General features: G+C 46.4%; 2 protein-coding genes and 1 long non-coding RNA gene across 5 annotated transcripts; all 3 read left to right on the top strand.

Annotated features, from left to right (window-relative positions):
* Nucleotides 1-6953: 6953 nt before the first annotated feature.
* SLC13A3 (solute carrier family 13 member 3) lies at nt 6954-92234 on the top strand. Of its 3 annotated transcripts, XM_037810944.1 has the most exons (14): nt 6989-7108; nt 34978-35034; nt 41687-41952; nt 44386-44549; nt 55206-55272; nt 57860-58045; nt 64537-64662; nt 68725-68820; nt 69783-69887; nt 74276-74373; nt 78119-78231; nt 85140-85301; nt 88446-88583; nt 90507-92234. In XM_037810944.1, exons 3-14 carry the CDS (start codon nt 41717-41719, stop codon nt 90681-90683), a joined length of 1668 nt encoding a protein of 555 aa, XP_037666872.1. In that variant the 5' UTR covers nt 6989-7108; nt 34978-35034; nt 41687-41716; the 3' UTR covers nt 90684-92234. The 3 variants fall into 3 exon arrangements, with proteins under 3 accessions (XP_037666871.1, XP_037666872.1, XP_037666873.1); XM_037810943.1 differs by lacking the exon at nt 34978-35034 and having other exon boundaries at nt 6954-7108; XM_037810945.1 differs by lacking the exons at nt 6989-7108; nt 34978-35034 and adding an exon at nt 39407-41510.
* A 5680-nt stretch (nt 92235-97914) lies between these two features.
* Nucleotides 97915-109343, top strand: LOC119515307 (osteoclast stimulatory transmembrane protein). Its single transcript, XM_037811165.1, is given in 4 exon segments — nt 97915-98072; nt 104349-105351; nt 108755-109258; nt 109260-109343. Coding segments are annotated over 4 exon segments (1749 nt in total).
* A 7452-nt stretch (nt 109344-116795) lies between these two features.
* LOC119515738 lies at nt 116796-120067 on the top strand. The gene is made up of 3 exons (XR_005213135.1): nt 116796-116931; nt 117239-117383; nt 119931-120067. It is a non-coding gene; the product is annotated as an uncharacterized LOC119515738 (long non-coding RNA).
* Nucleotides 120068-124168: the final 4101 nt, after the last annotated feature.

Here is a 124168-nt window from a genome sequence, read left to right as displayed (position 1 = left end):
CAGACTATGATAAGTTATCTATAAACCATGTAATACCTAAGGCAAGCACTAAAAGGGCCATACAAAGAGAGACACTAAAAAACACTATAGATAAATGAAACTGGAATTCTAAAAAATGTTCTAATAACCCATAGGAAGACAAGACAAAGACAAGAGAGAGAGGAGAAAGAGAAAGAACAAACAGAAAACAAAAAACAAAATGGCAGACTTAAGCCTTAACATTTCAATAATTACATTAAATGTAATCGGTCTAAATATACCAATTAAAAGACAGAGCTTGGCAGAGTAGAATAATAACTATATGCTGTCTGTAACAAACTCACTTCAAATATAATGATATAGGTAGGTTGAAGGTAAAAGGATGGAAAAAGATACATCAAGCAAACATTAGTCACTAATGAAAATAAACAGGAATATTATACAGTGTCAAATAAAGTAGACCTCAGTGCAAAGAAAATGACTAGAGACAGAGAAGGGCACTATAATGATTAAAGGGTCAAGCCACAAGAGATTCGGCAAGTCTAAATGTGTATGCATCAAACGAGAGCTTCAAAAAAATATCTGTGAAACAAAAACTGATAGAACTGAAAAGAGAAATAGACAATTATAGTTGGAGACTTCAAAACCCCTCTCTCAATAATTGATAGGACAGCCAGACAGAAAATCAGCGGGGATACAGAAAACCTCTACACCACCATCACCCAACAGGATCTAATTGACATTAACCACAGTAGAATATGCATTCTCTCAAATGGCATGGAATGGGTAGCAAAATAGATGGTGTCCTTGGTCACAGTGCAAACCTCAAAAAATTTAAAGAATTGAAATCATACAAAGTTATTGTTCTTTGACCATAATGAAATCAAATCAGAAATCAGTAACAGAAATAACAGGAAAATCTCCAGACACTTGAAACTAAGTAATACACTTCTAAATAATCCATGGGTTGAAGAAGAATCAAAGAGGAACTAGAAGTAAAAAGCAGGTTTAGAAATGTCTGCTTTAGAAAGATAAATACCCCCAAATCAGCTTTATTTCAGCAAGAAATGATGGGAAAAGAAAATATAAAAATTAATATATATGTTAGCTTAAAAATTAAAATACTTAGGTCTAGAACGTTCTGCTCTCCTTAACAAATGCCTGCCCTCAAGGGAAACTTTTTATCAGAGCCTAACTGACAATGGATTTTATCAGAGCCTATTTGACATGGAGAAGTGAAATACACAACTCCAGCCCCCAAAATCTTTGACTTGGGATGTGATAGTTAATTTTATGGGTCAACTTGGCTATGCTATATGGTGTGGTGCCCAGTTGTTTTGTCCAGTACTAGTCTAGATATTGTATGACTGTTTAGGTAGTTTGTAGATGTTTGTAGATGTTTGTAGATGTTTGTAGATGTTTAGGTAGTTTGTAGATGTAACATCTGCTGTTAAGTTAAGGAAATTATCCTTGATAATTAGGTGGGTCTCATCCAATCAGTTGAAGGCCTTAATAGCAAAACCTGAGGTTTCCTTAAGAAGAAATTCTCCATCAAGACTGCAGCTAGAAATCCTGCCTAAGTTTCCAGCTTGCTGGACTGTCTGACAGATTCAGGACCTGGGGACTTAAGACTGCAACATCAGCTCCTGCGTGAGTTTCCATCACATGAGGCATGTTCTTAAAACGCCTCTTTCTCTCTCTCTTTCTCTCTCTCTCTCCACATATATATATATATTCATGTGCATATGGGTTCTGTTTCCCTGAAGACTCTTGACTGATACATGGGGAAAGGGAAATATCCAAGTCCAGACCCCCCTGGCCTTCCATGTGAGGCAAAGAAAATACCAAGCTCTAGGCTCCACTCCCTCCCCCAGCCTTCCTCTCTCACCTAAGGGAGAAAAAATAGCTGAGCAGCACTCATGAAGGTCACAGCCCAGGAGCACGGGTCACTAAGAGACTGAGACCTAATCACAGGATTGTAGAAGACATCCCCTCCCTCCATATTTCACCACCACACCAACACAGCTCCTATGTAAGAGCAGGATTGCAGCTGGAAAGAACTCCACATGTCAGACGGGGGAAAAAACATTTTCAAAACACATATCTGATAGTTGGAGACTTCAGTACACTACTTTCACTAGTGGACAGAATATCTAGACAGGCAACCAATAAAGCAACAGAGGATTTGGACAACAAACGCTATAAAACAGTTAGACCTAAAAGACAAATACAGAACACTGTACCCAACAGCAACAGAATACACAGTCTTCTCAAGTGCACATGGAACATTCTCCAGGATAGACCATTTGTTAGGTCACAAACAATTCTCAATAACTTAAAACATCGAAATCATACAAAGTATCTTGTTTGACTTCTATTCAATGGAATTTAGCCCGTAATCAATAACAGAAGGAAAACTGGAAAATTTATATATATGTGGAAACTAAACAGCACATCTTGAAAAACCAATAGCTTGAAGAAGAAATCACTAGGGAAACACTTAGACAAATCCTAGTTGAGGGACATTGCACAAAATACCTGAACAGTAGTCCTCAAAACTCTCAATAGAATAAAAAACAGGGAAAGGCTGAGAAAATGTCACAGACAAAAGAATTCTCAGGAGACTCGTCAAATAAATGTAATTTAATATGGATGGAACCTTAGAACAGAAAAAGGACACTATAACTGAGGCAATAATAACATAATAAGCAAGGAAATATGAGTAAGGACTTTAGTTCATAATTTGTCAATGTTGGTTCAATAAGTGTAACAAATGAGCCATCCTAATGTAAAATAATAATAATAGGGGAAACTCCGTGTAGGGTATATGGGAATTTCCATACTATCTTCACAATTTTTCTGTAAATCAAAAACTTTTAAATAAAAACTTATTTAAAAAAGAAAAAAAAATTCAAATACTTAGGAAGAAATCTAACAAAAGACGTGTTAATCATCAACACTGAAAAGTCTAAACCACTGTTGAAGGCAATTAAGGATGTGAATAAACGGAGAGATATACTGTGTTCATGGATGGTCAAACCCAATATTATTTAGATGTCTAGTTGCCCTAAATTGATCTATAGTTTAAATGCCAACAAGATTTTTTTTACTAAATGGACAAGCTGATTCTTAAATTTATATGGAAAGGCAAAGGATCTGGAATAATAAAAACTTCTTTTTTAAAAAAACAAAGTTGGATGACACACCACTTAATTTCAAGAATTACTATAAAGCTGCAGTAAATGAACCTTGTGTGGTTATAGCATAAGGACAGGGAAGTAGATCAATGAAACATGATAGTACAAGATCAATGACATAGTTATAATAAATATATATTTATAATATAAAATATAATAAAGAGAATGTATTATATAATTATGATTATATATGTCAATATAATTATGTATAACATATAAATATATATTTATAATAGACAGCGATCTATTTTTAAAATCTTCTACAAATACATAAGAATATGGATAATATGGTACAAAAAATGACAAAAAGATATATAAATGAACAATAAGTTAATGAAAAAAATGCACAACATCATTAGTCATCGGGGATATTAAAGTTAAAACAAAAATAAGATACCATTGCATACTCTCTAGAATAGCCAAAAAAAAGACAGTACTTAATGCTAGGTGAATATCTGAAGCAACTGCAGACTTTCAAACATTGCTTATAGACGTGTAAATTCTACTTTGGCACACTCCAAGAACCCCGAGGCAATTTCTGATAAAAGTAAATGTCCATCTGTCCTATGACCCAGTAACACCACTCCTAGGTGTTTATCTAAGAGAAATAAAAACATATGTCCACAAAACACTTGTACAAAAATGTTCATGGTAATAGTTCAAAACTGAAAATGCCCAACAACAGGAGAATGGCTGAACAAGTTGTGGGATAACTAACCATACCATGGAATACTATTCTGCAATCAAAAAGAACAACTGATAACGTGCAACAACATGGATAAAACTTAAATGCATGATATTAAGTGAAAGAAAATGTGTACAAAAGAGTATATACTGTGTGATTCCATGTATCTGAAATTCTAGAACAAGCAAACAATCTATAATGATTGAAATCAGATCAGTGGTTACGTGGTTGAGTGAGGAATAGGCTTGAATGGGGCAGGAGAGAATATCCTGAGGAGATGGATGTGTTTTATACTTGTTTTGGGTGGTAGAGATCTGTGCATTCTCTGTCTATCCTTTTATTAATAAGTTGTATCAGTCAGTGTCCCAGCAGGAAACAGCTGGCACACTCACCCTGAGCACGAATTATGGAGGAGTGAGCAGGGTACAGTGTAGAGCAGACCTCATGGCCAGTAATAAAGTGCCAAGTGGGCCTGAGGGTGGGGAGGGAGCAGTTACCAGACCCTGCAGACACTGTATGGAAAAGTCCCCCTCGACTGGAGCTGTGGCCTTTGCTCAAGGGACATAGCCAGCTCATGGCAACCCTGCATGGACAGATGTGGGTGAATAAAGACCCTGAGTCACTTTCTTGCCCATAATTAAGGTTATTGTGCTTGGCATGTGCTGGCTTCCTCTTCTATTGCTTATTATGATGGACTATGAGGTTGACCGTGCCTGCCTCTTCTGGGAGCAGTTTCTGCCTTTCCCAAAACTGCTTGCCTATCTCTCTGCTGCTCATTTGCATTCTTTCTTTCACAGGTACCTGTCTATGTGTCACAGACTGATATCTGCTTAACCAAATAATAGTAATAACTAACACATGGGGATTGAGAATATCTTCTTGACCAAAAGAGGGATGCAAAATGAGACGAAATAGTTTCAGTGGCTGAGAGATTTCAAATGGAGTCGAGAGGTCACTCTGGTGGACATTCTTATGCACTATATAGATAACACCTCTTAGGTTTTAATGTATTGGAATAGCTAGAAGTAAATACCTGAAACTACCAAACTCCAACCCAGTAGTCTGGAATCCTGAAGACGATTATATAATAATGTAGATTACAAGGGGTGACAGTGTGATTGTGAAAACCTTGTGGATCACACTCCCTTTATCTAGTGTATGGATGGATAAGTAGAAAAATGGGGATAAAAACTAAATGATAAATGGAGTGGGATGGGGAGGATGGTTTGGGTGTTCTTTTTTTACTTTTATTTTTTATTCTGATTCTGATTCTGATGTAAGGAAAATGTTCAAAAATAGATTGTGGTGATGAATGCATAACTATATGATCGTACCATGAACAGTTGATGGTATACCATGAGTGATTGTAATGGTATGTGAATATATTTCAATAAAACTGAATTAAAAAAAACAACACATGGAGTTTACAGTTCATGGGCTGTATGTGCTTTGCATGCATTAACTCATGGGCTCCTCACAGCACTAGGAGGTGCTATTATTGACCCCACTGTGCAGATGGGGAAACTGAGTCTTCGAAGCACTTGCCCAAGGTCACACAGCTGGTAAGTAGCCAAGCTGGGATTTGAACCAGATGTGCTGTCACCCAAAGCGTGACTCAACCATTAAGCCACTTTGCCTGCACATATTCTAACATTTTTCTCAGAGGGCAGCTTGGGTTCATTGAAGAGTGGCTTGTGACATGTGGGCCTCACAGATCCTGGCTTGTTTAGATGTTCAGTAAATAGTAGCTCACTAAGTCATGGTTTTGGCAGTTCTAAGAAGGGAAGGAAGCCAATAAAAAGATATATGGGAAGGAAGGAAGGGAGGGAGAAGAAAAAAAAAAAAAAGCTGTAGTAGGTGCAGGTTAGTCTCAAACTCTCCAGGTCTCAATTTTCCCGTCTTTAAAATGAGTCTAAATGGCATCTGCCTGGCTACCTCTCATGGAGGTGGGAGTATGCGTGCAAATGAAAGGAGCTTGAAGGCATCAAAATACAGGGAAAGCTGAGGGGTGAAGATCAGGGAGTGGGAACAACAAAAAGAGGCTTCCCTGTCTTTCGTGGACAAACAGAATCTCCTTTGGGAGCTCTAGTTTCCTCCTCTGGGAAATAGGGACAGCAAGGGCACACACGTCATGGAGGTTTAAGTATGATGATGCTTTTAAAGCAGTTAACACAGTGCTTGGTACCCATGACATGTTTGAAAAAAGTAGGAGAAAAATACAGACAGGTATAAGGAGCCTTGAAATGACAAAGCATCCATATCCCCTGTATCCCTTCATTTATTGAGCACAGTCTTAGGCATTGGCTGGACATCAGTGAACAAAATGAGAATCCCTGTCTTGGGCCTCCCTTCTCAGCACTCTTCTCTTTCCAGGCAGCTTTTTAGGTGGGATAGTCAGAGAAAGGAAGGAGGTAACATCCCGTTGTCAATAGCCCGTTTCTTGGCAGTCAGAGGTTCAGAGAATTTACCCAGCAAGGGAATCCCAGAAGCAGGATTGTACCAGAGGCTCTTCTGGGCTCCAGCCCACTACAAGTGACCCAACTTGGGAGAAAATACAAATAACAATATCAACAGCAGTAATGACTTCTGAGCACTTCCTGTATGTCAGGTGCTGCGCTAAGCAGTTGACATGCATTAACTTACTGACACTTCCCAACAACCCTCATTGTCTGGTAGAGGCTATTATTATCGTCAGCCCCATTTTCCAGATGAGTAAAGTGAGGGTCAGAGCTTGTTGCTCAAGGCGACGCAGGTACTATGTGGCAGAGCCAGAATGTGAGCTCAGGTAATAATAGTAAGTGCTCTAATTGTTATTATCGCCCATTTTACCGGCGAGGAAACAATGGCGAGGAAAGGTGAAGCCAGTTGTCCCCCAGGCCCATAGCGATGCTTATTAAACTGGAGCTCAGACGCGCGCTGCCTTCGGGGCTGGAGTCCCGGTTCCTCAATTCTTGTGTCTAACTTTTCTTAACTTTCTCGGGGACCTCTCCCACCCAGTCCTTCGGGACGAGTAGAGAGAGGGCGGGTCCCCAAGCGCAGTCCCCTCCCCGGACCCTCCCCCAGGCTTTAAGCCGGCGCCGAGGGCCAGGCACGGGGCAGTCGCGCACTGGCCGGGCTCGGCGGGGCGGTCGCGCAGATGGCGGCGCTGGCGGCAGTGGCCAAGAAGGTGTGGAGCGCGCGGCGGCTGCTGGTGCTGCTGTTCACGCCGCTCGTCCTGCTGCCGGTGGTCTTCACCCTCCCGCCCAAGGTAACGCCTTAGGTCTCCGCCCCCCCCATCCTGCCCCTTGGGGGGCCGTGCCACACGCAGGAACCCCTCCTCCCAGCCTCTGAGGTCCTAGTGGAGACAGGTTGCACCGGACACCCTCTCTCCCCTTCCCTTCACCCTGCCTTGGGCCGCTTGGACACCCCTCAACTCCAACCCCTCAACCCCCTTCTGGGCTGCTCCTTGGAGCCTGAGTCCCACCCAGTAGTCTGGACCATCTCACTTCTCCAGGAATTTCTCTTTATCGCGCTGGAGCGAGGTGCCGGGCACGCTGTGCACATTCACCGGGCAGGCACCGTGCGCGCTCCGTAAGTGCGGAGCTGTGTGACCTGGGGCACCTCACCAACCTCTGGGAACTTCGGTCCACTCCTGTGTAAAAAGGGTGGAAATTATGGACTAATCCATAGGGTTGTGGTGAATATTAAATGGGGCAATGTGTGTAAATCTCTTCCAGCCGCCCTTGGTACAAAGTAAGTGTTTAATATGCGTTGGCTGGTCTGACTGTGCCGCAGTCCCCTCACATGACAGGGACAGCCAGGACTTAGGGAGCACTAACTAGGGGCAAGGTGCCTTACAGACATCACTTCACTTAATCACTTCAGTGCCCTTTGGAGGGCGAGGATTATTTACCCCATTTTCCAGAGAGGAAAACGGAGGCTCAGAGAGCCTGAGTGAAGTGACTTCCTCAGAGTCACACAGCACAGGGCTGAGTGGGGATTCATCCCCTGGCTTGTCACAATCCAGAACCCATGCTATTTCCAGACTCCCAAAGAAAGGAATCCCTAAAATATCAAAGGCTGCAGGCTGGGGTCAGGAGTGTCATTAGGAAAATTGACACGAAAGGGGGCTGGCTGGAGGTGGTTCCTCAGGTCCCTGTTGGGTCCGTTACCCATGCCCAGCCCCTCCTGCACACTACAGGAGGGCACGAGGCACCTAAGACAAGGCTTCCATCTCCAGGAGTTGCTTCGCCATCCCCCAATGACGACACAGTCAAACCACCAAAACAAAAGTAAACAGAGGATGTGCTCTAGTGGTGCGTTACCCAGCAGTGAGCAGCTGAGACCAGGGGGAGCTGGGAGACAAGTTTACAGAGGGCTGCCTGGAAGGAGTCCTCCTTGGGCACGAGGATGAGGCAGCATCCAGAAGACCCAAAACTAGTACACAAGCAACTGCTTTAATGTGGGATTATCCAAGCTATTGGCCATCTTTGACTTGTAAAAGAGAAAAACGATAAATGCTACAACCAGCCCACCCTGGGCCACTATCTGATCCCATCTTCTTTCTTCTTTGTATCACACTTCCTTTTCTGTAAAAATGGAGCCCTTACCCTGTCAGCTCCTCGGGATTGATGTGAGGGATTTGGGGGCAAGGAAGTAAGTGTGCTCACTTCGTGAAACGTCAGTAGTGGACGGATGGGTAGGTGAGCTTTAATTGTTGTCTGCAGGGCCCCAGGCCGAGCTCTGGGGAAGAAGAGATGAAGCACACAGCCTCTGTGTCCTCAATGGGGATCTGACAGCTTCTCTCTGCTTTGCCTTCTAGCAAGATCTATGAACCCAGGGGCAGATCCAAGTGTTATGGAACCTGAAGCATATGCTATTTTAGGGGACTTTCTTTAAAAAAAAAAAAAATACAAATTTACAAATTCAAAATTCAGTGCAGGGTTTGGGAGGGGCTTTGAACTTAAGCTTCATTAGCTTCACAGTGAATCCACCTCCTGATGAACACCAGCGATGTGACTACAGCAGGGAGCAGGGAGAATAACAGTGAGTACCTGTAACCCCCTGTAATGGTGATAAGACTGGTGAGTGTGAGATTTCACTGGATGCTCAGCCAATGCTGAAAGCTTCCCAGGCATGGTCCCACAGCAACCTGGGAGGCAGCTGCTGTTGGCATCCCCATTTGACAGGTGAGGAAATAACCGAAGAAAGGTTAGGTGACTTGCCTGAGGTTGCACAGCTGGTATGAAGCCAGAATGCAGAGTCTGCTTTCAGCCACTATGCTTTACATTTGCTCCTTAGTTATAATTCAATGAGAACCACTTCTTGCCCCCCCCCCGGTGGAGGCCTTGTGTGACCCTAGATGTCACTCCCTCTTTAAGTGACCAGTACACCAGGTCCTCCTCCCAGGAGGCAGGTCCAGCTTCTTAGAGGGCCTTCATCTCCTGCAAAATCTCTACCAGTGTACTTGAAGCCTCCTCCAGCCCCATAAAATAATATTTATTATAGTTCTCATTATTATATTCTTAGATAGTAATAACTGACATGTTTCTCAATCTAATGTACAATGTGAATAAAAGCACCTTTAGAGAATATTACTCTTTTTATTGATCTGTGGCATACATTTAAAGCAGAGATTAAGACAAGTCCTGCCATCTTAACCAGTCACTCCCTCTGATAGCCTCCCCAAACAAAGGTTGGTGGTCTTGCTTAAAACCATTGTGCTTGCTGTGCAAATGTAGCTTCAAGATAAGTGTTTTCTGCATCCATCTGTCCATCTGCACCCCCATGGACTGCCACTTCTAAACCTGTCACATAAAAAACCTAGAGCCACCAATGCAGGTTGTAGTGTACATATGGGTTACCAATAGCTTTTGCAAACTTGCCAGATATTGGATCAGGGATGACGGCCAAGATGCTTGGGCATTTTCCGTTTACTGTGTGGTCTTGAAGTGAGGGACTGCCCCCTTTGGGCCCTGGTTTTCCTGCCTGATGATGTCTACAGGCTCTATATACCTGTCCCCTGGCAGCTGATGAGAGCTGGCCCACAGGGAGCCTGGGGTCAATACCTAGGGCATATCTGGCGGGAACAATTCTTACATTATGTCCTCCTGGCTTGGAAACACTGTCAGCAGGGAGGAAATATGCTGAGTGGGATGCAGTTCTGGAATGCAGTGGTTGCAATTCCAGTGCCACTGGGGATCCCAGCTCTTGCTACAAAGATTGCTGGAGCCTCGGGAAGCCAGGTTGCTGTTGGAAGGACCTCCTTAAAGTTTTCCAAGGTTGAATGACTGGCTTGGTAGTTGGAGGTATGGGGAATGGCCTTGGGCAGCCAGTCTGGACAGACAGGACTATTAGAGCAGGCTTGCAAATAAGTACCAGCTCCATGTATTTGCAGACAAGTCTTGCCCCCTTTCCTGCCTTGTACCCACTGAGAACAAGTTAAGCTAAACTAACTATCTGACCAAGATGAGTTCTTAGGATGGGCACTCACAGATGACTCTTTCTAAGGATGCTTTGAGGAGGAGGAATTTGAGGGTATTCTGGGGCAGGACTGATAATGGAGTGTTGTGCTCATTGAGTACTGCACAAAGGGTCCTGAGCAGGCAAGTGAGGCTGAACCAACCTGCATTCCACACGACAAATCATGCACACTGGATCTGCCCTTTTTCCTATTTTGCACAAAGGTGTCATATGGGCTAGCATATGGGGTGGTGGATCTTTTAGAGGATGTCAGTACATCTGTAAGGTCAAGATTTCCACTTTGTTGCATCCTCCTAATTCTCAGGATGAGATGTTGGGGAGGGGTGAGGGATTTAGGCATGTGACCGGAAAAATGGTCATTTCATTCCCAATTTTGAGGCTTTTGAAATAGATCTAGATTCTCATTCCCCATATTTGCTCTGTGGCCTTGGGCAAGTCATTTGATTTCTCTGGGACTCGGTTTCTTCTTTTATCCACCAGCCATAATAATAACTGCCTTATTGGGTTATTATTTGGACTTAGTAAAATAATATATGGTGCTGGCACCATAAGTTCTTACTCTTTCCTTCAACGATTAAAGTATGCATTAGCTCTCCCACTTTTCAGATGAGGAAACTGAGGCTCATAGAAGTTAAAATGGTGGAAGGAGTTGGACCTTAGAGTTGGGCAGATCTGGGCCTGGATCCTGGCGCTGACACTGTTGGATAGGGGAGCCTGGGTTGAAGACTTCACATCTCTGAGCTGTGGTTTCCTCATCTGTGAAATGGGAAGGACTCATGCCCTCCCAAAGGGCTGTTATGAGACTTAATTAAGAGAAGATACAGGAAATTTCCAATAAAAAATGGGAGTTTAGTAAAAATAATAGTAGCAGTAGATAAAAAAATGCTTTTGCACATTTTCCATATGCCGTTTAAAGTGCCTTTCACTTTTAGCTCATTTACTCTTTACATCAGCTTTATGAAGTAGGAGCTATGATTATTCCCATTTTTACAGATGAGGAAAGTACAGAGAAGTTAAGTAATGTTCCTAAGGTCACACAGCTACTAAATATTAAGTCAGTCACTTCTCTCTTGGTCCTGGATTTTGGAAGACAGGGAGGCCAGGATTCTAAGGGGCCCCTTACGTTTTCCCCTAGCAGGGGCTTCTCAGAAAAACATTGTGAGTCCCATGGATCAAGCACTGTCTCTGGTCAGACACTGCCAAGTGCTTTTATGTACTTTTGGGGTTCATGTCTTAAACCCCAAAGAGCTTGCTTGGATAAGGAAATTGTCCATATGTACCTGAAAGTCGGGTGGGGTTTGATTTGGCTTTCATCATCCAAATACCGCTCACATCGTTTTTTCCAGATCCCCTTACCACTCAGTAATATTTACTTAATTACATTTTGTTCCCCTCACTTATCCCTCTTGAATTTAAATACATTGTCTTAAAAAGGAAATTTTACATTACTACCATGTATGGAAAGCCAGAATAATGAATGATTAATAGAAGAAAGCTGTAGCAATAAATATCTAAATATCCAACATTGGTTAATTCTGGCTGCTTGAAGCCAAAGGTCTGAGACCTGCTCTTTCTTTGTTCCAAAGGGAAGAAAATGATCAAGAAAGCCATTAAAGACACGCTAGTACCAGTAAGGCTTTCTTTTGGAGGTAATCAAGAGAAGAAAGATCTGGAAAGGGAGTAAACTTGGTGTTCTTTACTATCCTTCTGTGTATGATTGGGCTTTTGGAGTTGGTCTCTTAGCCCTCAAGAAATATCAGACCCAGCCTGGATGTGTGCCTTGTCTGGGGATTCATGAGGTTGGCCTCTGGCCCTGCTCATCCAAACAAGCTAAGAGTTTGGGTGAGTCTGACATGCTCAGGGCCTTGGTTTCATCTGTAAAATGAGGGGGCCCCATGGCTGACCTGCTGGGTGTCAAATAAAGGAAGTCTCCTGGCCTGTAGCAGGCTGGATAATAACTCCCCAAAGGGTGGAAATTCTGATCCCCAGAGCCTGAGAACATGCTTCCTTACAGGCATAAGAGACTGTGCCAGTTTGAATGTATTATGTCCCCCAAACACCATTATCTTTGATACAATCTTGTGGGGCAGACATTTTAGTGCTGATTAGATTGGAATTCTTTGACTGTTTCCATGGACTGTGCCCCAACCTGCAGTGATGACTCTGATTAGATAGTTCCATGGAGGCGTGGCCCCACCCATTCAGGGTGGGCCTTGATCAGTGGAGCTATATAAATGAGCCGCCAGGCAGAGGGAACTCAGTGCAGCTGAGAGTAACAACACTTTGAAGAGGAGCTACAGCTAAGACAGACACTTTGAAGAAAGCACAGGAGCTGCAGATCAGAGGCAGTTTGAAGACGGCTGTTGAAAGCAGACTCTTGCTCTGGAGAAGCTGAGAGAGGACAAATATCCCAAGTGCAACTAAGAGTGACATTTTTGAGGAACTGCAGCCTAGAGAGGAACGTCCTGGGAGAAAGCCATTTTGAAACCAGAACTTTGGAGCAGATGCCAGCCACATGCCTTCCCAGCTAACAGAGGTTTTCCGGACACCGTTGGCCATCCTCCAGTGAACGTACCCTATTGCTGATGTGTTACCGTGGACGCTTTGTGACCTTAAGACTAACTGTGTAACCAAATAAACCCCCTTTATAAAAGCCAATCCATCCTTGGTGTTTTGCATTCTGGCAGCATTAGCAAACTAGAACAGAGACTTTGCAGACGTGATTGAGCTCAGGCTCTTGAGCTGGGGAGGTAGTCCTGCATTTCTCCAGGTGGATCTGACGTAGTCCCAGGGGTCCTTTAAGTGGAACCCAGGATGTGACAACAGAAGTAGAGAGAGAAGAGGCAGTGCCACGGGGGCACCAGCCAGGAATGCAGGTGACCTCTAGAAGCTGGAAGTGGCAAGGGACGGGTTCCCCCCAGAGCCTCCAAAAGGAACCAGTCTTGCCTGCACGTGACTTTTCCCGAGTGAAAATGATTTAGGATTTCAGACCTCCAGAACTGTAAGAGACTAACTGTGTGTTGTTTTAAGCCATGAAATTTGAGGTAATTTGTTATAGCAGAACCACCACTACGCAGGATTGGTTCTCCCAGGAGAAGGTTTGGGAAGTTCCGCCCCGTGTCTGCCTCTAAATTCGGAGGCACTAATTGTCGGGCATTCACAGATGTGTCCCATCATGTAGACCCCTTGTTCCTGGGACGCAAACCCTTGTGTTGGGGAGTGAGCCTGGTGGGTGAAAAGCCTTGAACTCAGTCAGATACAAGTTAATCTCTGGCCTCTGCCCATGATAAGCCGTGTGACTCAGAAGGTGTATCTTCACCTCTCTAAACCCGTTTCCCCATCTAAAACATGGAAATATTAATACTCTTTTCCTCCCAGGGTTTTGTGATGAATGAATAAGTTCATATATGGAAAACAGGCATCTCAGAGGGCTTCACAAATTTTGTTTTTCTGGCAATCTAATCTTTAATAATTTTTTTCTTGGAGGAATCTTTGAAACGTGACTTAAAGAAGCCCATAAGGGGAAATGGAAGCATTTGGTGGGAAGAATTGTGCTGAAAGGTTCAGTACTGAGTCTCGGTTTTCTTTGGAGATTGGGTCTAACCACATGCCAGCAGAGTGTCGCTGTGGGGATGCAACGCATTTCTGTTTGGAGCATGTAGTGACATGCCTGGCAATAGCAAGCAGTCAATAAATGTCAGCTATTATTACTGCAGTTATGGTCAGAACATTTTGGAATGTGGTGATCATTCTGGCTTAACTTACGTAAAGAGGAAACTGAGGCCCAGAGAAGGAAACAGCCAGCCCGAGGCCTCACAGCCAATGCCTGGCAGAGAGAGTGTGGGTACTTCCACCCTCCTTTCCTTGTCCAGTATGAACACGCTGTCCCAGGCTCTCTGTCATCAATGTTTTTATTCCTGAAGCCTGATTTCTAGATGAGGGGTGAGGGGTTGGAGGTCAGAGGTCAAGTTCACTTCTGTTCTATATAGGCTCTCGAAACAGGATAGGGACAATTAATATTTATCGGTCACTTGGTGGGAGCTCTGGCTCCCTGTGCCCTTACCAACCCCATCTCCCAAAACCTCTTCCTCTCACTTCTGTTCAAGCCACTATGGCCTCTCTGCTGTTCTTTAAATATCCCAAGCTTGCTCTGACCCCAGGGCCTTTGCACCTGCTGTTCTCTCTGCCTGGAATGCACTTCCCCCAGATATCTGTAAGGCCTGCTCCCTCATTTCATTCAGTTCCCAGTTTAGAACTTACCTCCTGAAAGTAGGCCCCCCCTGACTGTGGTGTCTAAAACAGGAAATGAAAGCCCTTTACACTCCATTCCCTTTCCTCGTTATTTTTCTCATGGCCCTTGTCACACTTGGTAATATATTATGTTTTTAATTACGTGGTTGTCAGTACCGTATCTGTATTCCCCTGTGGGATATAAGCTTTACAAGGACAGGGATTTTTATCTGTCTCACTCACCATTGTATCTACAGTGCCTGGCATATAACAGGTGCTCAATAAATACGTGCTGAATGCGTGAAGGAGTTTCAGTCATAGGCCAAGTGCTCAGCATGCATTATCTCATTCATCCTCACCATGGCCCCAAGAGGAGCTCCCGTCAACATCTCCATTTTCCCAGTGAGGAGCTGGAGGTGCAGAGAGGTGGTGTCCCTGCCCACCGGCACAAGGCTGGCAGATGGCAGCTGTGGCTTTGGTTCCCGAGCTGGCTCCTAACCTCCTGCTCTCAACTGCGAGGTTCCTTGCCTCCCGAGTGCGTGAGGCCCAGCTTAAAGGTGCTGACCCAGGACACTCTGGAAACAATCAGAGGTGAATCTGAGAGTGGGTTGGGGGGTGCGGGGAAGATCTAATGATAGGGACAGGCTGTGAGACTCACCACGAAGCCCTGGGAGTCAGGCTGGGAGCCAGGAAGCCTTCCTGTCTTCCACTGGCTTTGCATTTGGATTGGCTATGGCAAGGTGAAAAGAGGAGGGAAGGGGGCCCCAGGGGTGTGGGGAATGGCAGGAGCAAAATCCCAGAGGTCGGAAAAGTCCTCACCAGGGGAGAAAGGAGCCCATCTTCTCAACTCTTTAGATGCAGACTTCCAGGGCACACTCACCGGGGAGGGCAGGAATTGGGGAAAGCAGCCACTACCACTGACTGAGCACCTACTAAGCACCAGCTGTTATGCTGGTTGCACATCCCTATAAAGCAAAAGAGGAAGCAGCCAAGGGTCAGAGCAGTAGAATGACCCAAAGTCACCCAGCTAAGTGGATTTTAAAATGAAATCCAATCTCCCAGCTGTGGCCCCCAGGGTCCTGCATAATCTGGCTCTGCCAACTGTCCAACCTAATCTCCCGCCTGCTTCTCCTCTCTCACTGTGCTCCTGCCTTAACCCCCTTCTCCTGGTCCTTCAAACTGGCCAAGCTTGCTCCTGCTCAGAGCCTTTGCACTTGCCTGGAATGTTCTGGCTCCTCATCTTCCACAGCTGGATCCTTCTGGTCATTCGGATCCTAGCTCCAATGGCACCTCCTCCGAGGAGTCTTCCTTGGTTACGCATTCTCAAGCACACTTGCCCTCCTCATCCCGTAAGTCGCTCTATAAAAGAGCTTCCTGTTTTATTTCCTTTGTGACACTTATCCTAATCTGAAATTATCATTTATTGGTTTAGTGTCTGCCTCCCCTACAGGCTATGGACAAAGTAATGGCACAATAATGAGTGTCTGTCTTGTTCCCTGCAGCATCCCTAGTGCCTAGAACAGTGTCTGGTATGTAGTAGGTGTTTAGTAAATGAGTGTTGAGTGAAAGAGTTTGGATTTGAATCCAGGTCTTTCTGACTTCAGAACATGTCCACTTTCTAAGTCCCCAGACTGCTTCCCAATTCGTGGAACATTTGAGCTGGAATCAGTGTTTCAGCCCCCTTGTTTCTCAGCTGGGAAGACTGAGGCCCAGAGAGAACATGAAGGGGCTTTCTCAGCGTTTCCCAGCCAGTGGGTCCCAGAGCCCTCCTCTGTGCCCCCAAGTGTTCCCCCTGCCAGCTCTGACCCCTTGCCCTCTCCCCAAGGGGACACACAGACCTTGGCCTCGGAACCTTTCCTCTGAGGTCCAGCCAACTTTCCACTTTCCTGGAGCTCCCGCCAGGTGTGTAAACAGGCCAGCGTGATTCCCGGGGTGCAGCAGGGAGCAAGATCGGGTTTCCTGACCCAACCGAACAGGACAGTGCCCTTTGGACTGATGAGCAGCTGGGGAATGGGATTTTCTGACACCCCTGGATCTTGAGAACACAAAGTCAGCACCCCACCTAGGGCCAGACCTAGCTAGGACCTGGAACAAGTCACATGGCACCTGAACTGCTCTCTCTTTAGCAGAGATGCAGGAGGGGCCTTGGGAAGATACACACATACTTGCTCCTGCCAAGTATCTCCCTTCCCTGAGCCTCGATTTCCTCATCCGCATGGTAGGCAGAATAAAACCCACCTACTGGGAAGATTAGAAAATGCCGGGCGCATAGTAAGTGCTCAATAAAGGATCACTGCTGTAGCTATTATCTGGAAAATAGGGATACCAGGCTGTCTGCCAAGTGCACTTGTCCCAGAAATTAACATGGGGAAGGACAGCCAAAGGGAATGAACCCACAGCCCCAAGTAGGTCCCCCTCCCCAGTCCCCTTTGCTCTGTTCTCCTGCAGGGACCTTATCAGCAATCTGGGCTGAAAGAAGGTTTGATTACAACAGTATTAAGTTTCTCTGCAGGAAAGTCCGGGGGAGGCTGCAGGAAGAGAACTTAAGTTTGTTGATGTCCTAGGCCACATGCCTTATTCATGCCCTCTCCTCAGTCCTCACCAGGCCTTGCAAGAGCCATCAACAACACCTCCCTAGCACTTACTAAGCACCAAGCACTTGACATATACTTGATAGCTCACTTACTGCTCATCACAGCCCTGTGGGGTAGGTGCTGCCATCACCCCTATTTTACAGATGCAGAAACTGAGGAAAGGAGAGCTATAGGCACCTGCCCAGGTCAGACAGCTGGAAAATGACGGAGCTGGGATTTGAACCCTGACACTTGGGCTCCAGGGCCTGTGCTCTTAGCCATGCTTCATGATGCAGAGGTGATGGACCCATTTTACAGATGAGGAGACCGAAGCTCAGAGAGGAGAAGCCACTTTCTTGCCCAGCATCTCACAGCTAGCACGTGAGTATTGGTGCTGGGATTTGAACCTGACTTTGATAGTTGAAAGCCCTGATCCGACTTGGTTCAGTGGAGGCAAAGGGCAGAGGGGGTGACTGTGCTCTTTGTGGTGAGGATATCAAGGAAGGTGTCCCAGAGGAGAGATGTGCCATTCAGAGACTTCAGTAGGAGTTTGAAAGTCTGGGGAGTCTTTCTGAAGGTTGGGTTTCTTGGAGATAGGAACCAGCAGGGATGGTCAAACATGCTGGATGAGAACTTGGGCTCAGCTACTTGGGTTCAAATCCTGGCTTTTTAACCAGCTGTGTGATGTTGGGCCAGTTACTTAACCTCTCTGTGTCTCAGTTTCTTCACCTGTAGAACAGGTATGATGATAGAAATACCTCACAGGGTTGATGAGATGATGCTTCTGAAATGCTCCAAAGATGTTGGCAAAGCACCTCCTGAGTTTCAGGCCCTGGGTAAAAGGCTTCAAGTCAGTGCTTCTCAAGCAGTTTTGCCCCAGGGGACATTTGGCATGTCTGGAGACATTTTTAGTTGTCACAACTGAAGGTGGTGGGGTGATACTGGCATCTTGGGAGTAGAGTCCAGAGATGCTACTAAACATCCTACAATGCACAGGACAGCCTCCAGCACAGAGGATTCTCTAGACCCAAATGGCGGTAGTGCTGAGAAAAGAACCCTGGCCCTAAATGTCTCCATCCCTTTGATCTCACAGCTGAGAGGCAGCCACTGCCGGGAGCCCCGCTTTGCTGGTAGGGAAACCAAGGCCCAGCGAGGTGACCCGTTTGCCCATGGGCACATGGCTTGGCAGCAGAGGGCCTGGTGGCATTGAGAGGAGCTGGGGACAGAGGGTGGTGTGGGCAAGACAAAGCCGCCCTGGGCCCGTGGCCCCACTCAGAGCCCAGCCCCAGGCTCTGCCCGGAGGAGCTAGCAGCCCCTCTGCCCTCCAGCTCTCAGCTCAGCAGGCTGGGAACGGCCCCTTTCCTTTTGTTGGGAGAAACAACAAGAGAAGCCCTTGTTCACCGCCACTCTCGTCCCCGCGTGTCCCCGCGGCTTTAACATGCTGCTTGTACCTTACTCTTAAGAGAAGCCGCTTTCTGGGTGAGGGGGCAATGAAGGAAAATTCTTCCTGCTCCTTTTAACTTTCTGACGCTGTCTGGAGCCCGCAGACTTCCCTGGAAAGGGCTGGCAATTAGTCAGCAAAGATAGCTGGTGGTGCCCAGAGCAGGGCATCTTGCAGCCCAGAGCTCCAGCGTGGAAGAGAAGGCGACTGACTGAGAAGAGAGTCCCAGGGCCATGGACTGCGCTGCTGATGGCTGGAGCTAGAATCCCAGCCAGGCCCAGGGGGCCCGGCGGAGGCCTGACGTGGTGCCCTGCCTGCGGCCCCACTCCAGGGAGTGGTGGGGACACAGCCTTTTCTGAAAGAGCCTTTTACCCCGCACAAAATGTGACGGCAACCTAGGGGACCTGGCTCCGTTTCCTGCTCCTGCCATTTTTCTTGCTGTAAGATGTGGGCCCCCTTAAGGGGTATTGCCTCTGGAAAAGGAGCCTGCCTTGCCCAGGCTGTTATCCCCTTAGAATCCCTTTGGGAGTGGAGGGGAGGTGGGCAGCATGGGCATATGGACTCCAGCACCAGACTTTCTGGACTCCAGTCTTGCTCTCCCACTTCCTGGCTGTGTGACCTTGGACAAGTTACTTAGCCTCTCTGGGCCTTGGTTTCCTATTCTGTAAAATGGGGAGACTGATAATACCTACCTCACAGGGGTGTTGTGAAGATTGGTGCATATGCCTAAAGTGCATAGGGCCCAGTCTGCACATGATAGGTGCTAAGTAAATGTTTGCTCTTATTTCTATCATTTGTGCTGTTATTTGCATTATGAATGAGCCTGTGGGTCTGGGGATCTAGAAGTGCTTCATTGGGAATGAGGCTGGCTCCTGAATATTCCCTGGCCTCCTCTCCTTTCTCACCATTTGGTTCTTGCTCAAGTGACTCTACCTCCCTGAGCCTCTGTTTCTTCCCCCTCTAAAATGGAATAAAGCTCATCTCAGAGGTGCTGCGGGGAAGGTTAAATGAGATAGTGCTTATTCCCCGGAAAAGCTCAGTGAAAGTTCCCTTGTCATTCTCATTCTAGGTTGGAAGCCTGGGGCCCCAGCAGCCCGCGAACTGAGGGAGGCTCCTTGTCCAAAGGGGCTTGGAAAGTGCAGGTCGGGCCTGAGCAGCAGGGGCAGCTTACCCATCTCTCCCTGTGTTTGCCAACTGCTCCAGCTCCCAGGATGCCTGGGGCAAGGCCGGCCAGACCAGAGGCAGGGTAGGGAGGGTGTAAACAGGAGAGAATTGGAAATGTCAGGGGTGGGGCAGGCCCTCAGTGCCCAAGAGAAGTTCAGCCAAGCAGCTGGAGCACAAGATGGACCCGACTTGGCTGGGAACTTGCTCTGTGAGAGGGAGCAAATGACTCCCCTGGCCAGTCTCAGCTTTCTCATCTGTCACAAGGGCTGTGGCAAGGAGCCTAAGTGCTTGAGCAAAGGAAACCAAGCACTTTGTAAATGGCCAAGTACTCTGCAAATAGTAAAGTGGAAATAGGGACCCCATCCATCTTGGTCACCAGCGTACCCCCAGGGCCTGGCACATGGTAGATGCGTAACAAATATATCTTGAATGACTACAGAATCAAAACATATATTTCTTCAATGTGCCAGGCACTGCCCACGGTGTTTGATTTGTTTGTTCAACAAGTATTAATTGAGCACCTACTGTGTGCCAGCTATTGTTCTAGTGGGAAACAGTGGTGAACCAACCAGTCACAAGTCCTTGCACTTGTGGAGCTGACATTCATGGGGTGGGGTGGGATGGGGGGAGCATAAAAATCAGATAAATAAGTACATGAAATGGTAATAAGTGTTATGGAGAAAAATAAAGCAGAGAAGCAGGTGGAGTCTTGAGGGGATGGGGGTAGTGCAATTTTAAAGAGCCAGGGAGGTTTCACAGAAAAGAGAACATTTGCACAAATGCCTGAAGGAGATGACATTTGAACAAAGACCTGAACAAGAAAAGAAAACGAGCCCAGGCACAGGGAACAGCAAGTGCAAAGGTCCTGAGGTGGGCATGTGGCAGGATGTTCAAGACACGGCAGGCCATCTCTCTAGGTCATCAGCCCTTCACAGGGCTGATCCCTGACCCCTGCGACACAGAGACTCAGGTGAAAAGCTTAGACGGGAATCAAAGGTGGATTCCGCCCCCACGCCTTCCGTGGCATTTCACTTCAACTCGAGAAAGACTTGCAGAGGTGAGGGAGAGATATCAGGGGAAGGAGGAGATGGAAGATACCCGAGGGGAGCTTTAACTGTGTGCCCCTCGCCGCCGCCTTGGGAGCAAATGGTAAGAGTGAAGCCCAGAAGGGAGAAGGACCTGCTCAAGGTCACACAGCGAATCGGCAACTTTTCCAAAACAACGCGTTCTGTTCTCCTCGAGCTGAGTCAGGCCAAAGTGGGCTGCTGGGTCCGGCCCCAGCTCCTGCCAGCCCTCACCTGCCTGCCTGGCTCGTGAATGATTAGTGAGGCCTGGCCTGGCACGGGATGTGAGTGCCCCAGGAACACTTTTAATGAGTGGCCCCAGGAAATTGAGCTTGTCATAGCATCGCTAATGAGTCCAGAGACCGAGCACGCTCCTGGAAGTGGCAGGCTGGCCTCAGCAGTCCCCTGGGGCCAGCCACCCCCTCCACTCTCTCCTCTTTCCCCCACTGAATCTCAGGCCCAACTGGACACAGATGGCCCCTGACTGCTTTCTTGGAGTGTTTTGGGGGATGGAGGAGGGTAGGAGAGGGCCCTGGGTTGGAAATTGGAGACTGGGATTTCTGGGCTGCCTCAACTCCCTCTGGGGTCACCCTGGGCTAGTCTCTAACTTAACCCTCCATGCCTCAGCCTTCCCCTGTGGAAGGCAGGCTCTCTAAAAGCAGCTCTGCTTGCCCTCAGGACTGGACAGCCCCAGGGAAGATGTGAAAGTGCCTGCAAATTGTTGAGTGTCCGTCCTTTCATTTCCTCATCTGCAGGATGAGGGTAGCAATAGAATCCATGTCACAGCATGTGGGGGATGAAAGACAATGAGTACAAAGCCTTAGCCTGCACCTGGCACACTGCTGGCTGCTACCATCACTCTTACCCTCGCCGCTGAGGCCGGTCCCGGCTCAGACACCTGTGGTGGCAGTCACAGCTCCACCCTATGCTAGAGGTGGATGAAGATATTGCTGGACCTGTCCCTGCACCTTGGTTTTCTTGTTTCCAAACAGGGTCATTGGGATGAGCAGCCGAGCTAGTGCCTGTCAAAGCATGGCTTGGGGCCTGGCCTGTAGTGAGTGCTCATCAAATGGTAGCTTGATTAGTCGCGACCCCATTCCTGCCACTGGGACTACTGTTCACTGTGAGACAGTGTGACCGGGCAAGTCCCTCAAGCTCTCTGAGCCCCAGTAAACTGAGCCACCACTGAAATGAATCAGTGGCCACGTGAGCCCCTGGGGGTGAGATCAGGGCCCCAGGCACGTGGCTCTCTCGAATAGCAGCATCCCTGTGCCGAGGCAGCACTGCTCCAGAGGCTGGGGGAGAAACGCTCCAGCATTGCAGGGTTTTCAAAGAATGGCCATGGCCTTGTCCCCTTTGGTCTCCCCCCAGCTTTCTTGAAGGATGGCATAATATTCACCCTCCTGTGCAGATGAGGACCTGGAAGCTCAGAAAGATCAGTCCAAAGCTCCCAGCTCATAAGTCGTAGAACTGGGATTTGAACCCAGGCCTGCGAGATCCCAGTGGCCCCAACCTGATCCTCAGCTTGCCCTTTTTGAGCTCTTGTCTTTCCCACAGAGGCCTCATACCTAGGGGCCCTTTGGCTTGGGCAGAGAGTGATACTCTCGGGTTCTCGCTCATCTTGCCAGGCCCAGTCTGTTCTCTGGACCCGCGGTATGTGCTCCAAACCCCTTTCCCTTTGGGGTCCATATTCATGTGCAATGTAGGAACTTTACCATCATCCCCGAAAGGTGGACCTGGAGTGCTTTGCAATCGATGGTTGAAACTAAGTATGCTTGTATTGCTTACTCATTGCCAGGCCTTGCTCCTGGTATTTTATCCATGTTAACTCCTTTAATCTTCACAACAATCTCTCTGTGAGGTTGGAATTCTTATCAGCATTGTTATCATCACCCATTTTACAGGTGAGGAAACTGATGCACAGGGGTAAGTCACTTGCTCTAGGAGGCAGTAGAGGCAGAATTTGAACCCAGGCACTCTGGCACTGGACGCCACGTTTGTAACCCACAGGTTCCTCTGCTTATGGGCAATGGGTCTAGATTTTAGCCCTCTCCTGACCACAACAGCTCCTGCTTTGTGAGGCCCTGCTGTCCTCTATTGTATTTGGGTTAGATTAGAGCCCTGTAGCCATATTATGAGCACACTGAGGCCTGGCGTGGTGAAGCAGCTTGCCAAGATCATACCATGTGAGTGGCTGAGCTGCTGACAGTGGCGCTTCAAGCCTGCGTGACTGCAGGGGCCTCGGCTGCTGTGTCGGCCTGGCTGTCTCCCATGCTCCCAGCCCTGGGTTGGGGTGATGAGGGGATACTGAGAGTTTCAAGGCATGGCCTTCACCTTGCTATAGTTCAAAGTTCAGCAGTTCACACAGCCTGGCTCTGGACACTTTTGGGGAGCGGGCCTCTACTAGGCAGGAGGAAGTCCTCACTGCAGGGAGCTGGCCCCAGGCCTGTCCCGAAGGGCTGACCAGCCATCTCTCTGCCTGGCATGGAGCCTCCAGTGCCTGTCGAGAGCCTGGTCATAGCCTGGAGCCCTGGCAAAAATGCCTGCTGCCACCCAGCAAGGAGACAGGGCCTGGTGGTGGTGGATGCAGTTGTCCGAAAGTTTCTGCCCCAGCTTTGGAGAACTGCCATCTCTCTTTCTTCCCTTTCCTGAGTGAAGGGAGCAAGCTTGGGGGCAATGGGGAGAAAAACTTGCCTCGTGTCTGCCTGGAAATCATTCCCCAGCTCAAAAATTAACTATCTGACATGGCGTTTTCTTTTTTTCTTCCCCTCTCACTTTGGCATGTTTTGCCCGCAGACTTTAATCCCAGTGGTAATGTGTTGGCTAAATCTGGAGAACTGGGACTTCTTTGGGGTGGTGGGGGTGGTGGATTACAAGGCTTCCCGTAAGGAATCTGGACTTTGGGATATATGACTGGGGTGAGTTGGTACGAGTAGAGTTGGGCCAAAGACTATGGCCACGACCTGCCCCACCGCCCCCAACCTTGACTTCTAAGATGCTTCTGACCTGATCCCACATTGGGTCAGGACTAGGCTGAGCCGAGTGGAGTGCCTAGGGTACAGAATTTAAGGAGGCTCTCACAGTCAGGGGCATGCACCTGCCTCCCTCTAGTCCCAGCCCTGCTCCCAACTTCTGCTGCCTGATAAAGCTCAGGGCACCACTGTCTTTCAATGAAATAACATAAAACAAGTCCTCGGCTTTCCCATCTACCTCTGACTTGCTGTGTGACCTCAGGCAAGTCACTTTCCTTTTCTGGGCAACTGTTTCCTATATTGTACTAGGGGTTATATTAGACCAGGGTTTCTCAACCTTGGCACAATTGACATTTGGGGCCAAAAACTCTTTGTTGTGGTGGTCTGTCCTGGGCATTGAAGGATGTTTGGCAGCATCCCTGGCCTCTACTCACTAGACGCCAGTAGCAGCCCTCTCCCAAGTCATGGCAACTAAAAATGTCCCCGGCCAAATGTCCCCTGGGGGACAAAAATCACCCCCTGTTGAAAAGCACTGAATTACATGATCTCAGATTCATTCTGATATCTTAGGATGTATTTTAAGGTTTAAGAGCATATTTTTAAAGCCCAGTTTTAAGAAATTAAACCTGTATTATTAATAAGAAAATAATATAAATATATAATGATCAATAGTTAATACAATATAAGAATAGCTCATATTTATCGAGCACTGTCTGTGTATCAATCACCACTGGGCCAGTGGTTCTCTTATGTTAACTACATTATTCTCCGGGGTAGGCACTATCATTATGGCCTCACAGCAGTTAAGGAAACGGAGGGAGAGGGAAGGGAAGTGACTGGCCCACAGTCACCCAGCTGGAATGTGGAGGAATTGGGTTTCATGCTCAGGCCTGTCTGATTGCAAGGCCAGTGCCCTTTCTACTAGTGCTTTCTAAGGACAAAAATTTATGAGGTGGAAGGTGCTTCTGGTTAAAGTTGGTGGAACAAAGATTTTTTCTATTTCGTTTGCCTTTCTGAAGCAATCTGAACACAGAAAAAAGTAGGAAAGACCAGGATCCCACCCCCTGTGCAGGAAGAGGAGCTGACAATGGCTGTGGAATTTGCATCGAAATGTGGAAAGAAACCAAGAGTGGCACGTGCTTATGTAACTCCTGGGCAGGACAGAGTTCCCCAGAATTATTTTTCAACCCTATGAACCCTTCCTAACACTGGAAAAGTACTGGAGCAAGCACACAGGGGAGACAGGGTCCCTGAGACACGTGAATTGAATGAGGAGGCTCAAAGACCACCACATTTGGGCAAGAAGCAGGATAGTGGAGTAGCAGGTCTAAGAGTGATGATGGGTGGCGATCACCTATATGGTTGTATTGGTTTTATTTTTTTCAGTTGGTTAGAGAGACATAAATGCTAAAAGAGACACAAAAGAACTGTGACATCCTTGGGGCTTCACAGTGAATAGGTCTCTAGCCTGCTTGGAGGATAGCCCTAGTTCAGGATGGTGTTGGTGAGAAAGGGCTCCGATGTCATCAACAGGTGCTAATGCTTGCACAGCGGCTGCCCCAGCTCATTGCCCGGCCCCTCTTGCCACAGTTTTTTTTTTTTTCTTAACAAAACACTAGTCTTGAAAGAATGGCCCCAATTCTGTGATGAGTTGCCAGCATGGGACCTACAAGAAGAGAATGTGAGAAGTAAGAAAGAAACATAAATAAAAAGTAAGCAAAGAATAAGTACTGGACAAGTTGTACTGTGAAGTAGGAAGAACCATTGAGCAGATATTTCTCCGTGCACTATTTCAAAAATTAAAGAAATGATGGTCTTCCTAAAACAAATCTCAAAAAGAAAGAAAGAAAGAGAAAGAAAGAAAGAGAAAGAAAGAAAGAGAAAGAAAGAAAGAAAAGTGCCAAGTAGAAAGAGGAAAAAGCAATGTTCAGGAAGGAAGCAGAAGAGAAAAACAAAGCCACTCGAACAATAAAAGCTATGTTAGAAATAGCAAAATGTAGAAATATTAAAAACGTAACCAGGGACATGATTGACAGGCTCAAGAAGACTGAAAAAAAAATGAAGTGGGAAAGAAAAAGTGAGAAAGGATAAAAGAAAAATGATCAATATGGAAGGCAGAGGAAATGTAACATCTGCATAATTGGGATTACTGAAGAAGAAAATAAAACAGAAAAAATACAATCTTTACTAGAAGAGAACTTCTCTGAAAACTTATGTATGCAGATTGAAAGACTACACTGTGACCAAGAAAAAATTTTCAGAGTCTCATCAACATTGAAGATATTTCATGGTGACATTAACGGGTTTGATGGTTTTAAAAAAATCTAATGACTATTCAGGCAAGAAACTCAAGGAAGATACCAGGCTGGCCTCAAATTTTTGCAATTCAACAATTAAATATCTGCTAATTCTCAGAAAAAAGAACTGTAACCCCAGAATTTTACACATATATTACTTTGGTGTTCAGAGAATACCTTCTTTTTAAAATATACATATCTCTTGTTGAAAACTTGGAAAATAAAAGTGTAAAAAGAAGAAATCAAAATTTATTAATAATCTCACCCCTAAGATAATACTCTCATCAAGTTCCCATTTCAAAATGCTTTCACGTGCCTTCATCCTAATTATGTCCTCTGTGGCATCCCAATATTATGATTCCTGTCAACCGAGAAATAACAAACTAAGCTGCAAGGCAACAAAGGCATTTATTTGGGGTCTTAGAATTGCAATTTGGGGAGCACAGATTCAGGTAGCAATCCCAAACATGTCCCCTCCTGGCATTTCCAGATGAGGGTTTTTAAAGGAAAGGAAACTGATTAGACAAGTTGCTTGTGGTTGGTGGATATTCTGAGTACTCTAATTTTCCTTCAGGTTAGATAGTTAACTGGGTGCTTTATCTTGTGGTTTGTTTTCTGGTCTGGATGTCCTGGGGGTTTTGAGGAACACTGTTGCCTGAGGCTTTGCATACTTGGCAGTTTGTGGCATCTGGCTGAGACCTGGATAACAGTAACCTCCAGCAGGACCTCCCCCCTCCATTTAATGTCTCTTAGCCATAGTAACTCTTTTGTTTTATTTCTTTTAACATTCCCAATTTGCAGATGAACAGCCTGAGGCTCACAGTGTTCTGTGGCTTGCCACAAGAATTCAGTGGCGAAACCACTACACCCAGACCTCCCGGGCCCTAGGCCTGAACTTTCTGTGATGATCGAGATGTTCTGTATTTGCTCTCCTAAAAAGGCAGACACCAGTAACATGTGGCTATTTAGCACTTGAAATGTGGCTAGTGTGACTAAGAGACTGAAATTTTAATTTAATTTGAATTAATTTAAATTTAAATAGCCCTATGTGGCTAGAAACTGTAATGGACAGCTCAGCTCTAGAGATCTCTTTGCCATTCCATTCCCTGCTAATGCAGCCAAGGACTTTCCATTTCAGCCATCCGCCAGCCCCATCCACATCAAATTCTTCCAGAATCTGGCCTTGTTTTCTGCTCATCCACCCCTGGAGGTTTCAGCTGAGTCTTGCCAGCTCCCGATGAAGAGGGCAGAGGCTGGGGACTTGAGAGATGTTGTACCTGAGGCCACTACTCCATTTGCCCTGGGCCGCCTCAGCAAGATTTCGCTGCCAGAAGCCAAGGTTCTGCACAGAACAAATGGCCGAGGAAGCAAACTGCTGACAGGGACTACCCAGAAATTGAGCCTGCAAGATTGGCTACCTTCCCCCAACCTCTGAACTCCAGAAGTTAAAATTCAAAGGAACAGTGCCTTGGAATCATGTGCCTCTAGGGTTCTACCTTAATTTGCCCTTGAGGGATCAAAGAAGTCCCCATTGTGCACAGCGACAGACTGAACCTCGGGGTGGCCAGGTATTGATCCAAGTTCACAAGGCAAGGGGCGCAGAGCCAGAGATGGAACTGATCTGCTGGGGGATGGAGTAAAATTGGTGATTCCTCCTGGACTCCTGGTTCCTCTACTTTAATGGTAACCAGGACTGGGAGTGATGACACCTGTCTCTTGTGCTCTATGTTGTCCTGAAGAAATCACTCCTCCTCTCTAGACTTAGCTTTTAGACATTTTTAAAGGGGGATTTTCAAATGGAGCAAGGATTTTTAATCCAGGGTCCTCTGATCCCTTGTAATCTGCAAACAGTTTGAAATTAGGTTCAGAATTGTGTATGTATGAGCACTTTTCCTGGGTTTTCATTAATTTCCAGAAGTGTCTGTGACTCGCCATATGAAACCCTTTAGATGAGAGATTATAAACTGGTGGCCGCTGGGTTGATAGAGTTTGCAGATGTGTTTTGCTTGGTTCACACTTTCCTTTTAATAAACAAATCTTTTTTTAAAAAAAATAACTAAGATTTTACATAAAAGTACAATTTCAAGCTTCTCTTGGAAAATCAGGAAAGTGGGTATCACTGGCCCACACTCCATCATGGCAACAATCAGAGAAACTGAGCAGCAGCTGTGGTCTTTAGAGAGGCTTGTGCTCCCAATGTCGCCACAGTCCTCACCGCTCCCTATTGCCCCCATGGCACTTGAAGCCCAATGCCAGTTATAATTTATCATCAAGCTTGGGTGGGTTTTTTTTTTTTCCTCCCTGCCTGAATAATGGTATTCTGTACCCACAGCACTATAAAAGGTGAAAATCAAACTGGAGAAGATGATATGATTTTTCTTACATCAGTCTGCCTTGATCATTAAATTGTCCCCTGCATTTGCAATGCCTGACTGAGATCATTTATTTATTTGGGCTTAACAAATATCTACTGAGTCACTGAGGAGGGAGGTGAACAAAGACAGACAAGGTCTGTGCTTGCATGGAGCTTATGGTCTGGTGGGGAGACAGATAATAACAAGCAAACAAAAGAAAAAGAAACTTGCGCTAGTGATAAGTGGCATGACAAGAATGACCTGGATAATGAGGTGTGATCAGAAAAGGACTCCCTGAAGAGGGAACATGTGGGGTCAGGGCTGAACACCTGGAGGAGCCAGCCAGGCAGGGATCTGGGTAGAGAGGGCTAGGCCAAGGGAACAGCCAGGCAAGGACCTGGAGGTGGGAACCATTGGCTTGTTTGATCTCTCAGAGCCCATCCAACACTCAGCATTTTGGAGGCCCCAGCTCTCCAGTCCCCGCCTCCAGCCTCCTGGGAGACATTTGCTCTCTGGAAGTCGGGTCTGTCCTCAAGGCCTGGCAGAGCAGGGCAGAGGGAAAGGAGGGGCAGCAGTATTTATTAATTCCCCACCAGATGTCAGGCATCCGGCTGGCAAGTCCGACTCTGTCTGCCCACAGGAAGCTCAGCTGGGGCAGGAAAGCAATTTGGGGTCACCTCGGCCCCACTCCAGTTCCTAACCAGCAAGGTAATAAAACACAACACACTCTTGACCCACTTCCTGCCAAAGCCCCACATGGGCCAAGGATTGACTTCCCGTCTCCTGCCTTTCCCTGGGTCGCCTCCCCAGCTGACAGGTGCTGTAGCTGGAGTGGTCATGGAGGGGTTCCAGAGAGGAGAGGGAAGGAGGGGTCAATGGGGAGAGGAGGCGAGAGAGAGGAGAGAGAGAGGACCGAGGCCTGGGACTCAGAGTCTTTGGAAGGCAGTGCGGGCAACCAGAATTTAACCATGTAGCTTCCCCCATTTATATAACGTGTAGAATTGATCCAGTTGCACAAAAGGACTCATGGGATGTCTCCCCCAAAGAAGATACATTCAAATATTCAAACAACTTTATTCATAATAGCCCCGATCTGGGTCAACCCGAATGTCCATCGGCAGGAGAATGTATGAACAAATTGTGGCTTCCTTCTGCAAGGCTTGCTACTGAACAAGAGAGAAGAATGAACTGCTGGTACACTACATGGATGAATCTCACAGATGTCTAGGAATACATCCTGTCTGAGTCCATTTACATCAAGTCCAGGAACAGGCAAAACCGATCCATGGCAATGGAAATCACAACAGCTTTTTGGAGAGGGTATGGGAATTGACTGCAAAGGAGCAAAAGAGAACCTCCTGATGATGGAAATATTCTATATCTGGTCAGGATGGTAGTCATATGGGCACATGCATTTGTCAAAACTCATTGAACTGTACACTTACAATGGTTGTATTTTATTGTCTATAAATTATACCCTAATAAGGCTGATTTTTTATAAGGCATGTTTATTTTTCTCTCCAGCAGTCACTCTAAAACGTACTCAGTAGAGGAAGTTCTTCCCTTATTACTTGGTTGAAAACACCTTCAGACTTGTGCCTTTTCCACTCACTCTTGAGAAGTCATTAAAATCCTCCAGGTACTTTAAGAGACAAACATGATCTCAATTCAGCAATTAGAATGGCTCCAGGTGGTGATCAAATGTGGTACTTGATTTGAAGTGAAAACTTTTCCCCTCCCCTCCCTGGGCCTCAGCAGGCTGGAAGCTGGGGGTGAGGGGCAGGATGCTTCTCTCCCATGCTCCCCCTTAAGGTTTTGCCTCTTCTTCCTCGTTGTGTTGAGCAAGGTTTCTGACATCTACTGTGAGAGAAATCCAGGGGGGCCAAGAGAGTGCTTAGGTGAAGGCCACTCCTATCAGCTGGTTTGCGCTCGGGGGGCCTGGCTTCCATTTAAAGCTGACATATTCTCGTGTGTGTATTATGGAGGCGATTGGGGGGGGGTCCCCCCTCTAGGAGTACTTAATGGCCCTTCCCTTGGGGGATCTGTTTTTCTCTGCTTGGCTGCTCTCCTCCATTCCCCGGTTTTCCATTACTCTGCAGCATATGAACTCTGTTGGAGGATCCTGTATCAGGGAGACGCAGACCTCTTAGGCAGGATTTAGAGTGGGCCCAGGCTGACTTTCTCCTCATGACCCATGTCTGGACCTCAAGACATACTTGAGCTTTTCCTCTTTACATCTTTGGAGTATCGGTCCAGCTGGGGTTGCCAGATAAAATACAGGATGCCCAATTCAGTCTGAATTTCAGATGAACAATGAATAATTTTTTTAAGTGTAAGTGTATACTAAGTATTGTATGGGACATACTTATACTAAAAAAAAAAGTATTTGTTGCTTATCTGAAAGGCAGATTGAACTGGGCATCCTGTATTTTCATTTGCTAAACCTGGCCTCTCTAGCTCAGGCCCAATGCAACCATCTCTCCTTTGCTCCTGCTATAGGAGCAGCCAGGCTGCCAGGGTTTCTGGCCTTCTAGATTTTCTGGGTGGAACAGACACAGGTCCATGTATCCCCACCTCCCCTGTGGAGGACTCAGTTGAAGCTTCTTGTTGAAGCCCCTTTTGCTAGACTTCGGGGAAGAAGCAGGAGCATCCCACCATCTTGGGTTGAAAAACCACAGCATACCCATGGCTTTCTCTAAGGGTATTCTCACAAACCCCTCTCCAAAAACTCCATCCCCACCCTCTTCTACCTTCAGAGTGTGTAAGTCATTTAACTGGTTCTCGGGCATCTGCTTTGAAGTTCCTACAAGGTCTCCCAGTTCACTTTGGGGTCTGATTTGTGTTGTCTTCACGTCTTAGTCACAGTGAAGGCTGGTGGAGTTCTATTTTAACATTCTCCCAATAAAAATATAGGTAAAGACAAGCTGTGTAGCCAAAAAAAAAAAAAACTTAATGTAAAATTACTAATATTTTGGAAGCCTCCACATTCCCTCTCCAATCCTCTCTTTCTCCTTCTCCTTCAATGGTAACCACTATTCTGACTTTTGTATATCATTTCCTTCCTTTTTGTTTTAGTTCTGCTCTATATATGTATCCCTAAACAATATGCTCTTTTAAAAATTTTTGTACTTCATATAATTGGTATTATAATGTATGTTTACTTTTGGGACTTTCTTTCACTCAACATTCTGTTCAACCATGTTGATATGTGTGTGGCTGTAGTTCATTTTGACTTCTGTATAGAATTCAGCAGGATATAGGAATTATATGAATAGTCCCAGAAATGATTTCTCCATCTTCTTGTTGATGGGTATTCAGGTTGTTTTCAGTTTAATTTTTCATTTATAAACACTTCCACTGTAAACATGTGCCTGAGTTTCTCTAGGGCATATATCTGGGAGCGAATTGCTAGATTATAGGGTAGGCCCATCCTCAACTTTCAAACTCAATCTATATCTTGCAGGATATAAATTATGGGGGAATTCTTCAGCCTTCCTATCCATACAAATCCTGGCTGGACATTTGAGAATAATCTGCTTAGCCTCTCCCCATTTCCCCTTTCTGTAATAGCATAATGCTAAGAGTGAGGCTCCATAGTCTGCCTGCCTGGTTTCTAGCAAGTTCCACTCTTCTTATCTCTGTGATCTTAGATTACTTAATCACCCTGTGCCTTAGTTGCCTTATCTGTTAAATGGAGATAATCATAGATCCTACGTCATAGGGTTGTTGTGAGAACTGCAAGTAAATTGATATAAGGGTAGTTAGAATGGCACCTGGCACACAGTAGATCCTCAATAAATGCTGGCTATTAGTGTTATGGTGGTGGTGGTGATGGTTGCTATCATAGGAAGATAGAGAGGACTAGACTTCCAGTTAGATTATTCTGTGGAGAAAAGAAATAGAAAGTTGAGGCTCCTGGGAGAGAAGATTGGGAGGTGATGTGATGATTATAAAGACGGTGTCCACTGGAGAGGAGGGGCGGAGATGAGAAGTGATGGAGGAGCTCAGATGGCAAGGACAGACTTGTGCGCTCTAGAGAGAAAATTCCCAGGATGCTAAAGAACAAAAGAGGATGGGGGCATTTGATGACAGCAGCCCTGGATTCTGCAGAAATCCCTCAAGGTAAAGCGTGCAAGCTCCGGAGTCCAGCGGCCCCGGGTTCATTTCCTAGCTCTGCTGCTGACTGCCCCAGCAACCTGGGGAAACTTTCCTTCTCTGCCTCAGTTGTCCCATCAATAGAAAGGAGATGATACTATTGCCCCAAAGGGTTGATGTGAGGATAAATGGAGTTAATACATATAAATTACTCAGGAATGTGCCTGGTGAATAGTCTGCACTTGTTAATTGTTAGCTATTACTATACTTAGAATCTCTTAAATGTTTAAGAGAGATGAGTTTAAAAATTAGAATTCTCATTTAGACTCTGCAGTTTGCGAGCAGCAACATGACCCTGGGACTGCGTCATGGTTTCATAAGCATGACCTGGATGGGCGCCCTTTTAGGATTTCTTCCGAAAGGGGTGGGGGAATAGTCCCTCCTTTAAAAGGTCATTGTGGGGATTGAATGAGTTAATCCATGTAAAATGCCTGGAATTTGGTAAATACTCAAATAATGTTGCTGGTGTGGTTGTCATTATAATTGTAATTACTTGTTTACAGTGTGATGTGAGGCGGAATGGAAAAGGAAACCCTGGACAGGGCTTCTCAGAGGTGAAAATGTCCAGGTTCCTTTGCATGATCATTGCTCTCAAACATTATATTCTTTTTTTTTTTTTAATTTCTATAGAAAAATTTTATTCACAATATAATGTGACAGAAATTGCCACAGGAATGGTGTACTAATTGCAATAAGTCAACCATTATATTCTGTTTTCTTTTCTATTAATGCCCTTGTCAGGGTTCTCCTGACCTCTATTCTCTGAAAGAGTTTGTGCAAGATGGGTAATATTTATTACTTAAATCTTTGGTAGAACTCACCATCGAAGCCAGCAGGGCTTTTGGAATGTTCTTTGTGGGAATGTTTTTTTTTAATGACTGATTCCATTTCTTTAACAGACAGTGAAATATTCAGGTTTTCTGTTTCTTTTTCTGACAGTTGAATAAGTTGTTTTTTGAGGGATTTGTTTCCTCTGAGTTATCAAATTTATAGGTATAATTTGTTCATAATATCCCTTTATTATCCTTTTGATCAGTAATATTCCTTTTTTCAATCTTGTCATATATTAAGTTCTGGTTCTTAGAGTGTTATTTTCAGGGAAACTATTTGACTTTCTTAAATTTTTTAACTTTGGTGCTATTCATGAGTAACACACACGTACACACACGGGGGGGAGAGAGAGAGAGAGAGAGAGAGAGAGAGAGAGAGAGAGAGAGAGAGAACCAGCTCCTGCTGAATTACAAGAACAATTTCCCAAGAATCCCCTATTGCTCTAGAAATTCACCCTCAGATTTAAAAACATAGCAGACAAATACCTAAATGGGAAGGTCTGAACTTTGGATTCTGCAAAAAACCTTCAATTCTTAAGATCTGGTTTAACTGCTCCTGAGTGAAGTGTTACCTTCTATCCCCTTTCCTCCCCTAAGCTGAGTTAATTACCCTCCCGTGTCCCTAATTTCCTTAGAACCACATCCATTATTGGACATGTTGCTCCATGCTGTGGTTATTTGATTCTGCATCCACCTGCTCCACCCCTAGACTCTGCGCTCCTTAAGGGCCGACATTCACCTAATCATCTCTATATCCTGGCACTTCCAACAAGGGCCCCAAAAGAGAGTAAAGAGTAAGGGTTGCAATCCATTTGTTTCTTCATTCTGCACCCCTGCAACCCATTGGGTACTGTGCTAGGTGCTGGAGACACAGAAGTGGAGCCAGGAGGAATAGGGACCCTCTTCTCCCAGGACTTCCACTCTAGTCTGGGAAACAGAGAGTAAGCACATTGGCAAATAATTTTGAAAAAAGGAATCTTTGCAGGCTACAGTTTGGTAGCATTTCTACAATATTTCCATATGACACAAGTTGTGTCAGATTTTAAAAGGTGTGGACAAACAGATTTTGGAAACTTTGGGTTAAACCAAGTCAAATAAATGTGTTTACTGCAAGACTTGTCAGAGCCTTTCCTAAGCCAATTATGGATTTCCAAGAGAGCGGTAGGGAGACTAGTGCTTGGAAAAACGTATTTAGCTTCAGAATTCTGTTTTGGGGAATATCTCATGTGACCTCAGATGATAATCCGGGAAGTCTGATACATAGACATTACTCGAGAACTCCAAGCTCTGCTCTCAGCAGCTGACTCAGCCACCCAAATGTTCTACCATTCTGGTGGCACTTTTCTGGATATGGAGCATCAGCTTTTATTCCAAGACCACCCTAATACATCTACTCAAATAACTACATACTTCCACCTTGACTGATTCATTTGAAAGTAACAGGTTGTTATTCCAAAAACAAGGCTAGCCATTGTGAACTTCCTACTGAAAAAATATATAGATTACCATTATATGTTCATACTAACAAATACTGGGAAATGGTTGGTTTTTTCTTTCCCTCTCTCTGATGACAGAGCTTGAACTCTCAATGAGATCATGCCCAGAACTTCGCTCAACTGGATTTGGCTCAGGTAAGCCCCAAATCCAACTGGAGGACATGACCTTTCTTCTAGATTCAAATACCAAAGCTTCCAGCATAGGCAAGAAGGAGCCCCTCTCCTTCTCTGTGCTCAGAAAAATATCCCCATCCCCGAGAAGCCCTTAGGGTGGTAATCCAGAAGGAGACCTGAGACATGGATCTGACTGCAAGGAATTTATTTGGGGAGTGAGGAAGTGAGGCAATGAAGGGCATGGGTCTACTATAGGCATGTCAGTGAAGAGGTTACTACTGGGGCAGTGGGGGACTCTGGGAGATGGTGGCCAACATGCCTTGGTTGTCCCAGCTGAAGGGCAACCAAAGTTCTTGTCTGAGAGATGCTCCTGAGGAAATTATTTCCCTGGCACTCTTGCCAAGTGTATTACTGAAACTTGAGAAAGCTGGAGAAGCCACTGGTGTGAACAGACATGGAAAGAGCCCAAGGGAGATGGAGGAGGTACAGAGTGTGTCTATTGCTCCTTCTTGAACTCCACTGGCTAACTCAGTCCCTGCTTCCTCTGTTCCCATAACTCACTGTACAAAGCTCTGCTGAGCACTCGTCTCCCTCTGGGTGAATGATTTGTATACATATCTGTCTCCTTGCGTGATGGAGGCAGATGAGCTTGGGTGGCCTGGCATTGGGTCTTCAATGCCAACTGAAGGAGTCTGTACTCACCCTATTGGCCACTGGCCATAAAACGATGGCACACATTTGATCCCAGATGTACTTTCTTTGGCTTACATGGTGTCTTAGAAACATTTGGATCAATTGTTAAAAATGGATCCACTTAAGAGTACAGATTGCTGATTTGTCTTGAAATGTTGGAAGATCTGATAACCCTGAGCTTGTATTCCAGTTTGCTACAGTCCTCACCATTCCCTGTTGTAGCCCCAAGACTGAGACTGTGTCACTTTTCACTTCTCATGACACTTGTGCCATTTTCTTCATCTTACAATAGAACTAAGATGAAAGTGAAATGTCTTACCTCATGTCATTTTCAAAAGTACGAATATGAAAGATTGTCTAAAAGGGCTCAAGAATTTTTCCAGCTGGTTTCACTCACTTATCCATCCAGGCTCCTGTGGGCATTTGTGATTACATTCCCTGCTGGAGATCCACATTTTCCAAGCTAGGATACGTGTTGGTCTATCAAGTGGTACATAGGCAGGATAAATGTGGCATGTCTTCCTGGGCCAGCAGGAAGAAATGATAGAAAGCAATCATATATTAAAACAAACATGGATGCACTAAGGAGCATGATATCAGTAGGGGTCAAAGAATGTCATGTTTGTAGCAGAATGAGGCTCAGATTCCTTGGGGGGTGTGCATAGATGTTTTTCTTACTGGGGGCCTGCAGTGGTGTGCTGGGGCCAGCTTTACTGGCTCATGTGACCCAATTACCAAATTTTCAGGGATTTGACCAGCTGGTTGTTAAACACAGACATTATTAAAAGTGAAATTTTATAAACTTATTAAATAAATTATATTAAAGGTAATAGACATTCAAAGCTCATCAATTCCTAATTATTTTACTAATGTCTAAGGTCTTAGGTTATTTTTGTCTATTGTTATTTACAACTCTATGTATGATATAAATGCTATATGAGGGTGTGATACTCTGCTTTTCTTTCCAGCTCTGTGTTTAGTGATGTCACCTGGAGCTTGAAGTCACCTATGTGAGGGTGTTCAACCACGGAAATCAGGAAACACTACAAATCAGGACTGAATTTATTGCTTTATTGCTTATCTAGACTTAAGAAAGTGATGGAGAAAATGTTAAAGAAGCAGATTAAACATAAAGTGTGTCGTGTCTCTAGCTATTACACTGTGAATACTACAAAAAAAATTTGAAGTATTCTTTCAGTAATTGAAAACTATCATTCAATTCAGTAAAGAAGTCACTCACATTCAGTGTAGTTCCACCATGAATGTTGGTTTACATTTTTATTTACCTCATTGATAAGATGAAAAGGGAACAATGAAGATGCAGGTCAGGACTTCATTCGTTGTCAGTGATGGGAGTCACTTCTTTGCTGAACTGAAGATAATCAAGCACTTTTCCACAGTAAAATTTACATTAAACTTATGTACACCACACCACCACCCCACCCCCACACACACATACATACACGCTGTTTTCCAGAGAGCCAGGTGTTAAACATTTAGCAGCACACCTCTGCTTGAGACTTGCTACTTGGCAGGTGGGATCTGATAAGGTCATTTGAATTTGACCTTAGAGAAGCGTTTTATAACTGGCTTGTTAAAATGCAGGGACTGTGTCTTGGTCATTTTCCTTGTCTCAATCTCAGTGCAAGGCTTAGCATGTGGTCAAGAATAATGTTTGCTAAATGGATGGATAAATGGATGATATTTAGCAGATATTAAGCACATTCTCTGAGTTGTCAAAGCATGTATTAGTGTTTCAAACATTCAGCAAATAATTTTTGAGTGCCTGCTGTATGCCAGGTACTGTTCTTGACTCTGAGGACACTATCTATGCCCTCCTAGAGCTTTTGCATCCTAGCAGAGGAGAAAAACAATGGAGATGTAAAATCTACTTTCAGGTAGTGAACAGTTATATGAAGAAAAATAAAGCAGGATAAGGGGATGGAGACAGGGAGAACACATCCGTGCCACGCCAGCCAAGTTCTAGGCTTCTTCTCCTTAAAACCTGGCTCTGTCTCTTGGAAGCTGTGTGTCCTCAGGAAGGCCACTTGACCTCTCTGATGTATGGAACTGCACTCTCTCCACCTGATCTATGGGTCCCTCCATTTCCCAGCCATGAGAGAGCAGAGTTGGTCTTGGCCAAATCCACTTTTCCTGGTCTGAAACATTGGACACAATGACTTCTCCAGTGGTCCCTGAAATTCCTCTGGCAGAAAGTCAGAATCCCAGAATCCCAGTTTCTTTTGTAAACAGGGTGCTGTTTATTGTGCCATTGCTTTCCCACATTTTTGTTTGCTGTACTGGGAGCACCCGAGATGGGCTTGCCCCTGCTTGCTTCTGAGGAACCCTGGGATGATGCCCCTTGGCTCCGGGTAACTGTTGAGGCAGAGAGCTTTTTCCACAAAGGGTGTGGGGCAAGGTCTCAGCTGCCTGAGGAGCTCCAGTTTGGGGTTCTAGAAGCAGCTCTGACATGTAGCTGCTGTCTGATCCTGGGCAAATCGCTTTCCCTCTCCAATCACCTGTTCATAAAGCCAGGGAAATGCTAGAGGATTGGCGATTGTCTGTCTGCACTGCATTCCTGAATTTCAGAGAGGTCCTAGGGGCCTGGGGTATGTGGAAGGGAGGGAGACAAAAGACTGGCCGGTGGACAGCTCCCCAGCCTGCTATTCCCAGAGAAGCTTTTTTAAATCTGATTCTTATATTCTGGTTTTGTCTGTTTTATGTATTGTAATTCAGCATACAATTGTGTTAAGACATAGGGGACTGGTGGTCTGATGGATTGAGCCCTCTACCACAGGATTTGCCCTTGGGAAGACTGTTGCTGCAAAGGAGAGGCTAGGCCTCCCTATAATTGTGCCTAAGAGCCTCCTCCCGAATGCCTCTTTGTTGCTCAGATGTGGCCCTCTCTCTCTAGCTAAGCCAACTTGAAAGGTGAAATCACTGCCCTCTCCGCTACGTGGGATCAGACACCCAGGGGAGTGAATCTCCCTGGCAACGTGGAATATGACTCCCAGGGAGGAATGTAGACCCGGCATCATGGGACGGAGAACATCTTCTTGACCAAAAGGGGGATGTGAAAGGAAATGAAATAAGCTTCAGTGGCAGAGAGATTCCAAAAGGAGCCGAGCGGTCACTCTGGTGGGCACTCTTACGCACAATATAGACAACCCTTTTTAGGTTCTAATGAATTGGGGTAGCTGGTGGTAGATACCTGAAACTATCAAACTACAACCCAGAACCCATGAATCTTGAAGACAATTGTATAAAAATGTGGCTTATGAGGGGGACAGTGGGATTGGGGGGGCTATGGGGATCATACTCCCCTTTGTCTAGTTTGTGGATGGATGAGTGGAAAGGTGGGGGAAGGAAACAAACAAACAGGGCGCCCAGTGATCTTTTTTACTTTAGTTGCTCTTTTTCACTTTAATTATTATTCTGGTTATTTTTGTGTATGTGGTAATGAGGGTGTCAGGGATTGATTTTGGTGATGAATGTACAACTATGTCATGGTACTGTGAACAATCGAATGTACAATTTGTTTTGTATGACTGCGTGGTATGTGAATATATCTCAATAAAATGAATATTAAAATATATATATATGCAGTTGTGTTTGAACAAAGGGCAAAGAGTTAAAAATATGTGTAGACTGTCATTATCTAAAATATCTCATCTCTGATATGGAAGTCTCTTCCTAGTTTAGGGAACCGAAAGGATGATGAGAAATCAAAACAGGAAATTTTTCGTAGTTGGGTTTGATGACACGTTATCTTTTTCTTTCAGTCTTTGGCGTGTGTGGCAAATAACTTAGGTTCTTGGAATATTGATTTCAAGTTGTGCTCATTTGTTTTATAATTATTATTCTCTGCCCCCAATAACCCAATAAGCAATTTCTAAATATTCTGAAGGATAACTGATTGTTTTAACTCTAGGAACCTATTTTATTATCCTCCAGAAGAAATGTTTCTTAAGTCAGTAGGAAAATAGGATTTGTTGTATAGAAATTCCCTCTGCAGGGAACTTTCTGTATGTTTATAAATTTCATGAGTGAATGTGAACACTGACCCAAAAGCTACTTGGGAAATTCTCCAGTGCAGAGTGTTCATCATTCTCAGGATGTGTTTTTCAAGGTTTGGGCATGGGATTCGGTGTAGCTCGTGGTCTTCCCCATCTCAGTAAATGACCATTCCACTGTTCCCATCGCTGAGGCCAACAACTTTGGAATTGTCCTTGACTCTTCTTTTTGCCTTACATGCCATAGCAGATCCATCAGTGAAACTGTCAGCTCTACCTTGGAAATAGATCCAGGATCTGACCACTTCTTGCTACCTCTGATGCTCCTACCCAGACCCAAGCCACCAGTATGTTTTGCTGGAATCTCCCCACTGGTCTCCCTGGACCTGCCGTATCCCTGCAGGATGGATTAAGCAGTCATACTGTCCACCACATGACGGATGTCTAAGGGCCTGTCCCATGCAGCTGAGGGTGTGCACTGTTAGGCCGGGGCTCGTTAGGACAGTGCTCAGTTCAAGGAAACATTAAACTGAGCAGGTCCTGGGGATGCTGAATAAAGTAAACAAAACCCATTATGAGTAAGAGGTAAGAAGTGTAAGACAGCACCAGATAGCAAGCATCAAATCCAAGAAATAATTTGTGTTTATTGGAACATGTGACAGTATTGCCTTGGGAGAACATAAGAAAGCAAGGTCAGGAAAATGAGTAGTTCTGTTCAAACAGTGATCATGTGATGAATAAGACACTGCTTATTACAGACACCATGGGACACTGATGTATCAGAAGGGAAGGTGTTGTCATTATTGCTCCTTTACTTAGTGAGCAGGTGTACACTGGACAAGTTTCGATAAATGTACACACCCATATAACCTCTGCTCCGGCCTCAGTCTAGAACCTTTCTATCACCCCAGAAGTTTCCTTGTGCTCCTTTGCAGTCCCACCACTCAACACACACACCTCTTCTCCAGCCCTGGGCAACCACTGATCAGTTTTGTTTTGAATCTTTTAAATTGCTTTTTCTGCCTGTCATGGGCTCTAGCATTGCAGAATACTGTGGCTAAGGACATGGGCTTGGAGGCAGATTGCCTTGCTAGAGACCTCCTTGCACCCCAATTTCTGCCTCCATAAAATGGGGGTAATGCTAGCCCCTACCTTACTACCTTACACTTTGTGAAGAATAAACAGCAGCTGATACATAACAGCCCAATAAATATTGATTATTATTATTTATAGTGTTGAGTATGTTAGACATTGTGTTAAGTACTGTGCACAGATGGGAGAGTTGCTTCCCGTGTTCCCTGCACATCTCCACTCATCCTTCCTGTACACGCCAAGAGCTTCCCACTACCCTGAGCTGCTTTCTCATGAAGTCTCTCCCTAGCTACAGGGGTGTGCTCTGTCTGCACATGGGGCAGCCAGAAGTGCTAAGCAGTTAAGGCCCCCAGGAGCAGCCAATGATGGACAGGTGTTGCAGATAGATACCCCAGCTTCCTTGCCCCCTAGATGGGACAACTCTCAGGCATGTTCTACCCTGTCTCCCAGAGTCCCCCGTCAGGACTGAGCCCCAGTTGCCCACAGTGGTAGTAACCTCATGAACATACTCTGTATTGGCTGCCTCTTCTTCTCTGTCTCACTTCCTCCCTCCCCTTCCAGAGCTTTCTGGGACCATCTATCAAATAACTATTTCCATTCTCTTCCTCATCTCAGGGTCTTCTTCTAAGACAATGGAGTATTTCATTTCATCCTCAAGCAGTCCCACGTGGGAGACAGTAATAGTTTTTCCATTTACAGGTGAGCAGAATGAAGCTCAGAAAGGTGACACCACCTGTTCAAGGTCAAAGCCTCGGGCGCTTACCCACTTCACTGCGTCCCAAACGTGACACAATGACTCCTGCCCCAGGACCTCTTCCCCCTCTGCCACCCAGAGCTCTGCTGACCCTTCTGAGTCTCTCTCTCCCCCACTGCAGGAAGGCCGCTGCTTGTTTGTCATCCTGCTCATGGCGGTGTACTGGTGCACAGAGGCCCTGCCCCTCTCGGTGACGGCCCTGCTGCCCATCATTCTCTTCCCCTTCATGGGCATCCTGCCCTCCCACAAGGTCTGCCCCCAGTACTTCCTCGACACCAACTTCCTCTTCCTCAGTGGCCTGATCATGGCCAGTGCCATCGAGGAGTGGAACCTGCACCGGAGAATCGCCCTCAAGATCCTGATGCTTGTCGGGGTTCAGCCAGCCAGGTGAGGACAGGTAACGGGTTCAGCCCCACAGTGGAGAGGCAAGAGGACCACACCTCTCGGAGGCCAAATCCACACTTCCCGGTTTAGCCATCCAGACCAACAAATGCATCATTTTTGGCCACCCAATTGCTTATTCATTTCAGCTACTTATCGAGCACCCTGTGTGTGCCAGGAACAGTGCTAGGCCCTTGCCCTTGGGTAGTTGTTCTCATAGGTGTGTAAGAATCACCTGGGAAGCAGGTTAAAATGCTGATTCCCAGGTCTGCCCCTGGGATTCCTGTTCAGTAGTTTTAGAAGTGCTAGAATCTGCATTTTTAGCAGTATGCTTGGGCTGAATCCCAGCTAACCTGCTCTGGAAAATCACTCACCTCTCTCTGCCCCAGGTTCCTCACCTGTAAAATGATGACATAAAAGCTCCTCTTTCATAGAGTTGCTGTGAGGATTAAAATGAGTGACTACAAGTATATCCCTTAGAACTGCTATTTAGCAGCCCAGGTGATGGGGTGGGGAGAGGGTAGTTGAGAAGGTGAACATGGAGAGACTGGGATGCAGGGTCCAACTCTACAGGGTCTTGCGTCCCCTGGCTGGGCTTTAGACTTTTACTCTAAGAGGATTAGTTGGCCTTTAAAACAGGGTTGTTGTTGTTGTTGTCTTAATCTTTTTGTTGTTGTATTCAACGAACCCCTTTGATGATTTGGTGAATCTTATATGGATTCCTTCTCAGAATAATGTTTTTAAATGCATAAAGTACAACACATAGGATCTGGAAAAAACCAACCCAGCAACAACAATTACATCAAAATGTGTCATCCACATTTTTAAAAGAAACACAAACGTGCGATATAGTAACACACATGCCTCTGGATTAGCACAGTGAATGATGAGGTCTAGCAATGGGCCTGGTCTCATCTATACTTAGAGTGTCAATGACATTTCAGGATGTCTGCGACTATCATAATGTAATGTGAAAATACCTATGGTTTTCATAGTCTCAGGCCTTGCTAGTGCTAATGAACTTTGTGGCCTACATTTATTATGGAAGGAAACAGTAAATTTCCATCCTATGTTAGTAAAAGAAAGATTTCATTTCCCCTCCCCCTATTTCAGAACCCCAATTATATCCACAGATGGCCTGGTTAGGAATCTCTGCTTTAAAGACTTTTACGCTGGGGAGTGACATGACCAGATTTGTATTTTTAAAAGATTCTCTTGGCTGCCATGTGGAGAAGGGACAAGGGAGTAGAACTGGGTGGGGCCATGTTCATTGGGTGTCCCACCCATTATATGGGTGTCCACACAGGAGCTTGGACTGGCGTGGTAGCAGTAGAGTTGAACAGAATAGATAGATTTGAGGACTCCTAAGGTGATAAAATCAATGGATTGGATGGGGGAGGTGGTGGTGACGAAGAAGTTTCTGGATGACTCTCAGGTTCCTTGCATCTGCTGAACCAAGAGCCCTGCTAAGCTCTGTAGATGTTCCTCGTGGAGGGACCCTCAGTCCAGTGGGAGCATCTCCATCCATAGAACTGATTCCAGCAGAAAGTGGACTGTGATACCCACAGGGTCCGTTGTGTGTGGGAGCCCACAGGAGGGGCAGGGACAGGTACCTTCGTGGATGAGGTAACATCGAGCTGGACTTTGAAGAATGCGTGAGGCTACTAGCAAACATCCTATAAAGTTAAAAGAATTACAACAGTATGGAAATAGTGCAGAAACAGATCAAAGAAACAGAACAAATAATCTAGAAGAAATTCAAATTGTTCAGGAAGGGAGCGATTATTCAATAAACGGTGGGTGTTAGGATAATCAGTTTACTCATTGGGAAAAAAAATTTATTGAGATCTTCATTTTACCCTCTGCATCTAAGTAAATTCCAGGTGGATGAAAGAGTGCAATGTAAAGAAAAAAGTCATGAAACTCAGATTCCTGTTGGTGGGAACAGAACAAACAAAGGCAGGAGGCAGGAGAGTTCCAGGCATGCTCGGACGCTGGCGAGAACTTCAGCGTTGCCTCTGCAGTGGTGTCTGGGTAGGAGAGGGAGGAGAACGTGGGGGCAGGATGGGAAGGCCATGTGGGGCAAGACGGTGGAGAGTCTTGGTACCAAACCCAGGCAACTTTATTCTGCAGTGAGAGCCATCAAGGGCTTGGGGGCAAAGAAGGAAAAATTTCAGGGTTGAGGTGTCTTCAGAACTGTATTACTTTGGGTACTCGTGATCAGTTCACTTCAATACTCTGAGCCACAGTTTCCTTGGATCTAAAATAAGCCTGGTAAGTGGGTTGGGTCCCAGCTTGGCCACTGACTTGCCTTCTCTGGACTTCAACTTTCTATCTGTAAAATGGGTGGGTTGGACTCCTCAGGGGTGGCAAACGGGAGGCAGAGGGCCTCCTGGACCCTGGGCTCTGGATCTGCCTGTAACTCCCTCTATCCTCCAGGCTCATCCTGGGCATGATGGTGACCACCTCCTTCCTGTCCATGTGGCTGAGCAACACCGCCTCCACTGCCATGATGCTGCCCATCGCCAGCGCCATCCTGAAGAGTCTCTTTGACCCGAAGGAGACACGGAAGGACGTCGGCTGGAAGAGTGAAGAAAGCACAGGTGAGGCCGTACAAAGGGCTGGGGCCAATGCCACCGATGTGGGGAAGTGGGAGTGGGGATGTCCAAGGGGTACCAGGAAAGACTCATTTATTGAACACCTACTATGCACTGGGTGTTTTAATAATAATCATAACAGAATCAGATAAGTCAAACGTGGTGTCTTGCTTCTCAAAATCTGCATGTTTTGAGCACTTACTGTGTACTAAAAGATGAGTTAAACACTTTAAATATATTATCTCCATTAATGCTTGAAACAACCCTAGTTTTAGTAATGGAAGGTGGTGATGGTAGCACAACATTGTAAAAGTAATTAATGCCACTGAAGTATACACCCCAAAAGGTTAAAGTAGCAAATTTTATGTTTTTTTAAATATATATATATGCATATATATACGTATATCCGCAATAAAACAAAAAACAGCCCTATGAAGTAGGCACTGTGATTAAACCTTATTTTAAAGCATTCAAAGAGATGCTCAAAATCCCAATGCCCAGAGAAATGCAAATGGAAACAACAAAAATAAGAGAGCTGGATGCTGCCCAGTGTTGGTGGGGATGGGGGCCATAGGAATTCACATGCACTGCTAGAGAGAGAGTGTGGGCTGGGTCAGCCTTTCTTAAAAGCATTCTGGAAGTATTTAATCAGGTTAAATGTACACACACCCTGTAATCCAGCAGTTTGCTCCTAGATGCAAATCCCAAAGGAATTTCTACATAGGCCCCTAAGCGGAAATGCGTGATAATATCACTGCAGTGTTATCTGTGATAGGGGGAGTTTACAGCCACACAGGCTTCATCACTAGCAAAGGGGTAGGTAAAATGTGGTGGAAAAATAAACAATTCTAGGAAATAAAGATTAAAAGAACACAGTTGTGTAAATGAATCTCATAGAGATTCATTATGAGGGAAAAAAAAAACAAACCAGAATGAGAAATAGAACACCATACAAATATGGAAATTAAAAATACACACAACTGACAAAACGTTTTGCAAGCACATAAACAAAAAGCTACATGTGAAACACATCAGAATGGTTCCTATGGGAAAATGGGATGGGAAACAGGGATAATAGGGACTAAAAAATAAATAAGTAAATAAAGCAAAGGAGAGGTTGTCTGCAGCAGAGTGATAATGTGCTTCTCAGTTTGATTCCCAAACTCTCTGCAATTGCATTCTAAAACAAAACGAAACCCAAGCCCAGAGAGGGGAAGTAAACTTCCTCAGATCACACAGCAGGCAGATGCCAAGATGGAATCTGAACTCTGGCAGTCTGGCTCCAGAGCTCATACTCTCACCCATGAAACCAAATATATCAGTGAGAGTTCTTTTGGCTGCAAGTAAAAGAATGTTGGTGTACATTTGGCTTAAAGAATAGGGGTTTACACAGTGAGGTACTGCATCACTTCCATAAGGATGACTATTATTAAAAAACAGAAAATAACAAGTGTTGGAGAGGATGTGGAGAAATTGGAATTCTCGTGCATTGTTGGTGGGAATGTAAAATGGTGCAACCATTGTGGAAGGCAGAATGGCAATTCCTCCAAAAGTTAAATATAGAATTACCATTGACCCAACAATCCTACTTCCAAAGAGAGTAAAAACAGGATGGCAAACAGATACTTGTACACCAGTGTTTATAACAGCATTATTCACAATAGCCTAAAGCTAGAAAAAAACAAATGTCTACCAACAAATGAATGGATAAACAGAATGTGGTACATACACACAATAGAATATTATTCGTCCATAACAAAAAATGAAGTTATGAGACATGCTGCAACATGGAAGAACCTTGAAAACATTATGATCAGTAATATAAGCTAGAGTCATAAGGACAAACACTGTATACCACTTATAAGAGATGACTAGAAATAGCAAATTCACAGAGATATAAAACAAATTAGAGACTGCCAGTTAGATTAGGGGGAAGGTTGGAGAAAAGGGGTAGGGGAGTGTTGGTAAAAAAAATTTTTTAAAAAAGAAAAAATAAAGTAACAAAAATCCAAATATATTTATCTATATGGACATTGTTACTTAACCAAGGTGGTGGTGGTGGTGGTGGGGAGGGAGGGGGGTGTAGAAAGAAAAGAACTATGGAGGGAAAAAAAGAAGAAAAGAATGGGGGTTTATTTTCTCAAATGTCAGGAAGTCAACAGAAAACCTGAGTCAGAATGAATTCAGATGCACAGCGACCTCGGCGCTTTCCCTCGGCATCTCCATGATTCCCTTGGCCTTTCTCTCTTGGTTGCAAAGTGGCTGCCACATCATGTCCACTTTAAATCCTCTCACTTTTAATTTACATAAATGCATGTATTAATTTACAGTGAATGCCGTAACAAATGACCTCAAACCGGGGTGGCTTAAAACAACAGAAATTACTCTCCGACAGTTTTGGAAGCCAAAAGTCTGCACTCAAGGTTTTGGCAGGGTTGATTCCTCCTGGAGGCCCTGAGGGAGAGGCTGCTCCATGCTCCTCTCCTCACTTTTGGGAGCTGCCCCTCATTTTTGGTGTCCCCTGGCTTGTAGACATGTCACTCCAATCTCTGCCTCCATTTTTACATGGCCTTCCTCTTTGTGTGTCTGTCTTCTCCTCTTCTGTCTCTTAAAAGGACTCTTGTCACTGGATTTAGGGCCCACCCCTTCCAGGATGGTGTCATCATGATATTCTTACCTTAAATACATCTGAAAAGACCATTTTTCCAAATAAGGTCACAGCCACAGTTTCCAGGTGAACATATCTTTTGGGAGAACATCGTTCAATCACTAGGATGTATTTTAAAAGGAACCTTTCAATTGGTACATATGTAGGAAGAGATTACCAATTCCCTAATCCACCCCCCGCAGTATTGATTCTTCCTCTGTTCTTTTAGTAACAGAATCCTCACATGGGCACATGGCTGAGCAGCAAAAAGAGTGAATTTCCCAGCTTCCTTTGCATTTAGATGTGGTCACGTGACTAAGTTTAGCCAATGGGATAAGGATGGAAATGATGTGTAGTGTCTGGGTTTTGCCCTTCCCACTCTGCTTCCTGGTGATGGAGAGTGGGAGATGCCACCTGAGCCCAAAGATGGAAGCTGCCTGCTGAGAGATGGACGGCAGATCTGCCAGTAGCTCTGGACCATTTGCCTCAACTAATGCAAAAACAGTATCCATGAAGGCATGAGTTTTGTGTGCTAGTTATAGTTTTTCAAATATGCATTAAAATCAAATATCTATTAAAAATGTAAATGTTGACCCATGAATCATCTAAGTTAATCTTGCTGCCAGTGGTATGAGTATTTCCCCATCAGCACTAAGGGATCTGCTTATTTTATTTCCACAATAGCCCAGAAAGCTAGAAATGATTAAAAAACTTTACAGATGTGATTCAGAGAGTGAAATGTCCAGAATCACGTTGTTGGTAAAGTGGCAGAGCTGGTATCTACGCAATGGCAAAGTCTTTCACGAGATGCCCCGTGGCAGGGATCAGCAAACATTGTCGGTAAATGAGCAGATAGTAAGTGTTTGAGGCTTTATGGGTTAGAGGATCTCTTTCACAACTGCTCAACTAGTACAGAAGCAGCCATAGACGATATGTAAATGAGAGGACATGGCTGTGGGCCAATAAAACTTTATTTATGGATTCTGAAATTGGAATTTCATATGATTTTTCACTTCACAAAATATTATTCTTCTAAAGAATTTTTTCAACCATTTAAAAAAAAATGTAAAAACCATTCTGAGATGGTAGACTGTAAAAATAAAAAGACAGGTGGCAGGCCAGATTCTACCTGTGGGCCGTAGTTTAACGAGCTCTGCTCTGCAGCATCGGCTTAACTGGTTTTCAAACTGCTCTCTCCCCAACCTTGGGGTGCCAAGAGACCTGCCTCACAGTCACCCCGGGATGGCAGCAATCAGCTTGGACTCTGCCCTTTTCCCCCATTTCAACCCCAGCTGCCCCACTTCGTCTGTTTTATTCACTGGGCTTCGAGTCATAATAACAGATGATGTTTCACACTTGCTTTATGTAAGGACCTTTCCAAGGCCTTGCATCTGAATGAGGTGGACCTAGCATTGGCCTCCTATAGAGGGATGGAAATTGGGGGAAAAAATCAGAGGGTAAAGTGTTCCCCAGGGCCACACAGCTTTAAACCAGGGTCTCGGTATTTTGAATCCAGGCTGGCTGACTTCAGAGCTCACACTCTTCCCCTGTGTTATTCTGCCCCATGCCAAAATTTTTTCAGAGAGTCGTCTGTTGGCCAAAAAAATATTTGAAAGCCAAGCTCTTTCATTATGAAGATGAAAAACCTGAGTCCCGGAAAGGGGAAGGGTTTTGCCCTAGGTCACAGGCCTCGGGTCCGTCACCAGGCCAAATCCAGAGTCCCTTCCTCCAGGGCTGTGATGGCGGGAGGCAGGCGATCCTGGGGGGCTGGGGCAGACACCTACTTTCTCAGGCAGCGGGATCAGAAGGCAGAGATTGGTTAATGATCAGCTGCTAAAGCCTGACACAAGGCTAATTCCAATGTAAAGAGAGGTGTTCCCTTTCACCCAATTTGTGTGCTGTGTTGGGATGGCTGGAAGTGAGGACAGGGGTAGAGGGAGTGGAGACTGTTAGTGGGGCCAGGACAGGAGCTTCAGGGCTTTCAGTTCATGAAGGAGACCTGCAGCAACCACACAACAGCAACAAAAATGAGGATGTGAGCTGTCCTTTTCTGAGGACTTGTCATATCCTGGGCACTGTGCTACCATTCACTCATTTCATTCATGCCTGTTCACCCATTTAATCCTCCCAGTAGCACTATAGTTCCATTCTACAGATGGGGAGACTGAGGCTCAGAGAGGCTAAAGGATTTCTCCAAAGTAATTTGGTGAGCTTGTTGTTAAGTTCTGTCTGAATCCAGAGTCTGTGCTTGTAGGCACAGTGCCATGGTGCCTGGTGCAGAGAGGAACAGAGCCTGGAGCCGGGTGGGGCCCGCTGGACAAGACTCTGGGGGGTCCTCAGCCTTGGAGGGCAGCCCTGCTCTTTCCAGTTCCTTTACCCAGTTCTTCTCCTCATACTGCCTGGGGACCCCAGGGGCCAATGGGGGACAGGGGTGCCTTCGGCAAAGCCCATCTATATGTGTGGCCCCATTGCATCCTCCCCACTGTGGCCCCACAGGGCAGGTTCTAGTCTTGTCCCCATTTTATAGAGGAGGCAACTGAGGCTCAGAGAGGTGAAGGGATTTGCCCAATGTCCCTTAGCCATGAAGGGGCCCAGCTGGCCTTAGGATCCAAACTCTTGGACTCGTTCCCCTTCTTGTCCCTGCCCCTCAAATACAATTGCCACTCATGTTTTTCCTTTAGGAAGTCCCAGATGCCATCATTTACAATGCCGTCTTTTGGGTTGGGTTAAGCATTGCCCTCCTCCTTTGCTCTTCATTCAAATTACTAATCCACCTTCTGAGATTCTTTCCTCAACTATAAAATAAGGATAAAACCTTCCATTTTGTATATACTGTTCTAAAGCTTACAAGAGAAATGAGCATTTGTCCCGTAATAAGTGGTTAATAACGTGGATGTTATATAAGAACGATTATATGATTTCCAGGAATTGGGGTTGGGGGCAGGTAATAAGACCCTATATCCTGAGACATGTTACAGTTTCCCCTACTTCTAGTTGAGAGGTATTTATTTGTTTACTTGTTTATTATCTGTCTCCCCCATGTAAACCCTAACTAAACTTCACAAGAGATTGTCTCAGTCCAGTTCACTGCTCTGAACAGCCTTCACTCGTGCAGTCTTGCTTACCTGGTACACTGGCACATAGTAGGCCTCCAATCAATGTGTTGGATTAGTGTATAAATGTAAGTGAATGGGCAGTAACTTCACTGCTCTAGGCCCCAGTTTCTTTACCCATCCTTCTAGGATGTTGTGAGTGTTAAATGGCTGTAAACCTGCCTAGTTTGGGAGATTGTGAGCTTCCCCAGGGCACTGATTTGATAAAGGAGCTCTTTCCTTAGAGTCTGCTGTATCTAAATCTCAAGAAAATTTCATTCACACTGGGAAGGTGAGGCTAGAGTTTTCAGTTCTTGGTCAGACCAGCAAAGCACCAACTAGCTGCCTTTGCAGATGTGTGAGATTCAAGGGGTGGCCAATCAGCAGACTGGGGCATCTTTATCCCAACCTTAACTGTCCTCCCTGGGCCTCAGTTTCCCCAGGTGTAAAAAGGAAGGTAATAAATCCTATCAAGCCTGTTCTGAGGCTGCCGCAAGATTATAACTATGAATGTTCTTAGTTCCCCAGCCTGATACAAACCCTGGGATTGTTATTGTTTGAATAGGACCTTACATAAGCACCGAGTTCCTGACTGGCTGTAATTTTTGGACCCAGAGGAAGTCAGAGCCTTTGGAGACTTTGTCCCACTGGCCTGCTTCCGTGTGGTCTCTTGGATCTGTGGGGCCACAGAAGGGTGGGGGTGGATGCCAGGTAAATGGTTAGGAGCGCTTAGCACCTTGGTTTTGCAATTTTTTCAACATCTTCACTGGTTTTATTTTCATTGTTGTCATAATTATTACAAAAATAATTTGTAGTATAAAAATTTATCCATTACTAATCTGCATAAAGAAAAAGTAAAACTCACTCCTTTGTAATCCTATATGTAATTACTGTTTGTAGTTTTATGTGTGCCAGTACCCTCCACTAATCTGTTTACAGTGTGTATCATCCTATATCAGGGTTCTCAAACTCAGCAGCAGCCAGGTTCTGTGAGTGAGTGAAAGGGCTGGGTGGGGACTGTGGCAAACTGGGAGCACACACCCTCTTTAAAGGCATGGGCAGCCACAGGGGGCCTCAATTTCCTCATTATAACTTCAGACCAGTTTCAACCTTGGCTGCCCAAAAGAATCACCTGCAGAGCTTTTCAAAAGTACCAGGAAAAATCCAGACCCTCTGGGGGTGGGGCCTGGGCATCCCAAGTGAGTCTCATGTTCGGCCAGGGCTGAGGAAGACATCCGCAGACGGTGCCTGAGATGCTGACGAGCTTTGTGCACGTCTGATGCTGTGTGGCAGCTCTGCTCCTGGCCCAGTGGGAAGGGTACAGAGTGAGCTAGAGATGGATGATGGCAGGGGGTCCCTGGGTTGGAGTTCTTCCTTTCCGGGCATCCCCCAGGGAGCAGCTTTGCCCTTCCCCCAGCAGTATGCTATTACCAGCGCTTCACTTCCCGCTTCAGTGCCCTGGGTACTGACCTCCGACATTGTATGTGGCTGTGTTCCCGTCACATTAGCCCTGAGGTCCTTGTCCCCAGGGCCTAGGGTGAGCTAACAGGACCCATAGCTCTCAGACCCCTCCTGGTGGTCAGCAGGGCCAGCCTCAGGCACAGCAAAATGGTACCTGCAGCCACCAGGGAATCCTGCTCCCTCGTGGTACCAACAGGGCGAGCACAGCCTGGGGTGGCAAGGGACCCCGTGAGCCAGGGAAGGCGCCAAGGCTGGGATCTAGACTCTTCCTTCTAGTCCTGAGGCTGGGAGGTGGCCTGATTTCCTTGTGAAGGGGAATCCCATGAAAACAAAACAAAACAAAACAAAACATTTTTCTTTCCTGATGGAGTTCCTTTAAAACTATCAATGTCCTTGAGCAAGACTCCCAGGAACACAACTGTAGTTAATCAAGTTGGGTTTACTATTCTTTGCAGCAAGGGAGAACACGGACTAGCATGTGTAACATACTATTACAGGATTTGGGCCATGGTTGGGTGATTTGGGAGAGGGTCTAAGGAAGTGGGGTTTGCTCCATATTGGGTGCCACCAGAAAGTGGGGGCAAATCTATGAGTGGGTAAAGAAGTCGTAGTCACTCGTTCAGCAAGAGAGGGGGTTGCTTGGTGTTTTGTGGGCAGCACAGTGACTTTGTTTTTGTCTGTGCTTAGACAACATTACGAAGTGGTCTTGCTTTGACTCATTTCATCATAGTCTCGGAGTGACTTTGTCAGGGTTGGTATTCTGTGAGAGTGTTTAGGTCCAACAGGAGAACACAATGTCCGAGCTGTGAGTGCCAGATCAGTTCTGAACATCGGGCTGCTTTTTTTTTCTTTCTTTCTCAAGAGTGACTCACAGTTACTAAATCTTTATGAGCGCTCAGCAACCTGTTAAATGCTTCAAATCAGAGGTTGGCAAACTTCAACCCACCAAATCCAGCCCGCCACCTGCTTCTTTGCAGTCTGTGAGCTAAGAACAGTTTTTATATTTTTAAATGGTTGAAATAAATAAAAAAGAAAAATATTTTTAACACAAGAATTCAAATATATTGAATTTAAATTTCAGTGTCTATAAATAGAGTTTTATTGGAACACAGTCATGCTCACTTGTTTCCATATTGTCTAAGGCTGCTTTCTTGCTACAGTGGAAATGGTGAAGTTGAGTAGTTGTGACAGGGACCCTGAGCTGCAAAGCCTAAAGTTTTTACTCTCTGGCCCTTTACAGAAGAAATTTGTTGGCTCCTGCTTTAAATGGATTAATTCCTTAATCCCCTCGACAACCCTAGGAGAATTGTTCACTTCCATTTTAGAGATGAAAGAACAGAGGTTCAGGGAGATTAAGGGATTTATTGAAACCAGGGTTTCTCTGCCTCGGCATTACTGACATTTTGAGTGGGATAATTCTTTGTCATAGAGGCCGTCCTATGCGTTATGGGATGTTCAGCAGCATCCCTGGCGTCTACCCACTAGATGCCAGTAGCAACCCCAACCCCAGTGGTGATACCCAAAAATGTCTCTAGACATTGCCAAATGTCTCTTGGGGGCAGAATTAACCCCAATTGGGAACCACTAATCTAATGTCACGCAGTTAGTAGGCGATGGAGCTATGACTTGAATCCAGAGCCCACGTGTTTAGCTACTGTCACACTTCCAACATCCAAGAGTGGGTTCCAGTGCTGTTGGTGGTGGTTCCATCTGCAAGAACTTTTAATTTGTTCCATCATGCTTGTCTCCAAAACACTGTCAGCACCACCTGGGGATATAGTTCTAAGGAGCAGAGATATACTTCTTAAACACTGTCCCTCTTTGCTCAAACACTCCCCTTGCTCTTGTTGGACTCAGAGGAGAAGTCAAAGTCCTTATTGTGAACTGTGAGACCTCTGCAAAATCCAGCACCTTCCTGACACCCCCATTCTTTGTCACTCCTCTCCTCCTACCTCCCACTAGTCTCCCTTCTGCTTTCCCAACACACCAGGCCCACTCCCCACCTCAGGACTCTGCTGGATGCACCTGCTCAGTCAGATCTTCCTTTAAACCATCCTTTAAAGTACGTCAACCCCACTCCCATCCCAGAACACCTTGTTTTCCTTCCCTCCTTTATTTTTCTCCCTAAAACTCATCTCCATCTGACACTATATATTATACTTATTTATTTGTTTAAGGTCTATCTCCCCCGCCAGAAGGTAAGCTCCACAAGAGCATGGTTTTCATCTGACTTGCCGCTCAATGCCAGGCAATAAGATTCACTCCTTAAAGGTTTATCAGTGGATTGGCCTGGAATCAGGGTTCATGTAAACTGAGTTCTGGGCATTGGCCCTAGGCTCTGAGTTACACGGAGCTCTCATCTCAGAAGAACTGAAACACATCCACAACTCATTTACTCTCAGCATTTCCACCATCACCAGCCTAGTTCAGCCACCATCGTTCTTCATCCTGAAAACACAGTAGATCCCAAACTGGTCTCCAAGTTTCCACTCCCGCTCCCTGCAGACAGTTCTTTCCCACCAGGCCCAGAGATGTTTGCACAATATAAATCATATCCTTTCCCTCTTGGCTCTAAATTCTGCAGGGGATCACCATGCTTGATATGGCTGCTGCTGACCTCTTCCCCTCCACCTCCCTCTCCCTCAGTCCTCCCCTATTCACTACTTCCCTGGCACACTGGCCTTCTCCAGGTTCCCCAAATGTGCCGAGCTCCTCCTTACCTCAGGAACCTTTGCACTTGCTATTCCTGCTGCCGGAAACCATCTTCCCACCACTCTTCCCATGATTGGCTCCTTTTTATCCCTGAGGTCTCAGATCAAATGCCACCAGCTCATAGCATCTTCTCTGATGACCTGATCACAAGTAGCCCTTCTTGCTCCTTCTCCCCTCTCTGCCAGTCACTTTCCACTAGATTTTCCAGTTTTATTTCCTCTATGTATTCATAACTACCTGAAATGTTCTTTATTCATTTATTGTCTGCCTCCCTTTCTAGAATGAATATATCCTTCATAAGAACAGGGACCTTGTTCTTTTCTGTGTAAAGTACGTAGTGAATAACACATTGTAGGTGCTTAATAAATATTTTTTGAATCACTGAATGATGGACAATTGGAGCCACTCATCCCATTGCTGATCCATTACCACTCATAGCTAGTCTTTCCCAAATATCTCCCTGGGATGGCTGCTCAGGTAAGCCTAGGGCTTGAGATCTGTGTTTTCAAGCAGCCTTGCAGCTAGCTCCCTGCCCGCAGGCCTGAGGCCATCTCCAGGTATGGATGGGCCAGGAGGACAGTATGTTGAGTGCCATTTTTTTTTTTTTTTTTTTTCAATTCAGTGAAGATTGTGGGATCCCTGGCAAGGTGGGGGACCTGAAGAAGCATTTTTGATTTACCAGACAAGAATGGGAACATTCTTGTCTCATTTGTTATATTACACTAAAGACATCATGCCTTTTCCTCCTAGCTGCTGGACGGAGAAATGGCCTGCACACTGTACCCACGGAGATGCAATTTCTTGCCAGCACAGAAGAGTGAGTTCCTGGTAAACTTCATAAAGGAGTCAGCCCTTGATCCAAGGCAATGATAAACAAAAATGCATTGGCTGCAAGCAATGCCCCTCCTAGCCCTAAATTTTTCTCCGAATGACCAAATGCCCAAGTTTCCACCAGTCATCCATTTGGCTTAGGCATGTATCTCTGCAGCCTCCTTAAAAAATTAAGAGACCCCAAAGAGCAAGGCAGAGCAAACTACATAATAGTTAAGGAGGAAATGGGTGCAGAGAGCATCAAGAAGCTCTACATATGGGAAAGATCCTATGAAACCATCATAATTCTTCACACCTATATGACTTGGAAAGCATCTTCACATCATTGTTGCATTTAAACTTTACATTATGACAGAGTGGTTAAGATCATGGGTTTGGAGTCAGGCAGACCTAACTTTGAACTCTGGCTTTGCCACTTATCAGCTGTGCAACTTGGACAAGTCACTTAACCACTCTGAGGCTCAGTCTTCTCCTATCAACTGGGCATGATTTTGGGACCCACCTTCTAGGGTTGTTTTGAGATTAATTGAGATAATGTCCATAAAGCAGGTTGCTCAGGCCTCCCATGTGCAGGTGGTAGTCTTGTCATAACAGCCTTGTTATCTTAATTTAAGGGCAATGAACCAGCAGGGGGTAAAATGACTTGCCCATAGCAGGAGCTTACGATGAGCTAGGCACTGGTCTGGGTGCAGGGGATGTGGCAATAAACAGACAAAAATACCCAGACTTTGGGGGGCTTACATTCCAGTGACAAGAAACAAATGAGAGAGTAAAATGCATAGGTTGTCAGATGATTGGTAGGTGCTGTGGAGGAGAACAAAGCTGGAAGGAGGGAGAGCGGCTGGTGGGTGGGAAAGGGAAGTTTTAAAATGGGTGGTCAGGGAAGGCAGGAGGCGAGGGGTCTTGCCAGTATTTGTGGGAATAATGTTCTAAGCAGAGGCACCAGAGGGTCCCGAGGGTTCAAAGAGCAGTGGAAGCCAGTATAGCTGGAACCACGCGAGTGGGCATAGAAAATGGGGTCAGAGAGGTTGCTTGGGAGGTGAGAGGGCAGAGCATGTAGGACCTCAGAGGCCATTGATATAGCCTTGACTTTGTGTAGAAGGGGGCTGATGGAAGGTTTTAGCAGAGGAAGGACATGACATGACACATCTGTTTGTTCCCATGGCCTAGGCTCCTTCCCAGCAGCATGTTTGAGAGCTGGGAGTCTGGCTCTGAGACATGGGTTCTGCGGTTGGCCCAGCCACTCACTTCCATGAGATCTGGGCATCTGTGTTGAGTATCTTCCCCTGCAGAACTTATACTAGGAGTTTCCAAAAGGGAAGAGACCCAAGGCCCACCTTCTGGAGCTCTGTGTCCATTGGATGCAAACACCTTCCTTTTTCTGGGCCTCAGGGGCCCGTCTTGCTCTCTCATCTTCACTGTGAGGCTCAGTCTGATTGGGTCCCCAAGTCTAAGGGGGGGTCCAAGACCAGGCCCTTTTGCCCCTAAGAAGTCAGGCCACAACAGCAGCTCCACTACTTCCAGTCACTGCCTTCTTTCCACACTGGAAACAGACTACTCAGACCCCAGATCTGTGTCCCTGTTGCCCTCTGGGGAAGGGGCCCCTCTTGTAGAAATTAAGGTCAGAGGGATTTAAATTATCTTTCATTCTTAAGAAATTTTTTGATTTGTTACACAAGGAGCAATTCTTAATTTTATTCATTTTTAACCCTTTATAATTGCTCAAATTTTAAAAATGCTGTTAAATAAAAAGAAAATATACTCAGCATTTTCTTCCCAGGGATCACCATTGAAACAGTTACATGAATATCATTCTGGACTATTCCTTGATATCTCTCCATATTCATAAATGTATTTTTAAAATAAAAAATCAATGCTAGGTCTGCTATATTATAATCTGCTTTTTCACTTTTTGTAGTATAGTAAACATCTTTTTACCTCAATAAATATATGTCAGCATAGTTATCTTGTAATTATATAATAAACAATTCTTTAACTTCACAAAGAAACAAACAAACAAAATACAAAGGAAAAAAAGAGAAAAAACTCCATAATTTCACCCCTGAGAAAGGCACCAAACCAATTTTATGTATACTGTTCTTGATTTTTCTTAGTACTCATATATTCATAAAATGTTTGAGTATTTTTAAAATATAAACCTAGGTAGCACTGTAACCTGCTTTTTCACTTTAATTTGTGTAGTGGGCATCTTCCATCATTTTTTATTGAGGCATTGTTGTTCCATCCTGTAAAAGGACCATCTTTATTCAGCCAATCCCTTTTTGATGGACATTAAGTTGTTTTCAGTTTTTAAATTATATTTAATGCCACACTGAATTCCCTTATGCTCACACCTGGGGCACTTGCCCGATTATTTCTTTGGGATAAATTTTTAGAAGTGGAATAGCTGAGCTGAAGGGTGCACATTCTTAAAGGTTTGTGCCACCCAGTACCAAATTGCCTTCAGAGAGTCCATTTAACTCCTCTAAACCCCCAGTCGTGCGCGGCCTGTTTCCTCACGAGTCCAGGAATTCTGCCTGTTCTGAATGGCTTCTCTTTGGGTTTGTTTAAAGCCAGGACCGCCCCAATGAGGTGGAGGCGCCGCTCGATCTACCAGCTGACGTCAGGAAGGAGGAAGAATATCGCAGGAACATCTGGAAGGGCTTCCTCATCTCCATCCCCTACTCAGCCAGTATCGGGGGCACTGCTACCCTCACTGGCACGGCCCCCAACCTCATCCTGCTTGGCCAGCTCAAGAGGTAAAAGCAAGTGCTCCCAGCCACTGGGTTCTCGCCTCCTCTTCTCCTCCTACCTTCTTCATTCAACATGCAGAGAGTGCATCTTGAGCACCTTCTATTTACTGGGCTCTGGGAACGCAGCACATGGACAGAACCCAGCCAAGTCCCTGATCCTGGAGCTTGCAACACGCCTCCCTGGGCATGCAGCCCACCCCTTCTCCTGCCCTGGGTCTTACCTCACAGCCCTTGGCCATGGCGAAGCCCCCTGCCAGGAGAAGGATGATGTTCCAAGGCACCGTCTCCTGGGCCTTCTTCCACGTCAGCAGGGGCTCTGTCTCTGTGTTGTGAGATGCTTGGAGAAAGGGGGGCACACTTAGGGACGCTCAGCCTAAAGAAGGGTCCCCCACCCCTGCAGCCGCATCTTTGTGGGAACACTCATCTGATTTTGGAGTTTTGGGGAAGGAAACCACAAGAATCAAAATGAGGCGTCTGCTCTGTTCAGGATGGAAACAATTTTCACGGTTCCCATGGCTTGAGCATTTTATGGAACCAGGCATTGCACACACAGGGCATCGTTTAAATCTCACAACAGCCCTTCCAGGATAAGTGGGGGCTTCCGTCCTAGTGGGATAAGTTATGAAATGAAATGAACAGGACGATAGGATAGAAGTGTCAGGAGTGGAGTGTTATTTAATATAGGTTGGTCATGGGCATCCTCTCTGATAAGGTGGCGTTTGGCCACAGACCTGAAGGAGAGGGAGTGAGGCCATGGACACAGACGGGAAAAGCATTCCAGACAGAGGGAACAGCTAGTGCAAAGGCCTGGAGGTGAAGACACTCCTCGGAAAGTTCAAGGAACAGCAAGAAGATTAGTGTGGATGGAATGCAGATGGCCAGGGATTGAGAAGAAAAGAGAAAGATTCTCAGGCTGCATGACTTGAACATTCCATTATTCCAAGCTCCTGAGTTCTAAGATTTTAAGAATTCTAGCATTTCAAGATTCTGTTTCTAAGATCTTAAATTTCCAGGGTTCTGAGATGCTGGGTTTCTGATTCCTTTGCAGTAGAGAGGCATCATATATTCATTTAATCTACATGAATACAAACAGCAACAAAAAGTATTTGATACTCAACATGGCCTTAAATATTGGCCAACTTCTTTACCTCGTGCTCAACCAAAGAATCAAAGGCCTGTTAGGATGATGGAGGGAAATCTCTCCCTGTTGATCTTCCTGAGAAAAGGTTTGGTCTATATAAAACTGTTAGTACTGTATTTGTGGGCAAAGTTATTTTCACAGTAAATTTAAGTACTTACATCATGTGCTAATTTTAAAACCTTAGTATTTGGGTAAGATGCATCCACTCTCAGATTCTCTCAGTGGTTCTCAGCAACGGCTGCACATTAGAATCATCTGGGGAGTTGCAGCAGAGGGGAAGCCTGGGCCTCACCTGAGAGTTTCTGATTCAGGAGGTATGGGGTGGGGCCCAGACGTCAGTATTTTACTAATTGATTTAAACTCACTGCAAACTGTATGTGTCTTTTTAATCTCCATTCTTTGACCAAGTTCTGGCTTTGCCTTGTGATTTTTAGTCAACTGCTGAAAAGCCAGAAGCCAGGATGATTCTGCTTCAGGTGGGGGGAGAATCTGGGCTTGGCCCCTATTCTCCACAGGTAGAAGGAAGTGTGAGCAAAAGAGCAGCCTGCTGGGGGTGAGGGAGCTGGGTGGTCAGTATTAGGATGCTGGAGCACATTCCCAGGGCTGGACAGGAAAGCATGGGTTCTGGGAGGCTCGAAGAAAAATGGGGCAGGTCCTGGGTTAGGGAGGGGGGTTGCTGTCCGAGGGTTTTCAGGCTGCTTGTCCACCCTGAAGTGAGCAGGTCTTTGTTCCAACCTGAAAATAAATTAGGGAAAAAAATGCTAGGGCTGTAAGTACAAGTATCAAACATGAAGGATTTTTAGTAAATAGCATGTAAATTATATGCAAATTACATGCAACATTTAATGACGCAAGCTTCTCATCTGGAAGGAGGGGATTGAAGGGAATGTTAAGTAATACGGGGTTCTGGACCTCCAGCAGAGGAGCCTGGGAAGATGGGGGAAGGGCGGCCCTGGGTATTCCTCTGGTCTTTGTTCCCAAAATACATTTTACTAAGTTTTTTCTGATAATAAGGTGATACAGGCCTATTATAGAATACTCAGAAAATACAGGAAAAAATTAAAAATTTGAGATGTCTTCAATCCCACTATTAAAATTTTAGCATATTTCCTTCTTCCTTTCTATGTACATGTACAAAAAATATATATACATATGTTTAACTTTATTGCCATTACACTTTTTATACAATTTTATAGTGTGATTTTTTTCATGAAATTTTTTTAGAAAATAAAATTTTAATAGCAATAAATTATCCCATTTTGGATGAGTATCATACTTTAATCATAGGCATTTAGATAGTCTCCATTTAATATTATTATTATTATTTTGTTATGAATAATGCAACTTATTTTTATTGTTATAAGAAGGCATATTTATTCATTGTAGAAAATTCAGATGAAGAAAAAGAAAGGAATAAAAATCTCCTGGGATCCCATTATTAGAGTTTATTAATATTTTTGTTTTTTCATTTGCCTGTTCATTTATTATGCAATAACTTAATATTTTGATTTATTTGTTTATTTATTGTGTAATGTCTATGAGAGGGTTTGTGTCATGTGCTTTTGACAAAAGAATACTTTACATATTATTTTGCAACTTACTTTTTTTCCCTTCTCAATTTAGCACCTGTATTCTTTTTTGTTGTTGTTGTTCCAGGCATATGTTTATCAATATTTGAATAGATACTTCTGCAAGATAATTTTTCACTTGCAATTCAGCCACCCTTCCTCACTTCTACCCCTACATTCACTGTCTTTCGGTGCCATAAGGCAAAGAAAAGGGTGGTGCATGCCATTAATTACAAAAATCTATCCTGTGTAACTTCCTTTCCAAATTGCTTTGGATCTTTCTGAAGAATGCAGTTGCTCACCATTTGGCTAACCGCCACTGGAAACATGCATAATCGTAGCTCACTACAAAGTACTTACAGTCTGATAAGTTCATCCCTCAAGTCTCCGTGTTTAAAAGAAAAAACTACAAGGCAGAGAAATAATAAATGGAAGACGAGGTTCCTCAGTCAGTCCAGCTAGAGCTACCAGTGAGAAAATAACAGAGTCTACCAGAGTTCCTTGGGCCTCACCTCCTCAGCTAAATTTATTTGAAAATCAATTTCCAAATGTCCCACGATCTCCTTCAAATTTGTTTTTTTTTTCTTTTCACAAATTAGAGTCAACATTTCCTTAGAAAATTACATAGACAGCTTATTTCTCTGAATGAGGAATTTTTAAAACTTTAGAACCAGCAAGACTAAGAACCTCTTTAGAATGATATTTTTTGAGCTGAGGGAATGGATAGTTGTAGTTTCCTTTCCTATTTCACAGGTGTTTCTGCTGCTGTTTTTTAAATAATAAACTTTCTTTTTAGAGTTTTAGGTCTATAGAAAATTGCTCAGAAAATACGGAGTTCCCATATTATTCCCCTTCCCTAGTTTCCCCTATTGTCAACATCTTGGATTAGTGTGGCATATGTTACAATTGAACAAATATTGATAAACGATCATTGACTAAAGCCCACTGTTCACATTTGAGTTCACTCTCTGGGGGTTTCGACAAACGTGCTGTGTCATGTCTCCACCTTTACCATCATCATCCAGAGTAGTCCCACTGCCCCGAAACTCCCCTGGGCTTCACCTATTCAGCCTCCTCTCCCCCGAACCCCTGGCAACCACTGATCTCTCTACTGTCTCTATAATTTTGCCTTTTCCAGAATGTCGTATCATTGGAATCATACAGTATGTAGCCTTTTTGCTGGTGTTTTTTAATCAAAGAGAGGATGCCTTTTTTATGGGTCCTATAAACCCATCTATTTCAGGTAGAACAATCAATAGATGTCTTTAAGCTACAATTTCTGGGTCTCTCTTACTTTCCTTGAAAAAGAAACTACATTGGAAGCATGCAATCCTTACTTATTCAATTAGATATGAAGGAGTGCTAGAAAAGATCCAAAGGCCACTACCTTATCTCAAATCATACATACTGCTTCAGTCTGAATGATTAGCACATTAAATGATTCTGCAAAATAATCTGAGATTCTAAAAATTAAAGACAATTATATACCAAATTGATGGGCAAATATGGCAATATAATTTAAAAGCCATATATATTTTTATGCAATTTTGTTGAGATATAATCACATAATATACAAAGTGTACAATCAGTTGTTCACAGTATCGTCATATAGTTGTGCATTCATCACCACAATCAAACTTTGAACATTTTCATTATCCAAAAAATAAAATAAAGATTAAAATAAAAAAGAACATCCGAAACGTCCCATTCCCCTCCTTCCCTCCCATTGTTCATTTACTTTTTTTAAATACAGTTTAATTGAGATATATTCACACACCCTACAGTCATCCACAGTGTACAATCATTCACAGCACCATCATACATTTGTGCGTTCATCACCAGAATCCATTTTTGAACCTTTTCCTTACTCCAAAATAAAAATAAAAGCAAAAATAGAACACCTAAATCTATCCATCCCATCCTGTTTTTCATCTAATTTTTGTCCCCATTTTTCCACTCACCTGTCCATACACTGAATAAAGGAAGTGCGAGCCACAAGGTTTTCACAATCACACAGTCACAAGAATCAAAGTCACTGGGTTGTAGTTCAACAGCTTCAGGTATTTCCCGCTAGCCATTCCAACACACTAAAGACTAAGAAGTGATATCTATATAGCAGATAAGAATACCTTCCAGAGTGACCTTTTGACTCCATTTGAAATCTCTCAGCCACTGGAACCTTATTTTGTTTCATCTCTCTTCCCCCTTTTGGTCAAGAAGATCCTCTTCATTCCACAGTGCTGGGTCCAGTAAAAGCCAGATTTATATTTTAAAGATCATATCCAGCTCAATAAGTAAATTATGCATCGATGGAACATCAAAATAAGGATGACGAATAAAAAGGCACATGCTAAAAGAAAAGTCCAAGAGTAGAAAGACTAGAACTGTTTGTTTTGTTTTGTTTCGAAGCAGACATATTAAGATGATCTTTTCAGGTGAAGGATTCTTTCCATCAGTTGAAGGAGACAGTTGTGCTGGCTTCTTTCAGCCCTCGTCTAAGGCAGTCTCATCTTTGATTGGCATCTGAGAAAGCACTTTGTTTTCTGTGTAGACACCCAGTGCTGAGATGGCTGGGATCACTCAGTTGGTCCACCAGCTGGAATGAGAATCCATAGCTGTCGTAAGAGTCTCCAAAGGTTTGATTATCTTTGATCCATCATCGGATCAAGCTCCCCAATGATAAATGTTTTGGACAGTTCTGGAGCATCTGTAGAGTGCCCAATATCCTCAAAATTTCCTGTAGCATCACTTCCAGCTTGTTCCCTTAAAATGGAGATGCTCCTCCAGAAACCTGTGTGTGCAGGATGACCCAAGTGCTCTGGCTCTGGATCTCTGCCAGCAGATCATACTTCACCACCCTGTCCACGACGCCACCATCTCCACACGCCGTGAGCCTCTGAGCCCAGCACACACACAGCAGCCTCTGGGCGCACACAGCGCGTCCCAGGGGCTCCCCTAGGGACATTCCCCTAGCACATGCGTTCTTGATCACATTTCTGTTTGTTTGTTTTTAAGATATTTTTTAGTGGTGGAATTTCTGGGTAAAAGGGTAAGCACTTATTTAAGACTCTAAATGCATTTTACCAAATTCCCCTCAAGAAAAGATTGCTCCAATGACCACGCCCCAGAGTCTGCTGGTTTTTTCCACATCTTGACCAGCACTAACTATCATTGCCCTTAATCCTTTCAGGCTTGACAGTGTCAACTGGGCACTGTTTAGCTGAGAAAGAGCTCACAGAAAGCAGCACTGTGTGAATATAACTTTCAGGGTCCATTAGGACAGATCATGAGTAGGGAAGGGGTTGCTGTCCGTGGATGTGTTTTGTTTGGCTCCCACAGTTTGAAAAAACATTTCAGTTAATTGCTAACATTAAAACATTACATGATTTCAAATAAAAAATCCAGATCTGGGCTTACCTGGCCTGCACTTCTGCATGGTGAAGTGTGTGTGTTGGGGGGGGGCGGGGGGAGCCGAGTGACAGCAGACATCTCTACTGGGGTGTGTGCTCTTCAGTTCATATGACCCAACGCGGCCTCCTTCACTCACTTGGGTTACCTGTCCGATCCCTGAGATTTTGACAGTAGGGCATCCCTAGGTCAGAAATCCAGCATCCCCCACAGAAGAGGAAGGGGTGCCTTCTATTAGAAGTGATGGGAAACTCTGTTGCCATGACTACCAGGGGCCCCCTCCCTCCTCTCTTGGCCCATTGCCGAGTACCCCCTCCCACCCTGACCCCCAGATCGGCGTGGCTCACCTTGATGGGTTCTCATCTCCCCCTATTCTCCAGCTTCTTCCCGCAGTGTGACGTGGTAAACTTCGGCTCCTGGTTCATTTTCGCCTTCCCACTCATGCTGCTGTTCCTGCTGCTGGGCTGGCTCTGGATCTCCTTCCTGTATGGGGCAATGAGCCTCAGGTACCTCTCACTTTTTTCTTGGGAGGTAGGTGGGGAAGTAGAAGATATTTGAGCTTTGGAGCCAGACTGAACTGTGTTTGGATCCCAGCTTCTCGCTGCCTTGGGACGTGGCCTCCTTACATCTCAATCTCTTCCTTCACAAACTGAGAGTTATATGTGTAACTCCATGTTATACTCTCACGTGGAGATTACCGTGGTCCCAGCCTCCCAGGGCGTGAGGGTGGTGGGGGGGTCTACACGACCCGCTGCCCAGGCCCTCAGCGAATGTTATTCATCATTAATAATATTAATAGAATTACTCTTTAAATAAGATAAACACCATGACCAGAGCAGAGGGGGAGTGCAGTGTTTCCCATTTTGCGGGGCCAGTACAGGAGAGAATTGGGGGAGACAGGAGGACAAGGTATTAAATGACATTGACTCACATCATGAGAAAACTCCTCCCTTGTCAATTCTCGTAGAATCGACCTGCTGATGTTGAGAAATTCTCTATTGGGTGCTAGAGAAACTTTAGCACCTGCTAACACTTCCCAAACAGCCTTGAAGCAGAGAGCCCAGAGTCTAAGCAGCCAGAATATCATAGTGCTGCTGTGCTTTCATCTATTTATTTTCATGCTTTCTTGTATTTATGACAAGAGTCTCCGGTTTTCCATTTATGGGAGTGATATAACGTTTTCTAATTAAGCACATTTGTAAAATTAAAATGGGAAGTCAATGTGAAGGAAAATATTAAGCAAATATGAACTGGGTGGTCTGCGGAGATAGTGATGTTAGTGAAGGTGGGCCATGAGGGCCTAGAGTTGGGGAAATTTTCTGAAATAGGAGATGTAGCCCAGGGCTGGGGTGGCAGGCGTGTCATAATCATTTTCTGACCCAGACCCCTCACCTCCCTGAACCTTAGTTTCCTCATCTGTAAAATGGGGCTGGTATAAGCTATTTTGGATCCCAGAGATGTGAAAATCCTTAGGAGAAAGGCTCTGATCTTGCTGTTCCTTGATTCAAACACCCTCTGGGGCTTCCTGTAGCAGAAACTCAGGGTCCAAAGCCCAGCAGAACCCAGGGGACCAAGCCCAGACTTTAATCACAAATTGTGGTTCTGTGTGACCTTGAGCAACTCTTTACTCTCCTCAAGCTTTTCTTTAATTTCTTCACTTTTAAATTAGGGATAAAAATGAGCAACAGCTAAAATAAAAGTTAAGTGTGTACACTGCCCAGCTCTGGGCCTGGAATAGGGTTTTTGTCGCTGTTGTTGTTTTAATCCTTTTTACCTGTTTGAGAAATCACCTGCAATACTTGGCTTCAAAGGAAGCTGTGATGGAGGAAATTCAGGCAGAGGGAAGCCCAGTGAGAGAGGTGTTTCTGGGTAAAAGTTTTCAAGCCAATCCACTGATTCTGTTTCATTCGGAAAATATCCATTAAGCACCAACCATGTGCCTGACACTGATATGGGTGCTGAAGGTAACTAGACTTCACTCATGAAGGTGGGGGAGGAGGGGAGTGGGGTGGGGAGAGCATTCTAGGCAGGTGGAACTGCAAGTGCAAAGGCTCTGAAGCTGAGGGAGCAAGGAGTGTTCTGGGACCGAAAGAAGGTCCAAAGTGACTGCGTTTAGAGAATGAGGGGTGCATTTGAGGGAGATGAGGCCAGGGAAGAAGGTAGGGATTTAAACCTGGGGTGATTCTGCCCCCACCCCCTCCTGGAGCCGTTTTTGGTTGCCTGGACTAGAGAGAATGGGTGCTACTGGCATGTGGTGGATAGAAGCCAGGGATGATGCTAAACATCCTACAATGTACAGGACAGCCCCCAACAACAGAGAATTATCCAACCCTAAATGTCAACAGGGCCCAAATTCAGAGAACTTGGGCTAGATCACTGAGAGCCTTATTCGCGTTTGATCTTCACATGAAAGAGCCATTGTCACTGTAGGTTTTTTTTTTTTTTTTTTGAAAAATTACTCATTTATTTACTTAATTTTGAATAGACAACACAGGCACATGGTTCAAAAATCAAAACAATACTAAAGAGTATGCAGTGAGACCTCTCCTTCCTGAGCATGCCCACATTTATCTCTTGACCCAATATATTCTCCCAAAGAGGTGTCCAGTTTTATTGGATTTCTTGGGTAGCCTTCTAGAGTTTCCATGAGCAAATATAGGCAGATACAAATATATTTTTGGTGCATCTGTCATTTTGTATATGTTAGATGTTTTTTGTAAGACACATTTCTGAAAGTGGGATAGCTGAGTCACAGAATAAACACATTTTTGTTTTAATAGATACTGTCAAGTAATTCTTCGTAGGGATTGTACTAATTTGCTCTCTCATTAACAACATATGAGAGTGTCTGCTTCCTTGTAGCAGAGTGGATTTTTGCCAGTCTGATAGAAGAAAAAAATAATCTGCATTTATTTTATCGAGTAGTTTTGAACTACTTTTCGTATGTTTGGGAGCCATTCATATTTCCTTTCCTTTCAATTGTTGAACTGTCTGTTCATAGCCTTTGTACATTTTTAAAACTGGGTTGTTGGTCTTGGTCTTATTGATTTCTAGTGCTCTTTATATATTGGAAAGATTATCTGTCTGATAAGAGACCTATATCTTGTATATATAAAGAAATCTTACAACTCAATGACATTAGTACAAATAGCCCCACTATAAAATGGGCAAAAGATATGAAAAGACATTTCTCCAAAGAGGAAATACAAATGGCTAAAAACACATGAAGAAATGTTCATCTTCGCTAATTATTAGGGAGATACAAATCAAGACCACAATGAGGTATCGTCTCACACCAATAAGAATAGCTGCCATTAAGCAAACATGAAACTACAAATGCTGGAGGGGATGTGGAGAAACTGGAACTCCTATTCATTGCTGGTGGGACTGTATAATGGTTCAGCCACTCTGGAAGACAGTTTGGCGGTTCATCAGAAAATTAGGTATTGAGTTACCCTATGATCCAGCAATTTCACTTCTCAGTATTCATCGAGAGGACCTGAAAGCAGTGACACAAACAGATATTTGTTGAGTGAAATAAGTCAGATACAAAAGGAGAGATATTCTATGTTACCCCTAATGTGAACTCTGTAAAAAATGGAAAACAAGTGTCTTATATTGTAGAATATAGGGGACATAGAGATAAACAACAACTAGTAAAGGGGGACGATAATCTAATAAGAACAGATAAGATATTGAGGGTAATCTTAATGATATGGGAATGCTCAGGAATGACTATGGTTAGTTAACTTTCTTGGGGTATGGTAGGAGCATATTGGACGCAATGTAGTTATTTTAGGATATTTGTTTTTCTTATTCCTTTGTTTAGTTTGAATTTTTTTTTTTTTATAAAAGTAAAAAATAAAAAAGAAAGATTAACCCTTATTTTGCAATATGAGTTGCAAATATTTTTTTCTTGGTTTGTCTTTGATTTTGGTTATGGTGCCTTTTTCTGTGCAGGCTTAAAAAATATATATTTGGGTGAATTTATCAAGTTTTCTCATATGGCTTCTGAATTTTCAATGATAATTAGAAAGGTCTCCTCAATACAGGGTTATAAAAAAATAATCTCATGGTTTTTTCTAATACTTTTATAGCTTTGTTTTTTACATTTAAATCTTTGAGCTATTTGGAGTTTAGCCATGGTATATGGCACCAGGTTTGGATCCAACTTCATTTTTGTTCCAGATGACCACCCTGTTGTCCTAACGCCATTTTCTGAATGGTCCACCTTTTGCCCACCAACCTGAGCCACCAATTTTATCATAGACTAAATCCCCATATGGGTTTGGGCCTATTTCTGGACTTTTTATTTTGTTCTGCTGATTTGTCTTTTTATTCATGTGCCTGCTTGACCCACCAAATGAGTTTAAGCCTCTGAGTCATAGGATCTGACTTGCATTTTTAAAAAAAATCACCCAGGCCACAGGTGGGGAGAACAACTTTCGGAAAGGAAAGACAGTCCCTGGGCTGTGGCAGTGTCCAGGACTGAGAGAATGTGGTGGAGAAGGGGAGAAGTCAGTCATTGCTGCAGTGGCCACTCCTAACCTCCCCACTTTCTGTTCCAGGGCCTTGAGGAGGAAGAAATCTGAGATAAAGGCTGATGCTGAAGACAGGGCTCGAACCATGATTCGGGAGGAATTCCAGAACCTGGGGCCCCTCAAGTGCGTGGGACCCTCAGGGTGGGGACAGAGTGGGCACTGGACTTTCAGGGGAACCACCTCCTGGTTTGGCCTCCCGGCCCTCTGGGCAGTGGGTTCCAGGGGAATTTCTGCTTAAGGGTTGGGAGGTGACCTACGCAGTCTGCCCCTTGACCTGACACTGGGGTAGGTGCCCTGTGACCTGCATGGTGGGATTTCTGAGGATAGTAATGGGCTCGTCAGCTTGGTCTTGCAGAGAGGACCTGTCACCTTCCCACAAAACACACCTCCCTCTCCTGGTACACAGGGCACCACGGCAGTTTCCGGTGGCTTCCAGGACGTCTGCCTTGTTTAATGCATGTTTCCCAGGAGGCAAAGATAACTAGGGTCAGGAGGCCTGCGTTCAAGGGCTGGCTCTGCTGCTAACTTCCTTTGTGGCCTCGGGCAAGGCACTAACCCTCTCTGGGCTCTGCTCCCCAACCTGTGAAATGGGCAGGGTGGGTAGATATTTACTATTTGGGGCTTCTCTTTCTGCCTCTGTCCTCCCTCTCTCTGTGCCTCACTCTTTCGGGGTGCCTGCCCCTTCCCCTCTGTGAGCGGGCTCATCTGTCTCCTTCTGGTGGGCAATTGCCACCTCCCCCTATGCCTGCCTGTCTGCCTGTCCGTCTCTTTCTCTTTTTCTTGCTCTTTCTTGATTGTCCTCAGGGTGCTGGGAAATTCCCGGCAGGAATGATACAGATTGTTTGGGGGAGGGGTGCTGATGCTCAGGAAGGAACCGGGGGCAGTGTGGAAGCCCCCGGACTCGAGTCACCTCGCCATTGCAGCCCCCTTCCAGTTGCCTCCCCGGGGACTCCCTGGGGAGTGAATTATCTCTTCAGCTTTCTCAGTCACGCCCAGGCTCTGGGTGTGCACCTGCCTGAGAACTTCCCACGCCGCGGTCAGCCGAGGCCCACGGTCACCTTTCTGCCCGCATGTCGGTATCACAGGTTTGCAGAACAGGCCGTGTTCACCCTTTTCTGCCTGTTTGCCGTCCTCCTCTTCTCCCGGGACCCGAAGTTCATCCCTGGCTGGGCCAGCCTCTTCACCCCCGGGTAAGATTCTGGGGACCCACAGAATGGAGCCCATTGGGAGGTTCTGGGATGGGGATGGGGTGCCTGGAGCTGGAGAGGCAGCAGGGCGGGCCCCTGCGTCCAGGTTGACACCTCTTGCCCCCTATTAATATAAAAGCATCCTCTTTCACTTTCAAAGAGTTTAGGTTTGGATGATAAAACATCTGGTTTCTTGTCTCTTAAGAGCTTTAAAATTGGAATCAGACAAACCTGGGTTCGAATTCCAGCTCTGCCACTTAGAAGTTGTGTGACTCTGAGTAAATCATTCATTCATTCATTCATTCATTCAACATTTATTGAGTGCCTATTATGTGCTAAACATTACGCTCGATGCTGGGGACACAGACAAAAATCAAGTAGACAACAAAATAACTGTCAATTGAAATGCTAACTGTGAAGGAAACAGTGAAAAAGTTATATCATTAAGTAATGGAGTGGGGGTGGGGGTGACTTTGGATAGTTCTGGAAAGAGGAGACTTAGAAACAAAGACCCAAAGGTTAGGAAAAGTGGAGGTAAAAGCAGCAGAGACAGACTGGGAGTGTCAGTGGAGGCCTGGGGTAGGAACGAACTTAGTACTTTTGAAAAATTGAAGGAAGCCAGGGTGGCTCTGGAGTGGTGGGAAGGGGAGAGAGTGGGCAAGACATGGCTAGAAGGGCAGCCAGGGCTGGACCACGGAGGGTCTGTTCGGGCACGCTAAGCACCTTGGTCTTCTTTGCTGAGAACAGTGGAAGCTATTGGAGGGTTTTCAGTTCCTTAACCTCTCTGTGCCTCAGTTCCTCATCAGTAAAACGGAGATTCTAATAGTGCACTTCTCAGTGGGTTGTTCTGTGGATAAATGAGTTAATACGTATCAAGTGCTTAGAACAGCACATAGGAAGAACTCAATAAATATTTGTTATTCTTATTAGGGAATGGGTGGTGGGGGTAAAAATGTGGGGAAAGCAGTTAGGAGGTCTGACAGTCATCTGGGATGGGGGTCGTGAGCCAAATCTGGCCTCCTCCTTGTTTTTGTATGGTCCAGGAGCTAAAAATGGTTTTTACATTTTTAAATGTTGAAAAAATCAAAAGATGAATAATATTTCATAACATATGAGAATTATAGGGAATTCAAGTTTCGGTGTCTATAAATGAAGTTTTATTGGCCCGCAGCCACACCCATTCATTTATGGATTGTCTGTGGTGCTTTCACACCACAGTGTCAGAGTTGAGTCATTGTGTCAGAGACTGTGTGGCCTGCAAAGTCAAAAATATTTACTGCCTGGCCCTTTACAGAAGATGCTCGCTGACTGCTGGGCTAGGAGGAAGGCTGCGATGGCTTGAATGAAGAGGGTAGCGATGGAGATGGAGAAATCAACATATTTTTCAAAGTTAGCAATGACTTGAGGGAAAGGAATACCTGCCTGGATGATGGTTACTTAGTTGGAGAAGAACATTCTTTAAGGGGCTGGGAGTGGTTTGTCAACAATTGAATTTTGGACTAGGTCTAGATTTGCCAAGTCTAACATGCCTTTCAAATACCACACTAGGCAGTTGGATATGTTAAGACTGGAGCGTAAGAGTGGGGTTTGGGTTGCAGATATAAATCTGAGTCAGCCCTGTAAATTTGGAACTTAAATCCCTAGAAATTGATGAGCTCAGTTAGGGAAAGAGTATAGAGAGGGTATAAAAAAGACCCTGAGGAACCCCAGCACTTAGGAACTGGGTAGAGGAGAAGGATCCAATTAGGGAAATGAAGAAGCAATCAGTGAGGTAGGAGGAAAAACCTGGAGCAATGGACTAGCAGAGGTCAAGAGAGGGGGGTGAGTGGGTAACTGGGTTGAATTCTGGTGCAAGTTGGAATATGACAAGATAAGAGATGTGTCTGCTAGATTTGGTGATATCTGATAGCTTCAATCTGCACCATCCAAGAGACTTACAATGTGAATCACATATGCAATTTTAAATTTTCTAGTGGCCACATAATAAAAGTAATGATGAAATTAATTTTAATAAGTTTTATTTAAACAAGTATATCTGACCTATTATTATTTCAATATGTAATCAATATAAATAATTATTAGATATTTTACGTTCTTTTTTTTTTCCATTCTAAATATTCAAAATCCAAGGTGTATTATTTACTTAAAGCACATTTCAACTTGGTCTTGCCACATTTCATTGTCCACATGGCTTGTGGCTACCATGTTGGATAAAGCAGCTCTGGATGCGTCACCCTCTAAGCCTCAAATTCCTCACTGGTAAAATGGGGTGATTTAAGTTGTGATCTCATGAGGATGGTTATAAGGAAGAAGCAATATGATTTCATGGAGCCAAGAGAAGTGGCTCTTATTATTACTACCATTCTTTTATGTTTCCAAAATGTAGGTACTTTGTTTTTTGTTTTTTTGTTTTTTTTTCAGATAAAAAATGACTGTTATAAACATTCCAGCAATTCAAAGAAAGTCAAAATCACCTAGAATCACAGTTTCCAGTCCTGAAACATCTTTTCTGGCTTTTAATGAATGCTTACCTGGGAACTTTTCCACTTCTTGATCATGTTGGTAGTTACAGGACTATATATAGTTGTCAAAATTCATTGATCTGTTTTCTTAAAATGGGCAAATTTTATTCCATGTAAATTCCTCAGTAAAAGGTATTTTTAAAACTCATGCAAATTAGCTAAACGTAAACCCATCTAAACACAAGAATTTTAAACAGAATGTGATCACATTATACACATTATTTTTGACCTGCTTTTTTCTTACTCTTTTTTAACTAAAAAGTTATGTACACTCATTATAAAAATTCCCACAATACTGAATTGTAAACGTAAAATTTAGTTGTCTTTCATCTTCTACATTCGATTCCGCTCCCCAGAAATTGTCACTTCTAACAGCTTGGTGTGTAACACCCCAGATCTTTTATATATATATATACATGTATACACACACAACAAATATATACATATATACAAATAACATACACACATAATAAATGTACACATACATACATGTATATCTAGAACAACTAATTGGAACATTCAATAATTAATATGATCATGGACAGCTAGCTATTTCTAAACTACTTCATTCTTTTTAAGCACTGCATAGTATTCTATAGAATGGAAGCATCTTAATTTCTTTAACCAATTCCTTTCGGATTGTGTCCAGTACTGCAAATAAAAGCCTGCTTTAAAAAAATTGTACAGTATCTTAACTGTATTTCTATATTAGTACTTAAAGATTGACATTATCTTTTATCTTTTTTTTTTTTAAGAAAAAAAACAGATACAGGGTATTTCATTATATGGATAGAACACATTTTTAAAAAGCATGTCCCCTTGTTTTTACCCTTATAGAAAATGAACATATTTGTCCGTAATCTATGTACAAGAGTCCTGAGGGTAAATTCCTAGAAGTAGAATAACTGGATCAACGGGTATTCACATTTAAAATTGTGAAATGTGCTACCATCTGCCCTCCAGAAGTTTAGGTCATTCTATTCCCCCACTGTGGGTGTTGTGTTCCCATACCTTCACAGCATCTTGTCTCCTTTCCAGATTTTGCCTGTCTGTTAGCAGACGAATGGGATTCCGTCTATGTTTTAATTTGTATTTCTTTGATTAGAGTGATATTGACTATCTTTTCCAATTTCTTGGCTCTTTGAACATTCTTTTTCCCCAAACGTGTGGGCTGAAAGGGCTTTTGTTAGCAATTGGCTCTGAACTTTGAACCAGAAAAATCTGAGTTCAAAGCCCGTCTTCTCATGGACCATTCCTTGTCTGGCTTTGAGCAAGTCCCTTCTGCTCTCTGACCCTCAGATTCCTCATCTGAAATGGAAGATGCCTCCTCAGAGGGCTATTTCTGAGGCTCTCATGAGCTTAATGTCTACAAAGCTCCCTCAAGGTGGCAGTTAGGTTATGAGGGGCTGTGAGGCTGGATCCATCTGGTGTCTGCTAGTGTGACTGGATTGTGTCTCTGTCCCAGGAGGAATTCAAGCCAAAGATTAACAGATGCACACAGGGCTCTTCAAGAGTCTGAGTTAGGGTGGTTTATGGAGGTTCCTTGAACCCTATATTCTGTGGCTCTCAGATTTTCTCCTCTTTGGTCAAGTCCTCTTCCTAGGGTCCTTGAATTGGGAGGTCAAGCATTTGCTTGGCAAAGTAGCATCTAACCACGCCCCTGGGAGATGTCGGAGAAAGGCTTCTGCATCCACGCGTGGGTGCATTCAGGCCAGAGAGGGGCAGGAGGGGATGCGGTGGCCCCGCCTCCAGCAATGCCCCCTTCCCCGCGGACCTAATTCCCTCCCCCAGATCCTCATTTGCAAACCTGCGGAACCCAGGCCTGCTGAGGCGCCCGGGGTCACGTGCTTTGGGGCCTTGTCATTGTAGGTTCCTTTCCGATGCCGTCACCGGTGTGAGCATTGTCACCATCTTGTTCTTCTTCCCGTCCCAAAGGCCCTCTCTCAAGTGGTGGTTTGACTTCAAAGGTAAGGCGCCCAAGGCTGGGGTCTAGTGCACAGCCGGCTGGTACTAACCACGTGATTTGTCCCCCTTCTGCTGCCTGAGCATGGACCCGTCTAGGGACTCAGGGCTGCCCAAGGTGAAGGTGTAGGGCAGGGGTGGGCAACTCCAGTGCACAGGCCAAATCCAGCCATCTGTCTGCTTTTGCACAGCCTGGGGGCTAAGAAGGGTTTTTACATTTTTTAATGGTTGGAAAAAAAGCAAGAGAAAAATAACACTTTGCAACACATGGCCAGTGCTGAAATTCAAATTTCAGTGTCCATCAAAATTTTATTATTCCTCAATACGAAATTGGTGGGAATTTGCTTTCTCTTTCATGATATAACTACTCACACAGTGGCCTTGATTTTAATCTTGGCCTGCAAAGCTAAAAATATTTACTCTTTGGCCCTTTATAGAAAAACTTCACCACTTCCTGATCTAGTGCAGGGGCTGCAGCTCGGTTGTCTGATGGAGCAGGTATGAAAAAACCCAGGTGAATGTAAACTTATAGGAAGTGGTGGGGACTGAGGCGAAACTGCCTGATGGCATTCAAATTCCATGTAAAGGAAAAATCACCGAGCACTCCAGACTGACCTTCAGCTCGCCTCGGGCTTCCTGCAGATGTCCCCCAGGAAAAGGCCTTGACGCCTGCCGTCAGCTGACAGCAGCTGAGGCTGGCCAGATTCTCCACCCAGGCCAGTGGGATGAGCTCTGGACCAGGAATTAGGGGTTGCCATCTCACTATTTTCTACTGTGAGCTGTGGGGTTTTCAGTGCAGGGGATGGAGCTTGAGGATCAGTAGGGAAACAGGGACTTCACAGGGTCCATAATGGTGGTTGTAGCATCGCAGGACCAGCATCCCAGGGCTGGACGTGGATCCCAGGGGACCTTATACTGCCGGCTCTGGGGCTCCATGGTTGAACGGGACTCAGTTCCTGTCAACTCTCTGCTTCTCTTCTCACTTCCTCACTGGCGTATCAGTTCTTGACCTCCTCATAGTTCCTTCTGCTTCTTAGTCTCTGCATCTTTATAGCTACTGCTTCGTTACTGTGTCTGCTTTCGGATAACGTCCATTCTCTTGGACTGTCTTTTCCTTCTTGAGGCCCATTCCATCACATGATCTTCTCCCCGTGGCTTCGGCCAGTTCTGGTTCCACAGTCTCAGTCCTACCTTGGAGTCTGTGGCCTCGCAGCATCTCCTCCCTCATGCTTTCCACTTCTACTCTCTTATCAGGTTTCCTACTTCATGGTGCCTGTCTACTCCCTCAGAGCCTCGGCCGCCTTGTAGCTTCTGCCTCCTCGTGGCCTCTGCCTCCTTGGGGAGAAGGAACTCAGCGGGCATCGCCTGTCATTTGGCTAAAATGATTCTAGTATCCAGCACTCAGTGCTTATGTGGTCGAAGAATTAGTGGTGAAGAATTAGAGGTTCAGGGAGAGAGTGACCTGATCAAGGTTACACAGCAAGTTATTAAAAAGAGGCAGGATTTAGAACCCAGGTTTCCAGGCCATCTTGATTTTCTCATTATGTGCACCACCCCCCAGTCTTCTGTGGGCCTGAGTTGCTCTGGCATTTCTCTGACTTTATGGTCCTTCAACAAGTACTGGTCCAGTAACCACCAGGTACTTGCCTGTGATTCGTGGTGACAATGATGGTGATGATGACAATGGTGTTGATGACTTCCATTTCCTCTCTGCACTGTGAGCTCTTCCTCCAGATATCTGCACAGCTTGCTCATCACTGCATTCAAGACTGTCTAGATGTCACCTGACCATGCCACCTGCAAACATACCCCTCCTTTGTCACCCTCCATCCCTTTACCCTATTTCATTTTTCTTCATAGCTCTTATAATTTCCTAACATTACATATTTATTTGTTTTTCATCTGTCTCCCCTCTTGGAATGTAAATTCCCCAAGGGGAGGGATTTTCTGGTTTGGACACTTCTTACCCCCAGTGCTTTAAGCAGTGCTTGGCAAATAGTTGGTGCTAAATATATATTTGTTCAATAAATGACCTGAGGACTTGCTCCAGGCCAAGCCCTGTGCTGAGCCCTCTGCACACATGGGCCCATTTCATTTTCCCAATAAGTTGCTGAGTCCCTCATTTTGCAGGTAAGGACATTGTGGCTCAGAGAGGCAGAGTCACTGGCCCGAGTCACACAGCTGGCGAATAGCAGAGCAAGGATTCAAATCTAGTTCAACTTCAACGCCTGTGCTTGTAGCCACTACTCTAGATAGCCAGAAAGGTTAAAGTCAAGCTGGAAGTAGAAAATTCTCGTAAGTAGAACTTGTAAGAAATAGCATCAAGCAGGGCTGGATGGGAAAACAATAGTAACAACAATAACTCATGTTAATCGAGTGCTCATTAAATGGCAGGTGGTCTTATAAACACTTGCATTTGTTAACTCATTTAATCTCTGTTACATGAAGCTCAGGTCCAGGGCCTCCTCTTTCTCCCCTCCGGCCCTTACCTGCTATGATGGGGCGAGTAAGTCACTTTCTTCTCTAGACATTGGCTGCCTTTTAATGAAATTCTCTTTTATCACCTGAAGGCAGAGGGCTGGGCCAGCTGACATCTCCAGTGGCCATTTCCAGTTCTGGGTTTAATAGTATTTGCATTCGGCCCAAGAATCCCCTGGCTCACACAACACCTGAGCTGTGTGTACCACACTTGCTGCACAGTCTTTATTTCCTGATTATAAAATTTTGTTTGGGGAACCACCCTGAACTGATGAGTCAGGCTTGTCCTCCCAGGCCTCTCCCCAACCCCAGTCACAGCCTACGAGGAGAAGTTCCACTTGAGAAGTGCTTGCTCTGTACCAAGCATTGCACACATCTCATACACATTATCTGACAAATGTTTATGAGGCAACTACCAGGAGCCAGACACTGTTCTGGACACTGGAGATGCAACAGTGACCTACACAGAACTGGCCCCCTCCACATAGAGCCCCATCATTGCCACAGTCTGTGCTCAAAGAGCCCTTTGGGCTCTGTTGTTGGGCCATGTGTCACTGAGGAAAGCGGGGCTCAGAGGGGAGGTCACCAGGTCAAGGTCACATGGTGAGCATGTGCCAAGGCCCAGGAGGGGCCTCTGCTCCCAACCCAGGGACTGGTAAACTAGGATCCACAGGCCAAACCCAGCCCGCCATCTGCTTTTGCAAATAGAGTTTGATTGGAACACAGCCACTTCCCTCTGTTTATGTACTGCCTATGGCTTCTTTCACCCTACGAGGGCAGAGGAGTGGCCACAAAGACCCTGTGCCCCACAAAGCCTAAACCATTCACTCTCTAACCCTTTACAGACAAAGCTTGCTGCTCCACCCCTGTCCTATTCACTGCCTCATCCATAATCCCATGGCCAGAGACTCCTTTAGTTTCTATTTCCCTGATTTCCTTCCTCTTTTTATCCTCTCTGTACACATTCAGTTAAAAAGAAGCCTTTTCTCTTGTAAATGAGGATAAAATTAGCACTTATCCTGGAAGGGCTGTTGTGAGATTTAAATGATGTCCTGGGTGTGCAACACCTGGTTCCAGAAAATGCTCAAGCCATGGGAACTGTGAAAATTATTTCCATTCTGAATAGAGCAGACACCCCATTTTGCTTCTTGCGGTTTCTTTACCTAAAACTCCAAAATCAGACGAGTGCTCCCACAAAGATGGGGCTGCAGGGGTGGGGACCCTTCTTCAGGCTGAGCATCCCTGAGTGTGTGCGCCTTTCTCTCCACGCAGCTGCCAACACGGAGACAGAGCCGCTGCTGACGTGGAAGAAGGCCCAGGAGACGGTGCCTTGGAACATCATCCTTCTCCTGGGAGGGGGCTTCGCCATGGCCAAGGGCTGTGAGGTAAGACCCGGGGCAGGAGCAGGGGTGGGATGCAGGCCTGGGGAGGAGTGGACAAGCTCCTGCCCCAACTGCTGGCCCCAGGATCGGGGCAGTGGCTGGCAGGGGCCCTGCAGGCACCCTCAGTTTCCTCATTTGCCAAATGGGGGTGACAATAGTCCCTACCTTGGGGCCACACTCAGGCCTGGGGCTGCTGAGAATGAGAGAGTAACCTATGACCTGGACCCTCAAGGAGCTCACAATGGACACAAGAGTAAAAAACAATAACAATAATAGTAACAGCATGACTAGAGGGCTCCAGGAACACAGAGGAATAACAACATGGTTTTTACCACGTGCCAGGCACTAGCTAGCATGTGTTATACATATATACTCATTTAAACCTCCCAACCCCTATAAAAAAATCCCCATTTTGTAGATAAGGAAACAGGCACAGAGAGGTAGAGTAGCTTACCTAAAGTCACACAGCTATGGACTAAGGATTAGAATCTAGGCAGTTTGGCTTCAGGCTCTATGCTCTTAATCACTATGATACATTAGATTTTATAATATTAATGTTATTATTAATATTATTCTGGAAGGCTCTGTGAGCTCAGAGGCAGAGCTGGGAATAGGGTGAGGCAAGTGAAGTGCCTAGGGCACAGAATTTGAGGAGGCCTCACTCTCTAGACCTCTAGACGGGGCATGTGGGGTCCCCTAGCCCTGTTCAGAGGTGCAGCCACAGCAGCTGCATGTTGTAATGTATAATCTCATTAAATCCTCACACTGACTCTAGGAGGTAGGTAATATCCTCATCCCCGTTTTATAGGTAGGAAAACTGAGGTATGGAAAGATGAAACACCTCTCCTAAGGTCACACAATTTTACTCTGCTTCAGAGCTGAGGTTTGAACCCCAGTCTATCTGATTTCAGAACTTCCCAAGGGTCAGGTGCTGCTTGAAGTGCTTTGCGAATATTGATCCAAGTTAGTGTAGATGCTACTGCCTTCCCCATTTTAGAGACAAAGAAACAGAGGCAAAGCGAGGCTAAATAACTTGCCTGAGGGTGTGCAGTCAGGAGATACAGTTGGGATTTGAACCCAGACCTTGTGTCCTTAACTCCCAAGTCATCCTGCCTTTTAAACTCCACCCCTAAATCTCTCATGTAAGCCAAGGCAATCAGAACCACAGCTAATTAAGGGTCAATCTGATATGAAGGTAAAGGAACCTAAAATTACTTCTCATACTGCTTTCTCTTTGTCATCCCATTTCAATTTTCAGTTTCAGTTAGTGTTGCAGTACAAACCCCCAATAACAGTGGACACCAGTCAGAAGCCCAGGCTCAGGGATCTGGGCACCTGGTTTCAAATCTGGACTCTCCCACTTCTTGCTGGGGCACTTTGGACAGTTTCCTTAACCTCTCTGGGCACCAGTTTTTTTCATATATTAACTAAAGCTCAAAGTCCTTATTCCATGGGTTTGATGGGAGGGATTAAAGAATATAATAACCATCCTACCTCATAGCAAATAGGAAGTGCTAAAAACTCGACATGTATCATCGCCCTACACACACCCTCGTACCGCGGTTATTGCAGATTGGGTTTGGGAAGCAGACTGGGAGGTGGAGATTAGCAGGCGGGAGCCTCATTAGGTGCCCTTGGGGTCAACACCTGTGGAAGGGCAGGACGAAGCAGGAGGGGCGGAGGGAGAAGCTGAGCCATGAGGCAGGCCCGACTCCTCCGGAGCTCTGGAGCTGGAATGGCCCTTCAGAGAAGTCCCGACTGGGCTGAGGCGGACGGACCTTTATACTGGTCAGTCCTGGGACATGAGGTATAGGAGCTAATCCCTCAGGGCTGCCAGCGAAGGCCGTCTGCTGACCGCACTCCCTGCAGCTGGGGCAGCAAACACCTTCCCTGAGGGGGATCTGGGGGCCTGTCAGTACCCTCACACAGATACTATTTTTTATGAAATATATTTTATTTTGTTCATTTTTTCAATAAGTAACACAAGTACAATTGTACAGACTTCAAAAAAGAACAGAAGGACAAATGAGAGCGAAAGTACTGTTTGTCCCCATTTTAGGAATCCTGAGGCCCAGAGATGTTAAGTGACTGATTCTAAGTAAAACAATTCATAGGTAGTAAAGCTGGGATTTGAACACATATCTGTCTGACTCTTCCCACTACTGCATCCTAGTGGGATGTAGCAGGGAAGGCTTCCTGGAGGAAGCGACAAATTATCCGGTTCTCAAAGAGGTGGCACAAAGCAATGGAAACTGACAGACTGGGTTCAAATTGTAGATCTTCCACTTGGCTGTGTGGATTTTGACAAGATACCCTTTCTGTGCCTCAGTTTCCTCATCTGTAAAGTGGGAATGACAATGATATCCATTTCATAGAGTTGTCATGATTACCAAATGAGTTAATACATGTGGAGCAGTTAGTTGGTTATTATTATGACTGGATGTCGGTGGAAAGGGAAAGAGCGAATCAAAGGCTACGCGAAGCTTCTGGACCCGAGCAACTTGGTGGAAATGGGGCCATTATCGAGATGATCTGAACCGAGCCTGGTCCTGAGCTAGGGGTCTGGACGAGATGACCCCAAATCCCACAGGCTTCCCCGAGCCCTGGAAGTGGTGGGAGAAGCACCGGCTGTCAGTGGGGGCTGGGCTGCAGGATGCTGAGCATGCTGGGAGGCCAGTCTGGCTCCTGCCCAGCCCTGGGCAGCTGGCCAGGGTTTTTGTTCAACAGGGGCTTTGTGTGGCAGCTGTCCCTTCCCCCAGCCCCTGCCCATACCATCCCCTCCCCAGGGGACTGCAGCTTGGCGCAGGAGTGACCAGAATGCTTATGGCACATCCTGCCCCTGGCCCCGATCTAACACCTTCGCCAGGCTGAGGCTGGACCTCCTGAGGCTTGGAAGTCCTTGGATTGGGCCCAGGATGCATGTGGGTGTGTGGGCTCCCCAGTGCTGGTTCCGAAGGCCTAGAAGCAGGTCCCGGTGCTAGCTTTGAGTTCAGGCACCTCACTTAAAACTACTTTGTGTCTTCACCGCAATTTTCTCCGGCTGCAAAACCACTCACAACTCACCATATACTTAGACCTTAGTCCAAAGGCCCCTTGGCCAAACACAAGGCCCCACACCACACAGTCTGGCCCCTGCCTACCTTCCCAATTTTGGTTCCTGCCTCTCTTTCCCCTCCTCTCCTCCCCTCCAGTCCCATGACTCCTCCTCAGCCTCATCTGCACCCCAGAACCTCTGCATCTGCTTTCCCCGGGTTTTTGCGTCTCACCCTCCAAGTCTCAGCTGCCAGGTTGCCTTCTCATGAGACCCTCCCTGGCCACCCTCTCCTCACCCTGCTTGTTTCCTTAAAACCACATCCACCCCCAAAATTATCTCATTCATTTTTTTGTTTGTTTGGTACTTGTTTATTTATCTGTCTTATTCACTGCAGTTTCAGGCATCTACAGGAGTTCTGGTACATAATGGTGCTTGATAAATATTTATTGGGTATGACATCTAGGGTCAGCTGTTTTGAGGGCTGATGACATAATGTATGGAAAGTGCAGATGACTGGCACATGCGGGTGCTAAAACGGAAGCCACTAGCATCTTCACTACTGTTACTTTTATTATATTTCACTATCTCATGGAAGGAAGATTGGTCTTCTTCTGATACCTTCATATATATCTTGTTTAATCTCTACCACAACAAAATATCTATAAATATATCAAGGTTATAGAAGCTTAATATTAAATCAGAGTGAAGCAAACTCTGGAGGCAGGTAGAAATATGTGTATTCTCCCCCATCCCTCATTTTCTGCTAGAGAACTGAGAGTCATTTTATTATCATTATCATCATTTTATTGGAGATGCAATGTAGCCAAATTATCAAAAGCCAGACTCTGAGTTCAAATTCCAGCTCTAGGGCAAATCACGTAAGCTCTTTGTGCCTCAGTTTCTTCAACCATAGATTTGGGATAATTGTAGTACCTGCTTCATGGGGTTGATATGAAGATTAATCAGCAAGGCACTTACAAGAGTGCCCAGTACAGAGTATGCATGATATTGTTTGTTAGAGTAAATAAATAACAATCAATTGTATTCAGTGCTTGCTGTGTACAGGGACTTCTTTTATGTCTACTCATTTACCTAATCCTGACTACAACCGATCGAAGAAAGCAAAGCACAGAGACATTGGTTAATTTGCCAAAAGTCATACAGATTGTAAGTGGTACAATGGTTGGAATGTCCACTAGTGCATAAAGCCTTCTCTTTTTTTCCTTCTTTTAATAAAATGTACTGGCTCTCTCTACCTAAGAATTGTTATACAGAGTTGTTTAGACGCAGTTGAGCCTACGGTGTTCTATGAGCCTTTGGGAGATATTTCAGGGATGTTTTTGACCACAGATTTCTACTTTAAACATTGAACTTACACCATAACATAACCTACTTATAAGCTGTGCTCCTACTATATATCAAAGAGATCAAGAACAGAGGACCTGGATGAAGGGAAAGAAAGAAGCAGGGGGCATCTTCCTGCCAGCCCAGCCTCCCCACAGTCTCTCAAGGTGGCTCAGGCCCTTCTTGGCATCTTTGGGGTCCCTAAGGAACACAGTTTGACAACCACTGCATTGGATGGTTCCGCCATCTCTGATATCTCGATGCTACTAATTATAGCCTGGGGTATTAGGTGCTTAGCATGGGCCAGGCACTTTACTAAATGCTTTCTTGCCTAGCTCCTTTTCTCATAACAACTTTCTGGGACAGGCACTATTGTTATCCCTGACTTACATGTAAAGAAATTGAAGCACAGAGAGGTTAAGTTACTTGCCCAAGGTGTCACAGCTAGAAAGTGATGAAGCTGGGAAACAAACTAATCTGACTGCAGAGCCCCTTCTCCTCACCCAGGCCACTCCACTTCTGACTTGGCCTGTTGCTGGTCCCCCGAGTCCCTGGGAGCACAGTGGGGCTGTGTGTTTCCAAGGAAATGGAGCTTTCAATTCCTCAAGGAGTGGGTAAGGGAGGTGGAGCGCCTTTGGAGCCCCCAACAGAACCCAGGGGCCTGGGGGCTCTCCTCTCTCATGAAGACGTCTCAGCTGTGGAAGCTGAGTCAAGGCCCTGAGTGGCTGCCTGGATGCCGGCTGGAAGCTGTGACTCGGGGGCCCATCTCCGGGGAGGCTCTTGGCTTCTCACTCGCCGGGGTTGTTAATATTCCCTCCCACCAGCCCCTCTTGGTTTAATTGCACATGCTGCTGTCCGTCTCTCTGCCAGAGCTGGGGTTTGTGGGGAACACCAGTGGCCCCATTTTCCTTGGCAGGGCTTGCTGGGCCAAGGGAGCAGCCTATCAAAGTGCAGTCCTTAATTTTACAAGGACTATTTATAATTTGTGTATTGAAGGTGACTTTTAAGTAAGATTGTAGGGGGGAAATCGACTATTTTGGTTACGTAAAAACTGTGTACTGTGCTCTAGAATCCATTATGAAGTTTTAAGTTCTAGATAAGCAGTATTTTCCCTCTTAAACCTAAAGGAGAGTGTATAAAGCTTCTTTGGTGAAACAGAGCATATTGATTGGTTTCGGACGACACTGGGTTGCTAAAAGGGCCATGGTGGTAATTCATTGGATTCTGAATGTCATAGGACTGATTCAACCAGCCTTCAGCAGCTCCTAAGCCTGTGGCTTATCTTTGCTAAGAAAACGACCTGGACGAGGCGCTGTGTCCTTACTGCAGTACTGTCGCGTGGCACCACCAGGGGGCAGTAACGAGCGCTCTCTTACACCTAACGCTTTGCTGCCTTAGGGACATAATGAAGGGGTGTTGGACTCCACTTTGATGGTGGGGGGGAGAGTGCAGCTGGGCACAGGTGCCGGCCATATACACTGTCTACTGGCACATAGGGTGACTCCTGGAGAAGTCAGTGGACAAGTGCCGGCTAATTCTGCAGCACTATTGGGAGGGTGGTTTCCAGAGAGGGGATCATCCGTCCTGCCTTCTCTCTCCTGGAGGCCTGTGGCCAGCTCCAGGCACTGCTCTTACTCCAGACAGACTGACGTGCTCAGAGAGGGCGCCTGAGGGCAGGAAGCTCTGGAGGAGTCACAAGCAGGCATAGGCAGCCCTCAGTGGGAAACAGGGCTCAGTCACTATTTGGGGAGACCTTGGGCAAGTCACAAACTTCCCCAGCCCCAGGCTCCTCCCCTGTAAAACAGGGACGATAGCATCCATATTGCGGGGGTTGGCGGGGGTTGGGAGTCAATGAGGTGATGCAGGCAGGTGCCATAATCACGGATGGTGATTACTGGGACAATGAATAATAATGCCAGGTTAGTAATGCTAATACTTGTATTATTATCATTGTAATAATGATCCTCATTATTGACAATAAATATCATTATTGTCGATAAGCCTATTGGTTGGGTCATATTTTATATACATCTGACACTTTTTGTATCATATATGATACTTAGGTAGTATGTCTTGTATATGGGTTATATAATTGATATACATTAATATATCATTATATTAACAGCTATAACATTAATAGTGAATATTATATATAAATAACTGTGTTAATATTTTTATGATCAATAGCCACAGCTGGAGGAATGGGAAGATTTAGCATGCAGGGTCCGATTCTCCTCTCTCCCTCAAGTCAGAGCTTAGGAGTCCAGACCAAATGGATGATTTGGGGATCCCGGGTTTGGGCCTATGGGCCAGCAGGGTGTGGAGTAGAGGGCAAGCCGGGAAGCAGAGATGCTGGTTCAGTCCTGGCTCTCCTGGTGTGAGGGCTCGGACACGTCCCTGTAACTCGCATCTCTCTGAACCTCAGTCTCCCCATCCGGAAGGGGTTTCGTTGCCAGCGTCACATCGCTCCTAACCCTCTCACCCGGGCCAGGGGTGGGTGAAGAGATGGCCCTTGCCTCCTCCCCTCTCGCAGGAGTCGGGGCTGTCTTCTTGGATCGGGGGTCAGCTGCACCCACTGGAGAGCGTGCCGCCCGCGCTGGCTGTGCTGCTCATCACGGCCGTCATCGCCTTCTTCACTGAGTTTGCCAGCAACACAGCCACCATCATCATCTTCCTGCCCGTCCTGGCAGAGCTGGTGAGGGGCCCTCCGGGGTGGTGGGCGGGAGGAAAGAAGCAGCCCTACCCCCATGCCACGTTCAGAAATCTCTCCCCTGCTCCTGGAGCTCCCACGGGGACCATGATCACTGCTCTTCAAGACTGTGTCAGAACCACAGTTTTTAAAATACTGTTGTTTTTTTTTTAAATTCAAGAAATGCATATGCAGAATAAATATGTTCAAAGTTCACCAAATTGGTCTACAGTGAAAAGTGACCCATGGTGACATATATTTCTAGGAAAATAGAATTTACGAAATGTGGATTATGAGGATGTGGAAAATCTGAGCAGACATAGGAGAAATTCTAATGGTAGGCAAAGTTCTCGAAAGCAGGGTTTCTCATCCTCCATGCTATTGACATTTGGGACCAGAGAATTCTTTGTTGTGGAGGTTGTCCTGTTCATTGTACGGTGCTTAGCAGCATCCCTGGCCTCTACTAACTAGAAGGCAGTAGTAGCCCCTCATTTGTGACAATCAAATATGTCTCCAAACATTGCCAACTGTCTCCTGGGGGTGGAGGGATGGCAAAATTGCCTCCAATCTGGAACCACTATTCTAAAAGACGCCAGCCCAAGATGGTTTTCTAGGTGAGATCTAGCAAAACTTCAAGGAACAGATAGTTTCAACTCACCTAAGCTTTTCCAGAGCATGGAAAGATAGAGGAAGTCATTGAGTCCATGTTTTAAGATTAGTAGAACACCAGGTCACCAGACACAAAAACCAGATTAGGAGAGCAAAGGAAAAGAAAGCTATGATTCAATTTCACATAAAAACAAAGATGCAAATAGCAAAGTGATCCAAGATTGGATGAAAAGAACAACTTATCATGAGCAAGTAGATTTTACAGTAGGAATAAAAAATGATTTGACAGTAGAAAATGACCAATGTAATTTTATATTTAAATAGATTAAAGAAGACCAAACCATATGATTATCTTAACCAAATTCAAAATTAACAGAATTAAATCATTGGGGTAAGCATGTGCTTTTTATGCAAACGGGTATACCAAGCACATTTATCTGCACTTTGTTTATGTTTTTTGCTTGCTTATTTATGCCCCAATTTATAATGGGGGTGGCACCCTCCAGCACACAGAGATATATACTTCGTTCTTTTTCAATGACTAGAGAATATTCCATTATGAAAGGACAGTTCAATGTATTTAGGCAGTTTCCTAGTGATGTTCAATGTCTAATATACTTAAGCAGTTTCCTACTGATGGACTTACAGATTGTTTCTAGACTTTGCTATTATCCAACAATGCTATTTTGACCTATGCCTTGGCTATGCATCTTTTTTTTTTTTTCCTAGAATTCCAGATTTAATGTTTTTTTTTTTTGCAATTTTTTTATTAAATTCAGTTTTATTGAAATACATTCACACACCATACAATCATCCATGATATACAATCCACTGTCCACAGTATGATAACATAGTTATGCGTTCATCACCACAATCCATCTCTGAATATTTTCCTTACATCAGAAAGAACCAGAACAAGAATAAAAAATAAAAGTGAAAAAAAACACCCAAATCATCCCCCCATCCCACCCCATTTGTCCTTTAGTTTTTATCCCCATTCCTCCACTCATCCATACACTAGATAAAGGGGGTGTGATCCACAAGGTCTTCACATTCACACTGTCACCCCTTGTAATCCACATTATTATATAATTGTCTTCAGGAGTCCAGACTGCTGGGTTGGAGTTTGGTATTTTCAGGTATTTACTTCTAGCTATTCCAATACATTAAAGCCTAAGAGGTGTTATCTATATAGTGCATAAGAACGTCCACCAGAGTGACCTCTTGACTCCATTTGGAATCTCTCAGCCACTGAAACTATTTCGTCTCCTTTTGCATCCCCCTTTTGGTCAAGAAGATACTCTTGGTCCCACGATGCCGGGTCCACATTCATCCCCGGGAGTCATACTCTGCGTTTTGGCTATGCATCTTTGATTGATCTAGATAAATTCCTAGAACTGATATCACTGGATTAAAGAGCACATGCATTTAAAATTTTGTTAGTGACGGGTGAATTGCCCTCCAAAATAGGTGTGTCATTTTACACTCCCACCAGCAGTCGGGGGTGAGGAGGTGTTTCCCCCAGACCCTTGCTGAGTGTGTTTGGATGTCATCAGACCCTTTTCCAGGATCTGAGGGAACTGCCCTTGAGAGAGATGGGGTACATGGGGTAGTGTGGGGGAAGCAGAGGGAACACAGAACCCAGTCAGGTCTGCCAGTGGCAGCTTTGGCTGCCAAAGACACTAGCATTCTTCTAAATTGTGCTTATTGTCAAAAATCAAAATATTCATACACAGTGGAGTGATTTTAGGGCTTTTGAGAAAATCCGTATGCTTTGGGCTGTAAAAATTCCCTGGAGGGGCCAAAAATATCCTATCTTAAGTAAAATGCTGGAGAACCGATCAACCTGAATCGTGGGTGGATAAGGTGATGAACTGGCGGTCACTGACTCAGTCCCACGCACAGACATGTTTGGGCCACACGGTTTTAGAGACTCGGAGATGTTTGCCAACAGATGCCGTCTGGAGCGCTCTCTGTCTCTGAACTCCAGTGAGGACCCCACAAAAGGTGCCCCGAGACCAGCATTTGGACTTGGTTTAGCTGAGGGAGGGGCCAGGAAGGAAGATTCACGTTCAGAGCCGCGGTTCTCAAAGTGTGGTCCCTGGACCAGCAAAGGCTTCCCCTCATTAGAAATGCAAATCCTTGGGCCTCACCCCCGACCTCATGACTCAGCGGCTGTGGGTGGTGTGGGGCCCCCTCAGGTGGTGCTGATGGTGCTTGGTCAAATTTGAGAAATCTGGCCCCAGCCTTTTCTCCCCGATGAACCTGCGGTGCAGCCCCGGAAAGCCTCTGACCTTGGGAATGTTCCCTGCATCCCTCCCTCCCTTGGCTGGTTTTCTTCTGGTCTCGATCACTCCCCCTGCCTGAGGCTGCATTCCTCTCTGTCTGTCTCATCTGATGCTCTAGTTCTCTGTCACTCTGACAATCTCTCTATGTCTTTGTCTCTCAGTCTCCTTGTCTCTGTGTCACTCTTTCCAGCTGTCTGTCCATAACTCACCGAGGTTTCTGTTTATCCGGGTCTGTCTCTCTCTCCCGCCCCAGGCCATCCGCCTGCGAGTGCACCCCCTGTATCTGATGATTCCGGGCACGGTCGGCTGCTCCTACGCCTTCATGCTTCCGGTCTCGACTCCCCCCAACTCGATTGCCTTTGCCTCTGGGCACTTGCTGGTCAAAGACATGGTGAGTCTGGGCATTTCTGGAGAGGTGGGTGGGTACTGGGGGGTGCACAAGGCTTCTAGGCAGGACTCCTGCCTCCCTCTCTCCCCCACCCTGATTTCCGAATAGGTAGGCCTGAAGTGGGACCAGGAATGTGGATTTTAGCAAACACCCTGGGATGATTCTCTGCTCGGGCAACTTGGGGAACCCCTGCCTTAGTCACTGCTTCTTTTTAGAGTTTGCCTCAGGGCGAGGACTTCCTCACTTCGTGCCCGGAATCTTTAGGAGAGGGGAGCTGCAAACCACAGCCTGGGAGTTAGGGGTGGGCCTGGGAGTGAGACGGAAGCGAGGGTTTGGCAGTGAGGGGCACCCCTGCAGTTTTCGGCAGGGCCCAGCCGTCGGGGAACGCGCTCCTTCCACCCACAGCTCCCCTGCTGGACTGCGTCCTTCCTCCCCGCTCCCGTTTCCTGCAGCCTCGTCCCCGCCTTTGGCTGCCAGGGCCCTTTGTGCACAGGAAATGTGAACGACCCTTGGCTGAGAAGGGTGAGCCCTTAGCCAGCTCACGGGGCAGGCTCCCCAGACACGGAGACCCCGGCAGGATAAATGGAGAGAGAGAGAGTAAGAGAGCCAGGGAGAGAGAGGCAGAAAGAGATACGCAGAGCAAACACAGGGAGGCAGAGACGTTCCTTCATTTGTTCATTCACTCGTTCCTTCATCCCACAAGTATTTCCTGTTCCAGGCACTGGGGGTACCCAGAGGAGAGACACAGATTTACCTCCAAGGAGGGTGCTTTCTAGTGAGGAAGACAGACACTAAGCAAGTTAAGCAGATTTCCTTAAATTATGTAAATTTCGATATTGCTAAGGGCTTTGAAGGAACTAAAACATGGGGAGGGGGAGGGGATGACCGGGGATTCTTTGGAGGGGCGGCCAGGGAAGGCCTCTCTGAGGAGGTGACCCACGAGCTGACACCTGAATGGTGGGAAGAAGCCAGCCTTGCCTGCCAAGCAGAGGGCACAGCAAGTGCCAGGGCAGGAAGTGAGGACCGGCCGGGGGTGGGGAGGAGACGAAGTTGAAGACATGCCTGGGGGGAGGGCGGAGCACTCAGGGCACAGACTTGGGATATTAGTCAAACCTCGGTGGGGGCCTTTAAAGGGTTTTAAGCAGGTTGGTGATGGGATTTGCCTTCTGACTTTGAAAGGTCACTGATTGCTGGGTGGAAAGTGGACTGTTAGGGTGAGGCAGGACAGGTGTGGAAACAGGGGGGCCAGTTAGAGGAAAAGACACTGAGGGGGCAGAAGCACGGATGTAACACAGATTTTGACAGCGAGAGAAATGGAGAGACCCTGAGGTATGGAGACTTGCTAAGAGATATTGAGAGGAACAGAAAGATGTAGTGGGGAACAGGGATGCATGGAGGGGCAGACATCCCAGAGCTCCCATCAGCCAGTCCTGAGTGGGCTGTGGCCCAGCTGATGATTTTCTCCCTGCAGGTAACGGTTTCAATGCTGATTTAAGTAAACAAGCAGACACTGACGGGGCCAAGCCGACTTGTGCTCCGGGCTCCCAGAACCTTAGAATAGCGAGACCAAATCCTCCTCCCAGCTCCCCATCCCCAGCTTTGGACAATCCCCTCTAATCCCCTGGAATTGCCTGGGGCTTTCAGACCCCCTAGAATGGGGGATAAATGACCTAACCCGTGGCAAGTGCATAGTACCTGGCACCCAATCTTACTCAGTAAACAGGTGCCAGCCGCAGCTCCTTGAGAGACAGCAGAGGGTAGTGTAAAGAGTGAAGGGCCCTGGGCATCCACCGACCTGGGTTTGTGTCCTGCATCCGTTGCTTCCCAGCCGCGAGAGTGGGAGTGAATGACTTCCTATCTCCATCCTTCCTCCATCTGTATTGTGGGCCTCATGCTTACCCTTCCCTCATCTGGGCTCCTTTTCAGGTGCGGACAGGCATCCTGATGAACCTGATGGGCGTCCTGCTGCTCAGCTTGGCCATGAATACCTGGGCTCAGGCTATCTTCCAGCTAGGCACTTTCCCAGACTGGGCCGATGCCCACTCAGCCAATGTCACGGCGCTGCCACCTACCTTCACCAACTACACACTTCAGACCTTCTGAGTTCCCCCAGGGACTCCCCTTGGGCTAGGCCCTCCCAGAGGGCTGTTGCCAACACCTGCTGCTAGGGTCCTACAGGATGATCAAATAATTATTTTCTGTCATCCAATATGCAGCAAGCAATGGTGACCTCCAGTGGTCCACTGGGGCCCACAAGTTCATTTTCTAGAATACCTCTTTCTCATTAAATTGAGGGTCCAAATACCTTCCGGATCTGCTGCCTGAGAAACAGACTTCTTTATCTCTGAGCTGTTATGTGGTTAGGATACAGGAGAGCCCGGTTTCAGCAATAGCAAGCAAATCTGGAATGGCATCTGTCTTACCCAGTTGGGATGAGAGGCCATCCATCTCTGTGGGCACAGCTAAGCATTATTCCCTGACTGACTACTTAGGTTACACTCTGGAGAGACTGTCTTGCCTTTAGGAATCACTTTCCTTGGAGAGGCTTTCAGGGCTGCAATATTCCAGTCCAGTTGTTATAGCTGTTCACAGCCAGTATATGTTCTGCTTGGTCAATGCCCCTTTTGTACCAAGTATTTGAATGTTTCTGGTGCTGATATGGGGGGGGGGGATGGGATGACCTCCTGAGGATGTGGCAACCATACAAAGCCTCCGTGCTGCTCCTCTGGGCTCCCGAGCACCCCAGGGAGTTCTAGGAACCCCGGCTGACATCTCCACCGAAGTTTTATAGGACCTTCCTGTTTAATCCAATTCGGTTTGGATTGGGTTCAGGCCAATCCTGGGCTCCTGCCCTCTCGCAGGTGACCCTTGGCCTCTCTAGCCAAGACTTGAGTTGTCTGGAGATGCTTGAAAGGGGCCCTGCTGCATGTGGCTGCCAGGTAGCCAGCTGCTTCTTGCTCTAACAGCTGGACTTTCCCTCCCCACCCCACCCCAAGTGGTAAGCATGTTTGATTAGCAAGGGCCATGTTTTTCAGGAGTGAGAGAAAAGTCAAAAGATAAATTAGGGCCTTGTAAAAGGCCTGGGTGAAATATCTCCAACAGACAAAATATTATAATCCTCTCCTACAGATGGGAAAAAGTGAGACGTTTCCATGAGCCAGTAGCTGGAGGGGGCATGTTATAGAGGACTGGATCCCTCATTGTCTTTGCATCCCCAGAGAATAGCACAGTACTGGGGTCTGCAGGTGCGTGGGAAGTGGATGCTGAATGAGTGGCCTAGTGTTAGCCCCACATCAGAAAAGGCAATGGCTCAGGGGCCCAGGCCCCTCCCATCTCCTCATCCTATGCCCCTGAGGTTTGAGACCCTCTAGCAGAGCTGGCCCCAAAGGCACGTCCAGCTCTCAGTACAACACAAGTGAATCCTGCCTGTTTCCTTGAGAGCAGGGGATATAGGATCAAGGAGAGGCCCCTGAGCAGGAGATGAGCTCTGCCTCTTTCCCCAGTGAGCACTCCCTATTTAATCACAGTTGCAGCCCGTGGGACAGGGGAGAGGGGAAATTCATTCACAGAGAAACCCACAGGGCCTATAACCAGAGGAATCATGATTACAAATGCTTCTGATTGAAAAAGAAAATAAAGAATGTTAATCCATAATGGATCTGGAGATTATTTGACTTTCTGGACATAAGAGAGCCACAAAGCCCCAAATTCCTGGGCTGGAGATTCCACAGAGAGGATTCCTCTCTGACTTCACCTTCTGCCACTCTCCCCCTCACTCACCTCCAGCCACACACACAAACTCCCCTGCCTCAGGGCCTTTGCACGAGCTGTTCCTGCTGCTTGGAACCTTCTTCCCCTGCACATTCCCACGGCCTCTCCCCAGAAAGGCTCCCCTGACCATCCTATTTAAAATATCTCCCCCATTACACTCCATCCCCTTACCCTGCTATATTTTTCTTAGTCCTTAGGCCAGCCCCCATATTAAACATTTTCCTGTGTATTGTTTCTCTATCCTTCTAGAATACAAATTTATGCAAATATAAACTTTTTTTTTCTTTACTATTGTATCTCGGGTACCTAAAACAGTTTCTGGCACATAGTAGGGGCTCAGTAAGTATGTGATAGATGAATCTATACCAGAAGATATGAGAAAGCAATCTCACCCTCTGATCTAGTGTCTGTTTGATTCATTTCCTCATTCACTCATTCTTCCATTGATTTCATTCAACAGATATTTATTTAGAACCTGTTTATGTTTACTGTCCCTGCCCTCATAGAACTTACATTAGGGCAGAGAAGACAGGCAACAGGCAGGTAAACAAATAAAATGGCTCCAGGTCATGATACAGACTAAGAAGAAAAGAAAACCAGCCAATGTGATAAAGTGACTCAGCCAGGGTGGTCGGCAAGGGTGATGAAAGAAAAACTTTTCATGCAATTTGGGATCTCACAGGTTTATTGAGCGATTCATGAATGGGGCAGCATCCCATTCAGAAGCTAGAAGGGAGCTCCACCGACGGGGCAGAAGGGGGAAGCTCATACAGGGCAAAGGAGGAAATGTTACCTGCTGACATTAAGTTTCCATTTTACAGAGGGGGGGTCTTACAAAGTGGGAGGCAGAGGTACATTGAGTAGTATGGTATGTTTGTCCAATCGGATAAGCTATCCCTACCGGATCCAAATTAGTTTTATCACCAGGTGTTCTTTATCAGCAATCCTGTAGGGTGTGTTCCATGAAAACCCCTGCAGGTCGATTGCTTTTGTCCTTTGGAAAAGTCACTGGAAAGGGCCTTTTCCTGGCAATGCCCGATGTGGGCAGCCTTTCTGAGGCAGCACTGGCCTGAGACCCAAAGAAATCAGCAACCTGAGGTCTGCAGGGAGAACGTTCCAGGCAGGTGGCTGCAAGTGTGGAGGACTGTAGGCGCAAATGAGGAGAGACTGCCTCAGTGAGCAGAGGGCTGGGCACTCTAAAGGGGCCTCTGGGGGTCTCAAAAGTTTAGACTCCACTGCTTCTGGTTGGTTATGAGCCCCTCGGCAGCACATGTCTCCCTCCTTAGAAACCATGTGCCCCTCTCCATCCTCCATACCCTTCCCTGACTGGACATCACTCAGTCCTGGCCCTCGAAGGGCTTTGCCATTCTTGGAGACAGGGAAGATGTGTGGGCAGAAGGCAGGGGCACCGCTATAAACATGCTGTGGCAGCGTGGGAGGAAGGAAGATGGCAGGGGTGGTGGGGAGACATTGGAAACAATCCAGGGGTTCATGTCTGGAATATAGGAGGAGCACGCAGAAGTCAGAAATGACAAAGACAAACAAACAAAAACCTGTTTTAGTTATCTGTGGCTGCATAACCAACCACCCCAAAGCTTAGGGTCTTAAAACACAGCCATTTCAGAATATGACTCCCGGGGATGAATGTGGAACAGGCATCATGGGACTGAGAGTATCCTCTTGACCAAAAGGGGGATGCAAAATGAGACAAAATAGTTTCAGTGGCCGAGAGATTCCAAATGGAGTCGAGAGGTCACTCTGGTGGACATTCTTATGCACTATATAGATAACACCTCTTAGGCTTTAATGTATTGGAATAGCTAGAAGTAAATACCTGAAACTACCAAACTCCAACTCAGCAGTCTGGACTCCTGAAGACAATTATATAATAATGTAGATTACAAGGGGTGACAGTGTGATTGTGAAGACCTTGTGGATCACACCCCCTTTATCTAGTGTATGGATGAGTAGAAAAATGGGGATAAAAACTAAAGGACAAATGGGGTGGGATGGGGGGATGATTTGGGTGTTCTTTTTTCACTTTTATTTTTTATTCTTGTTCTGGTTCTTTCTGATGTAAGGAAAATGCTCAGAGATAGATTGTGGTGATGAACACATAACTATGTTATCCTACTGTGGACAGTGGATTGTATACCATGGATGATTGTATGGTGTGTGAATGTATTTCAATAAAACTGAATTTAATAAAAAAAAAACAGAAAAACAAACAAACAAAAAAAAAACACAGCCATTTATTGTTCGTGGTTCTGTCTTCGGGCAGAGCCCTGCGGGGGTGGTCTTGTCGCTGCTCTGTGTGGTGTGGCCAGGGTCGCTGGGCCGGGATTTTAGCCGGGGCTTGAATGCCCAAGATGCTGCCAGCCCTCCGGGGTCTCTCCACGTGGCCTTTCCAGGAATCTTGCCTACACCTCTCTCCACAGCAGTGGCTTCCAGGACAGCCAGAGCAGAAGCTACCAGGTCTCTTAGGCCTGGGCTTAGAAGTCCAAGAACATCAATTCTACCACATTCTACTGGCCAGAGCAAGTCGCAGGTTGGCTTGATTCAAGGGGAGGGAAGATCGACTCCGCCCCTGGAGGGGAGCAGCGTCATACGGCTACAGGGGGAGAGGAATGATTGGAAGAAACCACCACTACCCCAGTAGAAAAGTGAGCAGAATTCAGGAACATCATTCTGAAAGAGGGTATCGAAATGGCCAAGAGGTTTATAAAGAGATGTTCAAACCCACCTGTAATTAGGGAAATGCAAATTCAACAACACACTAATCAGGCTGGAAACAATGAAAAAGGTCGATAGTAAGAGATGGTGAGATGTGGGGAAACAGAACCCTTGGGTTCTACTGAGGAACCATAAACTGTTACAATTAGCCTGGAAAGCAAGTTGGCAGTCAGTAGGGGAATTCGTTATCTGAATTCCCTAGGACCCTGTTATCCTACTCCTGGGTTTTATATTATTGGGGAAATACAATCAAAACAGAATCTTCTTCCAAACCAGAAAAGATAGAAGAGAAAGAAAAGCAATTTTGTTACTGAATGTTTTTGAATAAACATTAAATCAGAATGTGATGCATCCCAGGCAATCTGCTAAAGAAAGCTCACCCATTTACATAGCCAAGCAGATGCAACCCACTACATACAAGTTCTCAAGGTAAACACTAGTCCTCAGGTAAGAGCACCTGGCAGCACCGTTTGTCACCCACAGTTCGCCTTAAATTCATCTGGTAATTAGGGTGGCCTTTGTGTTTGCTAATTGCCTCCTTCCAAAGGAATAGTAAAACTTCTTATATCACCATGTCAGGAAGATAGTTAAGGATCCCTATCTAACCTACTGTAAATTAAACTCCCACAGAATTGGCGAGATGTTTGTCTTCCAAAGAGATGGCTTCCAGGTCCTGGAGAAAGACATTCCTAGTTGGTAAAGCTGGGAAAAGGCGTATTTATCTCTTAAAAAGATTTGTATACATCTCAAAGGGTCAGAGAAAGGATTTACAATTACAAGTTTTCTAAAGAATGCTCTAAGAAAAGAGAAGGGGGGAATCTTTCCCTTTTTACACCAAGGACAATTAATACAGAAATATAGTTTTCTTTTTTCATTTGTATTTACCTTTGGGATATCCCAGTAAAATTATCCCACGAGTTCCCGAGCAGACAATGGGAAGGTATTTGTGCCACTGTTTTGGGGGAACAAAGGAGTTGGAGGCCACTAGGTGGCGCTCGTTGGCGGCATTCTTGAATCAGCGAGGCGGAAGCACTTGATGGAAAAATGGCAACGTGTAGAGCAACGATCCACAGGTACATAGAGGGAGAGGAGAGCCACAGCCATGGCCTAGCACGGATATCAAACGGATGAGTCAAGTAGGGGGGGAGGAATGGAAGCAGTGATGACAGAGAAAGATGAAATAGAAGTCATCAAAGGAAGAGATCAGTAAGCCACCCTCGACTCGACTCCATCCCTGCCCTGCTGTGAACCTGAACAGTACACTTGACTGTTTTGGACATTGGTGGGAACCACCAGGAAAGCCCAGCACCCCAGCAGCAGGGAGGGAGGGCTAGTCATAGAGAAACGTCTCCCACGAACGTAAGGGCCCGAGGGAAACAGAGCTGAGAGGAGAGGGTCGCTGACAGGAGCTGGGTGGACACATCCAGCCCACAGTGGCTCCCCAGGGAGGGAGCTGCCCCTCATCTCCCCCTCCTTTCTCCCTCAGCTCTCCTGCCGGGGCTCCCCAGTGGCCAAACCCAACAGAAGCTAGAATGCAAGAAGTCCTTTGATGCCTGCCATGCAGGTCTCCTCCCAGGCACAGGGCAGGAGGAGAAAGGTGAAGAGAGGGTCTGCAGGGGCAAGTGGAGAAAATGTGGCACAAGGGGTTTAGATCAAATCAGAGCTTGCAGTCTCATGGTGTCTGGCTCTGCATCAACCAGCACGAAGTCAGATTTTTGTTTGACTCCCTAATGACTTTTAAACTATGAATTGGTTGCTGATCTTTAAAATTCAGGAGAATTCAATAAAAATCTGGATTATGGCTTCTTTAGAAAAAGAGGCTGAGTAGGGGCCAGAGCAAGGACTTAATTTGGAGTGTGAACTCTCACTTGTCACAGTCTTCACCACTCCTTAGTGTCTTACACTGGGGCTCTTTACCCAACTCTGTCACCTTCCTGGCCTCTGAAGGCATTTGAATCTATGTCTCCTGAGCTGCGTGATCTGTAAAGTCCATTTCAGCTTTAGTGGTCACTGGTTCTAATGGTCCAGAGCGGTGCTGGCCGATAGAACTTTCTGTGGTGATGGAAATCATCTGTAACCATATTGTTCAATACAGTAGCTGCTGACTATGTGTGGTTGTTGAACACTTGAGATGCCACTTGTCCAAACAGAGATGTGTTGTAAGTGTAAAATGCCTACTGGATTTTACAGACTTAGCACAAAATAAGAATGTAAAATATCCCATTAATAACTTTTATATTGATTACATGTTGAAAGGATAGTATTTTGGATATATGGATTGAATAAAACATATTATTGAAATTAATTTTACTTGCTTATACGGTTACTAGAACTACAACTTCCGTATGTTTTGCACTGGTGACTCACATTTGATAGCATGGGATTGTATTTTTGCCTCTCTGTATTCTCAAACCAACTGGATGGTGGCAACTTTATATATGCAGAGGGTGTAAAATTCAAGGACCACTGTTTCTGATTCCAGATCAAGCTCCGCAGGCGGTTTTGAAGGCTTACCACTTCCTCTTTCTCTTCTGTCATGTGGCTCTGAATCCTCCACCCAGAAATTCCCTCCACAAGCTGATTCTGGTTTGGATGATTCAGAAGCCCCTTCCGGATGTGGTGGGCCCTGGGATCAGGCCAGCCTTGTATAGGCAGAGGTGACTCCTACATGTGCTGAGAAGAGCCAAAAATACCTTCTGCTTTTCTCCCGCTTCCAGGCTTTGGGGTCCCCAGGCTCCCAAATCTCACACGCCCACCAGAGGCCTTCTGGAAACCACCAACGTGGTCCTTAACCAGTCAGCTCCCTGGTGTCAATGTAGAGACCAGACGCATGCTGGTGGGCATCTTGCAGGGCCTCTCCCCGCTGATCAGCACAGTGCCCGGAGTTTCCCACGTGATCGGCCCCAGGCCAAAGTCACAGAAGAAGCCAGGCCTGAGCAGCCCGGGGCTCACCCAGGCAAAGCTGTCAGCCCAGGTCAGAGGGAGCAGGTCAGGGGCATTTATTTAGTGTTTGCTGAACACTATATATAATTTCCTTGAATCTGCAAACAATCCTAAGAAGTCATAGCATATAGGCCAGTGCTATCCAACAGAAACAGAATGTGAGCCACCAATGTGAGCCATATATACATTTCAAATGTCCTAGTAGCTGTTAAAAAGTCCTAGTAGCCATTAAAAAGTGAAATTCATTCCTTTCGTTACAGCAGAGGATACCCAAGTTCAGAGAGGGACAGTGTCTTGCCCAAGGCCACACAGCACAGCAAGTGGCCAAGCTGGCATTTGAATGCAGGTTTACTGCCTCCGGCTCAGGCCCCTGCAGTTCACACCCAGCCGGATGCAGAGGACCAGTTAGACACAGCAACCTGCATGGCCCTACTGAGTTCTCCTGCAGAGGTGACAAACTGGCAGCCCTCATGTCGGCTTTGGCCCATAGACCTACTAAGATTGGCCTGCATGCTAGTCTTTCATTTAAAAAAAAATAAAAGAAAGTTGTTGCTAGCTTTAAAAATGTGGAGATATTTACATGAAAACTGGGATGACTGGCATCTTTGGAAAAATTGGAAAATCTGGCAACTTTGGGCCTCATTTCCAATTGGCTTCACAACTCTGCTGGAGACGGTCTACTCTCTCCAGGTCACCCTGTTGATGCCACAGCTGGTGGCCCCTGGGGACACATCAGTTGGCTGCTCCTGCTCTGTTTGGTGCAGTCAGTTCTCTGCAGCCTGGGTTAGGAAGGCCTGGCTTCCTGGAGGGGCTCCTGACCCAGGAAGGGTGCTGGGCCCCCTGAGGGTGCTGATCATGCGTGTCTTATTCATTTGCTGCGTGACTATGAGAATGTCACTTCCTCTGTCCGAGCCGCCGGACAATAGCCCAAGAAACATGTTCTTATAAGGAAAAACGGCAGGGAGTCCAGGATACCTCTCAACTGGGGCTTCCCCTTGCCGTGGGTCTATCCCAGGACTGGTCCAAGTTCCCCACAGGGTGGGGGCTCAGGAGAAGCCTCCTGGAGGAGGACAGGACCCAGAGATGCTGGGAACAGCTGGCTGCATTCCAGGTAGGGCAATTTGCTTTCAGAAAAGCCTGGAAATGTACCTGCAGGGCAATGTTGTGGCAGAGGGAAGATACAGGGAATTTGCATTTATTGAGTACCTACTATTTGCAGTACCAGCTGCTCTACAAGGTAATTAACAACCTGTAAGGTTTGTAAATTCTTCCCTGTCCACCAGTGGCGCTCACCAGGTGGCCCGGAGCAGGGCTGCTGGCTATAAATCGTGGCTGTTTCTTACTAGCTGAATCTCTTGGTTAAGTGATGTAGTGCTCTGGGTCTCGGTTTCCTGAGCTGAAGAATGGGTTGTTGAAAGTAAGGATTTGCTGAGTTTGAATGGAAATTGTCTAGAATGGCACCTGGTATGTAGTAAATGTTGAATAAATTGTAAATTATTATTATTCTTTTTTAAGGGGAGGAAACTGAGGTTTAGAAAGGTCAGGTCACCTGCTCCAGGTCCTATAGCTAGAGAGGGACTGAGCTGTAATTAAAGGCCAGTTTCCTGCCTGGTTAGACAGGAAAGGGGCTGCAATGGGAGACTGGGGCCACCGATGGCTGGGTAAGTGTCTTGGCAGAAGTCCAGCTGTCTCCTCTGAGTCGTCACCCCCTGAGTCAGGGGCCAGGCTCCCCTTGGGGCGCATAACTATGGATGGGGAGGGGAAGGGAAAGCAGGGCAGAGTTCTAGTGTGGGCACTATCACTGCTGAGGTTTATGGCTTCTATGAGCCTCAGTTGCCTCCTCTGTGAAATGGAAACAGAGCTAATTCTACCTCTGGGCGATCGGGTTCAGGATGAGAGACGTTGCTTGGAAGGGGCTTTTTCTCTCTCCTCCCACACTTTCCACCCACTCCCGCCTGTGGGAGGAGGATGGGGGCCTGGGCAGGGCGGGGCAAGGTGGCCAGGAGGGTTTAATTAAAGGGCGGAAAAGCAGAAGCAACAGGGTTTCCCAATCCCGGCGGACGCGAGTCCCCTCACTTCCTCTACACCTGCGTGGCTACCGGCCGCCACTTCCCCAGAGCACGGCTGTTGAGGGGGCATGAGGGCCTTCTGGGGAGCAGCTGAGCACCTCATCAGGACCAGGTAGGTCTGGGGACTTCGGACATTGAGGGCCACAGGCAAGAAAACGATCTGCCATCAGGAGCAAGGGAGATAATCCCCAGGTCTCAAGCTCTGCCTTTCCCTGGCTGATCTCGGGTAAATCCTCACCTCTCTGAGCCTCAGTTCCCCTGTCTATGAAATGGAAGTAAAGAGGCTGTCATGAGCATGGAATGAGAAAGCGCATGCATAAGGCTCGGCAGAGTATTCATCTCAGAGTAAGCACTCAGAAAATGGCAGCGAGTTTCCTTATTATTTTTTTCCAGATTTTAAAACTTTGTATTTGCATATTTTAAACTTGTGCAGCCTGAAGGACACTCTAGATGCACCGTCGTCCTACCCAGCTTCTTCCTTCAACACGCAAGTTCTTTTCCTTCCCCGCCCGCCAGGCAGGTGCCGCCTTCCTTGTCAGTAATTCTCGATTCTTCGATGTGAAAAGGGGCAGCACAGCCATTTAAACTTGATCCAACCTCTTTGCACCTTGCAAAGTTAACAGCTGAAAGAGGTAAAGCAAGGCAACGCCTGTAGAATGTGCGGTGCACATTGGCCACGCACGCCTCGTTGTGATTCGCCTGCTTGCTTCTCCTGTTCCATCATTTCTTTGGGAGACGGGATTTTTCTCTTGCGTTTCTGCCTTCTTCAATTTTGACTTTTCAAAGTCTCAGCCATTTGGGGTTTGTCACACCCGGTTGTGGAGGAAGCCAAGCGAAACGGCGAGTGAGAGTCTGGTCTGCTCAGTGACCGCTGCCAAGTGTCGCAACTTTCCTTATTATTTAAAGCTTTCTCCACAGGACTTGGCTCCCAATGTGATTTAGTCCTAGCTTTCATTTCTGAAATCATTTATATTATTAGCTATTATTGAAACAGCCACCATGTTCCAGATACTAAGTTTATAAGTAGGTGGGGGTGTTTAGTCCCGAGTTCAAACGCCTTCAGGTGCCAGGAAGGGAACGTACCTGTGTGAGGCCACCTGGGTGGGCACGTAGCCCCATACCTTGGTGAGTTGTGGGCACTGGCTAGAGGCCATGCACCCCTCTCTGGTGGATGCTCAGCTCCAGCCACCTTTGGCAAGGGTGGGACCTCTAACGCAGACCCTCAGATTCAAGAAAAGCTGGGAATCTGGATTTTAATGTGAAACTTCTTTGTTTTCAAATGGGAGCAGCCAACACACACAGAGACGCACAGGGGGACACAGACACACACACATATTAGAGCCTCACTCCATCACAGCTCCACACTGTGTTCTAACCTCCCCAGCTCCCCATTTCCTAATGGTGCTGGCCACAGCTCAGGACCTTCACTGTGTTGTCCTTTCCATCGGGGTGGCCCAACCTCCCTTCCCCACCTAAGAACTGACACTTGCCCTTCTAGTCCCAGCTCTAATGCCACCTCTTCCAGGAAGCCTTCCTGACTCTCCCAGGTAGTTATTCACTCTCCTCCTACCCCACCCCAGTCCAGGCCCAAATGTACCATTCTGAGAGTTCCTTCCTACTAACTTAAACCCTAATGATCTGTTTAAGTCTCCCCAATTAGAGTGTGAACTCCTCAAGTGTATGTGGACTATGGCTTAATTCAGCTTTATATACACAGAGGTCAGCAAGAGCCCGGCACACCAAGGAGAATCCCATTAAACATTTTAATAATAATAGTAGTAATGATAGTAACAGCAATAAGTAATAATAGTAATAGTAATAAGTAGTACAATTTTGTAGGGTCCTTCCTATGTACCAGGCATTGTATAAAGTGCTTTCTGTGCATTGTTTTATTTTATTCTCACAGACACCCTGTGACAAAAGTCCCTTTTAATCAGGACTCCTTTAGTTGCAAGTGACAAAAATTCATCTTACTCTGGCTTTTAAAAAAGATCTTCTGGCCCATGCAACAGAGTGGTCCAGGATCCATCCAGACTTCAGGCATGGTTGGATCCAAGGACTCAAGTGATGCCTGGGGAATCTTCTGTCCCTGTCTCAGCTCTGCCTTCCTGTGTTGCCTTCATCACAGGCCGACTCATACTGTGTGGTGGCCCCCAAAGCTCCGAGCATCCCTCCTGCCAGCTCAGCTCTCCAGATAACGAAGAGTGGTTCTTTCTCAATAGTTCCAGCAAAGCCCCGAGCAGGTTCTCTTGGGCCCAGCTCCGATCAGGTGCCAATCCCTGCACTGGGCTCAAGAGGCTGTGGTTCTCAGATTAGCTAGACCTGGTCGTGTGCCCACCCCTCAAACTGAGGATAGTGAGGAGCCAGGGGCTTTGTCTGTAACCAACAGAACAATTGCCTCCTCGTCATCCTTCCTGCCTGATACCCATATAACTTCATGCCTATTCTCACTTAAAATCCATGATCTCTAACCTCAAGTGGCTTCCTATTGCTTCCCAGCATGTATATTGTTTTCCCCATTCATTTCCTCGCCCACTTTCCCAGACAACTATTTTATGCCTGCACCTTTGTCTTCAGGCCTCCATCACCTCCTGCACTCTCACTGCTGCTGCTGACCTTGTGCCCGCTGGCCTGAGCACACAGAAGCAACCACTCAGCAGTCAGCACGCACTTACAGAGCACCCACTGCAGGCCGGGCGCCAGTCTAGGCACTTGGGATATCCTGTCACTTTCAGTGTCTCCCCTCTCGGTTGAATCTCCCACCTGCAAATATGCTGTCATTTCTCTCATCTTAGATGAACTCGCTTGACTCCATTGTCCCTTCTAGCTGCTGCTCCATTTCTCTGCTCCCTTTACTGCAAAAGTTACTCAAAAGAGTTGTCTGTTTGCATCTTCCGTTCTTCTCCTTCCAGTCTCTCCTGGACTTACTCTAGCTACGCTTTTGTCCAACATGCCACCCACACACTGCCCTCGTCAAAGTCACCAGTGACCCCCACATGGCTGAACCCAATGGTCCTTGCTCAGTCCTCATTTTACTTGACCCATCAGCAGCACTGGGCGTATTTGATCACTCCCTCCTTTGTAAAACATGTTATTTCCTTGGCCTCCTCAGCACCACATTGCCTGGTTCTCAGTCTCCTTTGATGGTAACTCCTCACTTCCCAATCCTAAACCGTGGGGTACCCCTGGGCTCAGTCTGTAGATCCCTGTCTTCCCTTTGAGGACCCTTCTCCTATGCCACAGCTTTGAATACTGTCTATAAATAAATGATTTACCATTGTAGATCTCCAGCCTCACCTCTCCTCTAAATTCCAGACTTGTGGGTCAACCACATACTCAACAGCTTCAGTGAATGGCTAAATCCACATCTCAAATTTAGGAGTCCCCAAAAAGATTTCCTCCTTTCCTTCTCTCCTCCCTCCATTCAAACATGCTCAGCCCACAAATTTCCAATGTCAGGAAATGGTCCCTCAGCTTTTGGTTGCTCAGACACAAAAACTCACTGTCATCCTGACTCATGTCCTTCACACCCCACAGCCAATCTGTCTGCAAATCTTGTTAGCTCTACCTACAAAATATATCCAAATTCCAACCTCTTCTTACTTTCTCCTCTGCCACCACTCTTTAATGCAAGCTCCACGAGGGCAGGGATTTTCGTCTGTCTTCACCATGCCTGTTTCTCCAGTGGCCAGCACATAGTAGTTGCTTAATAAACATTTGTTGAATGAATACATATAAGAAGGGTAGCTAGGAACCTGTTTGTCAGAAGCCGACTGGTCCAGCTCATCCCCAGTTACAGAAGAGAAGCTGAGCTCCATGAAGTAGGGAATGTCCAGGTTCACACAGAGGCTACCACGACTGTGAATTCAAATGCAATAGCCCCTTCCTCTCTCTCTTTCCTCTGCACTTCTCTCTCCATGACTGTTTCGTTCCTTGGACCAGTCACCCTCAAAAGACTAATCATGAACTCAACTGGTCCAGACTTTCATCTTCATGTCCTCAGGAACCTCAGAAACTAGGCCTGTCCCTGACAATTCTACAGAGAAGAATCCTAGGGAAGGCTTTTTCGGGTTCTGCCTGGGTCGTGCAGAATATGGGAGTGGTTTACTCTGATTGGTCCACCTTGGAAGGCTGCCTGCCCCTGGGGCTGAAGGGATGGAGCCTGTTAGCAGGCAGAGGGTTTGGGGGGTAGGAGGATTGGGCAGGTACCTCCACCCTTGACGGTGGTTCCCCCCAATTTCCTTGTGTGCAGGTGGAGTTTCTGGCACTCGGGGCTCTGCAAGGTCCTTGCCCTGCTGCAGGCTTCCTGGGATGCCTTCTCCCGGCCTGTCCCGGCCAGCTGTGGCCAGCTGCTGACCCAGCTCCTGCTGTGTGGTTCTCTGGCTGCCTCTGCTGCCGGTCTGGCTCACCACTGGCTGGTGTCCTCGCTGCTTTATCCTCTGGGGCCCTCGGCCGTGGTGGCCACTGTCTGTGGCCTCCTGGTCTTCCTGGGCTTGGGCCTGGTGCCCCCAGCCCGCTGCCTGTTTGCGCTCAGCGTGCCCACCCTGGGCACGGAGCAGGGCCGCCGGCTGCTCCTGTCCTGCAGTGCTGCCACCCTGGCTGTCACTGTGGTGCCCAACGTCTTGGTCAACGTGGGAGCAGCTGGGCGTGTGCTGAGGTGTGTCACTGAGGGCTCCCTGGAGAGTCTGCTCAACACCACCCACCGGCTGCACGCGGCATCCAGGGCCCTGGGTCCAGCAGACCGAGTAGGCGGCCGAGGCCTGACGTTCGAGGTTCAGGGCAATGGCTCTGCCATCCGGCTTCACATGCTCAGGGCTACTCAGAAAGTCTTGGAGGATTTCTCCGACATGGAGTCCCTGTCCCGGGCAGTGGCCCTGGGCACCCAGCGGATGGTCGCCGGGGTCTTTGTGCTGGGTCTCCTGGTGGAGTCGGCCTGGTACCTCCATCACTACCTGACTAACCTGCACTTTGACAATATCTACGCCACACAGCAGCTCGCTCGGCAGCTGGCAGAGGCCCGGGCCACGCACCTGGTGGCCTCCCCACCGGCCTGGCTGCTCTGGGCAACCCAGCCGAGGCTGTCACGGGAGGAGCTGCTGCATTGTCTGCTGAGGCTGGGGCTGCTCACCCCACTCCTGGTGGCCACGGCTGTGACAGTGGCCACAGACCACATGGCCTTCCTCCTGGCACAGGCGGCTGTGGACTGGGCTCAGAAGCTGCCCACTGTGCCTGTCACGCTCACTGTCAAGTACGATGTAAGTCTGGTGACGGGAACATGGGGCTGGGGCGGGGAGCGCTGCAATGGTGCTGGGGGTGGAGAGAAGGGGTGGAGTTTGCTAAACTCTTGATTTGCAATTGAATTTTACTTGCCTTCAAGTCATACCCATCCAGAGATGAGCTGAGCCTGGGGCATCCATCAGTGGACTCACTCAGTTCCCAAAGGGGCCTTGTCAACTGGGCTTTGCCATATTGCAGGTGAAGATACTGAAACCCAGAGAAGTTAAAATAACTTGCCTCCCAAGGTCACTCTTTTTACAAGTGCCCTAGCCTTGTTGTCCTCATTTGTATGGATTGGACCATACATGGCAATGTGAGTCTTAAGTGGGATAATAATGTGCCTAAAAGTACGAAGTAAGCTTCATGACATGTAGGAGATGTTTAATAAGTGGTGGCTATTATTAAACATTCAAATCTGTACATACCAGACTGGAAGAGACCTTAGGAACGGTCAAGATCAGGGGTTGCAAACTACATCCAGTGGGCCAAACACTGGTGGCTCCCTGTTTATGTAAATAAAGTTTTATTAGAACACCACCACAGTCCATTCCTTTATGTCCCTTCTCTTCTCTTCTGTGGCTGTTTTGGCTCTAAAAGGTGAAGTTGAGTAGTTGCCTCCATGTAAAGCCTAAAGTATTTTCTCTCTGGACCTTTACAGAAAACATTTGTTTTGTGTTTGAGCTCTGATCAAGATTTGTGGTTTTCAATCTTTTGCCATTAATCTTTCCATTTTTGATAGTGAAATCTCACACAAACTTCTGTAGCATGAAACATACCAAAGTGTTAGACTTTGAGCCAATGATATTAACAGCTAATGTTTATTGAGTACTTATAATATGCTAGGAAAGTGTTCAAATTGCACAAAATCAATTTGGGGTTATGGCCAGCTTTATTTCTTATGAAATAGAACTGCCTGGAAAATTGATAAAGACTTACTGTTTTGTGAAGTTTTTCTTAATTACAATAAAATCTATGCTTGGAAGGTGCTGTAAATTGCGGTGTTCCAAGTGGGTCCCCTGATGAACTCTATTTCTTTCTCCAAATGTAAGACACTATCAATTGCAAGTCACACCATTATTTTAAGTATCTTGAGGAATGAAAATGCTGCTGATTAAACCATGATGCATTGCTTTCTTATCACTTTAATTTTAGTAGTATAGAGTAGTTCACTTAGCCTTATTTAACATAGATTTGTATTTGTTTTACCATATATTTCTCATGTATACATAGAAAGAAAAATAGTGAAATCATCTGCTGAAGGTTTTCCTAAAACCTCCTCACATTCAAGCCTGACTCTTCCGAATGACCTTTTGACAACTCATCAGTGTCTCTGCCTTTTTCACACACTATCATTCTCCGAGTCTTCAAAAGTGTTGATGATGCTCCACTATCGTCTCCAGCGTTTTCTTCCAAGCCTCTGACACCCACCTTGGAGGTTTTCAGGCTGGCACTTTCTTATCCTCTCAGAAAGCGTGCATTGACCATACCAGCCCCTCATGGCTTTGACATTCTTTCATCTCTTCTGAGGGTCTTGAAAGTTTCTCCTGCCTTCAGTTGAACTATGAGGTAAGGGACAGGCTGTCCTCTCTCACATGTGTTAGTGGCACTACATGACCCAGCTCTCTGAACTTGTGCGTGTCCTCCTTTCATAGGTTGTTTCTTGGCAAGAAAATATGGAATAAGGGTCATCCTTCACTAATAGCGCATTCAGGCCCTGCTGCCCTTTCCTTGCCTTTTGGTGAATGCAGTAACCATTCACTTGTGTGCTGGGTCATAGGATATTTTTGAAGACATTTTGAACGGCTATACTAACAATGCATATAACTTGACTGAAATGAGTGTGACCCAGTTTACACTGACACAGCAATGTCAACTGTCATGACTGAGAACAATCACGTGTTGTTTCGAATTAGTTAAGTTGGATTTTATATTTGGGTCTGGGTGGAGGTTCAGGTGCAACACAATGGGAAACTGAGGCCATAGTGCATGAGAAAAGACTGTTTGCTACTCACAGGTCCCAGGGAGTGACAGGTGCCATGAGGCCTTGATGGGGAGTGCAGTTGGCTTGGGTGGCTCCACCAGTGGGTGGGGAGCACACAGGCAGAGCCTGAGGGACCCGTGCGCCTGTGCTTTATTGTGGTCCAGGAGTGGAAGTTAGATTTCCCGAGGGAGGCAAAGATTGGTTAGTTTAGGGTGAACATGGGTGAAAAGAGAAAGGGACGGGGTCCGAGGGTGGTGGTGCTGGTTAGCTCATCATTTGGGGCCAGCTGTGGGTTCTGGGTAAGGTGTATGGGTGGCGTGGGTGGAGGCCTCGGGTATGAGTCTGAGTTCTAGGGAGTCTGGGGGTGGGAAGCTGTTTTTTAACTAAGCTAAAGGTCAGTACTGAGGCAAGTGGCTTAGCCAAAGTAAGACGGATGCAGAGGCAGCACTCAAAAATTTTTGATAGTTATGACATGTCATCATTATTTCTTCATTATCAGCATCACTAGTTTACAGTTGAAGATACCGAGGTTCAGAGAAGTTAGGGAACTTGCCCAAATTCATCCAACTCATTAGTGGCAGAACCAGGGCCCCAGTGTGATTTTTGTGGGCCCTGGACCCCTTTGCCTTTGTGGGCCTCTTTCCTCCATAAAAATAAAATAAAAATGTATGTATTATGACTGCACTGGTATAAAGACAAAATATATTAATATTATCTATTAAAACATTCTTCCACTTACCAGCTCATTTTTTTACTTCTGATTTTAAAAAGAAATTAAAACATTTTCATGGGCCTCTAAAAATACTGTGAGCCCCGGGTACTGTGCTGGCACCAGGGCCAACCCAAGCAGTCAGACGCCAGTGTCCAAATGGTTAACCTCTGACCTCCCTGCCCCTCCAGACACCTTCCTCCCTGCCCCGACATACCCCGTGAACATTGCAGAGCATGGTGCTCATGAGCAGGATATTGGGACTGGCTCCTGACCCTCCCTGCTCCCGATGACCTTGGGCTCTCCATCCTTTAGTTGAGAATCATGCTGGGCCTGACCTCATAGAACTGTGCTTATTTGACAAACAAGTATATCAAAAGTATTCACAGCAGGCTTGGCCAGGAGTAAATGCCCATAAGCCTTAAAATTTTTTTGCGAAAATATTCTGCTTAAAGATAGTAATTATAAAAATCATAGCATTTGTAAGGTGCTTTCAGACTTCCAATCTCATTCCATCCTCCCCCAAACTCCAGGAGGCGGAGCTTATTTCTGGGCCCATTTCGCAGATGAGGGCAAGGGAAGTTGGACCCTCCCACCCTGCAGGCGTCCATGAGTGGCGGCAGGAGGCGGTAGTTGGAGTGATTGTCCTCTTGCCAGACACTCCTTCGTGACAGCCTTCTCCCTCTTGAAGGTGGCGTACACTGTCCTGGCCTTCCTCCCCTTCCTCTTCGGCCAGCAGCCTGCAGAGAGCCCCCTCCTCTCTGCCCACAGCTCCTCCCAGTGGGAGCTCCGCCTCACCGCCCCCGGCTGCCCGCTGCTGCCTGCCCAGCACCCCCGCGCGGCCGGGCCCCTGGCTGCGGCCGCCCTGCAGCTCCTGGCCTGCTCCACGGTCCTCCTGGAGACCTACGCCCGCCGCCTGAGGCACGCCATCGCTGCTTCCTTCTTCACGGCCCAGGAGGCAAGGAGGGCCCGCCACCTGCACGCCCGGCTCCAGCACAGGTACGCCAGGTCCCACGCCCAGCAGCTGCGCCTTGGGGAGCCTTCCTGCTCGGGATGCCCGGGCGTGCCAGCAAGCCCCCCACGCGGGCAGATGGGATTACCGCATGCTGGACACCGACGAACACAGGGCAGTGGGGCAGAGAGGAGCGAGCTCTGCAGTCGCTCAGACCTGAGTTGTCACCCTGGCCCCTCCACTGCCTTCCTGGGTGACCTTGGGTAGGTCACTCCACCTCTCTGAGCCTCTGTTTCTACGTCAGCATAATGGCTGCGGAAACAGCTGATGCGGCCTACCTTCCGCACAGGGGCGTGGTGAGGATGGAATGAAGTGTCGGGCATCACAGCCTGGTGGATAGTTAGGGACTCTGCAAAGGCGGACTCAAGGAAGAGCTCCTCTGGCCCCTGGAGGGCGGTCACGGCTCCCGTCCGCCACAGCGGCTTTAGCTATTAGGTGGAGACTGGGCATCGTGAATTGTCCAAATGCTCCCGGAACTTATTTATATGCCTCGGAATCCTCCTAGAACTTATTTATAGCAAGCTAACAGTTTCTCAATTTTATAAATAAATGTATTTATTAAATCCTGAATTAGATCATTTTATTCCTTTGCTTCAGTTTCCTTCAGGGGCTCCCCATTAGGGTCACCAGGTTTAGCAAATGAAAATACAGGACTCCTGGTTAGATTTGAATTTCAGATAAACCATAATTTGTCCAAAATATGCTTGGGACATACTTATGCAAAGCAATTATTCATTGTTTATCAGAAATTCAAATTTAACTAAGCACCCAATGTTTTATCTGGCAACTCTGTCCCCATCAAACATAGAATAGAATCCAAACTCCTTACTCTGTGGGCTGGATATTCTGTTCTAGATCATTCTCTGCTCTTCTCGAACCTGCTCTCTTCTCCAGGAGGCTGCCCTCTGGCTGGCTTTTTTGCATCATTCAGGTATCAGCTCAAATGTCACCTCCTCAGAGAAGCCTCCCCTGAGCACTCTACCTAATCTTGTCCCCCATCCCACCCAGTTTCACCCTATCACAGGGGTTGCAGCCCGGCACCTGTTTTTGTGACCAGAGTTTTATTGTCACACTGCTGCACCCATTTGTTGAAGATTGTCTATGGCTGCTTTTGCTACAATGGCAGATTTGAGTAGCTGAGACAGAGGCTGAATGGTCCCCCAAAATTAAATATTTACTATTTAGCCCTTTACAGAAGAAGTTTACTGACCCCTGCTCTATCGAATTGGCCTGTTGGTTATCTCTATAATACCCTTATCAATATTTGTTATTGTACATAAGTGTTTATATATTGAGTTGTCTCTTTGGTTGCTCATTGGCCAGCGTGTTTCATGTCACCCCACAAGAATATAAACTTTATGTGCAAGGAGAATCCTTCCCTTGCCTGCTCCAGCTCCTCGAGGCGGCCCACATTCCTCGGCTTGTGGCCCCTTCCTTGCAATGGCTTCACTCCAATCTGCTTCTGTCCTCATATGTCCTTCCTCCCACTCTGCCTTTGCCGCCTCCGTCTTATAAGGACCTTGTGATGACATTGGGCACACCAGATAATCCATACTTGCCTCCCCATCTCAAGGTCCTTAACTGAAGCCCATCTGCAAGGTTCCTTTTGCCGTGCAAGGTTGCATATGCCCAGGTTCAGGGGATTAGGACGTGGACATCTTTGGGGGCTGTAATTCTGTCCACCAAGCACATGGTCATGGGATCTGACTCGGGGGCCACGGCACTGACATGACTCTCTCAAGCATACCGGCTGCTTCAGTGGAAACACTTGACGGGGACTATATTGGTTCCTGGTTTGCATCCTCCCCTCAGGGCCACAAACTTGACTCAGAGCAGGCCGCTTTCAGTGCCCGACAATTCCCTTCTGCGACCCTCACAACTGGGCTTCGAGGAACTGAAACCAAAGGGAACATGAGTCTACCTCCAGCTCTCTGTTCACTTGCTACTTTCTACTGAGAGCCTTCTTTGTGCCAGCCACTGCTCTGGGCGCTAGAGATACCATGGGAACTAGACAGAGAGGATGCCCTCCACATTCTCCATTACCGCAGCCAGAGGAAACAAATACAACGTGAAATTGCACTGTTTCATGGCTAGAGAGTCTCAGAACCATAGACTAGGAAGGGGCCAATAAACCCCAAAGAGGAAGAAACTGAGGCACAGAAAAGAGAAGAGATAGCTCTCGGTCACACAGGCCAGTGGCTGGTCTTGGGAAGAGCCTGGGATTCTTTACTTCCAGTTCAGGAGGGCAGGAGAGCCTGGTGGTTACAAGCCTGGGCTCTGGACTCTCAGCTGACACGTAAGTGTTTCAGTTTCCTCGTCTGTCAAATGGGGATGATAACAGTCCTTGCCTCATAGCACTGGAGTGAGGATTACATGTTAACAAAAGTGCTTGGCCTTCAGGTACGGGGGTCACAGATGCTTACGGTAGGACACCAGAGACCTGTGTGGGAACTCAAAGTGTCAAGGGGACATAGACAGGGCTCCGATGGCCTCTTTTACAAGATGTTTGAGATCCTATGATGGAAAGAGCATATGATTGGGAATTGGAAAGGTCTTTGTTCAAGCTCATGTTCCACCACTTAGAAGCTGCATGACATTGAACAAATCACTAGGTCTCTATGAACTTCATTTTCCTTTTCCCTGTGGTGGGATTAACAGAAAATTTCTATGTCCATGTGAGACAAGCCTGGAAGAAGCATCTAGCACAGTCTTTACACACATTTAGTTTTCACTAATATTTCATTCATTTATTTGAAAAGTATTTCTTGAGCACCTACTAGATGCCAAGCCCTGTGCTAGGCTCTGGTAAACAGCTCCTTACAGAACTTTCATTCTTGGTGGAAGAGGTAAGTGCTGTGCAGGGGGCAGAGGGCAATCTTAGAGGGGTGGCCAGGGAAGCCCTCTCTGAGGGGATGATATTTGAATTGAGACCTGAAGGATGAGCCAATTTTGCATAAAAGCCAGGGAAAGAGTGTTCAAAGCAGAGAAAACTGCAAATGCATCGAGGTGGGGACAAATTTGATGTTTTTGAAGGATAGAAAAGAGGACTTAGAGGTTGTTAGGTGACTTGTCTGAGGTCCTAGCCCCTTTCAGAAAACCCTCACTAGGCTACCTGTTTGGTGCCAGGCCCAAGGGGACCGATGAAAGTGAAGGCTAATCTCAGCTCCATGACAATCCCACACTTAGCCTCAGGATCCTCTCACTCTCTGCCCTGGAGACAGAAAAATGCAAGGGCTGGAAACGGCATGGTGGCATCTGCTCCCTCCTTCAACACAACAACTGCCCTCTGAGGCAGGCAAAGGGGTCATTACCGTGCCCATTTTACAGATGAGAAACCTGAGGTTCAGAGAGGACTATGGGACTTGCCCAGTCATGAGTGGTAATGTTGAACTTTCTCCTTTCTCCTACACATGGAAGATTTCCAGATCCCAAACAAGTGAGATGGGGAAGTGGGGATAATGTCCCTTAACTGAGGCAGAAGAGACAGCGCTGGGTTCTCCCAGTTGGAGAGAGTTTTCAGAGGATTTGGGAACTTGGCTGGATCAGGCGCCCTCTGCTGGCTGCCACAGGACTATAGTGGAGACGACAGCCTAGTGGGAAGGGTGGGGAGAAGGCCAGGTTCCCTGATGTCCTACCTCACTCCCCTCCTGAAACGCCAAGATGACTCTGGAAAACAGTTCAAGTGCTGGATTCCAGTCCCCACACCACCACTTGTTGGCTCCATGATCTCAGCAAGATCCTCAGCTGCTCTGGGTCTCAGCTTTCCCAGATGTAAACTGGGGCTCCCAACACCTACATCCCAGGGCTCCTGGGACATGAGCTCTTTATCACAGCATGCATCACTGTCCTGCACAGAGGAGTCTTTTTTGTGTCTGGCTTATTTCATTCAACATTATATCTTCAAGGTTCATCCATACTGTAGCATGTATTAGCACTTCATTTCTTTTTATGGGTGAATATCTCATTGTACATATGTACCACATTTTGTTTATCCATTCATCTGCTGCTTCTACCTTTTGGCTAAGGTGAATAATGCTGCTATAATAAAGCTCTCAACTGGTTATATACCAAGAAGTGGGATTGCCAGGTCATATGGTAATTCTATTTTCAACTTTCTGAGGAACCACCAAACTGATTTCCATTTTACGTTCCTACCAACAATGTCTAAGGGTTCCAATTTCTCTGTATCCTCACCAACACTCATTAGCCATTCTAGTGTGTGTGAAGTGGTAGTTCATTGTGGTTTAGATTTGCATTTCCTTGATGACCTATGATATTGAGCATCTTTTAATGTGCTTTTTGGCCATCTGTATATTTTCTTTGAAGAAATGTCTATTTATATCTTTCACCCATTTTTAATTGGGTTGTCTTTTTTGTTGTTGAGTTGTAGTAGTTTTTTATATATTCTGGATATTAAGCTCTTACCAGATACATCGTTAGCAATTATTTTCTCTCATTCTGTAGGTTTTCTTTTCACATTCTTGATCGTGTTCTTTGACATACAAAAGTTTTTAATTTTGACCAAGTCCATTTTATCTATTTTTTTCCTTCTGTTGCTAGTGCTTTTGATGTCATATCTAAGAAATCAAGAACAAATCCAAAGTTATGAAGGCTCCCCCCTATGTTTTCATCTAGGAATTTTATGGTTTTAGCTCTTATGTTTAGGTCCTTGATCCCTTTTGAGAATATTTTTGTATATGTGCAAGGTAGGGGTTCAGGTTCATTCCTTTGTAAATGGATATCTAGTCTTCCCAGCACTATTTGTTGAAGAGACTATCCTTTCCCCTATTAATGCACTTGGCACCCTTGATCTCAGTTTTCTTATCTATAAAATGGGAATATTAGTAATACTGTGGGTTGTTGGAATCAGGGTAAACCAGTGTGAAGCATGGTGCTTGGCCCAGAGCAGAGCATTTTGCTATTGTTATTGTTATTGTCGAGTCCCCAAAATACTCCCGTGCCAACTTCAGTCTCATTCATTCCCTGTCCATTTCCTGCATCTGTAGACTTAGAGTTTGAGACTCCAAACTGTGCTGGGACATAAAGGCACGTAGGGAGGGGGGTATATATTATAACTGTAATCTCTAATGTAGTCACCTCTTGCCACATATCAGGCACAGTGCTAAATACTTTACATGGATTTTACCCATGTTATCCCATGTAAGCTTCCCAAGGACCCTCTGAAGTGAATTATTTTATTATTATTCCCATTTCACAGATTTTTAGAGAACTGATTTTTTAGAAAATATAACTGCAGGATCGTCAGCAGCAAACAATTCATCAGCATCTGCTATGTGCAGGCACAGAACTAGGCTCCCTGGAAAGCAGCCTTCATGCCCTTATGACATAGTATTGCCTGGGCTTCAGGAAGTTTTGTGTAGTGAAGAAACCACATATTGCTTAAGTCCATTCCATCATTCATTCAGCTGTCATTAAGCACCTTTTCTGTGTGAGGCACGGAGCTAAAGATCCCTAACTGACTCGTGCCTTCCGAAGGGCACAGTCTCAGGGATGGGGATGGGGGTGGGTCCTGTGGGGAGGTGGGGCACAGGCTTCAGTAATTTACAAGTCGTCTCCAGGAAGGAAGGAAAGAAGACTAGGGAAGGCAGCCAGGAGAAAGTGAAAAGGTGAAAAGGACAGGAGAAGGTAGGAGAAGACAAGACGGACCCAAGTCCAGGTGGGTAAATCCCTTCCCGGCAGCTCTGGATCTCGGTTCCCCATTTGTCAGCGATGGGGCTGAGGTTTCAGCCAGTGTGAACACGATAGGATTCCGGGATTGATCGGGAAGCTCCTCGCTGGATGCCGGGTGGAGCTGCCCCTGTAGAGGAGAGAACAGGAACCGAGCGAAAGAGGTGAGCGGGCGGGGCGCCAGCTACCGCTGCGCCCTTAAGCATCTCTTCCCCAGGAGTCTGAGGGCGGTGCCAGGAGAGGGTGGGGGAAGAACCCGCCCTGGGCTGGGCCGCGACGACGATGATCAACCAAGCGGTATCGGTGGTGGTGGTGGTGGTGGTTGGGGGGGGGGGGAGTTGAGGGCGGGGAGGGGACACGCCAACTCCTGCAGAAGAGCTGGCCCGAAAAGGTGGCCGCGGAAAGTAGAGCGACGAGAAAGGCTACCCGACGTCCTACACCACGCGCCAGTCTCCTTGCTCGGCCACCCCACTTCCCAGCTCCCCGGAATCCCGCGAACCTGGACAGCAGAGGTAAGATCGCGAGAGGCATTAAGGCACCCATTTCACTCACTGCCCAGCGCGCAACCCCACAGTCCAGAACGCTCCCCGGCAGTAAAGCGCCACCCTAGGAGACAATGCGGCAATTCCGGCCAAAAAGGGGCTTCTTGGAAACTGAGCAGCAAGTGCCTACTTGCTCCAGCTCCTGCTTCGAGTCCCCAGCGTCTCAGACACTGCACCAAGCTGGAGAAACCAGGTCAGTGCAGCCGGAGACAGCTGCAGTTCTCCGCACGCAGAGCATTCCCAGAGTCCAATTCGCCGCTTCCTAGAGGGGGCATCGCCAGCAGGGGCACATGGGGAACACCACTGGGCCCTCAGAGCGCACAACCGCCACGTCCCGGCCTCCACTGGCTGTTCAGGCAGTGAGCCTGGCACTGATGCTTCTCGTGTGCGCTATGCGCGTGACGGTCAACGCCACGTGGTTCTGGTGCTGGCCTGGAGCCACCAGTTGTTACCGGGTGCTCCTTCTGGCCGGAATGCCCGCTGTGGTCGACGCGGCATCCACCTGGGTTTGGGTCTTCGGCCACGCGGGCTGCCTAGGCATCACCTACCTGCAGTCGGTGGGCATCAAATAGTCCACCCGCTCCTGCACAGCCTTCGCCTTGGAGCGCTACCTCGCCCTCTGCCCTCCGCTGCGCGCCCGGGTGCTGTGCGCCATGGGGCCAAGCGCAAGGCGGCGCTCATGTGGCCGAGCACCCGAGCCTACTTCGTGCTCTGGCTTTTCCTGGCGGACTCGCGCGAAATGCGGACACCCACGGCATGCAAGTGCAGCACGGCTACCGCGTGGCGCGCTCTCTCTACCTGCGATTCTACTTTCTGGACTTCGAGCTCTTCTAGGCTCTGCGCCTAGTCCTGGCCACCGCGCTCTACGCGCCCATAGCGCGCGTCCTCTTCGTCCGGCCGCGGCCCCCGGCAGCCCCGGGAGCGACGGCTCTGCGCACCAGGGCGGCCCCGCAGGCCAAGTGCGCTTCTCTTTTAGGAGGAGGAAGGGCTCCCTCAACTCCGGGAAGCAGGTAGGGATCTCCGTCCTCTCCCGGACTCTTGTACCGAGCAAGCAGAATGGTGGGTGGGAGCTTGAGCTCCGGAGTCAAGCAACAACTTCAAACCTCTCCTTGCCACTTAACTAAGCTTGTGTTTTGGGAGACAGCGCTTCGCCTTTCTAAGTCTCCGTTTCCTCTTCTCATATGTGGGAGTAATGGCAGTGCTCCTCACATTGGAGTGTCTAGAAAAGTGAGATAAATCATGTAAACTCTTTAGTTCACTGCATGTCACAAACCAAACGCTCAGTAAATGCTGGTTATTGTTATTAAACTCCCACAACGGCTAGCTGTTATTGTCCTTCTTAGAGAAGGCTAAGAGAGCTGAAGTGACTTTCCTGACTCAGTCCTACTCCACTTGTCTCAACAGCTGCCTGAGTGGACCCAGAGAGCCTGAGAGCTAAAGAGCCAGATGGGTTGGGGTGCGGTGGGAAGAGATCCAGCATCTACTGAGAACTGCTTCTGTGATTTTTCCTGTTACTGACCCTTTGGGGAGAGTTAGTTCCTCTTTTATGAACAAGGAAACTGGCTCAAAGGGGACAAGGGACGTGGATGAAGTTGACGCAGGGAGGAAACTGGGGCAGGAACCCAGGTGGGGAAACTAGTCCTCAGCCTCAGCCTCCCACCACACCCCCAGTTTGCCAGGGTGAGGGGAGGACCCCACCCAGGCCGATTCATTCACTGAGCCAGGCGAGGGCCATCAGTCGCTGTCTCCCTGCCTCCCTGGGCGGGCGCACTGAAGGGGAGGCTCCTTCCAGCTGTCTCAAACATCCCCTGTGTTTGGCTGGTTGCTGGCACCTTAGCTCAAGGCTCGGGACTCGTGGTGAGCAGGTTTGAAATGTTATTTCCGGCGGTTGGCCCATGGAGCTCACACTGGGCTCCTCCTTCCCTCCTCACAGCCTATTTACCACTCTCGGGCTCCACCTGGGAGCCCTGGGATCAATTCCTGCCTGTGATTTGGCGGAGAGACCTCTGGTGGTGAAAGAGTTTACCAGACCCGGGTTCTACCCTCAGCTTTCCTATTGTCTTGCTGTGTGGCCTTGGGTAAGTCATTTCAACTCTCTGAGCCTTGATTTCCTCCTCTGTAAAAGGAGAATAATTATAGTGTCACCTTCCTAAATGGAGGGTAGTGAAAATCATATGAATCTGCCATATAGTAGGTGTGTAATATATGCTACCTATTATTAATATTACTATTAGACCATTAATATCTTTTGATATTAAGGGGCAGGGGTCCATGGACTGATTATTATGTGATGCCTTGCAGAATGCAATGTACAATTGCAACAGAGAAGGGAATTAAATGAAAGCAGAACATTGAGGAGTGCAAGGTGGAGAATAATAATAATAATAAATGAGAACATTTATTTGCTATGTGCATTTGCTATGTGCCAGGCACTGGTCTAAGCATTTTATACAAGTTAAAAAATTTTATTTTTTGAATAAAAGTCTTATGAAATATGTCCTGTTATCATCCTGGTTTGACAGATAAGGAAGCTGAGTCACAAAAAGGCTGCTGGAGGTTACAGAGCTGGTGTCAAGGCAGGGATTTGAACCCAGGCAATCTGGCTCCTGAGCCCATACACTCCTCTCCAGTATTTGTCACCCAAGTGAGGCTTAAATAGAATGGAATTGAATCTGAATTTGGTAGGATTAGGAGTTCAATACTGACTAGGAAATTCTTGAGATTTCCATGATTTCTGAGAAATATTATAGCACTGAAGTTTATTGGCTTAGTTGGGGCCTGGCCTCTTTAGGGGGTCATTCATAGGAACTACACTCATGGATTTTGAGAAGCAATTATTTGCTAACTCCTCTCCCACATTCCTCCAGGCAGAACCAGCACCTGGGCCATTTGAACAATTGAAGCTCTAGTAGGTGAACTTTTGCTCCCGAGGTTTGGTCTCTGAAGGGGCCACTGAGGAATCCAGGGGTAGGGGCAGAGAAGGGTGTCCTCACTGTCCTTTCCAGTATTAGGGATGTCCCTGTTTCCCCTTGAAAGATGCCCCCTTGTGGCATTTTCATTCCTGAATCTAGAAGCCATGCTGCTCTTGAAACACTTGCCAGCATATACCACTTCCAGGAGGGTTTATTGAATCTAGGGTTGCTGGGGAAGTGAGATCCAGATCTGAAGAGTTGGAAGGTGAAGAGGAGGAAGGGGTAAGGTATAACAGGCAGTCATGGGCAAGGCCTTCAGAAGGGAAGGAGGAGGATGTGTGAGCTGTGTGGCTGGGAACGTTGGGGCACGCAGGGTTGTGGCTGGAGAGAGAGCTGGAGAGAGGTCAAATTGTGTGAAAAATGGGGATAAAATGCCTTGCTCTGACTGATTTACCGGAGTGTGGTGAACCAGTTAGATATCTTGAAAAGTCTCATGTTTATATACAAATAGTAATACTAGTGGATGATGATGTCTAACACTGATTGTCCTCTGTGTGTCCAGTACTGTGCTAACTCCTTCACAACCATCATCTCAAGTCTTCCTGAAGACAGCTTGAAGACGTCGGTACTATTTTCATACTCATTTTACAGACGAAGGAACCAAGGCTCAGAGTAACTTGAGGACACATGATAGAATTCAGGGAAGGCCTGGGCTTCAGAGCTGCCAAAGCTCAGCCACAGCCACCTCTGATGTTAGTAACCCCTTCCCTCTAGCCGCCCTCATTCACAGCTGGCCAGTCTCTACACAAGTTCTAGCATCTCAGTGTTCTGGTTTAGGTGACCCGAGAGGCTCCCACCCCAGTCCTGAAATTCCACCATTAGTGCACAGCCATCCCTGCTGTAGGAGCCTCATCCCACTGCAGGGGCCTGATGGTAAGACCCCAGCACCTTCAACTAAATGAGGTCATCAGACCCTCCCTTATGGACTGGAGGGTAGGGTAGGGAGGGTTGAAAATTATTCAGAAGAGCAAAAATTACTCTGAACAAAAGGATGTCTCACAGATTCATTCAGCATTTATTGAGTACCTAATATATGCCAGGCACTCTTCTGAATGCTGAAAAGCAATAGCCCTGTTTCTTTCCCTTCATCTGGGGAATGGAGCACAGAGAGCCAGCTCTCAACTCCACCTCGCCAAGTCCAGACAGCTCCCATCACAGCCTGTGCCTCCCCCCGACCCTAGATCTACTCTCCTTGATGGCTTCATCTCCAGCTAACGGGCCCCAGCCCCCAGAGGAGGCCAGGATTGATCAGCAGTTCGGGTCCACACAAACCTGGCTGTAACTCCAGCCAAGATGAGGACAAATGGTGTTAGGGCTGTTGCCCCATTACCAACCCTATTCCCCTTTACCCATCAATTCTACCAGTTCTGCAGCTCCTCAGGGAGTGCAGGTGGAGAAAAGCCATTTGCTTTCAGCCTGGCCCCAAGGTGGGGCCTGGAGGCACCTGCCTTGTCCAAACTGGGCCTGAGCCCTCTGTCCCTGTGTCCTGAGTCCAGGCTTCTAGAACCACCCAACATGATAGTGCAGGGAAGGAGGATGGCAAAAGGCCACTAGAACCAACCTCACTCACAGGCAGAGCCTCCATGTTTTAATTTGAAGGAAACTGGGACAATACCAACCCTCCAAAAATCTGCTTATGTTTATTCTTCACAGGTGCCTAACATTCACTATCAGTGCCATCCCCAGATACACAGATTTCCTTGGGAGGAGGAGTTAACTGAGTCCCTGAAACTTCAGTGTGGATGATGAAGTTCTTGAAAGCTTTTCCCCTAAAAAGAGCTATTTAGGGCAACAAGGGATCCAGGACGAAGAAGGAAGCATTGACAGGTGGGAAGACGAGACAGAAAAGGGAATGAGGGTGGGGCAGGGAGGAGGTTTTCTGGGCAGCCCAGATTGCTGTATGACCTTGGCAAAGCACTGCTGGGCAAGGTGAGTCCTTTCTGGGGTTTCCACCTGTTGTTGAATAAGGCTCAAACTGAGACATCTCAAGAAACGGTTATCCTGTAAAAAGTAAACTTCAAGTTGAGGGTCAGAAAGAGAGGCAATGCACAGGCCCCCACCCTCTCATTATCCTATAGAGAGGGGAGGGACCTGGGTGGCTTCCTGGACTTGCAGTGTAGTTCGCATTCCTTGGAGAGGTCCGTCCCTTTTTGCTCTCCCTTCTTACGTGGCGAGTGTGAGAGCAACCTTATCAGCAAAGGGATACAACAAACTGGGCACCAGGAAGAATGGATTTGGGAGGCCTGTGGGAATTGTCTAGGAGCTTCAGCTGCCCAGGCCCTGGAGAATTGGAGGCCCGTGGGATGGTACAGCCTCTCCTGCTGAGGGAAGGAGCCCTGGTCTCATAGGAAGCTCAGGGGGGAGCACTCCCACCTGTCACCCAGTTGGATCAGTGTCCAGGCAACCCTTGAAAACTTTTGGGGGCACTTGTGGACAACTCTGCCCATTGCACCACAGGATTTTACCTCTGAGCATCATCTGTAAAATGATATTGGTGTATTTGAGAGCTTCAGAAGTTGCACTAGACATTTTTATCCTTCCTTCCTTCCTTCCTTCATTCATTCATTTTGGCTACCTGCCTTCTGAACCTACTTTCTGTGTATGGGAAGTTCTTTACTGTGTAATACTTGCTAGAAGGAAGGGCACTTTCTCCCACCAAGGAAACTTGAAAGGCCAGGTATTCACTGTTCCTGACCCCTGGCACCTGGGACATGGGCCCTGTTACCTGGGCTCAGCCAATCAGATGCTTCTACCCAGGACTTGATCTTCAGCACCTGATACAAATGCACAGGGAGAGTATTTTATTTGTGCAAGCAAGACTAACGGTGGTATCCATCATTCAGTGGCTGTAGAGGCAGTGATGGCAGTTGGGCCATCCAGTGTCCGGGACAGTGGTGGCAATGGCATCCTCACCACATGGTCCTGTGGTTGATTCCTGCCACCTGGCCTACTGTGAGTCCCACCTGACTTCTAACTTGGCTCTATGAGCCTCCCAATATGCTTATTAAAAAGACGTATGTTAGCCCGAGCCAGTGTCTGTTGCTTGCAACCAGGAACCCTGGCTGATTCCAAGGCATTAATCTCTAATATGGCAATGGGTTCTGACAAGCTAAACTGTGAAAATCCTCTGACTATAATATTCTCCAACTGCCCACCTGCGTTTTGGGCTAGATGGCCCCTCAAATCCAGATGAATTCTTTCTCCTCCCCACAGACTACTTCCATTCCACCCATAAGCCTAAGCCCTGGAGTCCTCCCCTTACCCTTCCCATCCAATCAGTGCATCCCTGGCCTGGACCACTGCCACCACCTTCCAGCCTGCCCTGTCTTCCAGCCTGCCCTGCCTTCCAGCCTCTCCTTCTCACTGCCATTTCTCCGTTGTCTACCTGCACCATCGAGACGGCTGTGGAGCAGTTGTTGGGTGTGTGAGCTCTGGGGTCAAACCCATCTGGATTCAACACTCACCCCATCACTCCATAACAGTATGACCTTAGCCACATTATTTATTAGGGTGACCAATTTGTCCCAGTTTGCCTAGGACTGTCCCAACTTTAGCACTGAAAGTCTCACGTCCTGGATAACCCCTTGGTCCTGGGCGAACTTAGACTTTTGGCCTCCCTATTCTTAATGTAAGCTTGGTTTTCGCATCTGTGAGATAGAACCTACAGTAGTACGTAACTCATGGCGTGTTCTGAGCACTATTATATGGTATAGAAAGTGTTTGCACATAGCCAGCATAAATAAATGCTATATATTTTTAAATATCTTCCACATTGCATGCCATTCTTTTCCTTCACGATACTCCTCACAATTTGGAATTCTATACCTATTTGCGATTATCTATCTATCTATCTATTGATCAGTCTATCTATAATGGTCTTCCTCACCAGATCTGAGTTCCATGTCTAATTATTTTCACTGCTGTGTTCCCAGAGTCTGGAACAGTGACTGGCCCATACTAAGTGCTGAAAAAAGTCCATTAGATGAAACAATTAATGGATTCGTGAATAAAGATTAGCTTTAATCTTTCTACTCAAGACCCTCACTGAGCTCTGGCTTCCAGTTTGAGGAAGGTTTGGCATGTGACTTTTGGAATTGTTCGGTTGCTGGCAACAGAAAATATCTCTGGTTAATTAAATCAAAAAGGAATTTATTGGATTTGGAAAGAACCAGAACTAGGATAGCCCCAGAGATACATGTAGCAGAAACAAATGGGCAGTTGCTTCATGACACCACGTCAGAATAAGTCGGCTTCATGTTCTGCTCAGAATTCAAACTCAAATCTGGATGTACTTGGTTTGGATCATGCTCCTGCACCTAGGCCAGGAGTGGGCTGGGAAATTATTTGGCCACCACTTAGTGGCCGCCACGGGGAGCCGCGAAGGTTGGGCCCTGCTCAACTCCAGGGCACCACTCGGAGCGCTCCGGGTGTGTGGGATCCTCTGGAGTTGTGCAGTGCACAACCTGTGCAAGTGCTTGTGGCAGACCTGAATGGGGGTGGGGGACTTCCCCCAAGGTAAACTAAAGTTCTTTACCAGAAGAATGAAGCAAGGGCATAGGAAGACCAACAAAACCACAGATGTCCACCATAAATGAGTTGATCCAGGTTAACAGCAGTGAGACAACCGCCATCGATTGATGTAGCACCAAGATCCAGGCCTTCACAGGCCTTCTTCAGCACTTGCTGCCGGCGGGGCCGTCACTTTGCAGCCACAGGTGCTGAACCTTCACAGTGAGACCCCTTCCCGCAGGACACCTTCCTTCCTTCTGGTGGTGACAGAGGCTGGCCCGTGCTGTGCTGCCACCTCATGGCTGCTGTGGAAGCTGCTTGCCTGGAAACCAGTGTCTGAGTGGAAACCAGTATCTGCTTCCCAGTCTGCCTTTTTGCTTTTCTTCCTCCTCCCCAGCCTCCCTCCCTGCCTTCCCCCTCCCCTCCCCTTCTCCCCTCCCCTCTCTTCCCCTCCCCTCCCCCGGTGCCTGGACTCCTCATTATTCTTGTCTGGTATCACCCCCCACACTACCCTCTAGCCTAGCATTCCTGTCCCTGATCCCTATTTGGCCTGCTGTATCAGTTATCTATTGCTGTATTTAAAAAACCCACCCAAAACTTAGTGCCACAAAGTGACCACAATCATTTATTATTCTCTCTCCTGGCTCTGAAGGTTCACTGGATGCAGATAGGTGGCCCCTGCTCAGGGTCTCGCATGAAGTCGACGTCAGATGGTGGCTGGGGCTGGAGTCACCTTGGAGGCTTTCTTACTCACGTGTCTGTTGGTCAACGTTGGCTGGCAGCTAGGGCCTCAGCAGGGGATTTTAGCCCAAACACCGAGCCATGGCCTCTCCATGCAGCCTGGGCTTCCTCTGCAGGGCATCTGGGTTCCCTGAGCGAGCGTCCTGAGAGAGGGAGCTGGGTGGAGATGCATTGCCTTTTGTGACTGGGCCTTGTGAGTCAGACAGCATCACTTCCACCGTATTCAGGCGGTAAAGGCAGTCGCAAAGGTCCATGCAGATTCAAGGGGAGATGGGGGGGTGGTGTGGCAAGAAGAGTGGGTGAGATGGGGTTACTGTAATTTGGCCATCTTGGGAAAATACAACATGTGCCACCATCTTTAAGCAAGGCACAATCGGTCCAGCCCTGCCCTTCAGAGACCAGGCAGGAACTCAGGCCGTGGTCTAACTAAAATGTACCACGTTCTCTCGCCTCTGGGCCACTCCTCCTTCTGACCAGAGTAATCCTCTTCATCTTTGGCTGCCTAAATTCTAGTCTGTCAGGCCCCAGCTTAGAGATTCACTTCCCCCGGAAGCCTTCTCTGAACCCACCCACCGTCCATCCCTCTGAGCTCACAGCCCCCTCTCCCTCAGCACACTCGTCCAACCCCTCCTTCGAAGGGC

This window comes from Choloepus didactylus, chromosome 19, assembly GCF_015220235.1.
Source record: "Choloepus didactylus isolate mChoDid1 chromosome 19, mChoDid1.pri, whole genome shotgun sequence".
NCBI classification, from domain to species: domain Eukaryota; kingdom Metazoa; phylum Chordata; class Mammalia; order Pilosa; family Megalonychidae; genus Choloepus; species Choloepus didactylus.
This window is presented reverse-complemented; position numbering and strand designations above follow the sequence as displayed.

What these genes read in the sequence shown, in the direction of transcription:
- SLC13A3 (XM_037810943.1), top strand. Translation starts at nt 6,998, where the DNA reads ATGGCGGCGCTGGCGGCAGTGGCCAAGAAGGTGTGGAGCGCGCGGCGG. An exon ending in CTGCTTGGCCAGCTCAAGAG is followed by an intron (nt 58,046 to 64,536) that starts GTAAAAGCAAGT and finishes CCTATTCTCCAG; the next exon opens with CTTCTTCCCGCAGTGTGACG. An exon ending in ACTTGCTGGTCAAAGACATG is followed by an intron (nt 88,584 to 90,506) that starts GTGAGTCTGGGC and finishes GCTCCTTTTCAG; the next exon opens with GTGCGGACAGGCATCCTGAT.